Genomic DNA, 141,761 nt, shown 5'->3' with positions numbered 1-141,761 from the left:
TCAGCCAGTTTTGAAGGCAAATTAATGCCTCAACTGATCTAGGAGTTAAAGAACTCATGTGAGATCTATAACCCTCTTTCCGGTGCTGAAAGTAGATTCACTTGCCACTGTCGACACTTGGATGGCGAGAACATCTTTGGCTACAGCTTGGAGGTTGGGATATTTAGGGTCATTAAGCTTCCACCAGGTTAAAATCTTGAACTCAACTCCTTTGGGAGGCTTCTCCATAGGATCTAAAAGGTACCTATTAACCTCATTGTTCACCACAACTGCATCACCACCTTCAAGCTCTCTATCCCAGTCCTCAAGAATATCTGCCATCTTGCCGGTAACTCTAGTTGAATTGTATCTGCTACTGCCAGCAGTTTGAGTCACCTCTGATGATCTGGTTCTTTGTGAACTCTATGAAGGCAGCGAAGCGACATACAAATCAGTCAAGTTGATCACCAAATCTTTCAATTCAACACTTTTCTTCTTAACCGCTTCCCATTAAAGCATTCCTTGTCGGTTTAGGTTTCACTATTAGATTCCTAATGTATCACAACTTGTAGCCTTTCTTGTAGACTAAGCAATGGATTACTATCCTTAATGAATTGATACACTACTTCATTAAGTCACTAGTATTGATTTACTGTTTGTATCCATGTTAAACTAGGATTGATATTAAGCTAGTCATCAATTACTTTATGATGATATGTGTTATGTCCATATTTGATCTTACAATCTCCCCCTTGGACTTACACATATCATGCTCGATGATTTGCACCAGAGAACATCAAAACCTACTTAACTTACTGAAGTGCGCGCCAGATAACAAACTTAAATCGAAAATCCATTCCAACATGGTCAGATCACAGTTACTTATGCAGAGCAAGAAACAGTATACATTTTAACAAAAATGCAAAGTTTCAAAACCACTAACACAAGCTTCTGCAATCCACATATGTTCAACCAGAAGTGATACAATATATGTTAATGTGTATCAACAAGTAAACATATATTAGGTCCTACTTTATGTTTCTAAAACCAGAAACTCAAGCAAATTCACTGAACACTGATGGCTTAAAAATATTGCTTGAACCTTATCATCATGCTTCACATGATTTAAGCCATCTGATAGCAAGTATAACTTTAAACACAAAATCGATAATTTTCAGAACATTCAACAAAAACTGCAGCAATAACCAAAATCTGAAAATACCTCAAAATTTATTAATAATAAAATCTGTCATTACAAATAAGTTGTGATAAATAAAGTCAAAAGATCACAACTAAAAATACAAGAACTCAAAAACCTTAGAAATTTAAATTGCTCCAACTGGATAAACTCTCTACTGAACCTAAGCATCTAGATTAGCTAAAACTCCAATGCTGGCTGTATGTTTCTGGAATGCTGCTACTGACAAGGCCTTGGTGAAGGGGTCTGCTAGCTGTGAATTCGTGTCAATGCTCAAAACAGCTATCTCACCATGCTTAACCCTTTCTCTAACACTGTAATACTTTAAATCAATGTGTTTAGAATTATTTGATCTTTTACTGTTCTTGCTAAAGAAAACAGCTGCTTCATTATCACAATAAATCACAAGTGTGCCTGCCACAATGTGACTTAACACTTTGGTCTGCATCAAGAAATTCCTGATCCAAAGTCCTTCACACACAGTTTCATATACTGCAATAAATTCAGCTTGCATGGTGGAGGTTGAAACTAGAGTTTGCTTCATGGTTTTCCAAGCAACTGCACCTCCTGCTAGCATGTACACATATCCACAAGTTGACTTCTTGGAGTCTGGATAGTTCCCTGCGAAATCAGAATCTGAAAATCCAACGAGTTTCAAATCCTCCACTTGCCTATAAACTAGCATGTGACTTTTAGTTTTCTGCAGGTATCTCAACATTTTCTTCCCAGCTACCCAATGTTCATGGCCTGGATTAGATTGAAATCTCGATAAAATCCCTACTGCAAAAGACAAGTCTGGCCTAGTGCAGACTTGTGCATACATGAGACTTCCTACAAGTCTAGCATAAGGCTTTGACTCCATATCTTCTTTCTCAACATCACTTTTGGAACTTTGCTTCTTGGTTAGTTTATCTCCTTTGGACATGGGGACTTCTCCAGCTGCACACTTCTCCATACCAAATCTCTTAGAAACTTTGGTAATATAATTCTGTTGAGACAAACTAAGTAGTCTATGTGCTCTATCTCTTTTAATCTCAATGCCTAGTACATAGGATGCTTCTCCTAAGTCTTTCATGTCAAAATTCTTTGACAGAAAGCTCTTGGTGTCTTTAAGCAGTTTAATGTTACTGCTAGCCAAAAGTATATCATCGACATAGAGTACTAGGAAAATAAAATTGTTCCCAACTGTCTTCAAGTAAACACACTCATCAACAAGATTTTCTGTAAATCCAAAAGTAGAAATCACATAATCAAATTTCTTGTACCACTGTCTAGAAGCTTGTTTTAGGCCATAAATTGATTTTCTCAACCTGCATACTAAGTTTTCACTTCCAGCTTGCACAAAACCTTCTGGCTGCCTCATATAAATCACTTCATTTAGTTCGCCATTCAAGAAGGTTGTCTTAACATCCATCTGGTGCAGCTCCATATCAAAATGAGCAACTAAAGCCATGATTATCCTAAACGAGTCTTTTGTAGAAACTGGAGAAAAAGTCTCAGTAAAATCAATGCCCTCCTTCTGTGTAAAACCCTTGGCAACTAATCTTGCTTTATGTCTCTCTACATTGCCATTTGCATCTCTTTTGGTTTTGAAAACCCATTTACAACCTATAGGTTTCTGATTAGGGTCAGGTTCAACTAATTCCCAAACTGCATTTTGGCTCATGGAATCAATTTCTGCTTCCATTGCTAGCTGCCATTGGTGAGATTCATTACTTTCAATAGCCTGGTTAAATGTAGTTGGATCATTGTCCTCTGCACAGTCCGTTTCAATTTCTGCTTCTTGCAGATAAACAATGTAGTCACTATCTTCCCCCCCATAAGTTGGTTTTCTTGCTCTCTGTGATCTTCTAGGCTGAGGGTTGACAGGGACTTGATCAGTTACTGGGTCAGTTACTTGGTCAGTGACTTGACCAGTGACATGTACTTGACCAGTTACATGGTCAGTGACATGACCAGTTACATGACCAGATACTGGATCAGGGACAGTTACGTGGTCAGTTACTCGACCAGTGACTCGATCAGTTACATCTTGTTCTAAAGGCAATACAACACTTATATTCTCATCCGACACAATTTCCTCAAAATTTGAGGTTAAATCCTCAAGGTTTGTATTGTGAACTTTTTCACTTAGAAACTTTACTTGATGTGTTTCAAAAATTCTAGGTGAATGATGAGCAGAATATAATTTATAGCCTTTAGATTTATCTGGATAACCTATAAAATAGCAACTAACTGTCTTAGGATCAAGTTTATTCAAGCTTGGATTATAAATCCTAGCTTCTGCATGACATCCCCAAACATGGCAGTGATGAAGACTAGGTTTTCTACCACACCAAAGCTCAAAAGCAGTATTTTCTATGGCTTTGCTAGGTGTTCTGTTGCAAATATAATTTGCAGTTTTTAAAGCCTCACCCCACAGAAATTTAGGCAAACCTGTTGTACACATCATACATCTAACCATGTTCAAAAGAGTCCTATTCTTTCTCTCTGCAACACCATTCTGTTGTGGGTTATAGGGTGTTGTATATTGAGCTTTAATTCCATTGTCTTGCAAAAACAAGGCAAATGGACCCTTTTGTTGGCCGGATTCAGTGTATCTGCCATAGAACTCACCCCCTCTATCGGATCTTACTGTTTTGATTTTCTTTTCTAGTTGATTTTCTACCTCAGACTTAAAGATTTGAAAAGCTTTCAATGCTTGTGCCTTTTCTGAAAGTAGATAAACATAACTGTATCTAGAAAAATCATCAATGAATGTGATAAAATACACATTCCCACAGATAGTTTGATGCCTAAATGGTCCACATATATCAGTGTGTATGAGTTCTAATAAATTTTGGCTTCTATATGCAGTCTTCTTTCTAGTATTAGTTATTTTTCCCTTAAAGCATTTAACACAGTCTGTTAGATCAGAAAAATCAAGTTCATTTAGGATGTTGTTTTTCACCAAAATTTTCAGTCTCTCTTTTGAAACATGGCCGAGTCTTCTATGCCATAAAAATGCAGACTTTTCATTTAGTTTGGTTCTTTTAACACCTGTTAAAGTGCTAGTACTGTTGGTGTTATTTTCAACAAGTAAAATTTCTTGTTGAGCCATTGAACAATTTAACTGTAAATAATCATTCATAATAACACCAGAACCAATTTGAACAGAATTTTTAGAAATAAGAATTCCATTACTATCCATAACAAGTCTACAACCAGATTTTACTAAAAGAGAAACTGAAACTAAATTCCTTCTCATGGAAGGTACATAAAAAACATTGTCCAGAACTAATAATTTTCCTAATCCTAAATCGAGCTTTAAGGTTCCAATAGCCTTGACTGCCACTCTCATGCCATTTCCTACACACAGGTTCACTTCATCACTTTTTGGGATTCTCCTCCTTATGAATCCTTGCAAAGAATTAGTAATATGAATAGGTGAGCCTGAATCTATCCACCAAGACTGTGGTTCAACATTTATAAGATTAATTTCTAAGGAAAAAACTGTATTAGAAAAAATCTTACCCTTTTTGGCTAACCAATTCTTACAGCCAGTGCAGTCCTTTTTCATGTGTCCTACTCTTTTGCAAAAGTAGCAGTTGAACCTGAATGGCCTGTTTTCCTTGGCCACTGCAGCTGTTGAACTCTTAGTTATGGCTTTGGTAGGCTTGAGCTTATTCTGGGGCTTTTTCCTTTTAGGCTTCTCAATGAGGTTAATGGTTGTAGCAGGTTCCTTTTCTTCCTTGATCCTAGATTCCTCATCCACACAGATGGATATAAGTTCATCTAGAGTCCAGTTTCCCTTTTGAGAGTTGTAACTGGTCCTAAGATGACTAAAACTGTTAGGCAAGGAATGTAGTGCATAATGCACTACTTGCTCATCCCTAACCCCCATTAAGAGTTCCCTGAGTCTGCCATTTATATTGATCATCTTCATAATATGCTCTCTAACTCCCCCTGAACCCATGTACTTCAAATCATGAAACTCCTTGGTTAGCCTAGCTGCTTCTGCTTTTTCACTTTCTTTAAACTTAGCACCTATGAGTTCCAGAAAATCTGATGCTAGCTCAGGCTCTTCTGTACTTCCCCTGACAGTCTTAGACATAGATGTTCTGATGAGGTTCTTAGCCATTCTATTGGATCTATGCCACTTCTTGTAAAGGTCAGTATCTTTCTTGGTGCTCTTTTCATTTAACTCTTCAGGCTTATCCTCAGTAAAGCAGTAGTCTATGTTCTCATGCATTCCCATATAATTTTCCACAGAGTCTAGCCAAGCTCTATAGTTGGTTCCAGTTAACATCAAGACACTGTTCAAGTTCATGTAAGAGTTACCTAAGGAGCAAAACAAAAATTCGAGTGAGTTCTCAGTTTGTAAAGAAAATATGTTTAAGTTTTCTGTGTTTTATTTAGCTTTAAGTAACCAAAACAAGAACATACAGAAAACCTAAACAACCATACTTGCATTCATGTCAGTCCATAACAAAAACAATATTAAGCATCACTTTTGAGCAGAAACTTAATATCCTGGAGTTCTTTATCAATATGCCATGTTCAATGAAAACAAGTTATCCAAAGAAATTTATCCACATCTTTAGACAGAAGAAAAATTTCTAAGTATCCGTATTTATTTTCATCAAGCATGCATACTGCTGTTTTGTATTCTAAAACCATACTTAACCACTTCTTTGGAAGATAAAACTGAAGCATAGTTTTAAAACACAAAACACAATTTCAGTTTTGTTACTCGATCAGGTACAGTTACTTGGTCAGTTACTTGACCAGTTATACGTACCTGATCAATGTTTTCTGCCAACATCAATGAAGGATGCTTTGTGCATCATAATCACTTATGCCAACAGAAAACCACAAAACATATGAGCTCTTTTACTTTACATTCTATCCAGATTCATCCTTGTAAGAAAATTAAGCTCTTGTATCTGTCAACTTTAACAACGTGTAAACAAAATCTGGGAGATTTCTGTTCTTCATACAATTTTACACAATCACAGATACAATACCATATCATCAATCAATTCAACATGCATATTCAAGCATAACCAAAATTGATTCGATTCCAAGAAACCACAGAACAATCAAGAAATTGTAAATTTCATCCGGTCACCATCTACTCTAGCCTAACGCACGCCGGGAATGCAACTAGGGTTCTTGGGCACAATCAAAAATTCAATTATCATGCTATGAATCAAAATCAATCTCACAGAAAAACCTGTTTTTGCTTTTTCCCCAATTTGCTGCTTAAAAAAAAATCATAGCGGAAGCGTGAATTTTATAATTAACCAGATGCAGCAGTCGACTTAAGTAACTTACCTTGATCAGGTACCTGACCAGTTACTTGGTCAGTTACCTGGTCAGTTACTTACTTGGTCAGGTACCTGACCAGTTACATGACCAGTGACTTGGTCAGTAACCTGATCAATTACTTGACCCGTAAAGCAAAAACCCTTAAAAAAAAAAAAATTTATGTTTGTTTTGCAAAACCCTAAAACGATTTTTCATATTTGTGAGCCTATGCTCTGATACCAATTGTAAAACCATAGTTACATGCTCACAACATATGCACAACAATCAAAAAGGATTAAGGCTTACCTTCAGCAATAACAGTCATGGATTCCATCTTATGCAACTGCTTAACTCGATCACTGAATGTGGTCTTCTGTTACTTACCAACTTGCTTCTCAATGGACAGAACAATATGCAATAGTCGTGGTAGTAATCAGGGACCAATTCATCTGTATATATATGAGACTTAAACCTCAAGAAGCTTCCCATTAAAGCATTCCTTGTTGGTTTAGGTTTCACTATTAGATTCCTAATGTATCACAACTTGTAGCCTTTCTTGTAGACTAAGCAATGGATTACTATCCTTAATGAATTGATACACTACTTCATTAAGTCACTAGTATTGATTTACTGTTTGTATCCATGTTAAACTAGGATTGATATTAAGCTAATCATCAATTACTTTATGATGATATGTGTTATGTCCATATTTGATCTTACAACTAAATCATCCATGTTCAACATCTTCTTGCACACATTTTCAAAGTATCTAATCTTATACCTTGGATCCAAAACCAAGGCAACCAACAAGAGTTGGTTAATGTCCTCAAGCGAACCAAAGTATTTTTGGTACTTGGCCCTCATCTTTTGTGCCATCTGAAACAGGATCTTTTGTGTAACATCATGGCTGTCCATAGGTTGACAAAACAAATCTTCAATCTCGGCATGGATTGAAACAATATCATGGAAAGCTTTTGGTGAGGTAGGGTGTTTTGTGGCACTAACACTCAATGTTACATTATAAAACACTTTCAAGAACTTCACAAACACCACTGCCTTTGCCCAATCTACTGCATTAGGCGGTCCAACCCTCTTCCTAGAAGCCCTGCTCCTAATTGCAGACAAATCAACACTAAAATCATCCAGCGCATCACCATCTTCCTCATCAGCCTCTTCATCTTCATCAAAATAAGAAGTGTACTTGGTGTCCTCATCATCTTGCAGCCTATCAAATGCCTTTCTAAGCTCTAAAGCTGTATCCAACATAATGTAGGTGGAATTCCACCTTGTTGGAACATCCAACACACAAATCCTCTTAAAATCATCCACCTCTTTTTCAATACAAGACTTGAATGCATCTAACCTTGATGAACTTGATCTAACATAGCGACCTGCATTTCTTATACTAGACACAGATTTATCCATTAAATGCAGGGCAGACCTCACAATGAGGTTGACTATATGTGCTAAACACCGGACATGCAGAAATTTCCCACCAAAAATAACACTCTTTTCCCAATTGTTCATTTTTTTCCCTAATGTAATCTATGTCATGCTTATTTGCAGAAGCATTATCCACAGAAATAGTCAAGACTCTATCAACAGACCAAGCCCTCAAACATGACTCTAAAATTTTTCTGATTGTAACTCCTTGATGATTTGGAATTACACAGAAATTGAGAACTCTGTTGTGCAATTTCCACCCATTATCTATGAAATGGGCATTTAAGACCATATAGTTGATGTTTTGAAGGGATGTCCAAGTATCGGTTGTCAAGCACACACAATGACAACTTAATTCCCTTCTAAGCTCTTCCTTCTTCGACTCATACATTTTCAAAAAAAATTTCACAATAACCTTCCTACAAGGAATTTTCCATTTCGGAATAGCCACCTTACAGAAATACTTAAATCCTGGTCTTTCAATGGAACTAAAGGGCATTTCATCCATCACTATCATAACTGTTGCAGCTTGAATGCAAGCCTCTTGAGTTTACTGCCTAGCTACCAAACGTTCATCCAAATCATTAGCAACAAGCTGAGTTTGACCCCCTGCTAATTCATTCCTACCCGGATATTCCTTGCATATTTGTTCTATGTGTTTAATCAAAGAACTAGTTCCATTACTAGTCGAATTACATGCTAGGTGAGTAGGACAATACTTACATTGTGCTCTTGTGGTGTGCCCAACTTGCTGCTCAGTTCCATCAACAATCTCCATAATGGGGTGATCCTTCTTCGTGAAATGTCTCCAAATCCAGCTTCTCTCCTTAGACTTCTTCAGTTTCTCAACTTTCTTTGTCCTCTTTCTTTTTGCAGCAGCTTTCTTTGCAGCACCTTTTTTCGTGGTGCTATGATGATGCGATAGAGCTTCTTCAGTTTCTTCTCCTTGCTGTGTTGCAGGTACAATCTCATTTCCACCACTATGAGTACTTGAATTCGAAGAAATAGAATTCAAAGCCATATGAAGATGAAGTGACAGATGAGAGCCTGGAATTAAACGAATCGAGTTAAACAGACGCGTATATACTAATATACCTAGAAAAGGGACGGGATTGAAAGTTTTCGCATCAACCAAAACCGAAAAATTGAGAGAGAAATTAACTTGAACGAAAAATCAAACTGCCTTAAAGTGTTGGGTTCTTGCACCGAAAGCTTCACCGGCAGAGGAAGAAGGCGGCAAATAGAAACAGAGAGCTCGAGGGAGGCCTTGTTGTTTCGAAGTGTGGGGAGAGTGAAAATGGGATGATAGGCTTGAGACGGGGAAAGATTATTTTGATTTGGGACTTGGGATTTATGATTTCGAAGCACAGAGCCACAGATGAAATGAGATGATTTGAGTTTTGCGTTTTTGAATTGAGGAAGGACAATTTTGACTTCGAAAGCTAGGTCTGGAATTGGGGATGAAATAAGGAGGACCGAGAGAGGAAGTGAGGAACTGAGGTTTGACTGTTTGAGGTCGTGTTTGATCGAAGTCTTGGAACATTAGGTCGAGACGTCGAGTTACAAACGAATTACAGGCCTGGGCTTAGGGCAATAGGGCTTGAATTATGGGCTTTTATTTGTGGTAGGCCTGCATATCTCGGTTCCTGCGGTTCTTATATGTTCACAAACAAGCGAACCGGAACCGAACCGGAGACATGAAAACGGTTCAGCTCATGTTATTTATACTAAAATTCGAACCGAACCGCCAGTTCCGATTCGATTCGGTCCGGTTCTACCGGTTCTCGGTGCTAAAGTCCCAGGCCTAGATTAAATGAAACATTGACCGCCTGCATATATATTTTGTTGGATATGTTTGTTGCTGGCAGTGATACCGTTTACTGTCTTAGAGTGGGCAATGTCAGAGCTTCTAACACATCCAAAAGTCATGAAGAAGTTGCAGAATGAGGTGAGGGAAATAGTCGGAAATAAAGCCGACGTAACAGAAGATGATCTGGTGGGTATGCACTACTTGAGAGCAGTAATCAAGGAGACTCTTCGTTTACATCCACCGGTTCCCCTGTTACTGCCCAGGATGGCGACCCAAGATGTGAATGTGAATGGTTACAGCGTTAAGGCCAACACTCAAGTTCTGGTGAATGCATGGCAAATTGGAAGAGATCCCAAGTCGTACAGTAAACCAGAGAAGTATGAGCCAGAGAGGTTCTTGAATAGTGAGATAGATTTCAAAGGGACTGAATTTGAACTCATTCCATTTGGTGCCGGTAGACGAGGCTGCCCAGGCATTCCATTTGGTATGGTTGTTACTGAGATAGCTCTGGCAAGTATAGTACACAACTTTACTTGGTCATTGCCTGGTGATGAAAAATTGGAGGACTTAGACATGACTGAGTCCACGTACTGGTGCAGTCGTACATAGAAAGTATCCTCTGAATGCCGTTGCCATTCCTTACTCTTCCTGAAATTATTATGAATTTGGTGCAGTTGGAACAGAAAATTATGCTCTCATACATGATTAATTCTTATCAGAATCCAACTGGCTAGCTAGAATTTCGTTTCTTCGTTATCTTTGTGACTGAATGCATACACAGGTAATATGTTTATTTATCAATTACCAATCGCTTTGTGGTGTTTATAGACTACCAGATGATTCCTTCTACATATATCTTCATTATAAGTACTTTACTTATATGTACATAGTTGCTTGGTAGTTGCGTTGTAGTTGACCACCCAAACTTTTGAATTTGGTCCCGAGATTTGAAATGGGCAGGAAGCAAGGCTGTCGTAATATGAGAGAGCGTGGCTGGTTTCTCTAATTAATGAACCACCTAATCACAACGACCTGACTGGGTTGTCTGGAGAATGCCGGCTTAGTTACAAATGCATTTAAGTCCATTGTTTCACATCATGCATGGATTTTGTGTATCAAAAAGTTGACCAATTCCTTGTGCAAATGGTTGCCTTCCTAATTTGCTGGACCTTGTGCAACAAACTCCAGGTTAGAGTCTTAGAGCTCCTTTGTTTTTTCCGCATCTAGAGAAATAACTGATCATAGAGCATTACATTTTGTGAGATTGGAAGTTCTAGTCTCATGCTTGTAGACTTGTGAATTGACCTCGGGATTTAAAGTTTTAAACCTTTATTTAGTTGCAGATTGATGGAGCTAGGACATAGCTAGCCCGGCCCTTATTATTCCCTCAGGAATAATGTACAGAGTGATCTTATCTTTTTTCTTGTTCTTATATAAGACTCCTGCATCTAAACGCTGCTTTTCTATATATTTTGTTATGAAATTATGTCATCAAAATTAGTTAGTAAAAAAAACAAAAAATCCTATTCATATCAAGTATAAACTTCACAAATATAAAAGCTAATAGAACCAGGGAACTAATCAAGAACAAACTCGAGCAATAATTAGCACGTACTATACACTTTCTCCTAAAACCAAACTGATCTCAACGTACAAGCAAACGCTACAATTAAATCTAACAATCTTTACTCTTGAGCTCTAACCCTCCTCTTGTTTGATCAGGAGCTTCTTGATCGATCATTGGCTTTGCTATTCCGCCAACATAATGGATTCCCTCGCAACCCTCTCGGCCAGACAACTCTTGCAGCGAATCATGTCATGTTTTCTTGACATAGAAGCTTCCAAGGCGAATATCCGTTTGCCCCAGGACTCTTCGTAAATCTTGAAAGCCAAGCGTTTAATTTCACTCGCCATCCCGTGCAAGACATCATCATCTTCTCTGATTTCGAATTCCAACAGAACCCGAGAGAGATCTGCGCGGAACTCGTCAGGACTAAAGAATACCAGGCATTGATCGAATTCGAAAATTTGTGTCCTCGTCTCCTCGCGATGGTTGATGAGGGTTAGAATTCTAGTGTCACATGAAGAAGTGTGGTAGTATTTGTGCTCGATGCTACAAACAAAGTGGACCTGGACTTGAGGTCGTCCTTTCCGGGAACCTGGTCGTGGGACTAGTGTGGCAGGACGGACAACTTCAAAGTTGAAGTGATTTTCCTCGTGAGTGACTTCCAAATCCATGTATGAATATCAAGTGATTAATGAATGAGTTAACGAATAAAAATGGAGCTAGGTTTTCTCTTTTTCTTTTTCGTAATCAAAAAGCTAGATGGAGAGCTAAGGTTTATTTTCTTCGACAAGAACCCGAGTATATATATTTATAGTCCTCTGACCAAGATAAACGGCAAACCCAAATCATGTAGGAAAAGCGTTTCCTTTTGGTCAAAGGTAAACTGTTTCCGTAATGTAAAGTTGTAAACCATGTATTTTTCAATTAAATTTGAGATATAATTTTTTTTTTTTTAAGTAAAAGCTAATGCAGCTACTCTCAGAAAGAACACATAGAATTGTACCAAATCATCATAGGCACGGTAGCCATTACCTAGCTAAAAACTCTCACACCTATCCTAATCATCACTAATTCACCCATCTTCAGAACTTGGCCTAATATGAGAAGGAAAAAAAAAAGAAAAAAAGAAACAAAATTGATAATCACCCAAAGCTGAGTGACTGACCTTCACCAACTATCGGGGAACTCTCACTACTCTCATCCTTGAGCCTCTGTTCCTCCTTCCCTTTCTTCAACAACTTGGGCCTGTGCTTCACGGGCTTAAGAAAACCCGCCTGCAGCGCCACCATGTCCCTCAAAACCCGAATAAGCTTGCTCTCAATCTCCAACCCATTGGGCTCGAGCACTCTCAGAGCCCTGGCCACGGCCTCCATGGTACTCACGCACCCACCAAACGGCTCCTTCCTCAGAATCAACTCCGAGTCGTAGATGCTCCCTCCCCTCACATCCTCATCCACATCCAAACTCACCCTCCTCGCGAATTTCGACAGGAACCCCTCGCTCGCCCTCACCATCTCCTTCGCGTGCTTCCACGTCGCGTCGAAAGCTACGACCACCACCGGCGCCGACTGGTCGGGGATCCGGAGACGGGATAAACTGACGGACGGTGAGGATTTCGAGGGCGGGAAGAGGTAGATGGCGGAAGGTGATTGGTCGAGGAGCGGGGACAGGCCCGGCTTGAGGCGGCGGCTGACGATGGCGGTGGAGTTGGCCAGGCATTTTGTCAGGACCGGCGTGGTGGAGAGCTTGTGCTGCGCCTCGTGAGGATGGTGAAGGATTATGATTTGGGTTTGGGTTGGGATGGGCTGGGCCGGGAGAGACTTGCAGAGGCAGACTGGGCCGGGCCGGCTGCAGTCGCCGCAGATGGACCTCGGCCTCCGCGGCGGCGAAGAGGCGGCGTTGTAGGCGTTTTCGAATTCGTCGTCTTCCGCTTCCATTTTCAATTAGCTCCAGCTCGCCTTAGGGATCCGCTTTATAACTTTAAGACCTCCAAAAACGACGTCGTTTGTAACTTTTATTTTGTTTTCATAAAACTACATGTCGTGTGCCCTATATATAAATGGAAACGAGGCAGGGAGAGCGGAGAATGAAGATGACGACCTCAAAGTTGGAAGCGAGCACTGTGGACGTTTCGCAGTTCCAGCACACCCCTTTTTACTGGTAGATTGGCACAGTAAACCCAACCCCTTGTTTTTTTTTTTTGGGTGAATTGAATTGCTCAGCGATGAACTATACTAGTGATGTGGTTGATTGATTGGTTTTGTTACGGTGTTGTTGTAGTGAGGAGAATGTGTACTTGCTTTGCAAGGAATTGAGCAAAAAGGGAATCGCAGATGAAAAAAGCTCTGATCTTTTTGTGGTTTTGATTTCCAATGAAAAGAAACAGGCATGTTTTTATTGCCTTTCTCTTATTTTTCTTCTTTGTTTTTTGTTGGAGAACCCAAGTTTTCTACTTTGTTGGTTAGATTTACTGTGTGTTGTTGTTGTGGGGAATAAAATTGTGTAGATACCATTGTGGCATCAAAAGGCGAGCCACCGAGCAGATGGAGTTGTTCTCTGGGATTATCATGTCATTTGCGTGCAGAGAAAAGTTGGTGGAGGTGACTCACCCTCACAGCATTTAGTGTGGGATTTGGATTCAACTCTTTCGTTTCCTTGTGCTTTAGCAACTTATGTCTCCGAAACCATCCGCCCCACATTTCAGACCTTCCCTGAATTCCAGAGGTATTCCATCGCTTGTATCTTTTTACTTTGAGTTTTTGGGTTTGGCCAAACTTGTATTGTGAGTTTGTTGATCTTAAAGAGAGATTAGGTGATTGTTCATTAACCTCACTCTTTACCTAATGTGTGTATGTTGATGGCTTTACTGGTATTGTGTGCTGCAGGTATTTCCGGATCGTGCATGCCCCAATATTCCTTCGTAACTTTGCATCTGATAGAAGGCACATGAAAGATTCTCTTGGCGAATGGCTTCATCAGCCTCCTCTATATGAGCCGATTGTTTCTGAAGGTAAATGCCAAGTTTGTATTATATTTTTATAAAGTCTGCTACTGGTTAAATCAGGAACATTAGAATACTTTGATTTGTGAATGTCACTTCTAAGTTCTAACTGTTTTTTTCCAATACACGTCTGAGCAAAATAGTCGAGTGCAAATGAGGTTCTTGATTGCTCAAGTCTCCATCACCTTGAGATTTCCGTCTCTTGGGTGAAAATGTTCCTCATTAAAAATTTATGGTCTGTGATATAGGTTCGTTGTTGCTTAAAAAAGGGGCAAAATTGATGCAATTTTTTTTTTTTTTGGGTTTCAAGATGCTGTTCCCATTTAATTTGTTCGGGTAGTAAACTCAGATTAGATTAAATTGATTTGCCTATTAAGCTTCAAAATTTGTTTGAGCATCACTTCACCCCCAAATCGCAAAGAGGGAAGAGAACCTGGAAAGAGTCAGTCGTTATCATAGCATTGTAGTATGGTCTCCTAGATTTCTGGTAATAAGTGGAAGAAGGATAAATATGCAAGTGGAAGAAGGAAAACTGAGTCCAGGACCTCAGGATGTTGCCAAGTTCATGCTTCATGTAGCGGAGTGGTCTGATATTTATCTATTATAATCGAATAAATTTTTAGAAGTTGCCTTTTGAGCTAGAGCTGTTTGCTTAATAACTGTTATTTCATTTTCCTTAACCCGTTTTTCAGTAGTTAAATAGTTTTGAACTATGCACAACCCAAGTGAATTATGATATTATCTGGCATTATCATGCAAGGAAAAGGCCAACCACTTAATCAGGCATATAAACTTGACTATTAAGAAAATATACACTCCTCATTTTGGTCCTTTCTTTGTACCAGATGTCTTCCACTTCCTTCTATCTTTTTGGCAGCGTGACTCTGGCTCAGGTTTTTGACTATGTGTGTGTGGCACGTTTATGTCTTGGAAACAATCCAGCCACAAACGTTAGCTTATCCCAAATCGAGACAGAAGCCTATTAGTAAGTGATCGTGTGATGTATCCCAAGTGAATAGGAAACAGAGAGAAGTAAGACATTAATATGAGGTGGAGTCTTTTCCATGCGACATGGCTGTGGATTCGTGGAGTTGGTGGTGGCGCAGGTCCCAAGCTGAGGTTGCTGAAGGGTTGGTGCAGTGGTGGCGTTGCAAATGTGCATGTAGCTGAAATGGGCCGTCAGACTAGAACAGAAACTATGAACATAACTAGCTCGTATGTATGGGATCTAGGGTTAAGCTTAGGGTTCGAAGAGTACTGACATAGTCAGATGATATGGAGGCTAGAGTTATCGTGGGTATTGTAGCTATTGTTTGTTCACTTACAAGACAGAATGAAATTGACTCTATAGTTGTAACTTGTAAGTAAGGATAATTAGATAACTCCTATTTAAGGCCGACAGCTCCTAGTTTCATTCCTGTAGCATGGCAACCTTCTGCTGCAGAGTGGACCAAAGTTAACACTGAAGGGTCATTTGGAGACTTGGAGATGGGGGGATTTTCAAAAATACAAATGGCACTTTTGCTGTCAAGGTGCTTGTCCCAAGTCTGGTGGACGCAGAGATCAAGTATAGATTTTGTTTTCTGTTTTAGATCTTAAAGCTTGTGCTTCATCGTCTGTTTGGCTACATGCAGTTAGATACCGCATCTACTTGGCAAATCCAATGTCTTTGATACTTTGATGATTATTCTGGTTTCGATTTTTGCCATAGTTGGAAAATGGATTTCTCACTGGTACAGGTTCATGCGAAGCTCATGCTTCTTATAGATTAGTGTTATATCTATATATTTTGTAGGACAGTTTATTTCTTATACATCTTGTATGAAGTATGAACTATAGCATAATTTTGCCGATCCTCCTCCTTCCCATTCTCAGTAGCTTTGAGGTAAGAGTTGAAATTCTTATAGCTGTTTGTAACATGGACAACCTAAGGCAATTAGGGGCATGTTTGGTAATGCCAAGGGCAAGCCTAGATAACCAAAAGTGGTTTTGACAGTGTTGGCTTAAATAGAAAGAAATTTCATACGAACACTGGTACATCGAGTTTTTGCGACAGAAAATTGGTAGTCTCTAGAAAGGCTTGCAAGTAAATGTTTTAAGAACACTTGCATTTTAATGGAATGGTGCTCTAAAAGCTTCTACAGATACATTCCCAGATTCTTACTTGAAGCTGGTATCCTTTATTTTGCAGATGGAACTGTACATAACCTGAATGACTACCTTGACATCAGGGCTACAGATGTTGTGAAGGAGGCAGGTCATGATATGACCGATCCAGTTTTTACCCAAAAGCTTGGCGTGGTTGTAGGTGAAAATCAACTGGAGGAATTCTTTTCCAAAATTACTTGATGTATGGACATTCTCTTATCAGCTGCACACAGCATATATAACCATTCTTTTCTGTTTTCTGGGTTGAGTCTCTTGTAGAATCACATGTTGGGGCAGTTCATTCCAGTAGTGTTTCTGAGAAATGAAATATTACTTCAATATTTAAAGACAGTGGATTTTCGATTTCAATGATTGGAGAGTTTTTGTTCACTGCTCCTGCTTTCACCATCTTCTTGTCCTGAAAAGATATGTGAGCTCAAATTAGATATTATTGAGTGGTATTGTATAATTGGTTCTTGCAGTGATTTGGTATAAAATTGGTTCTTGATTTGTGACATTGACGACCAGATGTCCGAGAGCATTTGTTCCATCTCATTTTGCTGAATCCACATGCTTATTTTTGATAAATTTTTGGGAAACTGCACTTGCACTTTACCGGGTCCTGGCTCTTTTTCTTTGGCAACAGGTCTTGGCTTATTCGATTGATCCAGTAGAACTGCAAAACTAGTTGTTTGATTATCAAAGGTGATGGGAGTTGGGAACAGCCCTTATGGTTGTTGTAAGGGAGACCTAGTTTGGTTATGTTGAGGGATTATTTTATAAGTGTTGTATCACTTATACCGTCGGTGTGTAGAATAATATTTAGGATTTTTTACTTGTCAAAAAAAAAAAAAAATCTCATACATAATTTCAGGCCTGTCCCAGTTAAGCCGGTTGTACTGCCTTGATGATTGGGTAAAAGTGAAAAAAGTCATAGGTGATGTTGCAATCACCAATTTTGCTTCAAATAGCGTTTCAGACGCTCAGGCCCAACCAAAATCCTCATTGATTGCTTCTAAAGCCTCTCGCTCGTTTTACAAAGCCTGTTCCTTACGGAAATCAGGACTGAGATCGTCCTATGCAAAGGATATGAAAATACTCATTTTGTTCTTACATAAAACCCATGGGGATTCTATGGACTGATTCAACCAACTTGCGGACGTTTAAATATCTCATGATGTTGGTTGACACGCAAACACGCTGGTCACGTGTTGTGCCATTGTCCACTTGTAATGTTGCTTATGTTATACTCCTAGCACATATCATATGACAACATGCTCACTCCTCGAATCATCCTATTTAGTCAATTGGATTTGACTATGCTAGAGAGTTTACATCAAAGAGTCTCGATGGTTATTGCAATGGGACTGATGTTGGACATCATATTCCCATGTACACACCCAAATGGTCTCACGGAAACGATTACGATGGTCGTCAAGATTTGGTAATGCGCACCAACCTCCTTATATCCACTTGGGGTGATGCAATATCGCATGCAGCTATGCTAATTCGTCTACGACCCACCGCCACTCAATCTACCTCTGCGTTACAGCTAGTGACTGGGTACAAGTATCGTACTTACGCATATTTGAGTGTGCCATTTATGTGCCAATTGCGCCGCCACAACGCACTATGATAGGTCCTTGCAAACTTATGGGCAACTACGTTGGATTTAAGATTCCAACAATCGTCCGCCACTTAATGCCCTTGCTAGGCAATCTCCTTACCGCTAGATTTACGGATGTCACTTTGATGAGACAGTCTTCCTGTCGTTAGGGGGGAGATAAGAACACAGATGTTCAGCAGGAACGACATGAATTATCCTGGCCTGTCCCCACTATGTCTCATCTCGATCCCTGTTAAAGTGACGAGATCACACATATCTGCTGCAAATATGCCTGCAAGGATGGACGTCCCTAAGAGAGGACGTAGCACCACCCTACATGGAGGTAGGCATGGCGCCAAAGCCAAAGAGAGTGGCACTCTGGTGTTATAGGCCATGGCCCCAGCTAGGATGAGTGGGAGGCCCGTGGGTTCGAATGATACCTTGGCACAACCCCATCCTTTGATCATCGACACTCAAAATCCGTCTCATGAGAATCTTCTAGATTAAGGTTACCGTTGGGGGACGCCTCAACGTCAGAACCTATTCCTGAGGATATAGAGCTCTATGAAAATTACACTAGGAGTTTGACGTGAGATAGAAACTCCATCATAATTGATGATGTAGTCACGCATTTCGTTGCGCATGAGTTTGTTGAGTCTGATGATATCGAACTACGCTCCGTTGATGAATGAATGCCAACGTAGAGAAATTTGACCTAAATGGAAAGATGCGACCCAGGTTAAGTTGGATTCTCTAATGAAGAGGAAGGTTTTTGAGCCAGTGATGCCAACACCTCCTAACATAAAACCTATTGACTAATGGGTCTTCGTTAAAAAGCGTATTGAGAAAAAAGATATGGTAATCTCGCCTTATGGCGCAAGGCTTCTCACAAAACGCCCTGGAATCGACACGATGAGACATATTCTCTCGTAATGGATGTCATTGCATTCCACTACCCTGTCAGTTTGGTAGTTTCCGAATAACTGAACATGCAGCTTACAAATGTGGTCACTACGTATCTCTATGGGGATCTAGATACGGAATATACATGAAGATTCATGGTGAACTTCATTTACCCAAGTCAAGTGGCTCTAGACCACGGAGCGCGTTTACAAAGAGGTTGAAATGCTCACTAAAGTGACTACTTGATTGGGAAGGGATAAGCCCGCGCGTTTCCATAACAATTTTTGGATTCTATCGCGGTTCATGTTGGACATGATCTTCATTGGAAGCCCTTAAAGAGTTAAGGGAAACCGCTGAACACTTGAAATCCGAGTTTGAGATGAAGGATTTTGGGAGAACACGATTATGTCTCGGTTTGGAACTTGAGCATCGTGTTGATAGATGCTTAGACATTTTGACAAGGTCAAGCCTTCAAGCACCCCCATGATCGTCCGTAGTCTTGATCCTGAAAAGGATCCTCTTCGTCCAAAGGATGATGATGAAGATGTGCTAGAGGCAAGAGTGCCTTACTTGAGTACAATAGGCGTATTATTGTACTTAGCTCAATGCACAAGACCGGACATCTCATTTGCCATGAACTTGTTAGCTAGATATAGCTTTGCGCTAATGCGACACCATTGGATTGGTGTAAAAGATATCCTTCGGTACTTGAGATGTACGATTGATAAGGGCTTGTTCTATCTCTACAGAGAGATGATGGATTCGGACCAATCACACACTAGGAACACCGCCAACACTGGCCTGATTCCACTATCCCCATCCCAAAACGACATGTGTTTTGGAAGGTTTTGCTAATATTGGGTATCTCTCTAACCCACACAAAGGTCATTCCCAGACTGGTTAAGTGTTCACCATGGGTAAAGACTGTGATATCTTGGAGGTCTACATAATAGACCCTAGTCGCTATATCTTCAGACAATGCAGAGATTATTTCTCTTCACGAAGTGGTTCGTGAATGTATATGGATTGGATCCATAATTACGCATGTTCGAACAATTGTGGTTTGAAGTGTACCACAGATGAGCCTACAAGCGTATAGGATAATGCTACTTGTTTTGAACAAATGAAGCAAGGCTACATCAAAAGCGACAACACCAAGCATAATCAGCAACAACAGACTCTCCTCAAGATCAAAGTGAACTAGGTTCAATTTGAGGGCAGTGCAGCAGACTTGCTCACTAAGTCATTGCCTAAATTCCACTTTCGAGAAACATGTTGGTAGCATAATTTGCGGAAGTTATCTGAACTCCCATGACCGTAGTCATCAGGGGGAGATGTCTACATGTATGGTCTCGAAACGTGAAATGTGTGTTGTGCTATTTTTCCCATTTGACCGAGGTTATTTTTGTCTCACAAGGTTTTTGTTACTCGGCAAGGTTTTTAATGAGGCAACGAGAGGAGCACCACGTTTGGGCGACACAAGGGGGAGTGTTCAAGTAAATCCAGAATATGTGTCTGGCCCAAACTCTAGGTTACTTGACCTAGTTGTAATAGGGTTTATAATTAGAGATATTCATAGATATCTGATTAATTGTACGATTTTCTTTCTTTGTACAACTCTGATTCTATGTCTTGTAATCCCCTATATAAAGAGGTTCCTATTATCAATAAAAGCACGACTCAATTCTCTCCCAATTTCAGTTTTCCTTAAACAATAAGATCATTTTTCAACTATTCAAAAAAAAAAAAGGCTATAAGTCAACTTGAAGGCTTAAAAGTAGTTATCCTTCAAAATTTCTCATTTTGTTTGCAAAGTATATTATTTCATATATATATAATTTACCATAGTTATATGATTTATTATATTTTTGCCTTTTAAGTCGTTAAGAATTGAGAGGTAATAATTCTCAAATGGACACCTAAACCCTGGAACAAGTATCTGATGGGTTTGGGTATATATATGATAAACCCGACTCGACCCTACCAGTTGACCAAACTAGGCCCAATCTTTTGCTTTATTTTTCTTTTTTCTTTTCAGGCCCAAGCTAAATTAAACTGAATATTTGTGCCTCTATCCAGGCCCAATCTCTTCTGTTATTTACGTAGGTAGGCATGAAGCATTCAAATTAATAATTAAACTCAGAACTAGCTATACACAAATGATCTAGATATACTTACAGAGTGATCATCATGAGCACGGCCAGAAAAACAGTCCTATACATAGCTGCTCCGTGCTTAGTCCTGCTGAGAAAGTCACCAAGAAACTCATTTTTCAATCGGTGAAACTCGAGAAGCAAAGGATATATACACTAATTCCCTCTCTCAATCTTCATATTTACAGCATTACATACCTCTGTAAGTCCTCGTACAAATAAACAGGGTGGGAGGTGGATGGCGTAGATGTAGAGCTGCTTTGATGATACGGTGGAAGTTGTCTGGTCATCAGCTTGCTCTATAAGTCCAGATCGAGCTTTCAAATTCCACCCATTCTACATTTCAGTGGGTTAATTAATCCTTTCCATTATCTGATATGCTTCTACAATTATGCAGCAGAAGTGCCCCCAGTTGAACCAGTAAGTATGGGGTAAATCAAGTGAGGTGATTGAGGCATTCATCCTTTTACATATTAGTGGGAATCTGTATTAATGTGGCCAGGCTATTTTTTTGGTTTTTACTTCACGTGATGTTGCACCTCGATAGGCCAGGGATTCGGAAGGGTACGGCGAGGGTTCGGATCTGACATGTTTTGTCAACCCCGGTGCGTCAGGTTTTCCCTCCTTCCACTTTTGATTTCACGTTTGGAGCATCTGCTACTGTGAGATTCAAATATGAACGTCTCGTTGGATTCTGTCGTGTTTGTGGGATGATGGAGCATCCACGGTCTGGTTGTACTGGAGCCCCAGAGGCAGTGGTGGTCTCAGTCGGCCATAACCCTAACCCTAGCTCGGCTAGGGTTTCATCATTTGATAGTCAGCGAGCTCCGAGCCTTGCGGAGGTGTTGGCACAATCTCCAGCACCGAATTTGTTCTCTGCTATGAATAGTAGGGCTGAGATTTTAGCCCGAAAACCCGAAAACCGGCCCGAACGGTCCGGGCCCTTTAAAAAAATTTGACAATTTTAAAAAACCCGGCCCGAAAATATTATATAACGGGCCGGGCCCGGTCCTTAAAGATAAAAATAAAAAAAGCCCGAAGGCCCGAACTACATATTATCGTTTTTAGTTTCTTATTCTTCTTTCTCTCCTTTCTTTTCGTGTCTCTTCTTTTAGTTTCTTATTCTTCTTTCTCTCTCTTCTTTCTGTCCTTTCTTATTCTTCTTTCTCTCTCCTTTCTCTTCGTGTCTCTTCTTTTAGTTTCTCATTCTCCTTTCTCTCTCTTCTTTCTGTCCTTTCTTATTCTTCTTTCTCTCTCCTTTCTCTCCTTTCTCTTCGTGTCTCTTCTTTTAGTTTCTCATTCTTCTTTCTCTCTCTTCTTTCTCCTTTCTTTCCCGTCTCTTTTTCCTTCTCTCTTCTTCTTCTTTTTCTCCCCAAACTCCATTATTATTTTTTTTCTTTTCCCTTCTCTCCCCAGATCAAATCAATTGTAGAATTCCTAGTTCTCCTTTGTCTTGACTCAACCCCAAAATCTCTCTCTCTCTCTCTCTAGTTTTTCTGTAGTTATGGCGATCGGATCGGAAGACGAATCTGAGTTGCAAGGTTTGGAAGCTTGATTGGATAAAGAAGTCTGAAAGTTTTTTGATAATGAAGTTTGAGCCTGGGTAAGAGGATCAAAGTCTGAGCTTGATTCTACAAACCCAAACTTTCAATGGTGGTGGTTAGGTGGCTTTGGAAGGCGGAGGAATTTGTGTTTGGAGCAACATCTGTTCTCAGATCTGTTGTTTTTTTTTTTTTTTTTTTTAGCCTTTTGGGCCCGAAAAGCCGGCCCGAAAAAATCGGTCCGGGCCCAACTCGGTCCCAGAATTGAAAAAATATTATTTAGGCCCGGCCTGAATATTTCGGGCCGGGTCCGGGCTCTAGAAATTTTACACGGGCCAGGCCCAATCCCAGCCCTAATGAATAGATCACTTCATATTCCGGGTATTTCTGGATCGGCCTTCACTGCTCAGTTGGCCAAGCTTCCAGTTCCAGTCACTGTACCTAGCATGAAGCCCATGCAGGTTGATGATCAGGCCGATAATTCCATTACAGGGAAGACAAGATCTGCAGTGGCTTTGGTACAATATTCAAAGCGCAAGCAGACCGATGTTGTGCCCCCTCCCACTGATTCGGTTGTGTTGGATTTTGAGCCCGAATTAGCTCTGAAGAACACTAATGGTATCATTCTGGTGTCCCCTGCTAAGAAGGCAAAGGTTGGGCGCCCCCCGGGCCGGAAGAACAACCCCAAACCTGCTAGCTTGAAGCCCAGGAAACTGATAACTGAGGCATCCAAACCTCGGCGGAAGAGGACTTTCAAGGCAATTGAACTCTCTCCTTCATTCGGAGATGGTCGAATGGAAGTGGTCCTTGAAGCAACTCCAATAACTGTGGAGGCGATACCGTCCTCCAGCAACGCTCCTGAGCCGAAGGAAAGCACTCTCAAGAGTGCCCTAGAGTAGGGTGTTTTTGGGAACATGAATAAATTGGGATGACTTCTTGATGTTTTGTCGGAGGTCTTCCTAGTAGTGTCGGATTTTTTCTGCAGCATTTGAGCTTCATCTCATGGTTACATTATGTTTGTGTAGTCTAGGGCTTTAGATTACTCATTCATGGCTCTTTTCTGTCGTTGCCCGGAGTCCGGGTGAGTCATATTTGTAATGTTTCCTACTTTACTATTAATGGACTAACACCCACGCATTCAAAAAAAAAAAAAAAATTGCTATATATTGCAAACCAGTGGCCTACTATTGATTTGTTGTTATTGATCAATTACGGGAAGTTGTTGGGGTATGCCATACCGCTAAGTTTTTACTTTTTTTTTTTATATTTATTTTAGTAACCAATTGTATGAAAGCTTTAGTTATTTCAGGCTACTTACGTAAAATCCAATTATAATTAATCATTCATTAATGATTAATAAGTTTTTTTCATTTAGACTTTATGTAAATTTCTTTCTTACCAAAGACTTCACAATTCAGTTTATTTCACAAAATCAATCCGAACCCACTAAGTAAATTTCAGAACTTTAAACCAAACCAAACCAAACGCCAGAAGAAGCTTACGATCACCCATCAAAATCCAAGAAGGGGTCCATTATATAATTAAGAGGACATGAACAAATAAAGTTTCCTTCTGAAGATCGTAGTAGAGAAATTATTAATTACCTGAAGTAAAGTACGTATCAAGAGAGCTCTGAGCTGTGTCAACTTCAGCAGAAGAATCCCATTTGCTGCTACTCCAAAACAGGGACTCTCGATCTCCACGCTTCTTCTCAGTCTGCTGCTCAACTTAGATCTATGGAACGAATGAAAATGTCATATATTGCCAATATCTGAATCCCGAGTGCTTAATGACTGTCAAACCTGAGAGACTTCCTGAAATAGGGAGAGTTCTCTCAGAATGGTGTGTTGAAGGGACCAATCTATATATAAATATACATACAAACAACTCAGCAATATGGGATAATTAAATTAGTGACCTACTCAATACTAAGATTAATGCATGATTGATTACTGTTCCTAACTTCATATTTGAATTTCCTGACAGCGCAGTGAGTTTCATTTGTGGTTCTTCTACTATCACTCCTATGATCTTCAAGTTCTTGAAGCAAAGCATGCATGAACATGCATGTAATGGGATTCGATTAGGGTTCAGGGGTTTTGTACATACCCGAGCGAAAGTGCAAAAGATCTTTTTAGGTGTTTATGTTACTTTGTGTTGGAGGCCAACGGTGAATTAGCTAGTGACAGTACGTGAAAGAAACCCTATGGTTTTTACTTTCATGAAAGTGGCAATACAAAACTAATTAATTGCTTGCCATTTATCGCACTAAGTGGAGAACAGATCACCTGTCCTGACTAAGTGACCATCATCTCTAAACCTTATAGTCATATTAATTGGGTAAACCCTCAAGTGTTCCTTAGATTACAACTAATGTTGTATCGCTGTATGTTCAATTCTTGGTTTTTAAGATCGAGTATATATAATGTTTGGCTCCAATTTTGCTGCAGCTGGTCAACAGTCTCTTTTATGCGCGGGCGTGCCAGCACCGTTCGGGTGCGGTCGTCGGGGGTGTCTTTTGACCTGACTTCTTTCAAGCGATTGTGGACGAGGAGAGCACCAACCTCGTCGTGGGATTCTTTGTGCCTCGTGGCGAGGACTTTTGCTGAGCTTCTTCAAAATCACAATCGATACTCGATGTTGTAGATCGAGCAGAGCGAGAACTACTAGGAAGTGAGGAGAACTTGCTAAAGCGTGACTTTAGCTTGGCTGGAAGGTTTGGTAGCACTAACAGTCGGCTCGTGAGGAGACTAGGACTGGAGTATGACTACCGGTAAGAGAAGGAGAGGGCTGCTCTAGAGAGGCTTGGATAATCTTAGAGATTGTTGTTGTGAATTGTGTGTTTAAGTGTTTCATTGTAACCTCTATTTATAGGCTACCATGCCAAAGTGTTTAGCATTAAACAAATGATAGTGGAGCATTAATTGGAGATAAGAAATGATGAATTTTGGAGATAAGGAAGCATAATTGAAGATCAATAATGATGAATTTCGGAGATAAGGAGATAAGGAGGCATGATTGAAGATAAGGAATGATGAATTTTGGAGATAAGGAACCACTTTCTGCTCCTTTATTCCTTCAATTATATCTCCATCAAGCATTCAGATTTTGACCGTGACTTCTTCATAAGAAATGTTCCACTATGAGTGTAGATCACCCTGGTTAATTTCAGAGCTTTTGATATAGTGGTTGGGCCGGAAACGGTGTTGGACCTCTTACAGGTCCAGTTTTCCAAGCCTCTCTAGACAAGGAAATTGGACTGATTGTTTGAAGGCCTTCCACTCAAAACTAGCTCTGGAACTCTTCATAAGAAATGATCCTTGGGCTTTCTAGATTTAATCTGGAAAGTTTCAGCTCATTTGAATTTCGTTTGGTTAGTCTACCGCCCCTCCTTCCTTGTTTAGCTCGGTTTCTCCTAGCCGAAGTAGGAAAATGTGCTAAAGTTGACTTTCATGCTTTCATGCTTCCATGCTTCTATAGTAGGCTTTATTTAGCCTCTAAATATATATTTCGAACTTGTCGACAATATATAGCTTGAGCCACTGACATTGGCTCAATTTCTCCAAGACGTGCCTTGTCAGGCCAAAATGCTCATTTTGGGTCCAAACATTGCCCCCCAGACCTCGAAGTCAAAGGTCTTCGTCTTGACTGAAGAGGTCTTGAATCAACACTACTCTTATAATGTTGTCGCTCCAAAACCACTTGTATTGGCTTGACTGTTTCCATATAGGCCTCTAAATAGGCCATAAAGCTTGAATGCCGTAATCTGAAATGCCTTTGTCATGAACTGACGCTTCCTTTGCCAACTTTATTGCCCCCCATGGATCTAGCGAAACTTGGGCAGGTTGTAGGCAATCAAAACTTTAGCGTGCCCCCCATGCGAAGGAGACTGCTTTTGATCGCGAATGAGGATCCTTCTCTTCCTTGGTGGTAGCTTCGCCATGTGTATAGCAACAAGTATCTGCCTTGTTTGCTGGCTCTCTGTTGATTTTCTCAAATCTAGGTGTTGGAGCCGCTTTCCTGGCTAGATCAAGGCCTATAGTACTTGGCGAAATAAGATGCAAAATAGCAAACTGTTTGCTTTCATTTAATCCTTCGCGAGTCTTATGCCAAAGAGGATGATTGGATCATGGCTATCGTCATCATGACGTGTGACCAAGTGAAACCACCATATTTTGCTGCAACTTTAGCATCTAAAACCGCATCGGTTTTAATCATGTTTTATTTAAAAAACATCAGGCCACTATGCTAGCCCTGCGGTGGTAGGAAAAGGTGGAATATCTTCACTGTCGCCTTAGATGCGATTCTCAAGATGGAATAATGACTCATTAATTATCAACTAGGGCCACTCACTGGCCCAGCTAATAAATTAATCTCCAAAAATATTTGAGTTATAAATCAAGGTGTATTGGAGAAGTATCTTCACTGTCGCCTTAGATGCGATTCTCAAGATGGAATAATGACTCATTAATTATCAACTAGGGCCACTTACTGGCCCAGCTAATAAATTAATCTCCAAAAATATCTGAGCTATAAATCAAGGTGTAATGGAGAAGTATTCCTTGCGACCTAGAAATGGCATCCAAGAAACCATTCGTTATCGATCAGGCAGATGAAATCACTGAGAAAGCCGCATTCACCTGGCGGACTGACATGAGTGTTCGATGTAGAAGTCAGACCGGAGAGGAGAGAAGTCCACTGATGGGCTTTGGTGGCGGTGATAGTCAAGCGAGTCTAGGTCCCACACCTCGCGATCGTTTGCCAGATGATGCTATGGCCTATTATGGGCTTCCCATCCGCCGTCCCATAGCCGCTCTTCGGTAGGTGCCTGGTGATTTTAGCAGTTGGGGACCAAGGAGGAAAGTGGGCTACTGGCCTACCGTCGCTCCCGAGGAAAATGTTTGGTATCAGGAGGTCCGAGCGAGAGATTTGGCCTGATGGGATGCGGTGGGTATCACCCAAACCATCGATCTATGCTTCTGTCTTCCCAATAATACTAGCCCTGCACCGCTAGCCGCTGCTCTTTGCTTCTGAAACACCTCCAGCAATACATTCGATTTCCGGTTTGGGCAGATGAGCATAACTCTGCTGGATGTTCTTACCATCACGGGGTTGCCCATTGACTTTGACCCCTATGTGCATGGTCAGTTTGATGGCATTCAATTTTCTTTGAGAATGGATATGGCTGGTCGAGGGCATCACAGCAGATCCTACCCATCCTGGCGCGACTATTACTGCTCCCAGCGTGACCATACAGGAGGTATCGCATTCCTAGAATTCTGGCTTTGCAAATTTATCTTTTGCACTTCTTCCAACTAACCTACTGGGCCTTGGAATTCTCTGGCCACTGCTCTCTACAATGGTATTTACGTTGGCCTTGGGCAACCTGTATTGGGTGCGTTATATCGCTCCCTTTATAGAGCCGTAATGTGCCCATTTGATACCGACATTAGTGGCCCCTTCTGGATCCTTGCCTTTTGGCAGCAGATTTATTTCCCTCTCTTCCGTCGCGGTGATATTCCAAAGGAACCTCCAGTTGATTCCCTTTTGGGGAACTGACTTTGCCGCAACGTAAGGTATCGAGCTCCACCCTACTCCGAGTGTTTTATTTACTTGTACTTGCTGGGAGAGATGCCGGACCCAAAAATAGTCCTTTCTAGGCGATTCCCTCCTCCCCTTGATGATGGCTTTCTGCCCAGTGGACGGGATCATAGCGAAAGAACCCTCCTGGCTTTTCATCGCGCCATCTCCTGTTTGGATATTCGTCTTGCCACCGACCACGTAAGTTATGAGCTCTACGCCCCTAACCACTTTGCTCGCCAATTTGGGTTGGCCCAGTTGGTACCCTGGCCTCTGGTTGATTCTGCCAACTACTACACCTCTTGGCGGAGATTAGCCCCACCTGGGTCTGCCCCCTTTCAGAGTCAGTTTACTTTGATAGTGATTCCCCCTTGGGTCAGAGCGCTATACCCCCTCAACGATGTCGATGATGACTATGCTGATTGGTGGAAAGAAGTGTCAGTGAACTGTTGGGACCGGCCACATGACAAACTCTTTGTCCTGATCTTTCGTGGCATGAGTAGTCCTGGTCCGAAGGACCGCAAGATTCTTGAGCGCCTCTCCAACCCTCCAGCACAACCCCCGCGACCTATTCTACCTTCTCGCTCATCGCGTCCAGGGATACAAATCCACGAGCCTAGGGCAACAGTAAGTTTTTGTCTTTCTTCACCATTCCTTTTCCTTGTGTTGATTTTCCCGCTCTTATTCCAGAGTGTGTTTTGCAGCAAACTACCCGGAGCAGGACAACCTCTGTTCAGGCCGGGAAACAAAAGGCAATAGCAGAGGAGACTTCTGAGGGAGAGTCTTCGCATGATGAAGATCCCACTGAGGTAATTTGGTTAAGAACGATCCCAAACTTGTATATTTAGTGCTTCCCCTCTTTTTGAGTTATGACTCTTTTCTTGTACAGGCCACTGCTGTCTTTGCTTGCAAACGCGATCGAGCTCAATTCGTCGAAGAGAGTTTTGAAGATGACGAACCTCTGGGAATGCGATTGGTAAACTCCAGCCCCGTCTTATCCTATTTAAATTTTAGAATCTGGGCAGGATTTTCACTATGTATCTTTTGACAGGTCCGTCAAAGGACCACTGATCCCTCTCGCCTGAGCAAGGCTGGACCCTCAGCCACTGCAGAAGAGCCAACTCTTTTGCTAGTTCAAGCATCAACTAACCCCGTGGCGCCTCTTCTGTCTCCCACATCTACAGAGTATTTGCAAGGTCCTAACATTCTAATAACGATCTCTGATGACGACTCCTCGGAGGATGAAAGCGTGGAAAGCCACTCTGAGACTTCTGCCGTTTATGAGGAACTGATGACGACAGAGATTCTCGCGGCACTAGAGGTCCAAGAGGTGAATGAGGCGGGGCCTCTTCCTCTTGGTGACCACGTACCAGATATTGACCCGACAGCTCGAGAGGTAAGCCACTGTTGGCCAATGCTTTCCATTTCCCTTTTTGATCCAACCCCGCTCTCTGACATTTCTGAATCTGACCAGGATTCTGTTTGTACCGAGGAGGTGGCTGCAAACGCTGAGGGTCTTATTGGCGGGACAGTCGCCCCAGAGATGGAAAATGATACTGACGGTGGTGGTGCCCCCCAAATCTCGCGAATAAATGAGACAACCGTCGAAGCCGAGGGTTCTGTGCTTGAATCTGCTCCACTTGCCCATGGTGAGCCACGAGTTGAGTTTCCAGATTCTCCTGCGGCTGAAGGGACAGACCAACCTATTGAAGATGAAGAAACTGAGGAAGCTGTCCACCATTTTGCATTGGTGGTTCGTGATCCTGTGGCGCCTCCGCCGCCTCCTCCTCCTACCAGATTCGAGAGATTGATGAGGGTGTTGGAGGTAACTCCTCCTTCTGCTGTGGATGAGGCTAAGATGGTGCTTCATGAACATCTGGGTCCTCGGGTATTGGAGACTGACATCCTCCCACGAGTCTTGGAAGCTCTAAGGTATCTTCGCCAGGAGAAGGCTTTGACTCCGTGGCAATTTAGTGATATCGACGATCTGCTGAATGAACTTGGTAGGGCCCGCCAACTTCAACCTGCCGCGAACGCCCAGGCTCACGACACTCGAGAGGCTTTGAATAGCCTTTCTCGAGAAATAGACATCTCTCGCGGTATTTTAAATGAGCGAACCATCCGCCTGCGGGAACTACAAATCCAAAGGTCCAACTTCAAACTTCGGATCGAGGACCTCCATACCGGTTTAGCCTTTGTTGAAAATGCAATTGCTGCAGAAGAAGCCCAACTTGATGAACATCTCGCTGCTTCTGAAGAAATGGGCCGCAACCTGGCCCGTGTCAGAGAACGGGCCACTCAGGCCGAAGCTAGTGCTATTGCGGCGAACCTCCGCGTGGAGGAACTTTGTTTGAAATTGAGCTTTGCGGGCCATTCTCTGTAGGCCCCCTCGAAATCCGTTCGGTCTCCTCACATGCTATTAATCCATTCTTTTCTGAGATTTAAGGCATTAATCACTCGTTGAAAAACAACGGTCGTGAAAAAATAATCTCGTGAATAGAACAGTTACCTCCTCGAAAGTCGTTCGGTCTCCTCACATGCTATTGATCCTCTAATAATAGCTAACTCCTCAAAAATTGCTCCTCACATGCTGCTAGTCCCTTTTTTCCCGAGATTTGGAATTACTAATCTCGATTTACTGACATCAGTTTTGAAATTGAGCTTCATCCAAGGGTGGGGATTTGCCTGAAGTCCCTATAAATAGTTGTATTTCGGGAAGGGAATACTCACGACAACTTTTCTGAAACATTAAAAAAATGGCCTTTCAGTCCTTGCTTCTTTTTCTCCTTCTTCACAAATCTTCCCCTCATGAAATGACCTTTAGCCTCTAAATTTTAGGCTTTATGGCGTAATCTTAAGCCTAGGTTAGGCCTTATGGCGTAATCTTAGGCAACCCATTGTTTCGTCCTTCTGGAATCCTGCAACGACAATGCCAGGCTTCAGATTGGTTTAGAAACGCGAGGGGGCTCCGAGTGTGGGATCCACGATCATGCGAGATCATCTTTGTCATAATCCTACACGCGGAGCGAAACGGAGAAAGGGAGGACGACCACTCTGAGGTTCGTCTTTCCTCCTCTGTTTCCTTCCTTCTGGACCCGGCCCGTGTTGTGCCCTCCAGATGGAAGGGGCTTTGGTTCTCACCTCATTCTCCCCCTTTCTCTTCTTGATAGAATCTTGGAGGGATGAGAAGGGATGGACTCTTTGAAGGAATGGGTTCAAGCTACAGAATGGCTGTTCCTATACTTCACGTCCAACTAATGGTGGTTACCAAGGCTAGAGGGGGTGCAGAGACTCAAGCTGATATTCGGTTCCTTCACTCTCTGCCCCTCCAGGAGATAATTACGCGGCTCAACCCGACGTTGGATTCCATAGCTGCTTCCAATTGAGGAGGCTTGGAGGCTCCATTTTCATGGATAATGGTGTTGGCCAAGCCTATGTTGTATTCCTCTACCGCTTCCATGTAAAGGGACCGCGGCTCAACCCGACGTTGGATTCCATAGCTGCTTCCAATTAAGAAAAGATTAAGAAGATATCCGAAGATTCCTGTTTTGTATTCTAGCCACTTTTGGCTTTGTAATGAATGTACTGCTTTTGGCCGCAAAGCCACTTTATGAATACAATAATATTTTCTTATCCTGATATCCAAATATCCGTGAGAAGCCAATAATTGTGTCTCGCAAGGCCCCAAATATAGGCCCCCATAGTTGTATGTTGAAAATACTATGAACTTTTAAAATATGCTCCGCGTCAAAAAGAGCCTCGCTGCGAGGGTTTTGAGAAAATATGTATCTTTTGGATCCACTTGCTGGCTCCCAACTCAAAACTCTTAGCGCCAATAACTCCTTCTTTTCCGAGATTTAAGGCACTAATCACTCGTTGAAAAACAACAGTCGTGAAAAATAATCTCGTGAAAAGAACAGTTACCTTCTCGAAAACCGTTCGTTTGACTCTTCTCTTTGACCGTCCATCCAAGGGTGGATATTTGCATGCCTATATCTTCCTCCACATTATAAACCCAAATTTCCAATCCCAAATCATTTCATCAACTCCAATATTTCTAACAGCAATCTTTCTTAATTACTCATCATCACCACTCTTCAATTCTCGCATTCTCTCAATCCATCACCAATGGAACCAAAAATCCAGCAACCAACCGAGGATGGAGGAAGCAAAAAAGCAGCCGGGAGTAGTACTAACATGCTTCGCAGGCGGAGCAGTACTAGGTGGATTCCCACTACAGATCATATAAGAATCCTCATGGAGCTTTTCTACAACAAGGGAGTTAGGTCCCCAACTATAGAGCAGGTTCAGAGGATCTGTCTTCATCTGAAATGGTACGGCAAGATCGAGTTCAAGAATGTCTATTATTGGTTCGTGAACCAAAGGGCTCGGGAGAAGCAGAAGAAGAAGTCCACTTCGGATGTTCATGTGCCCATGCAAAGATCAGGGCTTGTTGGTGATGACAATGTTACCAATTGGAAACATGAGGATCAGTATATTAACTTTGGATCTTCTGCACCTGCTTCTGCTTCTTCCGCTGGTGTGATGATTGCTTTTAACGGGCAGATGGGGAACTATGGCGGTTATGAATCCATGAACATGGAGAAGAGTGCTAGGGATTGTTCAATCTCAGCTGGAGGGGGAACTAGTTCTTCTTTCTTTGATATGAATGTAGAACAAACTTTCATGGAACAAAGAGGAGAAGATCACCAGGAGATTGAAACCCTTTCATTGTTTCCCGTGCATGGTGAGGACATATTTGGCAACATGAAGACTACTTCCGATGGAGGTGGCGGTCACGGTGGTGGCTCTCACACTTCCCTTGAGCTCAGCCTTTCCTGCGAGGGCAAAGCTGGAAAAAGTTTCCGGAGCCGCTGATTCGGCTTAGTAGCTTCGCGAGTGTAGGAACACTTAGAATTGCCCTCTAAGAGTTGTATTTCTTACTTTTAATTGTTTTTTTTTTTATATATTTTTATTAAGTCATAATTTTGGAGACAAAAACTCAACATAGACAGTTGAAAGGGCATCCCAAGACTCAAAACAAAACAAAAACAAGAACAACACATAAAGTGACGCAACAAACAAGAAAAAACGTTTTGTACTTAGGGATATTTCTCTTCTCCGTTTGGTAACTCCTTTGGAATATGACCAGGTGAAGAGAGGAACGATTTTGGCGGAGCTCAGCTCACTTGATTGACAGGGGACGAGACCCTTTGTCAGCACTTCTAGTATCCAAACTAGACCTTCGACATTACATCCCATTGGATGCGCCTACTATGAAGAAGATATTTACCCAAAATTCATTTTGACTCTAATGATAAAAAACAACCAACGAAATAAAGAACAACACATAAAAAAAAACCGAAATATGAATATAAACAAACAATTTCTATTGAAGTGTCGCTAGGCTAAATGGGCTTAGTATTGTATAGTGTTGCCCCCTAGTGTTGCTAGGCATAGCAAAGAAATGATTATGGGCCTCAAAAACAGGCCTTCATGAATGGGCTTTGCGAGTGTAGGAACACTAGAATTGACCCCCATGTCTTATGCGAATAAACTGTCTACGACTCTTCCGAGTCCCAGACATTGGGAAAGTATTTCTTCAAGTATCTCCCATTGATAGGGTTATGATGGACATCTCCATCCAGGTCCTTGAGATGAAAAGGTCCTTTCTCTAAGATTTTATAGATGATGTACGGGCCTTCCCATCTTGGAGTCCATTTGCCGCGACCATCTAATTTTTTGCCAAGCGGGAGAACTGCTTTCCAAACCAACTCTCCTTCGCTGTAACTCCTTCCCCGCGTCCGCTTGTCATAGGCGCGAGCGACTCGTTGCTTTTCCATGACCAAATTATCTAAAGCCTCCAAGCGCTTTTCGCTAAGGTCTTCATGTTCCTGCCACATAGCCTGAACGTAGTCTTCTCCAATGAGATGATGTTGCTCTCGAACTCGTAATGATTGGACGTTGACTTCCAACGGCAGGACTACATCATGGCCAAACATCAAAGCATAAGGTGTTGTCGCGGTGGGATTCCGCTTAGAGGTGCGGTAGGCCCAAAGAGTTTCATAAAGTGTCTCATGACACTGTCGTGGATTAGCTTCCAACATTTTCTTCAGCAAATTGATAATGATCTTGTTGCTGGCCTCCGCTTGACCGTTAGACTGAGCATAATATGGACTGGAATGGATGAACTGTATTCCCCATTCTCTTGCCAGTTTATCAACTTCACCACCCATGAAAGCTGGCCCCCGGTCCGAAACAAAAACTTCTGGGATCCCAAATCTGCAAATGATGTTTCTGAAGAGGAATTGTCGCAACGTGCCACCAGATGCTTCCTTCAAAGGTTCTGCTTCAACCCACTTTGTAAAGAAATCAGTCGCGACGATGATGAACTTGTGTTGAAGTGATGAATGTGGGTGAATCATCCCAATTAAATCCAGCGCCCATCCTCTTGCAGGCCAAGGCTGTATAATGGGCTGCATTGGAATATTAGGAACATGCTGGACCGGCCCATGAGCTTGGCAATCCAAACAACCTTTAGCGAACGCGATACAATCCTTCAAGATACTGGGCCAAAAATATCCATGTCGTCTGAGCAACCATCGCATCTTTAGACCTGCTTGGTGAGCTCTAGAAATGCCAGAATGAACTTCGCGCATGAGTTGTTTCGCTTCGCGGCCATAAACACATCTGAAATCCACGCTATCTTCTCCTCGTCTACGAAGTTCATCACCTCTGAGGAAGTAGTTGAGGGCAAGATAGCGAATCCTTCTATCTGTGGTCTGATCAGGATGCTTGAGATAATTTATCAAAGGGATGCGCCAATCCACGTCAATGGATTCCAGGGTCACGACTGAGGTATCGTCTGGAGGATCTCTTCTCGCCATCCATGAAGGAAGCGTGCGACGCTCGACTTTAAGGATTCTCTCCCATGTGCCATATCTCAATGTTACCCCTGTTGCCAGCTGAGCCAACTCGTTCGCGGAAAAATTTCGCTCGCGAGGAATGTGCTCAAGATGTACGTTATCAAATTGGTCCAACAGTTCTAATGTCCTGTTCCAATAAGGGACCAACGTGAAGCTATTGCATCTAAACTCATTGCACAACTGATTGATAACCAAGAGAGAATCGCCAAGTATTTGTACATCTCTAATTTCCATTTCCAGCAGTACTTATAGGCCTATGATTAAGGCCTCATATTCTGCTTGGTTGTTGGTACATTGAAACTCCAACTGGAATGAGTACGAAAAGTGATCTCCAACCGGATTCTCCAGTGCAATTCCTGTTCCTGCTAGCGTATCCGTTCTTGACCCGTCAATATATAACACCCAGGGCTGGAGTGAGACTGTAGCTTGATACAGCGCGGCGTACTCTGGTAAGCACGCCAAATCTGGGCGATCTAAAGTTGTGGCAGCGACCTCTAAATCTCTAACCATGGGGACATCCAGCATAGGGTGATGTGCCAGAAAATCCGCGATGGCTTGCCCCTTTACTGCTTTCTGTGGGACATACTGTAGTGAGAATTCTGATAAGGCGAGCACCCACTTTCCGATACGGCCTCTCAGGATAGGTCGCGATAGCATATACTTGACTAGATCGGTTTGAGCAATGATGCAAGTAGTAAAGGACAACATGTAATGCCGCAACTTGCATGCTGAGAAGTATAATGTAAGACACAGCTTTTCCATTGGAGTGTACCTTGTTTCGCAATCTGTGAGTGTCCTACTGAGGTAAAAGATGGCATGTTCGACACCCTCTTCATCATCCTGAGCGAGGAGGCTGCCAATGGAAGCCTCAGCTGCTGAAACATACAACTTTAATGGAAATCCAGCTCTGGGAGGAACAAGCACTGGCGGGCTCGCCAGATAGGCCTTGATTTTGTCGAAAGCCTCTTGATGTTTAGGTTCCCACACAAACTCGTTCTGTCCTTGCAACTTCAGCAGTGGGGAAAATGGCTGGATTTTTCCCGCAGAGTTAGAAATGAATCGTCGCAAAAAATTGATCTTACCTAGTAGTCGCTGTAATTCTTTCTTCGTTCGCGAGGGAGATGCGTTGATGACCGCGTACTTGGCAGAATTCATCTTGAGCTTGTGTAGCCGCATGCGCTCGAAAACTTTTCTAAGATCCATGAAGTGATCTCCACTCTTTTTAGACTTCACGGCGACGTCATCTATGTAAACCTCTAAGATCTTCCCAAGTATGTCGTGGAAGATCAGGTTCATGGCTCTCTGATATGTTGCTCCGGCATTCTTCAGTCCAAAAGGCATGACCACATATTCAAAAACTCCCGTGAACCCAGGGCAGCGGAATGCGGTCTTGTGTCTATCTTCTTCCGCGACCGGAATTTGGTGATATCCCGCTGTGCCGTCCATGAAAGACAACAGTTCGTGCCCTGCAACTGCGTCTACCAACATGTTCGCAACAGGCATGGGGTAAACGTCTTTGGGAGTGGCCTTATTGAGATCGCGGTAGTCGACGCACACCCTCATTTTGCCATTCTTCTTTCGAACTGGAACAACATTGGATAGCCACTGATTATACTTGGCTACCCTGATGATTCCTGACTTATGCATCTTCTCGACCTCCTCCTTAACCAACACCTGGGTTTCTGAGTTCATTCGCCTGGACTCCTGCTTCACCGGATTTTGATCTGGGATAGTCGGCAGTTTATGGCAGACCAAGTCAGGAGATAATCCGGGCATATCTTCATATTTCTCCGCGAAACAATCCTTATATTCCCGCAATAAATTGATGAGCCCCTGTTTTTCATCAGGCTCTAATTTTGAGCTTATTGCCACTTCTATTGGCTTCACCTCACTGCCCAAATTTACCTTGTCTGTAGGATCTCTAACCTTTGGCGGTGTATCATCCAATGCTGCTAGAGCCAATCGGATAGGCTCTTCTTCCTCCTCCTGATCGAAGATTTCTTCGTCGATGTATTCCAATGTCGCTACTTGTGCATAGGCCTCTTTTTCGATCAAATATGAAGACAATTTATCATACAAAGAACGAAAGGCCGCTACCTCTTCCTCCATGAGGTCGTGATCCATTAATTAACACTTGGAGATGGCACCGCATATCCAGGCCTTTCGAGGTCGTTTTTTGCGACCGCGAGCCCCCATTGTGCCAATTCAGAGGTCGTCACCCCTGAGGGGCGGCCCTTATCATCAATACCAATGACTTGTAAAGGAGAGATTGGTTCTAGGTAATACCTTGCGTACACGTAGCTGGCGGACACCGAAAAAGGTCGCGGGTCTGCTTTGACAATTTCTGCCTTGTCCGCGACTCTGTCCCATATGATCTGCTCCTGATGAAGGGTGGATGGGACACAATAACTCCTGTGGATCCAGTCGCGGCCCAGAATTGCGCTATATGCCGCATAACAATCTGTAACAAAGAAAGCGTAAACCCCTTCTGCTGGACCCACCTTGACTCGTAGGAAAAGTAAACCCAGTGTTTTGGTCACAGTTCCCACGAAGTTCTTTAGCGTAAGGGACGTGGATTGGATCTTCTCCTTCTTGATCCCTAGCAGATGCATGGTTCTGGTAGTAATGACATTCACAGCCGCGCCGGTATCAACCATTATCTTGCTGACCTTAGTCCCATTAATTTCTGCTATGATATACAAAGGTCGCATGTGTTGCACCATGGCGGGTGTGGGCCTTGTGAAGCTCATGAAGAAACCCTTGCTGTTAGCATCTTCAGTCTCAAGGAACACTGCTTTTTTCACCGGCGTTGTTGCGGCTGAAGTAATCTGCAACTGCTGTTCTCCAATTGCGTCAGCTTCTACGCATTCCTGCGCAGCGACTAGTAAGGCATACTTAGCAGGGAGTACATAAACCATATTGCAAGAGGTATCCACCATTTCTATTTCGTCCATGTCATCATCAAGATTGAGCTTGGGTTCATCTGCTGGGATATCGGCGTTGAACCGTTTAACCATGAAAGCAACCAATGATTCCTCTGCGGGGATCACCGCCTTGGCTTGTTCGTGCTCCTGTACCATGGTAACCTGGTTCAGTGACTCTAAAATTTGTTTTGCCGCTGGCACTTCCTCTGGGAGAGCGACTACCAAGCTTTGAACTTTCTGCACAATTGCGGACTGATTGTCTTTGCCCCCTAGCCTGTCAAAGATGGAAGGCTCGCTATTTCTTCCTTCGCGAGATACTCTCCGCCAAACATTGACTTTACGAGCTGGCGGTGGTTCTTGCCTCGCGGGAACTAGGGACTTCTCCTGAGCGCTGCTCTTGGGGGCACGTGGCTTTTGCTCTTTGTGCGATACTTTGGGCTGCTGTTTCTGAACTTGCGGGGAAACAAATCTCTTGGAGGCCAGTGCCTCCAATTGTCTCTGATACTCTCCTGGAGGTTTCAGTAATTGCGACGGTTTGATCAGTCCTTGATCTAGTGCTTCCAAGGTTCGCTTTGCTTCTCCAAACCTCCGCTGGAGTTTAGTTTTCCTTGAAGAGCTCATCTCCACCGCCTTGCCCTTCTTCTGTGTATACCATATCCCTTCTTTGACGGAGGACGTTGACACCAGCGGAATGTAAGGTCTGGTAAAAACCCCTTGCTGCTTATCTGCTTGCCCTTCTTCCCTCGCGGTCTTCAACTTTTTGAATAAGTTTGAGTCATTTGGAGAAGGAGTTCCTGAACCACTGTGTACTCTTGGGCTGCATGGTTGGAAGTTTCTAGAGGATGATACTAACCGTATTGGTGGCAGAGATCCAAAGCGGACAGTCTGGGATGTTTCCTCATGCAGGGCTTGAGTGTCACATTCTTCCTTGCACCGCGAGCATAGGACGATGGGTAAACGAGTCTTGGATTCCCGCTTCACGGCTTTGTCTCCAGCCCTTATCAAATCCTTAGCCGCATGGTCTGGACTTTGATTCTGCTGATCTTTTTCACCCCATGCCATGTCGACCATGTTGATGCCGGTATCTGGGAAGGGATCTAGGTCCACCAACGCTGCTGCTGTTGTTGGCGCCTCTACTTGCAAACTACCGTTATTTAACCAGATTTGGATCTGATCCTTCAGCTTAATACAATCGGCTGTATTATGATTCCACATATTATGGAGTTTGCAGTATTTCTTCCCCCTTAGCTGCTCTGGTTTGGGAAATGCGCCGAAGTCGGTTTTCACCATCTTCGCGGCGATCATTTCATCCAAAATTTCATGCGCTTTGTTCTCGTCGTAAGTATAACTTGCGAACTGTGGTTTGGTGAAAACCACCGACTTGAGCTTCACCGGCTTTTTGCACAGCTTCAGTTGCTTTAGCGTTGAAGCCTTTTTCCCGGTGAGTTCCAGGGCAGCTATCTCGTCTTCTTCAGACTCATCAGCCTCTGCTGTACTAGATTCCTTGTTTGGCTCCAATTTTGTTGCAGCTGGTCAACAGTCTCTTTTCTGCGCGGGCGTGCCAGCACCGTTCGGGTGCGGTCGTCGGGGGTGTCCCTTGACCTGACTTCTGTCGAGCGATTGTAGACGAGGAGAGCACCAACCTCGTCGCAGGATTCTTTCTGCCTCGTGGTGAGGACTTTTGCTGAGCTTTTTTCTTGTTTAACACAATCGATACTCAATGTTGTAGATCGAGCAGAGCGACATCACCGGGAAATGAGGAGAACTTGCTAAAGCGTGACTTTAGCTTGGCTGGGTTGCTAGGGCGTTACCCTTGCTTGGCTGGTTCTGTAACCGTTGTGGTCGCGGCACTACCGTCGGCTCCCGAGGAGACTAGGACCGAAGCAAGTTGACAGAGGGTTTGGTGGCACTGAAAGTCGGCTTCTGAGAAGACTAGGACTAGGAGTGAGATCACCGCTAAGAGAAAGAGAAAGAGAGGGAGAGGAGTTGCTCTTAGAGAGGTTTGCTCTAGAGAGAACTTAGATCATCTTAGAGATGTTGTTGTTGAATGTGAATGTGTGTTTTAGAATGAGAAGAGAAGGTGTTTATATAGGGAAGAAAAAGAAGAGTGAAATGATGAGTGGAAGAAAAATAATGAAAGTGGAATATGAAAGTGATTTGTAAAATATGGAAAAGATAGAGAAATGATGAAATGAAAGCAAGGCATGAAGGTGCAACAACATGGAAGTGATGATGATCTATTAAAGAGATTGTCTTGAAAAATATATCCAAGGAAAAGAAGAAAAGCATCTAGCTTTCTTCATGTGGGTAGGAAACATGAACATGTGAATATTGAGCTGGTTTTAGGTCAGTTTCTGCCCCTTTATTCCTTCAATTATTTCTCCAACAAGCATTCCTAATTTCACTATGACCTCTTCATAAAAAATGTTCCATTATGAGTGTAGATCACCCTGGCAAAATTTCAGAATTTTTGGTATAGTGGTTGGGCCGAAAACGCTGCTGGACCTCTTACAGGTCCAGTTTTCCAGTTTTGCTTCTGCAAAAGATTGGACTGATTGTTTGAAGGCCTTCCACTCAAAAACATCTCTGGCACTCTTCATAAGAAATGATCCTTGGGCTGTCTAGAATGGATCTGGAAAGTTTCAGCACATTTTGATTTCATTTGGTTAGTCTGCCACCCCTCCTTCCTTGTCTAGCTCGGTTTTTTCCTAGCCGAAGTAGGAAAATATGCTAAAGTTGACTTGTCATACTTCCATAGTAGGCTTTATTTAGCCTCTAAATATATATTTCGAGCTTGTCGACAATATATAGCTTGAGCCACTGACATTGGCTCAATTTCTCCAAGACACGCCTTGTCAGGCCAAAATGTTCATTTTGGGTCCAAACATTCCTCACTCTTGTAGTAAGGATCAAAGGAACTGGATTGATGGCTGAGCACAGCCACTATTCGGCGTTTCCCTGGGATGTATGTCCCCTTCGAGGCATTTTTCATAGCGTCCATCTCCCTGAGCAAGTGCTCGAAACTTCCTACTTCTGTGATCAGTTCCCCCATGGAATTGAACATGCTTCCATGCTGTTTTTTGCGTTGACGGGGCTCTAAGCCTTTGATTGCCAACTTCACCAGTTCTTTCTCCGGCAGAATCACGTTCAACTTTCCTTTCTGGATCTGAAAGCGCTGAAGGTACATGACAGCGGATTCAGTTGGCTGCTGAGCCATCTCAGTGAGTGAAGCCAGATCTACTTCAGGCTCGATAGTCCCGAAGGTTTCCTTGAATAGCTTTTCCATCACGGGCCAACTCGCAACTGATTCCGGTTGCAGCTTAGTGAACCAGGTGAAGGCAGACCCCGATAAAGAAGTAGCGAAGATGTTACACTTCAGATTGTCGTCGTTCTGGTACTGGCCACACTGTACTTGAAACCTAACCAAATGGGCCGCGGCATTTTCGACTTCCTCTCCCGAGAAAGTAGAGAACGTAATGTTCTTATATCCCCTAGGATAAGGTGTCTGTGTAATATGCGGTGGGAAGGGCCCCTGGTAGGCCTCCTCCAGGTTAGGCCTCTGGTTCGCGGCCTTGATCATTGCTTCTACCTCCTCTCTCCTTATGTATCTTGGATCAGGAGGAGGTGGGTGAGCCACTGTATCATCAACTGGCCAGCTCAGCGATGGCGCCTGATTAACCAAAGATATGCCGCCTCCTTGGGTCATTTTGTGTCGGGTTGACATATGTGACGTAAAACCCACTGCTGGCTGACCCTTTGTGACCTTCGCTGGACTTTCAACCTGGTCGATACCATAATGGCTTGCTGGAGGTTGATCGTGGTGCACGTATTCAACTCCGTCGCTATCGTATTGGGGAAACAGGCTATTATATGAAAGGGCCCTTTCATTGATTTTCAAAGTCCTGGCCCCTTGTGTGACTGATGACGCGGCGTTGTTCTTCCCACCCGTTGCCAGAGTAGTCTCTTTACCTTTGACTGATGCGGCAGCAGCGGATGTGGCCGTACTGCCGCCGCTTGCTTTTTCTCGAGCATTTGGTGGTATGTACTTGCCAGATATGGGGGACTGACCTAGAGAGCCCAGAATGGCGCTAGGATCTCCCAGTGTTTTATGTAGAACCTCTCTGGCCTGATCGAGGTCAATCTTCTGCATAGCCATCTAGGTCGCGACGTTGGATCCTTCTTTGCGAATCGTCGCGACTTCTGAAATGATTTGTTTGCTTGCGACCAATAGCTCTTAGTGGTTCTTCTGCATTTTTTGGTTCATGCCATCCAATTGACCTTGTGTTTGTTGTGCCCCTAGCTCAAGCCTCTTGACCGAGATCGTGAACTCATCAAGCCGTCGACGGTCCTCCGCAAGGGCTTTTTCCATCTTCTCATAGTATGCAGCAGAATTCTGTTGAAGGATATTAAGCCGCTCTTCTATGGTCGCATTTTCTGGAACGAGAATAGGCACAAAGTCAATAGTTGTAACTGCGCTCGCGGCTACCTGGGTGATGCTAGACGTATCGCCAGCCTGATTAGGCTGGGCGGCGGGAACTTTCTCGCCTTTAGCAGTAGGATGTTGATTTCCTCCTCGTTCAGTGGACATCTCTGTCGATGGAGGGTGGGGAGAAAATCTTTGGATTACTTGTTCTTCGGAAAGACCACGACAGTCTGCACGCGAGTGCAGTCTGTAACTGGAGGTCTTATGTTTCGGGCAGTTAACGTAAACCTTTTGATAAGGGTCTGCGCTTGACTTCCCAATGGCTTCTGGAAGTCTGAATTGAAAGTAGCTAAATTCAATAAGACACTGTGAATCAAGGTTTAGACGTGCGGCCCAAGTATAGTCGCCTAGACACAAACTTTCTTTCAAATCCTTTCGGCAACCTTACTGAAATGGTCAGGTGGGGGAGGACGAACAAAAGAGGCAGAATCCATTTTGGCATGAACTACTCCCACATAGTGGTTTAGGTCCATTTGTACGCACTTCTGGATTCAATAACCTGTTATGAACGTTGTCCCCTTTCTAGACACCATTTCACATAGGCTATACTTACTAAGATGAGAAAGATCATAAGTGTGAACACAGTTCAACAAGTGTTAATAAAAACCGCCCTTAACCTTAAGGGACCTGAACTAGGCATCAATAAGGAGTTTAGGTCAATATTAACAAAAGAGACTTCACCTATTCCGTTATGATTCACAACCTCTTACTAACCTCAACTTCTTAATAGTGGTGTGATTTACAGCTCACAGTAAGTCCCACTGGGCGTGCCAAAATGTTTGGCTCCAATTTTGCTGCAGCTGGTCAACAGTCTTTTTTCTGCGCGGGCGTGCCAGCACCGTTCGGGTGCGGTCGTCGGGGGTGTCCTTTGACCTGACTTCTTTCAAGCGATTGTGGACGAGGAGAGCACCAACCTCGTCATGGGATTCTTTGTGCCTCGTGGCGAGGACTTTTGATGAGCTTCTTCAAAATCACAATCGATACTCGATGTTGTAGATCGAGCAGAGCGAGAACTACTAGGAAGTGAGGAGAACTTGCTTTAGCGTGACTTTAGCTTGGCTGGAAGGTTTGGTAGCACTAACAGTCGGCTCGTGAGGAGACTAGGACTGGAGTATGACTACCGGTAAGAGAAGGAGAGGGCTGCTCTAGAGAGGCTTGGATAATCTTAGAGATTGTTGTTGTGAATTGTGTGTTTAAGTGTTTCATTGTAACCTCTATTTATAGGCTACCATGCCAAAGTGTTTAGCATTAAACAAATGATAGTGGAGCATTAATTGGAGATAAGAAATGATGAATTTTGGAGATAAGGAAGCATAATTGAAGATCAAGAATGATGAATTTCGGAGATAAGGAGATAAGGAGGCATAATTGAAGATAAGGAATGATGAATTTTGGAGATAAGGAACCACTTTCTGCTCCTTTATTCCTTCAATTATATCTCCATCAAGCATTCAGATTTTGACCGTGACTTCTTCATAAGAAATGTTCTACTATGAGTGTAGATCACCCTGGTAAAATTTCAGAGCTTTTGATATAGTGGTTGGGCCGGAAACGGTGCTGGACCTCTTACAGGTCCAGTTTTCCAAGCCTCTCTAGACAAGGAAATTGGACTAATTGTTTGAAGGCCTTCCACTCAAAACTAGCTCTGACACTCTTCATAAAGGCTTTGTGTCTATCACAGCATTAAAAAAAATAATTTTCGAGTTAAAAAGGTAATATTTTTTTCTTATATTGATCATTTAATACATTTATTCAATATTATACTGATTTTAATAAATAAATAGGGCTGACAATTGTGGAGGAAATGTGGATTCATGTCGCTGTACTCTTCGTCAAACACATCAGCTGCCATGTGCCCATGAGATTGCCTCATACAAAAGTAGTAACAATCCCATTCCACTTGATTGCATTCATCCTCATTGGAGGAAGTTAGATTTCAGCATTCTCCCACCAAGGAGCAATAGCAACAGGTCAAATGTTGTTCATGTGAAACCACATATGATAAGATTTGAGAAGTGGTTTGAGGAACAAAGTGATGAGAATAAGAAACAACTTCTATTGAAGTTAGAAGAGATCATGAATCCGAGTTCTACATCACTTAGAGAGCCACAAGTGAAAATCAATAATGAGGGCGTCCACGTAAAGAAGATAGTTCCACTCGTCGTTTACCTTCTGCCTTTGAGTATATGAATGCATTTTCAGGCCATGATAGTCATTTATCGGATCCTACAGTTGGGTCTAGACCTCAAGGAAAAAAATTGAAGAAGCATTCAAAGAATCAAAGAGAAGGAGGGACCAAAGAGTCGACAACATCCATAAAAAGGCAAAACAAAGAGTTTAAAAATTCAAAACAAAAGGTATGCACTTACTAACCTAATCCTATACATAGTTTATGTTACTTTGCCTACTAAACAATTTTTTATTATTATTTAGGTGTCAAACAAAACTTGCTCCGCGATACCACCCAGATTGACATACGAATATACGACACTATTTCCTACTATGTATCAGCAATACATTGCAAACCAAACTGATGTTGATATGGATGGAAATTGTGGATATAGAGTCGTTACTATCTCAATGGGGTTTGGTCATGATGGTTGGCGTACGGTACGTAAACATTTATTAGATGAGCTTAGAGGGAACCGCACTTTCTATGAAGACCACATTTTTGGGGCTAAACGGTTTCATGAACTAGAGAATTGCCTTGACTATTTTGTTGATGGGTTTGCACCTGAAAACTTTTGGATGACCATGCCTGATATGGGACATATTATTGCCACATGTTATGGCGTGACAGTAATCCATTTATCATCCACCATGTGCATTACATTTCTTCCTTTGTATAATAGGAATGAATGTCGAAATGAATATCGTGGTGATTGCGAGGGTGGTGAGTTTGCAATTGGATATGTTGGTCGTCATTTTGTTAAGGTAAACTATGGAACAGGTGCCAAATTACATATGTTGTTGTCATTTTGTTAATTCATAACTAACATACATTATTGTTCATGCATGTAGGTAAATTTGATATCTCAATCTGTTCCAATTCCTCCAGTTACTCCTCTATGGCACAAGTACCAAGTTAATAATGGACAGTTGTACAACATTTATGAGCAACGCATAGATCAATTCAAGAAACTGGAAAATATGGAAGACGCTGCCACCACAGATACATTTGCAGACATTGTGCATCTTGATATCGATTGAAAACATTGACATGTTGTTAAATTTGAGAGTTCGTTCTTAATCTTTTAGTTCGGATTTTGACCTTAGTGTGGACTTATTTTTTTAGTTGGGATTTTGACCTTACTATTTATTTATACTTTTTAGAATAAATAACATTAATTTTTTGTTTTATTCAAAAGAAACAAAAAGAAATGCAGAAATGTAGAAGCCAATATCGATGGAGAATTAAGAATGGCTGAAAGGTTTGTTCATTAGATGATTGAAAGAGCCGACATTGTGATAGCTAAATTTATAAGCTATTGATTTTCCTTATTCACACTTAAGATTGTCAATTGTAGCAAGTGTAAACAAGGGTCTTTCCCGCAGAGGACTAAGGTTATAACTACTCAAAACAATGTCACAAAAGTGACCACTGTTCCTAGCGAACAGCAGTTGAAAACCTAATTAAAAACCTAATCTAAACTACTCAGAAAATTACGAAAATTTACAGAGATATACTAGACACACAGGGCGTCTTGTACACAAAATATGGTATTATTCAGATATCGTTTACTATATAAATTAATTACAAAAATATAGAGGACAGAAAGTAACGAAAACAGATTTTAAGATGGTTTGAAAACAATATGATAAAGATAGTTAGGGAAGATGCATCCACCCCGGACAATCACACACAAGATAATTTGTTCAATCCTAATTCAATTAATCTAGATGAAGATGCTCAGGTTAGCTCGGTACGCTTGAACACAACCTATTACCCTTTCTTACTTCGTACGCTAGGCAGGAAGTGCTCTACACCTAGACTATTCCCAAGCAATGCAACCTAAAGGTACGCTTATTAGATTAAACATGCAGAGATCATTAAGGTCTAAAAGAGTTTGAGACATCACTAGGCATCGCAATAAACTTAGCGCCTTGCTAAACCTAGGACTTAGTTTACTTGATAGTGAAAACTAACAATTGCTTCTCTAGAAGGTTTGAGGAGTCCAACTATTGACACAGGCATCAAACAATCAAAGCGGTAGAATCCTAACATGCATACTAAGCGTGCACTCAAAGCATACAAGCAAGAATTCATCAATGGAAAAGTAGTAAGCAAAAGTCTCATCTTGAATTAAAAGAAAATAACATCAAATGTCAAATCATCTTGTAGTTCATGTCTAGGGGCTTCAAGTAGCCCCCTAACTAATAAAAACTAGTTAAACATAGACGAAACAAAACTAACTAAAGAAGGGGAGGAAGAGAGAGAGAGAGAGAGAGCTGCTGCAGAATCATCTCCTTTTATATGCTTAGAGGTTGCCTTTATCTTTCTTGTTGTGCAGGAAATCCAAAACCTAAAAGAATTAGGGTTCACGTGCTTAGGTGGAGTTTTCCTATTGGCTCTTGAACGTGATGACTCATTCCAACCATTCACATCATGCCATTTGTCTATATTAAGCTGAAATATGAAGCACAAACTCGTCCTCGGGCTTCTCGGTGTGATTTGGGCCTCGAAACATAAATTCCCGTCCAACCTCAGATTCACGCGCAGCCTGACCTTCTTGTACTAAATTGGCCATAACTTCTTCTAGAAAAATGATATTGATGAGCCGTAAAAATATTTTTAAACTAGACATCTGAGGCTTTCCATCAATATAAAGATCATCATCTGGATCATTGTGAGCTGGTCTCAGTGATCTGTCGAAGTTGACTGATCTGCACAGGCAGATTTGTCGATTTTGCCTTTCAATCCCTCTTTTACTTCTTTTCTCCTTCTTTGCTCCAAAATACCTATAAAACAAATAAACAACGTAAATAATGAGAAAATACACTAAACTAACAAAGAAAGTATAGAGATTAACGCTATTAATATCGCATAATTATGCTCCTATCAAATACCCCCACACTTAAGATTTGCTGGTCCCTAGCAAACAAAGAACTAACTAGAACAAAAGACACGGACCTAATATCTTCCAAACATCTCAGAGAATTTATAATCCCACACGTATGGTCAACAAGATTCACACAACCACATGTCAGAATTCATAACCTCACTTAAAAGCTAATTTATTTTGATAACCATAGTGCTAAAGTTATAATACATGAACAATCAAACTAGTGCAACAAAGGAGAACCAACTTATTCATGTGTCAAACAAGCGTCAACTCAATTTCTCACAAAGATGCTCTCAATTTCTTTTCACTCATGATTTTCTGACTTGATGTATAAGCATAGATTTCACTCAAGTTATATGTGAGAGGAATGATATAGTAAGACAAACAAATAGCTCACATATGATAACAAGAAAGAAATGCTTTTTCTGAAATTTTTTTTTTACATATGATCCCATGATTGGAATGCCAAGACTCGGACGAAAGGCCAGTGACACCATATGCTCACCCCTCCACACAAGTCTCCACAAATCGAATGCACAACTTCAAAGATCAACAAGGTCTTTATTCAGGGTTGTAATGGGGCCAAGGGTTAAGGTTAGAAGAAAGAAAGGATAGGAAATTCAAAGATCCTAAAGAACCTAGTGGAGCACTAGAAGAACATAAGAGATAAAAGAATCTTGAAACTCTTCAAGGTAATCAATCTTCGAACATGAAGCAAATGATTTTTTTAAGGCCAGATGTCATCTTTTTGGGCCTTTGCTTCATTCTAAACCTTCTTTTAACACTTGTGAAATAGGACAAAGACCACATTTTCTTGAACAGGTCTTCAATTCAAAATAAACTCCTTATTCACAAAAGGGGGACTAAAATCCATTCACACCTTTTTTTTTCGCTTTTGCCGTATACTTTTTTCTTTCATTTTTTTTTTTCGTTTTCTTTTCGGTATACATATATATTTTTTATGGACAAGTCTTACCCCCACACTTGCTTACAAAAGTACCTCGAACATAAATATATCTCTAAAAATATTTGCTCCACTAATTCCTTAGGATAGGGTAATGATACATCTATACTAAGCTTAGGGTTGGAATTTGTGGTGAAGAAACAAAAGGCTTAATGTAGGCTCAACGGGGTTAACTAGGGGATTGCACATCTTGTGTGCATAAAAGGGACACAGGTTAATTTGGCTATGGTGGTAATCCTAGTGCCTTTATCCCTTCCCATCCATCATGCAATTCAACCATACGCTTCAAGAGGCTTTGGGCAAGTTCTAGCATTTGTCCTTGTAAAATATGCAAGTCGAATCCGAGTCTCAACCAAGATGAATAAAAGATGAGATCATGCAAAATCCTCGTCAAGAAAATAAGATGATTCTATACTAAGCACTCAGAAAAGAAATAGCACATATACAGGCTCAAAAGCTCACAAGGGTTTAAATCAAGTTTAACCTGTCATAGCATGCATCCATCAATTCTCAAGTGTTACATTAATCCAACCATCAATGTATATAAATCAAGCACAATAATCATCAAAATCTATTAACAATTATTTGAAATCAAGAATCTAACACATGCCTGCAATCCTTTTGTGACCAAAATATAAATCCGAAAGTTCATGCTCATCATAGAGTTGGAAGACTCCTAAGACTTATTGAAAAATAAAACCTAAAACTAGACTCTCTATTTTATTATTATTATTATTATTATTATTTTTTAAAACAAAGAATGACTCAAAAACAAATTGACAAATTTGTATTCCCTCCCCCACACTTAAACTAGACATTGTCCTTAATGTATGGCAATATAACGCACAATGCACAAGGAAAGCGTAGAGAAAGAAAATTCAAAAGAGGGCAAGTCGGAAGATAAGAAAGGTTATAGAAAAGCTCCCCCTTGTAGACCTTCCACTGCTCACGACCTTTGGAGAAGACCAAAGTTAGACACCATCTGCAAGGCACAAGGCCTCGACTTCCAGAATGTAAGCTCCGTGCCAAACTTGGTCCAAAGATACTCTGAATATCGGAAGCTACATGGGTCACATTCAGAAACCCTTTGGTAGGAACGAAGTAGACATCTAGGGCTTCAAATCCATATAAGGATTGTCTCATTTAGACCTCGGGAAGTATCCCCTGTTTTGCACTTTAATTATGTGGCTCAGCTGCCCAGTTTTCTGGTTTCTGCCCCGACCTTTCTGTACTCAACTGGAGATTACAGACTCATTAGAACTCGGAATTTGGATCTGCCAATACCATTGAAAAATAGACTCCTGGGGCGTTAGATCCATGTATGGCACGTCTTCTAGTTCCCAGTGAACTATGAACGGAAGCCGTTCAAAGTGAACTGATCCGCGAGGCAGAAAAACTGTTTTGCTCAAAAGTGATTTTCCTCGAACTTTCCTCAACTATATGACCTGCACACAAACCAAAAACATAAAAACGAACAAATATGAAGCAAATATTGAGAAGAAAAGGAACAAAGAGAGCGTCTCTTATTATTAGAAGCTTTAAATGCCGCAATCTTCTTCCTCCATTAATTGGGTTGCCTCCCAAGAAGCGCTTGGTTTAACATCGTCAGCCTGACATAGCAACTCTTCCTCAAGAGTAATCAGGAGGTTTAGGTCTTGGTTCCACCAAATGCTTGACCCTCTTAAGTGAAGTTTCATGGTCTCTTGACAGCAACTTGGGTATCTTAGGAGCAATGGAAAGATATGATTTGATGCTCTTCTTTTTCTTTCTCTTCTTCCATTGTCTCCTTCGCTTCTTAAATCCACCAAGCAAGGTTAGAAGAATCGCCTTATCGGAGTTTGGATATTCATTTATCACCATCTCCACATGTTCAAAGAAATCAAATGGTGCTTGGATGGAAGGAGCATGTGGAGAGCTTGAATGTGGGAAGGAAGAATCAGGTGGTCTTCCATGTGCTAGAAGTAGAGGCCCAAATGTAGGAGCTTTGATGGTCTCCTTCTCTAAGCAATCACCTATGTCATCCTTGTAATTTTTTTGAACCTCATGATGTATTGTGATTGCTTCCGGCATGTGGAACGCATTGTCATGAAACTCAATTTGAAGTTCCTCATTGAAAGAGTCTTCATCATCACTATATGCACAGGCTTCAAGCTCAGTTGTATACCTTACTGATAACTCGTAATTTCATATATTTTTATACCCTTAAATATCTAATTCTAGGCTTAGTTCTTATCATTTTTGAGTCATTTACTTTGTGTTTGTGTTTTGTAGGTTAAATTGGAGAAAAGAAAGATTTGGAGCTTAAAATCAAACGCAGGATTGAAAGGATGCTGGCCATCCTGATCTTCCAGAATTGTCTCTATTTTGCGTCAACTTCAAGGATTAAACTGTACATTCTCACAAGGAACTAGCAGGCGAGCCTTATACCACTGGAAAGATACGGATGTTAGCTTTCTGAGGAATTTTACGGAAGAGGATTCGCATTCCTGTGGAGCAAGTTATGATGATTTTAGCGAACCTAGTTCGAGAAGGCAGATTCTGACGGATTTTCGGAATCTGACTTGTGGTGCCCAAGTCCATTGTTCTTAGCACTTGAATGGAACAAGGCTGAATGTGTCTGACATATTTGGAGTAATTTCTTGCATTGACTTTAATAACCCTGCGTTTCTTTGGAGAGAAGAAATCTATTCCAAGTTGGACTAGAAGACCTAAGAAGCCCAATTCAAGTAGGAATTGGGGGAGACATACAAGGCAGAAAACCTAGCACGCCTAGAGACACAAGAGAGAGCATATTCTGCAGAGAACAAGGAGAAGAGAAGCTCTCACCATCGCTGACCCGAGTTCCTCAATTCTTCCATTGTCTGTTTCATGATTCCTTTGATTCTAGTCATGCTTTTCATAGTTATGGATTGCTAAACTTCTAAGCTAGGGCTGAGATGAAGCCCCTAGTATGACTATTCTATTTGTTTAGTTGGTTGCTATTGAATTTCTGGATTTCTATGTTAAACTCTTAATCACCTTTTCAATAGAACTTTTATTCAAAATCTTTGCTCGGGATCAATAAGACCTAGGTTTTGTTTATTGGTTATTTGGTTGGAGAACATGATGCTTGATCAATGAGTAGATGTTTTCTAGGGTGCCGAAAGATAATTCAATCTTGTGATTAAAGAGTTGTGAATTAAGGATACAAGTGCTTGATCATAGTCGATATTCTTTTTTGCATGATTTCCTAGTTCTTTTGTGCTTAATGGAGTTGAACATGTTTGCTTGAACCTGATCATTAAGTGGAGTAAATTATAGTTTGGCTACTTGAGTTCTATACAGGATCAATAAGTTGGAATTCATAGGTTAGAAGAACTTTGGCATATGTCTGGGATCAATAAGGCTTATGTACGGAAATCTTTAGCATGATATCTAGGGAATTCAATTGTTATCAACTAGAGAATCGGATAGAAGTATTAGGTGGTGGATTCAATGCTTTAGCATCTTCATAATCTGTTCTTAAACTTTAAGAAATCTCATTACTCATTCTTGTCTTTACTTTCAGTTTTTCTTTCTTTAATTTTTTGTTTACAACTCAATCATATAAAAATCAGTTTGTTTCACTTAAGTATAGCACACTTGTCTTAGCAAAATTGTTTCAATCAGTCCTTGAGGGAATGACCTCGTGCTTGCACCGCTATTCTACAATTGATTCGTGCACTTGCGAGTACTAAATTAAAATTGACAACACTTACTACATAATCCTCACAAGTCGCAGCCTTGAGTTTCTCTTCATGGGGCTCATCCAAATCCAAGCCTTCATTCTCATCAAATATTGATTCAAGTGGTGCATCATGAGGTTGAACCAATGTTGTAGTTGTAGGGGGCTCCCATAGAGTTATCATAGGTGTAGGAGGGTGCTCTTGCAGTACCATGGTCTCCAAAATCTCATCAACTACCGGCCAATCATCATCCTCATTTGTGGATAACTCTTGACTTAGTTCTTGCTCCTTTGACTCTTGATTCAAGCATGCCAAAATTGTCTCCACATGTTGCCCAATATTCTCAACAGATTCATTAAAACTTTGGTCATAAATTTCCATGTTTTCCTCATAAGTTTTCATGTCTTGGATACAAGAATCCACAATCTGCGAAAAGGAAGAAACGTTTTTAGTCATAGAAGCAACTAATTCTTCAAGAGATTCACCTTGAGGTTTTGGCGATTGATAATCATGGTATGATAATGAAGAAGCTTCAAAATCATTAAAGGATCCTTGTTGGACATTTGAGTAGCCATTCCACTCAGAGTGTGGAGGATATTCCCATGCCGGATTGTATGCAGGTGCATAATGATCATTCCAATGCCCTTGGTTTGCTTGATATCCTCCAAACATGCTACTTTGATCAAAGTGACGTTGATATTGCATGTTTGGACATGTCTCCGTTGAATGCCCAACCATGGAGCATATTGAACACACTTCATAAGCTCGATGCCACATCTTAAACAAAGAAAACAAAAACCAAGTTAGTAATATACAAAAACAATCAAAAACAAAAAACAAGAACACAAGTAATTACAACACAATAGTCCCCGGCGACACGGCGCCAAAAATTGATAGCTAAATTTATAAGCTATTGATTTTCCTTATTCACACTTAAGATTGTCAATTGTAGCAAGGGTAAACAAGGGTCTTTCCCGCAGAGGACTAAGGTTATAACTACTCAAAACAATGTCACAAAAGTGACCACTTAAAAACCTAATCTAAACTACTCAGAAAATTACGAAAATTTACAGAGATATACTAGACACACAGAGCGTCTTGCACACAAAATTTGGTATTATTCGGATATCGTTTACTATATAAATTAATTACAAAAATATAGAGGACAGAAAGTAACGAAAACAGATTTTAAGATGGTTTGAAAACAATATGATAAAGATAGTTAGGGAAGATGCATCCACCCCGGACAATCACACACAAGATAATTTGTTCAATCCTAATTCAATTAATCTAGATGAAGATGCTCAGGTTGGCTCGGTACGCTTGAACACAACCTATTACCCTTTCTTACTTCGTACGCTAGGCAGGAAGTGCTCTACACCTAGACTATTCCCAAGCAATGCAACCTAAAGGTACGCTTATTAGATTAAACATGCTGTGGTGACCCGAGAGGGGGTCCCACAGCGCCGCGACTCCGAGCCAATGAGGAATCGACATGTCACGAATGGCATCTCGATAGCTCATCAACCCGAAACCGCAAGGCCTTTTGAGTTTAGGTTGTTGGTTTACAAAACACTTTCTTGGACAAATCATTCTAGCAACCTAACAACACATTTTCAAAAGCGGAATTCGAAATGGGCTAAGAGTTTTGGGCTTGCAATCGGAGCCCAATTTGGAAAATAAAACAGATCACTAAGTAACTACAAGTATGGGAGACGCGCCCCAGGGTTACGGGTCTCCCGGAATTTTTGTAAACGAGTAGGGAATAAATAAAAAGTAAATAAACAAGCTACTACAAAATCCGATTAAGGACCAAAACCTTCTTTTGATAAAACTAAAGAGAAATGCGCCAAGCCGTGCCATGTGCCTCCCCTGTACGCTTCCCGACCACATGCTCGAAACCTGCACACTATAGTAGGGGTGAGCTTTCGTCCTCGCATGCCCAGTAGGGGTCGACCCAACCATGCTAGGTTTGAAAAATAATATACTTGAAAATATTTACTACATAATATTGTGCACGTTTATCGAAAAATGCTTTAAGAAAAGTGGCAACCACAAACATTTGTTTTCTTTCATAAAACATGTGCAGTATGCTTCACACACTTGGAGCTCCGAGATACTTACCTGCCGGCTAAAGTAAAATAAATCAGTGACCGACCTGGTTCGTCCTGAGTACGAGAACCAGCCAACTACTCTGTAGTCTTTGTGACTACAAGTAGCGAAAGTGTCCATTTCCCGGCTCTGAGTCTCCTATGACTGGTTCACTGTCTGTATTTACCTTTCCTTGACAAACATAGGAGCACAGCCCCCTCCGGAGGTTCACGGTTATCGACACCGTGGGATCCCTAGGAATCAACGCGTCTAGGTCCCATTCACTTTCAGGTCACAAGTACACACATACAAGGGTACAGTATCTCAACATGCAAGTCTAGCCTCGGTTTTCACAATTTGCAATTATCAGTTCTGAAAACACATGTATCACGAGGCATCGACTAATGAACAACCAAAAACGTTCTTGCAGGCAACATACTATCTTAGTATAACATTCCACATATACTGAAAAGCCTCTAACAAGGAAGGGACAGCTCACCCTACCTGGATATGGAGTGCTCGTCCACAATTAGCTTCCTTTTTGACTTTCGATTCTTCGTCTGGTTCCAAAGGCACACGCACAAGCCCCTTTATAATAAAATTAACCAATGAGTAACTCGACGTTATTATAACTCAACTAACCGAGCAACCAAAAAATTTATTTAATTTTCCTTAAAGTCCATCGGATTATCCTTTTATAGATAAAATCTTTACCCATTCCGAAACAATCCAAATGGCATAGCATTTGAATCATTTCGGATATGGTGATCAAACTTAACACTTGTGTCTATTAAACATAGCTCGGCTCAACTCATTTGACCTTTCCTTGTTTAGTATTCGTTCGACAAGAAAAACAAAGGATAATTTACCATTCCCGAATGTCTTTGCTTATTATGTTCATTCCGGGATATGGTAACTAAGAAAGTACTTTAACTGTTACTATTTCATTAACTTTAATGGAAAATCCTTCTTTTAACTTAATGGCATAAGGTCCCCTATTGATACCCATTTCTGCCTCGATATGGCAGTATCCATATCTTTTTTTTTTTTTTTCATATCAACATTTCTTTGAAAGAGCCCACCGAGTTACCCATTACTACACTTCCAAAATTTACAACAGATTCACTTCTTTAATTTAACAAAGCCAACCTTCTCAATACATAAGCCAATTCATACTCAATTCATTATTACGTCAACTTTCTAACGAAACCGACAACTCTCTGAAGCACTAACCATTTAAGTATTGCAAACCAAAGTTCATTTCGCTTATTCAATCAAACCACAACTTCAACTTAATACAATCAGATCACAACAATACATGTTCAAGATACCCAGACCCTTACCAATTCTTCTTTTCCAAATTAGAAGCTAATCCAACGTATCTGCATTCCACCACTGTCAACCATTCAGATTCCTAGCAAGCAAAACACAAGTTAATAGACAACCCCCAACCAATCTTCATAACCAGAAACCGAGTTTGAGAATCCTTACCAATCTCCGATATCAATTGGACTGAACCAATAATTTCTCTCTTCTCCAACATCTTCAAAAACGCAGATTCCTCAAACCTCAAGTCTCCATTATTTCTGGTTTCAACCAAAGCTACCCCAGTAGCTAATCTTCTCTGAAACTCCAATTTGCAAAAATCCAAGAACCTCATTTCGAAATTAAGTGACAGTGGGTTAGGGATTTCTCCATCCAAACTGAAATTGAATGTTTCAACTAAAGGAGGGTACGACAATTACCTAATCGGGAACGTACGAAGATCCGGCGTTCATGAGTGGCGGAGCTACGGTGGTCGATGCGCCAGCGGCGGCGCGTGTAGCGCGTCAGGCGGCTCTGGTCGGAGTCGGAGGTCGGGAGCTTGGGTTTCAAAGGATAGTGTAGCTCCGACTCCGTTTATGGAAGTGTTGAAGCTCGATTCGAGCTGGAGATCGGAGAATGGAGACATGCAGAACCTCGAGTTCCGGCGAGCTTGCATGGCATTTTCCGGTGGTCGGAATTTGAGGCTATGGTTCGGGTTTTGCTCTCTAGGGCTTGGTGCTTCAATTTCTGGCATTGGTGGCGTGAATCGGCGACTGGAAATCGGAGGATTAAGGAAGGCAGTGGTGTCTCGGTTTGGAGGCCGGAGGCAGTGCATGTGGGTGATGAGGCTCGGGCTTGGGTCAGATTTTGGTGCTAAGTTGATTGGTGGTGGTGGTGACAAGAGGTGGTGGCCGGAGATGGGCATTTCCGGCGGTTGCAGAGGAAGAAGAGAGAGGTAGTGCGAGAGGTCGGGGGAGAAAGAGAGAGAGAGGATGCGGCCGAGAGGGAGAGATGAGGAAAAATGAGGCTAGGTTTTTCTCAATTTCCTATTTATACTAATGTGCGCGAAATACCGAATTTACCCTTGAGACGAATTACGAGACTCTCTTAGCTGATTGCTTTCGGTTTTGGGCTCGTAACATTTTCCTTTATTTGTTTTTCGTCGGAACTTCCTAAGTTACTCCTTGACTTCGTCCTCGGCCCAAAACTCGATTTCGTAAAAATCCAAAATCCAAAACTTTGTTACAACTCAATTTATCGTCTTCAAAAATTCAACAAACTGTCGCCTCACTAAACTTCTGTAACCCTCTGGGCCCAAAACGAAGGACTCTGGCCCAAACTTAAATTATGAGGCCCAAATTGTGATCTTGATACCAAAATAATTTCCAAAAATCAATTCCTTCACTTAAATCACCTTGCGAAAACCTTATTGGCGAAATATTGCCTTCAAAAATTAAACAAAAATTTTCGGGGGCTCACACATGCAGAGATCATTAAGGTCTAAAAGAGTTTGAGACATCACTAGGCATCGCAATAAAATTAGCGCCTTGCTAAACCTAGGACTTAGTTTACTTGATAGTGAAAACTAACAATTGCTTCTCTAGAAGGTTTGAGGAGTCCAACTATTGACAGAGGCATCAAACAATCAAAGCGGTAGAATCCTAACATGCATACTAAGCGTGCACTCAAAGCATACAAGCAAGAATTCATCAATGGAAAAGTAGTAAGCAAAAGTCTCATCTTGAATTAAAAGAAAATAACATCAAATGTCAAATCATCTTGTAGTTCATGTCTAGGGGCTTCAAGTAGCCCCCTAACTAATAAAAACTAGTTAAACATAGACGAAACAAAACTAACTAAAGAAGGGGAGGAAGAGAGAGAGAGAGAGCTGCTGCAGAATCATCTCCTTTTATATGCTTAGAGGTTGCCTTTATCTTTCTTGTTGTGCAGGAAATCCAAAACCTAAAAGAATTAGGGTTCACGTACTTAGGTGGAGTTTTCCTATTGGCTCTTGAACTTGATGACTCATTCCAACCATTCACATCATGCCATTTGTCTATATTAAGCTGAAATATGAAGCACAAACTCGTCCTCGGGCTTCTCGGTGTGATTTGGGCCTCGAAACATAAATTCCCGTCCAACCTCAGATTCACGCGCAGCCTGACCTTCTTGTACTAAATCGGCCATAACTTCTTCTAGAAAAATGATATTGATGAGCCGTAAAAATATTTGTAAACTAGAAATCTGAGGCTTTCCATCAATATAAAGATCATCATCTGGATCATTGTGAGCTGGTCTCAGTGATCTGTCGAAGTTGACTGATCTGCACAGGCAGATTTGTCGATTTTGCCTTTCAATCCCTCTTTTACTTCTTTTCTCCTTCTTTGCTCCAAAATACCTATAAAACAAATAAACAACGTAAATAACGAGAAAATACACTAAACTAACAAAGAAAGTATAGAGATTAACGCAATTAATATCGCATAATTATGCTCCTATCACATTGCAAATTTTATGTTCGAAAAGGGTGAAGCCAAATAGAAAAAGAATTCGAGTTAAACCCTATATTGGAAAAGGAAAATATATTTTGAGTATTGCAAATGGATGAACAAAGTAAATTTGAAATTTAAAAAATATATGTAGGGTGAGAAAAGAAAGTAGGTGAACAAATTAAACTTGAAATTTAAAAAATAAATGTAGGGTGAGAAAAGAAAGTAGGGTGAACAAAGCAATTAGTAGGGTGGCTTGAAAAATGGTATTTTGGGTACTGTAAATGGGTAAACAAAGTAAACTAGAAATTAAAAAAATAAATATAGGGTGAGAAGAGAAAGTAGGGTGAACAAAGGAAATTGTAGGGTGGCAATAGCCGCACCCATTTTGTTGTGATGTTGGTGTGTTGTAAATAACTTGTGGTGTATCTTCAAAAGTCGCCCAATTACATTCTTTGGCCAATTTGTAACAATTGAGAAAATTAAATTTTTTTACTCTATTGTCGTCCCGAAAATAATCTTCAGCTTGGCGTTGCTATAAAATGTATGTTGTAAATTATGAGCACAATTAAATATAATCTACATAACAATATGATACAAAATTTAAAAAATCACATTGTATTTTAAAATAAATTTTTCTTTGAAAAAATTCTCACTTGATCTTGAAGATTGCCTCCACTTTGGTTCCTCCTCTCGGCACGTTTGATGCAAGAGTGCCATTTGTTCATTTGAGGAAAAATGTGTCTTTGCCACCGAGATTTGCAACTCTCCCACGTCCTTTGTACCAAAATAGTATCTTGGATCTCCATGAATTTTTGTTGGACTTGAACCCAAAGACCATCTTCCGATTGACTTGTACCATTGACGGAATTTTGGGATACTTTCACGAAAGCAACGGTGAGTGTTTCATCTTCCAACGGTGACCAATTCACACTTCTTTTCGACGAACTAGCCATTTTCGATAAAAGTAAAATAAATGAGTGATTAAGAATAGGGAGAAAATGAAAGATTTAGAATAGAGAGATATATATGAGGAAGTAGAAGGAAGGTTGAAGTCATTTGTATTTAGGGAAAATTTTGCGAACAGTACACCAAGTAAAGGCCACTAATAATTCTTATACACAAAGTTTCAAACCAAACATTTCGGTACACGAAATCTGAAACTCGACCCACTATCAATACACGACGTCAATTTTTGACACCAAAATGTCAATTATGCCCTCAGTTTTTTTTTTTTTAATAATTTTTTTTTTGTTATTTTTTTTCGTTCGGTTTTATCTCTTTCTTCTTTCTTCTTCCTTCTTCCTTCTTCCTTCTTCCTTCTTTTTCTGCCGCCACCAATAAAAAAAAAAAAAAAATCTCCGTAGGCCGGCCAAGCACCACAGTGCCCAGCCCCGTCTGCGAGGCCTCCAGCCACCAGCAGCACGCCTTCGACGTACTGCAGCAGCCCCAGCATCCTTGCAGCCGGCGTCTGCTCACCCGCCTGCGCAGATCCCACCTGCAGCGCACGGCTCCTGCATCCCAGCACTACCGCCGGCCAAACCCACGGGCCTCACCTCACCGGTCTCATCTCACCGTCCAGACCGACCACACCTCACCGGCCAGACCTCCAGATCCTCCTTCCGGCCTCCTCCCTTCCAGCCCACCTGCTACGCAGAAGAACAGAGCAGAGAACCAGAAATCGCGAAGAAGAAGAGAGGAAGAAAAGAAAAAAAAAAAACAGAAGAGAGAAACCGGAAAGAAAAAGACGCGGAGAAGAAGAGAAGAAAAAAAAAATTATTAAAAAAAAAAAGAACTGAGGGCATAATGGACATTTTGGTGTCAAAAATTGACGTCGTGTACTGATAGTGGGTCAAGTTTCAGATTTCGTGTACCGAAATGTTTGGTTTGAAACTTTGTGTATAAGAATTATTAGTGGCATTTACTTGGTGTACTGTTTGCGAAATTTTCCCTTGTATTTATAGTGTAAAAGTTTTTTTTTTTTTTTTTTTTTTTTTTTTTTTTTTTTTTTTTAAACCAAACCAACGTCTATAAAAAAAAATAAAAAATAAAAAAAACAAAACAAAACAAAACCAACGGCTATTTAAAAAAAAAAACCGACGGCTAGCTGACGTCAACAACTAGTCGTTGCTAACGTCATGCTTTTGTCAGATTCTACTCCCAGACGTGGGCCACAGCATTCTGATCCAATTTTTTTAAAGGGACAAATGGGCATCATTGGGGCTAAAAATAGCCCTTTAAACTCACCTATAGCCCTAATATTTAGCACTTTGGCCCTTAGCTTGTTGGGTTGGAGTTGAATTGGGCTAAAAATTACCCTTTTAGCACTTTGTCCAAGTGGGTTGGAGGTGGCCTAAGGATGAGCTGTAGATCGATGATTACACGTGGCATAAATAACAACTAAACCAGCATAATCAACAAGTGATTACCACATACAGTAACAAAGAAATTACTGAATGGACTAACTCTAACAATGACCACCAAGAAAAAAAAAACTCAATTACAGGAAACTGTTTTAGATGTCATCAGACAGTTGATAATGAAAGGCTCTTGAACATTATACAGTGGTCTAACATGATGCTTGATCTATACGTAATGCATGACACAAGAACGTGGCAGGCAAGTTTGGTTCCTTCTGCGCGTGTTGGTCAGACCTCCGATCCCCCGACATCTCTCTTTCAGCCAATACTAATATAAAATTAATAATGAGTATTCAGCTGTCAGCTTATGAATCCCTCAACCACGATCACATTCTTCTTCCTCTTCTTCTACAAAAGTACAACTAAACCTGAGGAAAGATTCACGCCCTGGAATCAGGAGTACGGAATATTAATTAATATAGCCATTTTGCATCTCCGCTAACTCAAACTCCATTTGTCCTCGTCATATTCCATTTAGCCAATCACATGCACCCGTTAATACGACGACAAAAGCCACTCTCCATGTCTTAATTTTATTCCAATTGCCACGTTTTAATCCCTATGATCACACATCCTAGCTCCAAATACTAATCAATCCTCCATTGACCCTCATCTCCAGTCCTCCACCTACCATTTTCACATATATAACACCTCTTATCTTCCCTTTACTTCTACCGTTAGTTTTCGCGTTCAGTAGCAGAACCAGGATTTGAAACTCGAGAATATATCAGATGGCGGCGTACGAGGCAACTGGCGGAGCGAACCCGGACTGGCTGAACAAAGGTGACAACGCATGGCAGATGACCTCCGCCACGCTGGTGGGTCTCCAGAGCGTGCCGGGGCTCGTTATCCTCTACGGGAGCATAGTGAAGAAGAAGTGGGCGGTAAACTCCGCCTTCATGGCCCTCTACGCCTTCGCCGCCGTCGTGATCTGCTGGGTGACGTGGGCCTACAAGATGTCGTTCGGGGAGAAGCTGCTGCCGTTTTGGGGCAAGGCCGGGCCTGCTTTAGGGCAGAAGTTTCTGCTCAAGCAGGCTGCCATCCCCGCCTCCACACACTACCACGCCGACGGCAGTATCGAGACTCCCCTGGCCCCGCCGTGGTACCCTATGGCGAGCATGGTGTACTTTCACTGCATGTTTGCGGCCATAACACCGATACTGTTGGCAGGGTCGGTGCTGGGGAGAATGAACTTCAAGGCGTGGATGATGTTCGTGCCTCTGTGGCTGACCTTCTCGTACACCGTCGGTGCGTTTAGCATGTGGGGCGGAGGGTTTTTATTTCATTGGGGAGTTATGGACTACGCCGGCGGGTACGTCATTCATCTTTCTTCAGGAACTGCTGGTGTCATCACTGCTTACTGGGTACGTTAACATTCATGCTAGTTTTTGTTTTTTTTTTTCTTTTTTGTTTCTCTCTGAAGATATTAAATGATGGAGTAATTTGGCATCAAAACGATTTTATAAGATTCTGTTTACAACAAGACCTATGGGTCCATTGCATTAATTTAATTTTGACATTGGGTGACTTTTATAATTTCTTGTTATGTAAAGACAGACATGTCTTTTACCTCTAGCGTCTTTCATTGTAAAGACAAAAACACATAATGCCAGTTAGGTCATACACTCTCTTTCAAAATATTTGAATTTTAGCCATATTATCTTTTCGAGATCGTTTTATAAGATTCTGTTTACAACAATACCAATGGGTCCATTGCATTTGATTTTGGCAGTGAGCCGATGACTTTTATAATTTCTTGTTATGTAAGACAGACATGTCTTTACCACTAGTCTTTCATTGTAAAGACTAAAACACATAATGCCAGTTAGGTCATATACTCTCTTTCAAAATATTTGAATTTTAGCCATATTATCTTTTCGAGATCGTTTTATCTCAATAATATAGAATTTGACATATCCATTTTTCTAAGAAGAAATGTATTAAGATTTATTTGTAAGCATGTCGCTGTTGTTTAAACCAACTGGGCATATATCTTGCTTCCTTTAGCAGTTAGCATATGTACCAACTAATTAAAATCCAAGAGAAGAATACTCCAGTTAAAACAATTGGAAGAAGAATTCTCCTAAACCTAATATATGCATGAATATTCTCTTACCTAAACAGTTTGGCATGTATGTGTTAAATTACCAATCTTTATTATTGAGATTAATGAAAAGCTTTATACCAAGAGATTGAATCTAGATTAACTTTCCTAGGTTGACGATGGGGAAATGTAATTATTTTGGGATTTTTTTTTTTGGATACGAAAAGACTAACAAAACAAGCTAAAGGGAGGCTCCTCTAGAGCAGCCAGCCCCAAACAGATCAAAGCTAATAGCTGAATTAACACTCGAGGGAAAGTGACTCGTCCGATCCATGGCCTATGGAGGCAAGGGCATTTGCCACAAAATTAGCTTCCCATAAAGTGTGGGTGAAAACAACTGAATTGAAGTTGGAAGCTAGCTGTTTGATGTCCTGGATGATAGACTGTAGATGCCAAGGAGTGTTGGTCTTCCCAATAACACAGTGAATGACCAATTGGGAATCCCCTTCAATCAACATGTTGGTGTAGTTAAGCTCTTGAGCTTTTAGGAGGCTTTCCCAGAGAGCAACTGCTTCAGTCAGAGGGACATTAGCTTTCCCAATTCATTTAGCACAAGCAATAACAGGACATCCAAAGCTGTCTCTGATGACAAAGCCAATAGCTGCATTGTTGTTTTGTTGGATGACTGAACCATCAAAGTTGATTTTAACATGGTCTGGAGAAGGAGGATTCCATTTGATGTGCTCCCGCTGATCTGGAGGACGCCTTACAGGAGGATTATGAATAAGGAAATCTTGAGAAGTGGAAGCTGCAATGGCCACTATAGCAGGGGAGGAGAAAGCGTCATTCCTGAAAACATTGTTATTTCTTGCTTTCCAAATGTGATAGCAAAGAGAAATGATCTTAGCAAAGAGATTGGCATCATAAGGAGCATTAATAAATAACTCAGTTAATTTCTGGTGCAGGCTATTTGCATTAAGCAAAACAGTGCAATTGGCAAGGTTCCAAACAGATCTTGACATAGAGCAATGACATAATAAATGGTCAATAGTTTCTTCACTAGCATTGCATAACGGACACAAATTAGAGTGAATGAGGCCAAACCTGTGCAATCTGCTTCTGGTTTTAAGTCTACCTCGTAAGAGAAGCCAACCAAAGACGTTCACCTTAGGAGGTACATTCAATTGCCAGAGTTTCTTAAGCAAAGGAGATTGAACATGGCTCTCTGCATTTGCATTTTGTAACCATGTGGCAGATTTAATAGTAAACGCACCATTTGGCGAGGGTCCCCAGATAAAAGCATCTTCATGGGGATATATAGGAATAGGCATTGCACAAATTTGATCCACAACATCCGTATGTAAATGAGTCAACAATTTATCTCTATTCCACTTATTGTTCAAAATATAATCGCTAACTCTTTCATTCCAATGAATAGAAGCAGTCTGATTTTCATCAAGAAGGTTAGCTAGAGGAAAGGGGAAAATTCAGTTAAAAGTCCAAAAATTAACAGTTTGACCATTACCAATAATCCATCTCATTCCATTGAGAATGATGTCTCTACTATCTAAGATGCCTTTCCAAGCTAGGGAGCAGTTTTGCCCTTTCTTAGCTTGGAAAAAGGATCTATTTTTAAGATATTTTTTAGTAACAATCTTAACCCACCAGTTACTCGGCTGGGTGAGAACTTTCCAGCCAAGTTTGGCAATAGCCACATTATTGAAATGAGCAGAAGGTCTAATGCCTAAACCTCCCATACTTTTTGGAGTGCAAGCTTGGTGCCAAGCAACAGGGTTAAAACTAGAGTTGGAACCCCAGAAGAAATTTCTAGAAACTTTATCAATTGCATTTGTTAATTTCGAAGGGCATTTAAAGCACGACATTATGTGATTAGGCATACCTGAAAGGTTAGCTTGAATGAGGGTGAGCCTCCCTGCTCTTGAAAGGGACCCTTTTTTCCAACCTGCAAGCTTGTTGGAGATTTTCAAAAGCAATTCTTTAGCATTAATTGGATCTTTCCAAAAGATGATATTATGGACACCGAGATACTTGCCAATAGTACTTTTGTGCTGAATATTTAGGATATAAACAATGTCATGTTTTGTTCCAGAGAGAACTTTAGGCGAGAAGTACAGAGAGGATTTCTGAAAATTGATTTTTTGTCCCGAAACAGAGGAAAAATCATTTAGAATTTTCAAAACGTTTCTAGCAGCCTTACTAGAAGCTCTACAAAAAATAAGGCAGTCATCTGCAAATATAAGGTTAGAGATCTTAAGCCCATGAGGAGAGGAAAGGATCCCAACATGAGAGTTAGACTCGGCAGACAGCCAGACAGTCTGTTTAGATGCCTGATTAGGGGTTCCATGTAAAGAATAAAGATATATGGGGAAAGAGGATCACCCTGCCTTACACCCCTAGTAGGGCAAAAATAATCCTCGGGTTTGCCATTAATAATAACAGAAAACGAAATTATTTTGGGTTTGGTTCAGTGCATGAATGGATATTTATTTATCAATCTAATAAAATTGGACAAACTTTAAATATGATATTGTGTGGGACAAAGCCTCGTTGTCTTTAGTTCGTTGAGGTCAGTCACTCAGTCTCATGGCTACAAGTCTAAATTTTTTTTTTTTATCAGCTGAGAATGATTTTAGTATGAATTTGAACTCAAAATTAAACAAATATATAAAACGAAATCTGAATATAATTTAATGATATGCTGACGTTGATCGAGTTTCAGGTAGGACCTAGGGTGCAGATGGACAGGGAGAGATTCCCACCAAACAACGTGCTGCTGACTTTGGTGGGAGCAGGGTTGCTGTGGATGGGATGGGCCGGTTTCAACGGCGGAGATCCGTATGCGGCCAACATAACCGCCTCCATGGCTGTCCTCAACACTAACATCTGCGCCGCCACGAGTCTCTTGGTGTGGACGGCGCTCGATGTCATCTTCTTCAACAAGCCCTCCGTCATCGGAGCAGTCCAGGGAATGATTACCGGCCTCGTCGTCATTACTCCCGCTGCAGGTACTTAATTAGCTCTTTTACTTTTATCCTCCATTATGAATTTAGGGTTGGCTTTAGCGTAGAGACTCGTTATAATGTGAATTCAGGAGTTAACTCGAAGTTTATGAGCAACATAAACAATCGGTTCGTATCAAATAACAGTTCATCGAATATACTAAATATTTCTACATTATTATTTACCGGCTGGGTTGTTTGGTTTATATATCACGTTATGTGGGCTCAAGTTGCATTTTCAATCTCCTTGAGAATCTTAGACCCTGACATGGAGTCAAGTCACTGAAAGATACGTGAAGTTGTGAACACAAACCTTAAGTTAAGCATAGTCAATCATTGAGACTAACAAATTTATAATTTTTTTTTTATCAAGAAGAAACTTCATTAATAATGAACTGATTACAATGATTTTGGACAACATCTCAAACACAGAAATGACCACTAGACTTCACACTGAAACTCTATCAAGACACTGACTGAAGGAGCCAAAGAGGCTTCGACTAAAAGAACACTTGCACAACAACTAAATGACAAAGACAATAGGCGCAGAAGCAGTGACTCTTTGACACTAACTTTGTCCACACTAACTCGCCAACCAGAGTCCACCCGGCCTGCCTTCGATCGACCAAGCCTACATTCGTTGTGACTTCAAACCCGACCAAATTGAATAGTTGGACCGTCAGACCTGGGACTAAAGTAAACTCAACACTGTCAATCCACTACTGCTCCAAATCGCCATCGCCTACTGACACGAAACCAGACAGGAACGACCCACTAGAAGGCCAAGGATGATTGTCTATGCCACAGTCAGACATTTTTGCCACCGTTGCTGACCCAACTCCAGAACAGGAACGACCCACTAGACGACCAAAAGGAAGATTGTCTCTGTCACAACCTGTAGTGCGTCCTAACCAAACCTTGGTAGGAACTTATTACCGACAAAACCAAACAAAAAACCAGACTCTAAAACTCTAGCTAGGAAAACTGGCCCACCAACAAGGGCCTAACAACAAAACCCAGCCCAACTGCATCTCTGTCTCCCCTACTCCGATCACCGGCCATTTCTCCTGTCCTCCATTGTCCTTTTTGGGCCAACAAGCACCACCCACCATCATGTCGCCATCCCAGATCGAACACAGGACAGATCAAATAGAGCCAATCCAGATCTGACAGATCCAAGTAGATCAGAACTGTGTTGTCATTACCACAGCACCACCCACCATTATGTCGCCATCCTTGCCACGCCCTGGAAACGCGCCGCCCCTGCACCACAACTCCGCCCCCAGATCAGATCGAAGAGACCCCATCCAGATCGGATTGATTTGATCCGAACATAGTACCACCTAGCAGTCTCCAACCTCGCACCGCCAAGCCAAACCGCTGACCAAGCCAGCAAAGGACAAACCACACTCCGGCCGCCGCCTCGATCTCCCCCTTCCTCGCCTCACAAAATGTCACCACAATCTCCCCGATTCAAACAAGATGCCGATCGAGGAACCCGGCACTCACTCCAGACCCACATGGGCCGACAGAGACCTGTCCGACGACGGCAAAACGCGTCCCTTTTCAAATGTTATATTATGTAGAAAAGAAGAAAGGAAAAATATTTTTGGGTCTCTTTCCATTAATTAATTTGTCTACACTAATTAATTTGTCTACACTTCTCCTATTTTTGCTCTTAATATATAATTGATAGGATCTGGGTGTCCATTAGAAAAAAATTCTGATCAATCTATGTTTGTACGTTATTAGAGTTAACGTACATGTTCGTCCATGTGATATGTGGATGTACTTTGACTATGAAACTCATCAAGATTTTTCAATATAAAGTGTAATGTATATCGACTAATATTCTATTTTAATTAAAAGAAAGTGTAAAGTGAAAAACACTATAAACTTAAACGAGTAATGCAAGAAGCTAGTGGTCTGTAGCACAATCCATTTTATAATATCTAACTATGTATAATTGCATAGACTGATGGTACGTGTGTTGTGTAATTTCGTGAATGAATTAGGTCTTGTTCAAGGATGGGCAGCAATAGTGATGGGAGTATTGGCTGGCAGCGTGCCATGGTTCACCATGATGATCGTAGACAAAAGGTGGAGACTCTTAACCGCAGTTGACGACACCCTCGGCGTCGTCCATACCCACGCAGTGGCCGGATTCCTAGGCGGCATATTGACCGGCATCTTTGCCGAGCCCCAACTATGTAAGCTACTCCCCTTGCCAGTCACGAACTCTCGCGGGGTAGCCTACGGGGGCATCCAAGTGTTCAAACAAATCGTAGCCGCCCTGTTCATCATCGGATGGAACATCGTGGTGACCTCAATCATTTGTGTGGCAATTCGGTTTGTGGTTCCTCTACGCATGCCGGAGGAGCAGTTGTTGATTGGAGATGACGCAGTGCATGGGGAAGAGGCCTACGCTTTGTGGGGTGATGGGGAGCTGTACAATCATTCTTCTACTATTATTAATAATAACGGACATGGAGCTGAGCCTCCCAGTTAGGCTGGGTCATTACTCGGAAAATGGTAAGTTTGCATCCAGTGGCGCCACTCGGGCTGTCTAAGCTACCCTCCTACCAAAATATCATTGTGAATTTTATCGGTTACAGTTGTACGTGTATTGTCACTGAAACAATTACATGTCCTCATTTGTATGTATATTGCTATTTGGGTTTGCATTTGGCTTATCGATGATGCGAATGATTATTTCCTATCACATCGAAATGCTCAATGGCATATTTCATGAACGATTGGTTGACATATAAACCATACTGCATGCCCAAACTCCAAGAGCCTTAAATCCTAAATTCGCGTCTAATTTACGGGACCCCTAATTTACCATACAGCCAATGCTCATATGAACCTGGAGATATATCTTGACTCTTCCTCAAATGTATAGATGTTTTAGATTATACTAGCAAATGTTGCCCGCGCGTTGCTGCAGGAGTTACAGTTGTTCAATTCCTGATAAATGACTCAAAATGTAGAAATGAATAATATAGCTCGCTGGGCTTGGTTTGTCTGTCATCTTCAACTTATTTGAGAAGAAGGTTACGAAAAATATTTGTTCCAGAGTAATGTAGGTGGTTTAACTGTTGCAAAAGCACTTCAAATTTGTTCTAGTGTAATCATATGAACAGCTCATTGTAATGTAGGCGGCTTAATTGTTGCAAAAGCACTTGAAATTTGTTCCAGCGTTTCTGTAGTTGTTTTTCTAGTGTTTTTCTGTAGTGATATACATATGTGATGGTATCAAGTAGTTGTGTAATTCGTTGTACATGAAAATACAGAGAAAGAAAATTGTAATTCCGTTACAACTAATTTGAAATCGATGCTTGCTTGGTCATTTTGCAGTTATCAATTGAAACATTTCAGCTTAGGAGCATTTGAATAGTTCGTCATACAGTTACGCTGGAAAGTCAAAAGAGTGGTATTAGCTGCAAGTGAAGTTTACTGTAAATAAAACACAATGTAAAAAAAAATTTAAAGAATCAAAGAAAGGAGACAAAGAATACCAAAGTTTCCTCTATTTTGTACAAAGGTTAACTCAATTTAAATGCTGAATTTATGAAAGTTTTGAGGTGTACAGAAATTAAAGCTTCTGCTATGAAGAAAGGTTAAAATTTTGTCAATTGTAGAAGGAATCAAGACTGCAACTTCTGCTAAGGTCTTGTTTGGATTGATTAAAGCATGTATAGAAATCTTTTATGTACACCCGTTGATCGAACCGAAGAAAACCCCAGCATGAAATACGTTATTAAATACATAAGCTACGAATTCATGATATATTGAATTATATCAAAGCAGCTAACGTTGACAACATTCAGCTTTTTTCTTGGATTAAGTTTGAAGTGATCATCAACATTGTAAAACCATAGTTACATGCTCACAACATATGCATAACAATCATAAAAGGGATTAAGGCTTACCTTCAGCAATTACTGGCATGGATTCCATCTCTGCAACTGCACAACACGATCACTGAATATGGTCTTCTGTTACTTACCAACTTGCTTCTCAATGGACAGAACAATATGCAAAAACATCGGTAGTAATCAGGGACCAATTCATCTGTATATATATGAGACTTAAACCTCAAGAAGCTTCCCATTAAAGCATTCCTTGTCGGTTTAGGTTTCACTCTTAGATTCCTAATGTATCACAACTTGTAGCATTCCTTGTAGACTAAGCAATGGATTACTATCCTTAATGAATTGATACACTATTCATTAAGTCACTAGTATTGATTTACTGTTTGTATCCATGTTAAAATAGGATTGATATTAAGCTAATCATTAATTACTTTATGATGATATGTGTTATGTCCATATTTGATCTTACAATCTCCCCCTTAGACTCACACATACCAAGCTCGATGATTTGCACCAGAAAACATCAAAACCTACTTAACTTACTGAAGTGCGCGCCAGATAACAAACTCAAATCAAAAATCCATTCCAACATGGTCAGATCACAGTTACTTATGCAGAGCAAGAAATAGTATACATTTTAACAAAAATGCAGAGTTTCAAAACCACAAACACAAGCTCCTGCAATCCACATATGTCAAACCAGAAGTGATACAATATATGTTAATGTGTATCAACAAGTAAACATATATTAGGTCCAACTGTATGTTTCTAAAACCAGAAACTCAAGCAAATTCACTGAACACTGATGGCTTAAAAATATTGCTTGAACCTTTGTTGGGTTTAGTGCCTATCCCTCCTTGGTGGAGATATTTTGCATGGCATGAATGCATGGTATTAATTGTTTGTGCATTCAAGGTGACAACTTATGCATGGAAAATTGGTGCATGGTCAAGTGCATGCATTGGGTATAAATGCATGGTCAAGTTGATGCATTGGGAAGAAATGCATAGTTAAATTCATGTTGAAGCTTGTGTGGAGGCAAGCAAGGAGAGGTCTAAAGCAACTCTAAGGGTCTTCCTGTATAGAACCAAAGTGAGTTGTGTTCAAGAGTGTGAATAGCTCTTGGGGTAGAGTGATCTTCTAGGTTGAGAGAGGGTGTACAAGGGGTATCCTATTGGATACAAGGGCTTGGGTTGGGCATAAACTTGAGCGGTGTAATCTTGTACTTGTGTAATTCTCTCATTATTGAAGGTGAAACTCTCCGAGGACGTAGGCAAGGATATTGGCCGAACCTCGTTAAATCTTGTTGTCTTCTTGGCTTGGTTATTTCTTATTTCTATCTCTATTTCTAGTACTTGCGTGGCGGAGGGATTAAATTCCCTAACAAGTGGTATCAGAGCTTCGGCTTATCGGTCGTGGGCTGTTTGTCATGGCAAGTTCCAGCATCTCACATTTCAAGGTGGAGCAATTTGATGGAAAGGGAAATTTCACTCTATGGCAGAGGAGGGTGAAGGACATCCTAGTTTAACAAGGTCTTGCAAAACCTTTGAAGGGAAAGGATGCGAAGCCAGAGAAGATGTCAGATGAAGATTGGGACGAGTTGGAGTCCAGGTGTGTTAGCACTATTAGGTTTTATATTGCTGACAATATTATCAATAATTTTAATGATGTAGATTCGGCACCTGAGATTTGGGAGAAAATGGAGAAGCTTCATCTTGGGAAAGGCTTGTAGACGAAGTTGAATCTAAAACGGGATCTCTACAAGCTCAAGATGGGAGAAGGTGCGAGTCTCATGGAGCACATGAATGTGTTCAGAGGATTGGTAGATCAACTAGCACGAGTTGATGTAAAGATTGAGGAAGAAGATCAAGCCCTTCTACTTCTTACCTCGCTTCCCGATTCGTATGAGAATATCATCACTACAATCTTGTATGGTAAGGATACATTAAAGATGGAGGAGGTGGAATCGACTCTCTTATCTCACGAGAAGTGGAGGAAAGCCGATGATTCCCAAGGTTCCGTCTTTGTTGCTCATGATCAGAATCAAAGGGGAAGGTCAACTGCCAGGGGATCTAGTGGACATAGCAGGTCTAAATCCAGGGGCAGGGGAAAGGGCAAGCAATGCTACAAGTGCAAGGAGTGGGGACACATAAGGCAGGATTGTCCGTTGTTGAAAGAGAAGGATGATAAGGGCTCAGATTGCTCCTTGGCTGGTATAGCACAAGCTTCAAATGATTTTGGAGAATTTCTCACAGTCTCCAAAGGTAATTACACTTGTTCTCAACGTGATTGGATATTGGATACTGGTTCTTCTCATCATCTTTGCTCCAGGAGAGAATATTTTGATACGTTCCAAGAAGTCAAAGGATTTGTGACTTGGGGAGATGGCACAAGGCGTCGTGTCATGGGTGTTGGAACGGTGAAGATCAAGATGTTTGATGGAGCGGTTCGCACTTTGGGTGATGTTGTGTACGTCCCAAGGTTCCGGAGAAATTTAATATCCTTGAGCCAGTTAGACTCCAAGGGCTGCAGGGTTTCGTCAGCAGGGGGAGTTATGAAAATATCACGTGGCTGCATGGTCCTAATGAAGGGAGAAAAGTGTGGAAGTATGTTCCGTCTGATAGGAAAAACTCAGACCTCGAAGGTTGAAGGGAAACAGTGTGCACAAGGATGCAGGTACCTGAAGCAAGTCTCGTTTGCGAGCATAGCAGAGACTCCAGTTACAAGTTTCCCTGTTTCAGACGATGGTCAGAAGGTAAATCCTGCTAGGAAAGGGGTCAAGTCGAGGTCCCTCTTTAGAGTCAACAAGTGATAGTTGTCTCGGGGCAGTTACACATGGTATTGGCCGATTGAATCAGGGGGAGTTAGGACAAATACAATTGACTCTAATTATGTGTAACTGCGCAACCAGAAGGCCAATGAAATACTTGTGAGTATAACAAGTTGTGTCTCGTATCGAGATGACTTCAGAGATTGAAGTGGTAGTGCGGAGCTCTCCACCAAAGTCGGGAGGGGGAGATTGTTGGGTTTGGTGCCTATCCCTCCTTGGTGGAGATATTTTGCATGGCATGAATGCATGGTATTAATTGTTTGTGCATTCAAGGTGACAACTTATGCATGGAAAATTGGTGCATGGTCAAGTGCATGCATTGGGTATAAATGCATGGTCAAGTTGATGCATTGGGAAGAAATGCATAGTTAAATTCATGTTTTGACCTTTTTAGTCTTCCTAGGGAGTTAATGTGGGAGATGGGTGGTTGATTCATGTATGAGCATTGATGAAGTGAGTCTAGAGACTTCCATCAATGGTATAAATAGATGAAGCTTGTGTGGAGGCAAGCAAGGAGAGGTCTAAAGCAACTCTAAGGGTCTTCGTGTATAGAACCAAAGTGAGTTGTGTTCAAGAGTGTGAATAGCTCTTGGGGTAGAGTGATCTTCTAGGTTGAGAGAGGGTGTACAAGGGGTATCCTATTGGATACAAGGGCTTGGGTTGGGCATAAACTTGAGCGGTGTAATATTGTACTTGTGTAATTCTCTCATTATTGAAGGTGAAACTCTCCGAGGACGTAGGCAAGGATATTGGCCGAACCTCGTTAAATCTTGTTGTCTTCTTGGCTTGGTTATTTCTTCTTTCTATCTCTATTTCTAGTACTTGCGTGGCGGAGGGATTAAATTCCCTAACTTAACATCATGCTTCACATGATTTAAGCCACCTGATAGCAAGTATGATATTCAAAACAAGATGATAATTTCCAAAATAAAACAATAAAGCTGCAGCAAAATCATAACTGGAAATACCTCAAAAGTTTATTGATAATAATAAAATCTGTCATTACAAATGAGTTGTGAAAATACAAGAACTCAAAAGGCCTTAGAATTTTAAATGCTCCAACTGGACTAACTCTATACTGAACCTAAGCATCTAGATTAGCTAAAACTCCAATGCCGGCTGTATGCTTCTGGAATGCTGCTACTGACAATGCCTTGGTGAAGGGGTCTGCTAGCTGTGAATTCGTGTCAATACTCAAAACAGCTATCTCACCATGCTTTACCCTTTCTCTAACACTGTAATACTTTAAATCAATGTGTTTGGAATTATTTGATATTTTACTGTTCTTGCTAAAGAAAACAGCTGCTTCATTGTCACAATAGATCACAAGTGTACCAGCCACAATGTGACTTAACACTTTGGTCTGCATCAAAAAATTCCTAATCCAAAGTCCTTCACACACAGTTTCATATACTGCAATAAATTCGGCTTGCATAGTAGAAGTTGAAACAAGAGTTTGCTTCATGGTTTTCCAAGCAATAGCACCTCCTGCAAGCATGTACACATATCCACAAGTTGACTTCTTGGAGTCTGGATAATTCCCTGCGAAATCAGAATCTGAAAATCCAACGAGTTTCAGATTCTCCACTTGCCTATAAACTAGCATGTAATTCTTTATTTTCTGCAGGTACCTCAACACTTTCTTCCCAGCTACCCAATGTTCGTGGCCTGGATTATATTGAAATCTTGACAAAATCCCTACTGCAAAAGACAAGTCTGGCCTAGTGCAGACTTGTGCATACATGAGACTTCCTACAAGTCTGGCATAAGGCTTCGACTCCATATTTTCTTTCTCAACATCACTTTTGGGACTTTGCTTCTTGGTTAGCTTATCTCCTTTAGACATAGGAACTTCTCCAGCTGCACACTTTTCGATATCAAATCTCTTCAAAACTTTGGTAATATAATTCTGTTGAGACAAACCAAGTAGTCTCTGTGCCCTATCTCTTTTAATTTCAATACCTAGTACATAGGATGCTTCTCCTAAGTCTTTCATGTCAAAATTCTTTGACAGAAAGCTCTTGGTGTCTTTAAGCAGTTTAAGGTTACTGCTAGCCAAAAGTATATCATCCACATAGAGTACCAGAAAAATAAAATTGTTCCCAACTATCTTCAAATAAACACACTCATCCACAAGATTTTCTGTAAATCCAAAAGTAGAAATCACCGAGTCAAATTTCTTGTACCACTGTCTAGAAGCTTGTTTTAGGCCATAAATTGATTTTCTTAACTTGCACACTAAATTTTCACTTCCAGCTTGTACAAAACCTTCTGGCTGCCTCATATAAATCACTTCATCTAGTTCACCATTCAAAAAGGCTGTTTTAACATCCATTTGGTGCAACTCCATATCAAAGTGAGCCACTAAAGCCATGATTATCCTAAACGAGTCTTTTGTAGAAACTGGAGAAAAAGTCTCAGTAAAGTCAATGCCCTCCTTCTGTGTAAAACCCTTGGCAACTAATCTTGCTTTATGTCTCTCTACATTGCCATTTGCATCTCTTTTGGTTTTGAAAACTCATTTACAACCTATAGGTTTCTGATTTGGGTCAGGTTCAACTAATTCCCAAACTGCATTTTGACTCATGGAATTAATTTCTGCTTCCATTGCTAGCTGCCATCGATGAGATTCACTACTTTCAATGGCCTAGTTAAATGTAGTTGGATCATTGTCCTCTGCACAGTCCATTTCAATTTCTGCTTCTTGCAGATAAACAATGTAGTCACTCTCTTCCCCCCCCCCCCCCCAATAAGTTGGTTTTCTTGCTCTCTGTGATCTTCTAGGCTGAGGATGTTCATGATTAGGTTGAGCTACAGGTACTTGATCAGTTACTTGGTCAGTTACATGGTCAGTTACTTGTCCAATGACAGTTACTTGGTCAGTGACATGGTCAGTTACTTGTCCAATGACAGTTACTTGGTCAGTTACTCGACCAGTGACTTGATCAGTTACATCTTGTTCTAAAGGCAATGCTACACTTATATTCTCATCTGACACAATTTCCTTAAAATCTGAGGATAAATCCTCAAGGTTTGTATTGTGAACTTTTTCACTTAGAAACTTTACTTGATGTGTTTCAAAAATTCTAGGTGAATGATGAGCAGAATATAATTTATAGCCTTTAGATTTATCTGGATAACCTATAAAATAGCAACTAACTGTCTTAGGATCAAGTTTATTCAAGCTTGGATTATAAATCCTAGCTTCTGCATGACATCCCCAAACATGGCAGTGGTGAAGACTAGGTTTCCTGCCACACCAAAGCTCAAAAGCAGTCTTTTCTATGGCTTTGCTAGGTGTCCTGTTGCAAATATAATTTGCAGTTTTTAAAGCCTCACCCCACAGAAATTTAGGCAAACCTGTTGTACACATCATACATCTAACCATGTTCAAAAGAGTCCTATTCTTTCGCTCTGCAACACCATTCTGTTGTGGGTTATAGGGTGTTGTATATTGAGCTTTAATTCCATTGTCTTGTAAAAACAAGGCAAATGGACCCTTTTGTGGCCGGATTCAGTGTACTTGCCATAGAACTCACCTCCTCTATCTGATCTTACTATTTTGATTTTCTTTTCTAGTTGATTTTCTACTTCAGACTTAAAGATTTGAAAGGCTTTCAATGCTTGTGCCTTTTCTGAAAGTAGATAAACATAACTGTATCTAGAAAAGTCATCAATGAATGTGATAAAATACACATTCCCACAGATAGTTTGATGCCTAAATGGTCCACATATATCAGTGTGTATGAGTTCTAATAAATTTTGGCTTCTATATGCAGTCTTCTTTCTCGTATTAGTTATTTTTCCCTTAAAGCATTCAACACAGTCTGTTAGATCAGAAAAATCAAGTTCATTTAGGATGTTGTTTTTCACCAAAATTTTCAGTCTCTCTTTTGAAACATGGCCGAGTCTTCTATGCCATAAAAATGCAGACTTTTCATTTAGTTTGGTTCTTTTAACACCTGTTAAAGTGCTAGTACTGTTTGTGTTATTTTCAACAAGTAAAATTTCTTGTTGAGCCATTGAACAATTTAACTGTAAATAATCATTCATAATAACACCAGAACCAATTTGAACAGAATTTTTAGAAATAAGAATTCCATTACTATCCATAACAAGTCTACAACCAAATTTTATTAAAAGAGAAACTGAAACCAAATTCCTTCTCATGGAAGGTACATAAAAAACATTATCCAAAACTAACAATTTTCCTAATCCTAAATCGAGCTTTAAGGTTCCAATAGCCTTGACTGCCACTCTCATGTCATTGCCTACACACAGGTTCACTTCATCACTTTTTGGGATTCTCCTCCTTATGAATCCCTGCAAAGAATTAGTAATATGAATAGGTGAGCCTGAATCTATCCACCAAGACTGTGGTTCAACATTTATAAGATTAATTTCTAAGGAAAAAACTGTATTAGAAAAAATCTTACCCTTTTTGGCTAACCAGTTCTTATAGCCAGTGCAGTCCTTTTTCATGTGTCCTACTCTTTTGCAAAAGTAGCACTTGAACCTGAATGACCTGTTTTCCTTGGCCACTGCAGTTGTTGAACTCTTAGTTATGGCTTTGGTAGGCTTGAGCTTATTCTGGGGCTTTTTCCTTTTAGGCTTCTCAATGAGGTCAATGGTTGTAGCAGGTTCCTTTTCTTCCTTGATCCTAGATTCCTCATCCACACAGATGGATATAAGTTCATCTAGAGTCCAGTTTCCCTTTTGAGAGTCGTAACTGGTCCTAAGATGACTAAAACTGTTAGGCAAGGAATGTAGTGCATAATACACTACCTGCTCATCCCTAACCCCCATCAAGAGCTCTCTGAGTCTGCCATTTATATTGATCATCTTCATAATATGCTCTCTGACTCCCCCTGAACCCATGTACTTCAAATCATGAAACTCCTTGGTTAGCCTAGCTGCTTCTGCTTTTTCACTTTCTTTAAACTTAGCACCTATGAGTTCCAGAAAATCTGATGCTAGCTCAGGCTCTTCTATACTTCCCCTGACAGTCTTAGACATAGATGTTCGGATGAGGTTCTTAGCCATTTTATTTGATCTATGCCACTTCTTGTAAAGGTCAGTATCTTTCTTGGTGCTCTTTTCATTCAACTCTTCAGGCTTATCCTCAGTAAAGCAATAGTCTATGTTCTCATGCATTCCCATATAGTTTTCCACAGAGTCTAGTCAAGCTCTATAGTTGGTTCCAATTAACATCAAGACACTGTTCAAGTTCATGTAAGAGTTACCTAAGGAGCAAAACAAAAATTCGAGTGAGTTCTCAGTTTGTAAAGAAAATATGTTTAAGTTTTCTGTGTTTTATTTAGCTTTAAGCAACCAAAACAAGAACATACAGAAAACCTAAACAATCCATACTTGCATTCATATCAGTCCATAACCAAAAATAATGTTAAGCAACACTTTTGTAAGAAATGATCCTTGGGCTTTCTAGATTTAATCTGGAAAGTTTCAGCTCATTTGAATTTTGTTTGGTTAGTCTGCCGCCCCTCCTTCATTGTTTAGCTCGGTTTCTCCTAGCCGAAGTAGGAAAATGTGCTAAAGTTGACTTTTCATGCTTCCATGCTTCCATAGTAGGCTTTATTTAGCCTCTAAATATATATTTCGAACTTGTCGACAATATATAGCTTGAGCCACTGACATTGGCTCAATTTCTCCAAGACGTGCCTTGTTAGGCCAAAATGCTCATTTTGAGTCCAAACATATAGTATGTTGCAATTCCATACCGGAACTCTTATGTTGGCGGGTACAAATTAAAAGATTGATCACCGAGCCATTTTGGTCTCAAGGCAACTGCTTTGTATGCAGCATCAATGGGTTTGTCATTAGCTTTTCAAGGATGTGCATGGAGACGCATATGAAGGGTACCCCGCACGCGTTCATCAAGTTCATGATTCAACCATTGATTGCTCAATTGAGGTTAGAAGAAGTGACTGACATTTTTTCGCCTATTCACTTTGGTTATTTGTACCTTTATATGATAAGACAGTGCATAAAATGTGCATTTTTTTTCCTGCATTAAGATTGAAGTGTTTAGGTCAAGGATGGACCATTTTGACTATCTCATGAATTATGACTTTCTATTAATGCATTTTATTTCCTTTGACAAAAAAATATAACCATCATAGTTGAGTAATTACAAACTTTTGATCGTCCTTACTGAAAGCTGTACAAGTTTGTCGCACAGGTAAAATACGATTATATACTACATTAAATAGCTATGTCAGTGTGAAACATGACTAAAACGGTATTTCTCTATGTGGGATATGTTATTGTGAGTAGTAAGAGCTTAATATAATTATGCGTCACAAATATTTGCTAATCCAACTATATATTGGATATACTACCTAATGTGATGGACTGATGGTAACTCCTGAGAACAGTTCTATGTTTTTAATTTGTAGAAAAATTTAGAATCAGCGTTGTATGCCTCTAATATTTTTTATATGATTGCGTATAGGATTAACTGCACTTTACCCCCTAAATTATGAGTGTGTTTTCAATTCCATACACATAAGAAATGGAGGTAGGATTTTAAAATATGTTAGACTAGATTACTGTATGTATTGATTGATAAAAGTTCTACCTATTGGTTTATGTACCTGTGCAGCAATGTGATACTTACAATTTCCTTCTTTTTACTATTCGTAGGATGCTTGGTTCAATGATATGTCATCTTGGCAGATTTGTGCAGATAATCGGAGTACTGTGTGCCCAAATGAGTATGCCTCTGATTGCTCTCTTCTTTTACTTCTAACACGTTCCAAGTCAAAAAAGAAAATTTTTTAATGCCTTTGAAGATTTGATTTTCTGTTATTGTATACATTCATATGTGTGTATTTGTATTGATAGCAACATGCTCATTCCGTTTTGATTGATCACATATATTTGTAAATATGTTGGCCTCTTTGCATATCATTGTATAGATTAGTGTGGAAACATGTAAATTGTAGTGCAAGGTTTCTAATTGGGTATCATGTTGCCTCCTTTGCAGAAGGGCAAGCTGTGGCTATTGTGGCAGCAGTAACCTTACATGGAAGGTGCCTGCCTTTGCTTCAAACTTTGGAAGAACTGACGGTTGCTGAGGTCTATATAGTGAATCATTGTGTAAGTGGGTTTCGAAGTTCAACTCATTATTCAAAAAATTATTTCTTCTCCAAATCTTCTTGATTGTAATGCATTATGGTTTTATGTGTATTTTAGGATTTGGCTGGTTAAGGCTGCAGTCCATACAGATAATGGGCAAAGCTTCGGCTTTATTAGTAGCAGTACCACATGGGTAGGCGTGTGGGGCTAAATAGTACCACATGCTTAGAGTTCATATGGAACGAGGAATGCTAACATTGTTAGCAGTAAGCATTCCTTGGCCTTCATTTGGTTTTACACAAGCCAAAGTTTAAGGATCTCAGAGCCAACGGTTGCCAACTTCTACGTATGGTTTTCCCAATTTCGCTGCCTTATATGAGTTTGTTGTGCCAAATTGGAAATCCAATGTTTCTGCTGTCGCTGTTCTGATGAATCAAAGAGGCTATTTAATGACACTTAAGCTGCATATGGATGGCCAAACTTGAAGTGAACTATTAAGTGAAAGCTCAATTGGGTAGTAATTAAACCATAAAGCATGGGAACTTACTTTATCAGTTCCAATGTTAGTGGTATGGCTGCATTTGTGAATATCGAAATCTATCTGTGTTGTTTGTGTTAATTACAGGTATGATATTTTGGAGTTCATGGTTTTGCATTATAATTGATATCATTAACCTTTCTTTTTTTTTCCTTTCTTTTTTTGGTAAAAGTCTGATATGTGGTTTTGCATGTGTATAAATGATAAATTGGAATATCTATTATGGAGTGATGATGTTCTTAGTTTGGCCAAATTGCAGTTGGCATTTATGCTACGAATCTCATGAAAGCCATGAATTAGGATCATGTTGAATCTGGGTTTCCTTCTTCTTTTTTGCTACTTTATATTTGTATTTGTTGTTTAAAAAGATTCCTGAATCCATGTCTTTTGACTTTAGACCTTACTGGATCATGTTGTGCATTTCAATTTATTAACTATGAACAGATGCATGACCTTCATAAGAAAACTATTGTCAATATTTTTCAACTTATAGTACCGTACGATTCAGTTAGCATGACTCCTTTTTTGTGCAGGAGTTTATCTTTTTTGAGACTCAAGGTTGTTCATGAAATCTTTTTTCATCTTATTTATGGTTTACAATTGCTTTACTGTGCTCAATTGATGCCAAAAAAGGTTAAAAAGCAGAACAGAGTTGTTTAGCACTGAGACAAAAAACCTTACAGGTAAACCTCTACAAAAAATTTTTTCATTCAGATTCATATTACAAAATTTATCTTCATTCAGCTTCAATTTTCTTCACATCTCAAGTGTGTGAAAAAAACAGTGACTACGTTTTCTTTTCTCACAATGATACGGAAGCTAGCGCCGAACCAGCAATGTCATCAACAGACGCTCCACAACCCAACAAGCAGAAAACTGACTGCAGCAGCTTGTCATTGCAACTCTTGCACCACTTTTTGTATAGGTAGAAATGGAGCAAGCAATTTTTTCATAGGCTAACACCTTTTCTGTATATATACCTGGACCAACTGGACCAACTATTTTTTTGGAAAATGTTCCAGCAGCAACTAACCTCAAACTTAGATAGCCTATTTGTTGAACAGTCCACTATGATAAGGTCATCTTTTGTTTTAGATGATCTGCAGTAATGAAAACAGTTCTGTCATTTATATCCTCTCCTTTTAAGTTAGGGAAAAGAATTATGGTTACGATTCCCATCCCGCAGCAAAGCGCGGGCACTGTTGCTAGTATTATCCTGAATTTGTCTTCCAGGTCCGGAATCTGCTTGGGTAAAAGAGATCGACTGAGGAAGTAGAGGCTTAAGCCTTAATTATTAGCCATGATTTTATATGGGTCGAATTAGACGCACACTTTAGCACTGAGCACAGTGTGAGTGGTATTCAACGTCTGCGGTGCAGTAGTAGTGCTAATGCTTTGATAGCATCAGAAGGATAATATGTTAATAACCATGCATGGGTTTTCTCATTGCTCCAACCAAGTAATTTACATAATTTCACACAATAATAAACAAAATAGCTAATAGTGGAACATCAATTAAGATTGATGACCTATGTAAACCTTAGAGTAATCAAAATAGAAGAGACCGGAACCCTAGGTTTTAGATGATTGAGAAAGAGGCAACAGTCATATGTCTTCCCAAATAGGCATCAGCCAAAAATGCTCTAAGCAAGGGAGTGAAATAACATGTTCCCCTCCAATTTGAGTTGCTTTCAGCTGCTTTAGCACTGGTTTGGTGCAGATGTTTCTTGAAATAAATGACCAGATTTGACCTCATCCCATAGTATGCCAATCTTTCACAGTATTCATTCCCTATTGAAAAATCAAACCCAAAAATCAAATCAGTATACACCTCACATCTGATTTATATCCACTAATTCTACTGTACAAATCTTATTAAAACAGTGCCTAAGATAAAAGGGCAGGCTTTCCAGGTTCCTGTCTTTTTTATTAGCTGGGTTTCCTTTGTAATCCACTGTCCCATCTTTGGTGTCCAGCTAAAAGTTTCAAAGAGCTAAACAGAGCAAAACAGAACAAAAGAACTGAGAGAGATGAGAACCTGTAACTTTGAGGCCATTGGGTGTTGTAAGAACTGGGCTGAATCAGCTGCTGCCGGCGGTGCTCGGCTTCCGAGCCCCAAGAATCAGAACCATTCCGAACTTCTATGCTTTTGTTTCCCTTCTCCTCATCACCTTCTTCTTCACTGTCAATGTAAAAACTGCGATCCAACACCGAGTTCTTCATCTCCTTATTCAATCTTCCTCTCAAATGCTTACCCGTCTGCAAAACGCACCCGCAAATCAATCACGGCTTTCTTCAGATTTACAGGGTCAATTGTCAGACTTGAAAACAAAGTTAGGCTTATAACAGATCACGTTTTTTTGATAGAACCACAAAATTGTACCAAAAACAGAAAATTATTCAAATTGCCAGCTAACTAAATAAGCTTATATGGCAGTAATGCAGCTCAGACTAAAATCACACAAAGGAAAAAAAGAACCAAAATGTGAAAAATTCATACCATGAAGTTTCAAGACCAAACATTTTCGAGGGAATTGGAATTAGAATATACTTATATTGTTAGAGACACACTGAAACACGTTCTCCCATGGCTTTTAGACCGTGTCAAGCCCTAAAACTCTTCTGGCTTTTGGGTTTTAAAGCTGCAAACTTGAAAATCAGCTCCAACCCTGAACTGAATCAAACATAGAAATCTTTCACATCAGCAACAATTTTCTTCAATAGGAAATGCATTAAAATAGACTTGTGTATAATGCACAGTTTCACTTATGTTCCAATGTACCTATGAAATATGACTTGAGGCAATTAAAGCTTCCAATTCAATTTAATCACGGTAAGGCAATTAAACCTTCCAATCCATCTGCATAATAATACTTCCATGTGAATCAAAAGCCACCGCAACCCAGGACTCTAGGTTGCTCTCCACTGTCATTCCCATTCCATCTGTGTAAAGCAATTGGAATAAGCAAATCAAATCGTCTATCATTTCTGAAAACAATGCATCTAAAATTACAAAACTAAACTAATTGATTACTTACGGTGATTATTCTCACAGACCAAAATCGCAGGCAAATCCCAAAGCGAAGAGATATTAAGCACCTCGAACAGCTGTGCCTGATTTGCAGAACCGTCTCCATATAGCACAAATGTTACCGTTTTGTCCTTAGAGTACTTCTGCACAAAAGCCAAGTCACATCCGGGCGGAACCTGAGCTCCGACGATGCCGTGGCCTTTTAATTGAATTCACTTCTTAAACTGAAAGTATGTTTTGCATGTAAGTTAAACTGAAAGGAGCTAACTTCCAGGGTGCAGAAGGAATGTGTATTTCCTAAAGAATACAGAGTGACTTATAAGTATGCAAAGTAACTCATAACTTAAACTGAAAGGAGCTAACTTCCAGGCAGAAGGAATGTGTATTTCCTAAAGAATACAGAGTGACTTATAAGTATGCAAAGTAACTCATAACTTAAACTGAAAGGAGCTAACTTCCAGGGTGCATATAAGCTACTTTCAGTGTGTGAAATATTAGTGTATATGAATGTATACTTTACATATAAGTTATTTTCACTACTTAAATAGAAACTATCAGACAAAGTATGCTTTTAAATGAAGAACTTTCACATGCTTTAATTGAATTCACTTCTTATATATACTTTGTCTAATAGTTAATCAGTTCTAACTTCACTAAACTTATGTTCCAGAGAACTGAAGATTGTAAATGAAAGTTTTTGAAGGTACAAATTGAGCAAATATAAATCCAGGTCTCAAATGTCTTCCTAAATGACAACATCAGTGAACAAAAACAAATAATAAAACCCAGAAAGAATCAAAACCATAATTGATCCAGAAAAATTACCAGCTGAGGACATTCGAGCCCTTTTTCAAAGTAAATCCATTGAATGAGCTGATGTTGCCAGCTCTATCTGAGTAGTTTGCTGATAAGAAAGCTTTTGGACCAAAGCGAGCAATCCAAAACAAAACCAGCCCCAAAAACCTCACCCAACGCAAGCTGCACCATAAGGCAGTGACAAAACAATATGCCTGCAGAATCTGAGAAAAAAAAAAAAAAAAAAAAAGCGGAAAACCAACCAACCAACCATGAAACCTTGGAATTTTGAATAGCTCGCACTTTTAAGCTTGAATTCAAAAGATTGTTTTCAAGTCTCAGCTACAAACCTCTCTCTCTCTGATAAATACATCTGAATGCATGGCATTCTTGTCGGAACTCTGAAGTGGACGGGTATGGTTGGTCAATATCCATTCTGTTGGCATACTAGGTGAATCACTGTCATTCCAGCTTCAGGCTCAAGGGCTTGATTGGTCTGATATACAACGCTTGTTTTCTCAGCCAAGTAGTTGACGAGTTTGGACAATGGCAATGGAAGATATTGGGTTGTGCATATTGCCCCAGGAGTATGGCTCAATGATAATGGAGGCATAATTGGATTGTGTAATTAACGCAATATGATAATGGCAGTGCAGATCAAAAGCAATAGATAATGGGATTGCAGACTAAAGAAGAAAAATAATTGGGGGAGAGTTCTCTTCAAATCGTAATTCTATTACCAGTAATCACTGCACAAGCAAAGGCCCTGACTAAAGAAATGGAACCTGTTGTTATCTCTTTCGTATATTCTTGACACTAATTTGGCAAAAGAGTGACAATCAGAACACATTCTCAGATTCGTCACCATGTGAATTGACACTCCTTGCCCTGTACCTATAAGCCCAAAAGCTATGGCCACTTTCTCACTATGTCGACCGAGCAAGTACTCTCTCCTTCTCATCAACATCAAGCAGGACATTGTCCAGATCAGGAACGTGACCAGCATCTCTGAGTCTGCTGTTTATTTCTTGCAACATCAACCCAATGTGGCTCTTCTCTGTGCGTGTATCAGTATCACTACTGGAGGTAAACTCATGAATCACTCCATTAACTTCAATGGAACTGGATCCGGGTACCTTCTGAAACCCTTTCTCTTTCAATTGTAGCCTCTCTTGTCAAAAATTATGCAGGCCATCTCTTGTTGGCCGCACTTCATGTACATGTCAATCATGGCATTACAAATGGTATCCCAACCTTCTAGTCCATGCCTTAGAACATAACCATGGCAACACTTACCTGAGAGAGAATCACTTAGTTGTGCGCAAGCTGAAATTGCAGCCAACATGGTAACCTTGTCGGGTCTTGGGCCCTGTTGTAGCATTTCACCCATAACAGAAACTGCTTCACTAGCCAGTCCCTGGCGCACATAATTTGACAAAATGGTGTTGTAAAGAACCAAGTTTTTCTCCACACATTCATCAAAAAGCCGCTTTGCGGCATCAGTAGCTCCACATTTCATATACATATCAACAAGTGAATTCACCATAAGCATATTAGTCTTGAGTCCAGACTCCCCAATGTAAGCACACACTGTCTCACTCAACGCAACATCCTTCAACTTTGCACAAGCAGAAATAACACACACCATGGTCACCGAATTGGGCTGAACACCGGCAGCCACCATCCCGAAAAACAAAGAAACAGCCTCCTTTGGCATACTCCTCCTACCATAACCACATATCAAACTAGTCCACGACACGATGTTTCTCTCAAGCATTTCATCAAACACCTTGTGGGCATAATCCAAGTCCCCACATTCTGCATAGAAATGAATCAAAGAATTCCCAATAAACACATCTTGCTCCAAACCCACCTTCACAAGCGACCCATGGAGCTGAACCCCTTCACAGAAAGCCACAATCTTTGAGCACGCGCTCAGTGGAAAAGGAAATGTGAACTTATCCGGCAAAACACCCTGAAGCACCATCTGAACATAGAGCCCAATAGCCTCATCACAAAGCCCAGCACTATAATAACCCCTTTATGAGAGAATTGTACATGACCAATACACCCTTTTCGGGCATAATCTAAGCTTTCGAGGGTGCTCATTTCGGCGTGTGTTCTAATAACCATATCTATATTCCACTGTAATCCGATCTGTTATTGAAGAAAGAAACATGCATACAAACAAATCTACATCATTCATCATGAGAACAACTTTTATTGAAGAAAGAAAAGGTTCTGGAATCCCAGCCTAATACATACAACAAGGAAAAAAGAAAAAGCACACCACAGATGGGACAATATTTACAGAATGGAGACACAAGGAACAATACAAGAACATCTGATCAGCTTCACTGGTGCTACCCAGCAACAAATGTGGCCAATCTTCACCAGTTTGAAATATAAATGTTTGGAATACGAGCAATCTTTGGCCAATCTTCACCAGTGTCACGTTCGCATCTTCTCTGCAACTCAGGACAACCTACTATCTTCAAGTCTCTCAAGGCAGTGAGACGATCCATCCCTTCTGGAAGTGACAACAATTTGGGGCATCTCTTGAGGACAAGCTTTTTAAGTGATGTTAGATCTGTGAGCCACCCTGGTAATGAACCCAAATTGGAACAATCTTCAATCCACAAGTACTGTAGGGTGTTGGCAGCTCCTCGAAACCATTCAGGCAACTCCGTGATCCGTGGTAGTCCATCAATAGCCAACTTTTCGAGCCTCAATGGAATTGCTTTATAATGTTGGGTCACCAGATCGAGTTGCTCACAATCAGCTAATATCAAAGTCCGCAATGCAGAGAGATAATTCATCTCGCGGGGCAAAGAGATTAAATTACCACAATTTACAATCGCGAGCAACCGAAGTGATTTCAAACATCCCACTCCATTGTCTTGAAAACATGCTTCTTTCGTCGTCATCATAAGCAATCTGAGGCTGATCAAGTTGCCCATATCTCTTGGTAACTCTTCAATATTTTCACACTTAGAAAAAAATAGAATTTGCAAGCTCTGCAACTTGCAAATGGCATTGGGGAGTTTTGTCATTTCACCTTCCTCTAAATACAGATATCTTAAATGCTTTAACGCACCAATGGAACTTGGCAACTCCAATGATAATTCAACGAAGCGAAGCACCCTCAAATATTTAAATTTTGAAAAGCAAGTATCAAGGAAGGATTCGTCGATAGTCACCTCTTTCACTGTAGTTATACTCCGCACTTTTTTTAACTTTTGCAATATCGTTGGAACCATTAGTATGTTGTCAAATTCCAAAAATGACAAGTGTCTAACATTTTCAACGATGTCCTTAGTGCTAGAATCCACAACAGACCACTCATCTTGCCCAATTGACTGTACAAGGTCATAGATAAGATCATGCATAGAAAACTTGTAGTAGAGATCAAATTCATCCTCGACAGTTTCCACATTTTCAAAGAACGATCTCGCCCATAATTCTTTAAAATATTGCTCTCCCACTTCTTCCATCTCCAGATTCTCATTATCACGAGATTGAAGGATTCCATGAGCCATCCAACAATGGATCAATTCCAGAGAATTACAGTTAAGTCCTTTCTTTGGAAGATATGCGCAATAAGCAAGGCATGGTTTCAAGTATGAAGGCAATTGAGTATAACTCAATCTCAAAGCAGGCAAGATATGACCACTACCCTCTCTCTCCAATTCCCATATCTTAGAATCTCTTACTAATTTCCATCGACGCTCATCAGTCTCTGAGTACAGTTGACTCCCTAAAGTTCTCACCGCCAAGGGAGCCCCTCCACACTTCTTCACAATCTCTTTTCCAATTTCAAAGAGGTGTGGATGCTGTTTCTCATCACCTTCCTTGAATGCAGATTTTCTAAACAATGACAAACAATGCTCATAAGAGAGGCCAGCTAAATTGTATGGTTGTACAGTGCCCATGATTGAAGCAACTGAGTGATTACGGGTTGTCACTAAGATTTTACTTCCTAATTTGATCCCGTCTATCAACAAATTTCTCAACTCACTCCATTGAATACGATCCTCATTCCATACATCATCCAAGACAAGCAAATATTTCTTATCCTTCAAAGATTCACGTAACTTTGCTTGTAATTGATCCACAGACATCTTCTCACTGATTTCTGTACCTAGTGCAGAACTAAGAATCTTTTCCATCAACCTATGAATATCAAAGTCCACTGACACATACACCCACATCCTCAAATCGAAATTCCCAACGATCCTTTCATCATTGTAGACCAACTTGGCAAGTGTGGTCTTACCCAACCCTCCTATACCAACTATGGGAATAATAGAGACAATCCTCTGGGAATTCCCACTTTGTTGATCAACAGTTTTTGGCATTAGAAGATCAACAATCACTTCTTTGTCAGAGTCTCTGCCAATAACCTCTGAAGCAGGAATGAAGGAGTGGGTCATATTCTCCCTCCTCACATTCACGCTCCGTACATTTCTATCATGATCAAGATCACCTTGATGATCAGTGAGATGATCAAATATAGCTTTATTAGCTATAAGCTCATCTAATCTCTCCCTTATCTCAGTGATTTCATGACCTACTCTCAGTCGAAAAGCAATTGGATTAGAGCGCGAAAAGAAACGACGTACCTTTCTCGCAGTGTTGTAATATGTTTTTACAACTTGCCTCCGCAATGCTTCGCACTCAAACTCATCCAACACATCTTCAGCGTCGCGGAACACATCTTTAAGTTGTTGCAGCGCACTTTGTAGCCCCTTGTTATGCACTTGCTTCTCTTCAGCATCATCGAGCGCATTTTTGATGGTGGATATGGTGCGCTCAAGCTTTTGCAGATCAGTTTTGACTCCCCATGCCAAGCAAATCTCATTGTAAGCAAGGGAGCCCAACCTCTCTGTTAGCTTGCTTGCCAAATCAAGAACAAGTTCAGCCATGTTGTTGAGGTGAGTTAAAGGAAAGGTGGATTTTGTTTTTCCTGTTTGTCTTACAAGTATGATGATTTTGGTGATTTTGAAGATACGAATTAGGCTTATATATGGCACCTTCCAAGCTTCATGCGTTTTGATTACTAAAGTAAACGAAGACAACATGGTGAATGCAAGTATACATTCTTATTCTTTTCTTTACTACTTTGGTGGCTTTCTTTAATTTTCTTGTCTGGCAATACCTTTCTTCATTCTCTAGATGAATGTTTAACTTCTTTATCTTGGCAAAAGCTAAAAGATTCAAACATTATGGCCTAGTTTTGGGGAAAAAAATAACAAGAGAATGAAGAAAGGTATTATGTTCCAATTTTCATAAAATGTAATAGGTTTGTAGAGAATGGGTAATAAGGCTGAGTAGGTTTGTAGCTTCTTTTTAAGAAAGGTATTATGTTCCAAATTTGGGTCATGAATGAATGAATCATAAAATCCAAAAAAAGGCAGAAAAGAGTTGCAGCAAGCAAACCACTATTACTGCATTTGTTTCCACTGAGGCACTGAGACGTACAATTAGGATTATTAACATTGAAGAAATAAAATAATAGGACAGAAGTTGAACGTAGAGAGAACTAGTAGTAGTCACTGAATCTTGGATATAGCAGATTGAGAATGCATTGGTAAGTGATTGAATGCAAGAAGGAAGTCAAGGAACTATATAAAGTTGATGTCCTCATCTGCTTGGTGCCCTGTGCAACTGCACAGCCCAAACCTAGTCAGGGCCGGCAACGGGTACCATATCGCACTATCATCCCTCCAAAGAAATGTTTTCTTTCTTCACCATTTTTCAGAAAAAAGTACTGTAAGTTACATATTTTCTTTCACAATGTTTTTAATGTGAAAAAAAAAAAAAAAAAAAAACAGACTAAAAGGCTGATTCGTCTTGTTAGAGCAAGTTCACTCGTTGGGTCACCAGGTCACCTACTATTCACTACTTTTTAGTGTTAATTTCACCCTCTGGGTCACGGGCACAGTGTATTTCGTGCCCTGAGTCACCATCGTGACCTGATGACCCAAGTCACCATGAAAACTGTGCCCGTGACCCAAAGGGTGAAAATTAACACTAAAAAGCAATAAATAGTGGGTGACATGGTGATCCAACGGGTGAACTTGCTCTTATAGTCTTATAGTTCGCCACTCAGGTTGATCCATCAACTTAGCACAACTTCTCCTTGGTGACCTACTAAAGAACCTCCGCAGCTGATAAATTTCTTTTTAATCTATACTATTATTAAGATGAAAGGTTTTGTTAGCCAACATCAAAAACTTTGATAGAATTAACTTTAAAATATTTAAAAACTTTGAGAATAAATTAAATTACAAGGGTAGATATGATAATTATAAAATAAATTTTTATTAAGAAAAATAAAAAGAAATAATCCCTCAACCCACTTTTCTTGCCCATCTTCTGCAACAACTGTTTTATTGCAAACCAGACACAAAGCGTTACAGATTCTTTGTTTTATCAAGCACAATAATCAAATAATTTGCAAACCAGGCAGAGTCAAACTGAACTAGGTCTAGTTAATACATATTATCTTTCCAATGTAAATCCCGTCATCAAGATAGAAACCTAGACGATTAGGGAGCCTAACATTGATGTCGGCAATTCTTTTTGATTGCCTTTAGCACAAGTCTGCTATCCTTTCAAAATTGTCTCGACCAAGCCAATAAGAATAGTGCGTATGCGGTGCCTTAAGGGAATGATAACCCCATGAGTGGGCCAACTCAGGTTTCATCTTCGCTTTCTGAAAGCAAGCAATCTTGTATTTGTTCCCTGAAGGTAAAATTAAAATGAATTTTTCAATTTTATCTATCTTCAGCCATACAAAGGAAATGAAATAAGTGATAACTACCAAGAATGATCAACAGAACTTGATCAAATGATCCCAGAACAGAAACCTTGCCCTAGTTTTCCCATTCAACGGGTATATTGGAAACAAGATGACCTACACTAGAAAAGGTTAACCCCGTAAGTTTTCTTATATTGTGAAATTTGGGTCTGATGTTGTGTGGTATAACATGAGATAATCAACTTTAAAGCTAATAGATAATCCTTACATTTCTGCGCTTGTATTTAACAATTGTATATGACTCAAACACCCCAAGGGGATGGTTTTACAGTTTCAACTTCAGAAGAAAGCAGACATTTTACCTACCAGCCCATGTTTGGCCTTGCACAGAAAGTGAGTGTCCATGTTGACATTGAGAGCACCGTTTATCACTCTATTACTCTCAGTTTTCTGATTGTTATTCAATGCTATTTTGAGGACCATTAGTAATTGGGTTTTTGTGTCTAAGATTTAGTAAGATTTTGTGGATCTATGGGTTTTGGATTAAGATTTAGTATTTTCTATTAGAGATGAAGCGTGCATTGACAGAACAAGTACTGAATTATTAGAAGCCTCATTTACTGAAGGACATGTGCATGAAACTTACAGGCAAAACAAGGGCTTCTTCCTAGGTATATCAGAGTAGACAGATAAATAAAAAGTGTACCGTTCTGACCTGAGCACACTGTAATTGTCAAGGTTGTCATGCTTTGCCCGAGCGACCAGCTGCTGAGGTAAAACTGCAAAAAATTGATCCAGTAATGAAGGGTCCTGGGGAAGTATCTGAAATCTGCAGCTCGAACAGCAGGCACCACCAAAAGTGTCGGGACTTGTTTGGCATTGTTCAAGATTGCGCAAACTTAGCAAATCAGATTTGCTGAGTGGGCCATTGCAGATAAAGCAGAATGACTCTGAAGAAAAACATTCATTAGGTTTAAGGTTATATCTCTTCTGACGCCTACGAGTTGCCAAAGGGACATTAGAGTCATCGATCTCTTGAATTCTGTTGAAATGAAACGGGATAAGCTTTCCAGCTGTTCTCACAATTGTGCACTCCCGAGAAGGATTTTCTTCCTGGAACACAAAAATTCAATGACAGGAACAACTTCAAGGATTTTCATCATGTACTGTTTGAAAGGAAAAACTTCAGAATATGTCTTAAAAGAAAATCTATTTTGGAGAACTATATTTAGCGAAATGCATGTTATCTTGGAAACTTGGACTTTTATTTAACCTAAAACAATGAGTACAACCACTACTACAACCTTCCCTGGATTCCTTTTACAGTAACTTTTTTTTTTTTTGGGACAACCTTTCAGTGTACTAGTTTGAACTTTCATTGATGCCTTTTTACTATTTTTCATGTAAAGTGCATATGGAAATCTATGAGAAAAATTAGTCTTCCTAAATGATGATGCCAATGCAACTTTGTAGCACACTTGTATCTCATATGCCAGTTTTCAACAAATCACTCATAAATGGACAAGAGAAACCAGTACCACTTTGTACCTGCAAGAGTGACACAAATGATGAAACCAACCCATTAATGCCAGAGCCAGGACTTCTTATCAACTCAACAGTTTTTAGACTGCCCTGCCAAAAGGAGATATCAGACATATTATTAAGGAGGGTTAACAAAAAATTCTCTATGAATCTACTTTAGAAATGGTACAGATTACAAACCCATCAAGGCGGCAAAGCATGTTCAGCTCTTGTGCAAGACAATCACGAAGAGGAAGCAAAACTGGGATTTCCCACCTTGAATCAACATACTGTATATCTGCTGGTAGTGAATATCCTTGTCCCTATAAAAAGAAAGTATAAATACAAGACAATTTGATAAATGGTGTCCATTTGACACATTATCAAGGAAAAACAATTGTAATACATATGACAAGAAATTAAAATATTATTGAAAAAAAAAAAAAAAGGAACCACCATGCAGACTGCGGCCTTCCTTCAGAAACCATCCCAAGAGTTGAGGCAATGGAGTTGCAGGAAGTACAAAGCCCATAAAGAGCATGGTTTACAGGCATCAAAAGTTAAAAAGGAACAGATTACTACATCAATTTTTATATATTGTTTCTAAAATGAAATCTTTCTAGGTTCCTTAATACATGTTAAAAATTATACAGACTAATTGCATTAAGACGAAGAAATTGGAATACATATTTGGTATGCTGCCCAATTAGGCCTCAAAATCAGAGAAGATAAGTAGTGTGCACGTAACAATGTCTTTCTGAAGCTGATTACTAATTAAAATTACACCAAGAAAGAGTCACAAATTTTAGTAAAATAATTGAATGAGGCAATCCCTAGATTCATCTGCAAAGGATCAGTGTACCCATAAGTCATAACCACTACTTACGCAGCTATTCCATTGTTGTGTGAACAAAATCAGCAGAAATGATCAGTTTACAAACCATTTTGTTGGGGCAATTATTTCCGGATATCAAATGTACCAAATGCGATATAGGAATGCTGAAGTAAAAACACATAAAATATTATAATACGAACCTTGAGATGAGCTGAAATGAAGATACAACTTAGTGCAGAGCATTAAGAAAACAGACCTTCACAGTAGCTGTAATAACATGGCAAGCAATCCTCGATATGCATGATCCCAGTAGAAGTCTGTTGTATCCATTTTGTGAGGCAATCTGCAACAATCAACGCACCCTGTAACAACGAATTAATCCGCCCTTGACTGGTTAAAAAATTGAAATATGTATCCAGATATGAACCTTTTGCAAGGCCAACATCCGCAGATGTAGTAAAAGATCTTCTCTTCCAGTGGCATCAGTAACAGCATCTAGTAACTTCTTCAGTCTCTCCCTGCCATCGCCAGGCTCTTCAGAGTAGACACTCTCAATCGGCACAACATACAATTGTTTTGTCGGCGGGGCTAGGCTTTCCACAATAGATGCAATGTCTTCAATTGCATTGTCTTGTTCATTGGATGGAACAGAGTAAACACTAGTTTCATCAATAAATGCAACTCCAACACCGAACACCGGTAACGATCTATCCCTACTAGCATCAAAATTCTTCTGCGCTTTACTGTGCATCTCATGTACAAACTGCAAAGCAACCCTGAAACCCCAGAACAACATCCTTCCGGAATTCAATAAACCAAATTTTACATTTCAATGTATTCAATCAATAAGAGTATGCAATCAATTTGATTTTCGAGAAAGAACAAGTGTAACTGAAATAAGAATAAATGGGAAAATGGACCTGGAAGAAGGGCCGCCGGAGAAGGCGACGAGGACGTTATCAGTGGGAGAGATCATGGCGTTGGAGGTGACGGCGAACCTGAACTTGCCGAAGAGGTTTGCGCGGAAGCAATCGGCGCAGAAACGGGAATCGTCGGCGTGGGTATCGGCGGAGATGGGAGGGTTGGCCTTGCACTTGAGGCACAAGCCATGGCTGTTGTTTCTGTTGTTGTTGCTGATTGTGTTGGTAGAAATTGAATTGGTATTGGTGTGTTTGGCATCTTCTTCTTCTTCTTGTGGTTGGTCTCTGTAGCAATTTGATTGGCAAGTTGAGGCACTGCACGCCATGATTACTACTGAGCTCAGAGATTTGAAGAGGGTAGGGTTAACAGAACAAACTAAGATAGCAGGTAGGGGGTTTATGAGTTTAGTCTATAAACCCTTTTGCTTAATCGGGCATAGGCGTGGGGACCTTAACCCATTTTGTTGACCCGCCTAGCACCAGAAGCCTTCCAATTAGACAATACCATAAGCTCAATACATCACTAAAAAACTTTTAAGGGTGGTTCTAGTTGGACCTCTAAATTTGCTATTTAGACGTCCATCTTTTTTCAATAGTTATTTGACTTAGTCAACTCACATAAAAAGACAGATAAGGATATAGAGAAAAAGAGGGGGAAAAAAAAAAAACCTTTTTTTACCTCGGATGACGTTTTTTCTTTGGATGTGGCTATTGTCACCCTACCATTTTCTCTTTTCACCCTACTTGCTCATTACACCCTACATTTTAATTTCAATTATTAAATTTACTTATTTAACCCATTTATCTTTCCAATAATATCCTTATATGACATATCCAATTAGAAAATAAATATTTTTAACGAAAATCTCTCATTTAATTTATCCTCATAAAAAAATTAAAATTTATTAAAGTTTCCTAATAAAATCATAATCTGATTTACTGACATTTTTTTTTTAATTTTTTCTTTCGATTTCAATGTTCTTTTTTTTTTTTTTTTTTTTTTTTTGATAAGGAATTTCAATGTTCTCTATTTCAATCTATGTAAAAAGATTAGTAAATTTACAACTATGATCAATGAAGAAGAGATTGATTTTTTTCTTCGTGTTTTAAATTTTTACTTTCGGCGTTCACAAAGAATATTGCAAAGATTTTGATGAAGTTAAAAGTAATGGTTTTGTGAATTGAATAACGAATTAACGATGAGGGGGCAACAAAAAGAAGAAAAAAATAGTAATAAATTCAAATTTGGGTTGAGAAGATGAAGATTAATGTTATTCAATGAGAAATTAAGTGGTCTTTGTATTTAACTAATTACTTATATATTTATGATCAGCGGCGGCGATGGTTTGATGGTCCGAGCGTGTATGGTTCTGCGGAGCGATGCGGTGAGGTCTGTGGGATCTGGCAGCGGCTTGTTGGCTGGAGTGTTTCGCGCGGCGGTGGTGTCTGCTGGATCTGACCGGCACGGTTTGGGGCGTCGATCGACGGGACGGCGGCGCGGCTGGTTGCAGTGGAGGAGGGTGCTACACAGATCGCGTATGGTGGGCTGGGAGTGTGGGCTTGGCCAGCTGTCCTACTGGGCAGTGAGTCTGGGCTTCTCTTGTTGAGCTGCTGGGCCTCTAACTTGGACTAGGGCTTTGGCCCTTGGTCCAACACTATGTTTTTAGCCTTTGTCTAATTACAATAAATTTCATTGTATTAGGAACCCAACGAGTGTTTTGTTTCGGCTTGTCTATTTGCTATGTTTTTTCCATAGCTTATAGGCTCGCTGTTATGCGAGCGATAAGTTCTAAGATAGTAGGTCTATCCTATGTACCACTGTGGCTCCTCCACGAAATCTTGTCTGGCCATTGTTATGTGTCAGCGGATGGGTATGTAATGACCTTCTTGGCATGCGCTATTATCAATGGAATTACCATTATTTCAAAAAAAAAAAAAATTACTTATATATTTATTTTTTTTCTTACATATTTGGATTTTAGAAAATTAGTGTACTTATTAGTCATTTTGCACTTGGATAATATAGTCTTTCAATAATTCAAATGTTTGTAGGGTGAACTAAGAAAATGGTAGGGTGGCAATAGCCGCACCCTTTTTCTTTTTACAAAGATTATACAGTTTTCTTTATTAGTTCATTGGTATTTTTCATTCTTTGAGAGTTGTTTATGTTGGTTCTACATGTTTATAAGACTATTTTATCTATTTTCCTGTTGGTATCAGTTTCTTTCTTGCCTTGCGAGTCGATCATACCCAGCGACAAGCAGCACATTGTGAGTTTTATATAAATGTTGATGAACTTGTAGCAAGATAAACTTATCCTATGATGTTCAAAAAGCTTTGCATTTTAAGTCCCTATTTTCGGTCCCTAATGCAATTTTCTACCCTTTTGGCAATGTTATAATGAATGTTGTTTGGGTCCAGTTTTGTTGCAGCTGATCAACAGTCTCTTTTCTGCGCGGGCGTGCCAGCACAATTCGGGTGCGGTCGTCAGGGACGTCCCTTGACCTGACTTCTTTTGAGCGATTGTGGATAAGGAGAGCACCAACCTCGTCGCGGGATTCTTTGTGAGTCGTGGTGAGGACTTTTGCTAAGCTTCTTCAAAATCACACAATCGATACTCAACGTCATAGATCGAGCAGAGCGAAAATAACTGGGAAGTGGGGAGAACTTGCTAAAGCGTGACTTTAGCTTGGCTGGTTTGCGAGGGCGTTACCCTTGCTTGGCTGGTTCCAGTTTTGTTGCAGCTGGTCAACAGTCTCTTTTCTGCGCGGGCGTGCCAGCACAGTTCGGGTGCGGTCGTCGGGGGTGCCCCTTGACCTGACTTCTTTTGAGCGATTGTGGACGAGGAGAGCACCAACCTCGTCGCGGGATTCTTTGTGACTCGTGGTGAGGAATTTTGCTAAGCTTCTTCAAAATCATACAATCGATACTCAAAGTCGTAGATCGAGCAGAGCGAAAATAACTGGGAAGTGGGGAGAACTTGCTAAAGCGTGACTTTAGCTTGGCTGGTTTGCGAGGGCGTTACCCTTGCTTGGCTGGTTCCGTAACCGTTGTGGTCGCGGTACTACAATAGGCTCCCGAGGAGACTAGGACCGAAGCACGTTGACAGAGGGTTTAGTGGCACTGACAGTCGGCTCCTGAGGATTCTGAGACTAGAGTGTGGTCACTGGTAAGAGAAGGAGAGGGGTTGCTCCGGAGAGGCTTGGATAATCGTAGAGATTAATTGATTAATTGTGTCTTGTTACTTCGTTGTAGCCTCTATATATAGGCTACCAAGCCATAGTGGTTGGCCTTAAACAAATCATGGTGGGTTAAGCACTTAAGCACTATGGAATTATGGTGGGTTAAGCACTTAAGCGCTATGGAATCATGGTGGGTTAAGCACTTAAACACTATGGAATTATGGTAGGTTTTCCCTATTAAGCCACCATGAAATGTAGTTGAATGCTTCCCCACATGCATGCCATATTCCTTAGTTTAATGGAGTATGAATATTCGCATGGGCGTGCCTTTTCTTGCAGCTTACATAATCTTCCATAATTCTGCAGGTAGGCTTTATTTAGCCTCTAAATAATATATTTCGAACTTATCGACAATATATAGCTTGAGTCACTGACATTGGCTCAATTTCTCTAAGACCCGCCTTGTCAGGTCAAAATGCTCATTTTGGGTTCAAACAAATGCAAAGTCATCAGCTGTTGTTACCATATGTCTTGCTTTGCACTTGTATGTCCTAGGTGGTACTAGAGTTCTCTTGACTGCTCAGTTTGCTGGTTTTATATAACCCTCCCTTGTATGAAGCTCTTGTCAGGTAGATATAGCTTCTTTTGGCAAAGGTTCTGTGTGTAAATCTTTGACTCTTATGACATATATGGATGCATGAATTTTAGTTTCCGGAGAAATTACATACTTTATTATTAGTGCATGGATGCATTGATTTAATGGTATGGTTTTTGCATGGCTTCAATAGTAAAGATGCATTAATTGAGTGGGTTCGTTTTGTTGGAAGGAAGAACAATATGGTGATTATCATTCGGAGGTCTGATTCAAGAATTGTTGGGAATAAGAAAAAAAAGACCAAAGATAAAATTTTGTTGCTAGCGTGGTGGTGGTATGTGGTGTACATAATTATCATCCTTCTCAATCCCTTCATGGTCACTCTTATGTTGGACGCTTATCTAAGGAAGAACATACAATGTTAGTGGATATGTCAACTAGGGCTGGGCAGAACCGACTCGAACTTGAAAAACCGGCCGATCCGACCCGCAAAAACGGGTCGGATACCGAACCGAAATGAAAAAAAAAACTGAAGAAGACGTAACCGACCCACACCATTTTACTTCGGATAGGAATCGGGTTTGCTATTTGCACCGACCAGATTGAAACCGATCCACCGAATTATTATTATTATTATATCTACAATTTTTCCTTTTGTAGTCAACTTGACCAGGTCAAGTAGTATATATACTCTAACCCTAACTCTTTATTCCATTTCAGTCTCTTTTTTTTTTCTCTGCAGCCGCACTCTCTCTCACCCTTTCATTCTCGATTTCTCTCACCAACCCCCTCTAATCACAACAGCCTCACTCATCTGTATTCGACAACAAGAATTCAATCTGGATTGTTTGTGCATGATTTATCGATCATCAATAAGAGTGTCAGGTTTCATACAAATCTATTGGTAAGTTTCTATTTTTTTAGTATAAATTGGGTATAGATCTGGGTTTTGATTGAATGAATATGGTGTTTTCTTTCTAAGAATTTGGGTATTTGTATGCTATTGACTGAATGAATTATGGATTTAGTGTTCTGATTCCAATATTGCATGTCTTCGATTTAGGCTTTGAATATTACGTTATTGCTTGTGTTTGATTAAGGATTTGATTATTAGGCTATTGAGATCATGATCTGAAATTTTATGTTCTCATACTTTTGTATCTTGATTTGTAAACTAGGATCAGTGGTTTTCAGAGGTATCTGCAGTGGTGTTCATCTGCCGGAGCCAAGAGAAATGAAGCTGGGAATTGAAACACTATCATCGAGCATTTAATATTTTGTTGTTTTTGTTTTAATTAATTAACTATGGCACTTTGATTTATTTGATCTGTAATAAGTTCTTCGGTTCTTGTTAGTTTTCCCAGATTGGTTATTGTTCATATGAATTAGGTTGAAGAATTGGTGTTAATTGAATTCTACAACTATTAAACATGTAGCAACAATTGGGCTTAAATCTGTTAACTAAATATGGAACTGGGACTGGATTTGGACAATTGGTTAAAATAAAGTTATAAAAAAAATTATTAATTAGGCCCATTAAAAGAAACCCGAAACCGAACTGGACCGAACAACTTTTTCGGCCCATCTGAAAATGAATCGGGCCGCGGTTTGAGATTTGGGCCAACCGAAATGGGCGGTTCGAAAACGGGTCGGGCCCAAAACCGAGCCTGCCCGAACCGTGCCCACCTCTAATGTCAACTAGTTTGATGAAACCGAAGGATATTTTGACTGCTCTCAAGAAATGGGATAAAGAAAATGTCACAACTATGAAGCCGATATAAAATGCTAGAGGAGTACATCAGATGAAGGTTATGGCTGAGAGATCACAAATGCAATTTTCACTACATAAGTTGAGGGAACACTGTTTGGACCCAAAATGAACATTTTGGCCTGACAAGGCGTGTCTTGGAGAAATTGAGCCAATGTCAGTGGCTCAAGCTATATATTGTCGACAAGCTCGAAATATATATTTAGAGGCTAAATAAAGCCTACTATGGAAGTATGACAAGTCAACTTTAGCATATTTTCCTACTTCGGCTAGGAGAAACCGAGCTAAACAAGGAAGGAGGGGCGGCAGACTTACCAAATGAAATCGAAATGTGCTGAAACTTTCCAGATCCATTATAGACAGCCCAAGGATCATTTCTTATGAAGAGTGCAAGAGTTTTTTTTGAGTGGAAGGCCTTCAAACAATCAGCCCAATTTTCTACAGAAGCAAAACTGGAAAACTGGACCTGTAAGAGGTCCAGCAGCATTTTCGGCCCAACCACATGGAATAAAAATCTGAAATTTTACCAGGGTGATCTACACTCATAGTGGAACATTTTTTATGAAAAAGTCGAAAGCTCATTCTGAAGTCTTGTTGGAGAAATAATTGAAGGAATAAAGGGGCAGAAACTGACCTAAAACCAGCTCAATATTCACATGTTCATGTTTCCTACCCACATGAAGAAAGCTAGATGCTTTTCTTCTTTTCCTTGGATATATTTTTCAAGACAATCTCTTTAATAGATCATCATCACTTCCATGTTGTTGCACCTTCATGCCTTGCTTTCATTTCATCATTTCTCTATCTTTTCCATATTTTACAAATCACTTTCATATTCCACTTTCATTATTTTTCTTCCACTCATCATTTCACTCTTCTTTTTCTTCCCTATATAAACACCTTCTCTTCTCATTCTAAATCACACATTCACATTCAACAACAACATCTCTAAGATGATCTAAGTTCTCTCTAGAGCAAACCTCTCTAAGAGCAACTCCTCTCCCTCTCTTTCTCTTTCTCTTAGCGGTGATCACACTCCTAGTCCTAGTCTTCTCAGAAGCCGACTTTCAGTGCCACCAAACCCTCTGTCAACGTGCTTCGGTCCTAGTCTCCTCGGGAGCCGACGGTAGTGCCGCGACCACAACGGTTACAGAACCAGCCAAGCAAGGGTAACGCCCTAGCAACCCAGCCAAGCTAAAGTCACGCTTTAGCAAGATCTCAACATTTCCCGGTGATGTCGCTCTGCTCGATCTACAATATTGAGTATCGATTGTGTTAACAAGAAGAAACTTCAGCAAAGTCCTCACCACGAGGCAGAAAGAATCCCACGACGAGGTTGGTGCTCTCCTCGTCTACAATCGCTTGAAAAGAAGTCAGGTCAAGGGACATCCCCGACGACCGCACCCGAACGGTGCTGGCACGCCCGCGCAGAAAAGAGACTGTTGACCAGCTGCAACAAAATTGGAGCCAAACATTTTGGCACGCCCAGTGGGACAAGGTTAGAATTTTTTTTCTCTTGAAGACATTCAACCACCGGGCTTCAAAACAAACATTTTGGCACGCCCAGTGGGACAAGGTTAGAATTTTTTTTCTCTTGAAGACATTCAACCACCGGGCTTCAAAACAAACATTTTGGCACGCCCAGTGGGACAAGGTTAGAATTTTTTTTTTTTCTTGAAGACATTCAACCACCGGCCTTCAAAACAAACATTTTGGCACGCCCAGTGGGACAAGGTTAGAATTTTTTTTCTCTTGAAGACATTCAACCACCGGCCTTCAAAACAAACATTTTGGCACGCCCAGTGGGACAAGGTTAGAATTTTTTTTTTCTCTTGAAGACATTCAACCACCGGCCTTCAAAACAAACATTTTGGCACGCCCAGTGGGACAAGGTTAGAATTTTTTTTCTCTTGAAGACATTCAACCACCGGGCTTCAAAACAAACATTTTGGCACGCCCAGTGGGACAAGGTTAGAATTTTTTTTTTTATAAGTAGTTGAATTCAATAAGACAATGTGAATCAAGGTTTAGACATGCGGCCCAAGTATAGTCGCCTAGACACAAATTTTCTTTCAAATCCTTTGGGCAACCTTACTGAAATGGCCAGGTGGGGGAGGGCGAACAAGAGAGGCAGAATCCATTTTGGCATGAGCTACTCCCACATAGTGGTTTAGGCCCATTTGCACGCACTTCTGGATTCAAGAACCTGTCATGAACGTTGTCCCCTTTCTAGACACCATTTCACATAGGCTATACTTACTAAGATAAGAAAGGTCATAAGTGTGAAGACAGTTCAACAAGTGTTAATAAAAGCCGCCCTTAACCTTAAGGGACCTGAACTAGGCACCAATAAGGAGTTTAGGCCAATATTAACAAAAGAGACTTCATTGGTATAGTCTTTATGTATTCACCATCATTGGGATTAAACTATAGTCTTTATGTATTCACCATCATTGGTATGCCAGAGGAAAATCTTTACCAAAAGAAATTCCTGAAATCATGCCTGTCTTCATGCGCATACCTATCCCGGAGAATGCGAGCATAGAGGAGCGACTTGCTATCTTGCAACAGAACAATGCTTCGTATTATGCGAATTTGAAAAAGGTCCTGGCAGCGCAACAGAAGAGGATGGATGAACTTTTCCAATCAGCCCAACAAGAATCGTGGCAGACCTGGGAGCAGCTGGCCGACATGACCGAACTAGCCCAAGAAAACCATCAGCAGTCGATGAATGTCGTTGCGACCCAGCATAAACAAACCTCATTGGAGTTCGCGACCTTGCACAAAGAAGGTTCCAGCTTGGCTACTCAAGTCAGTTCGCATCAAGACAAATTGGAACATCAAGAAGCTGCTCGCGAAGAGGTCATTTCTGAGACTAACTTGCCTATAGGTGGCAATCAACTTAAGGGTCTCACTGGTGAGTCACAGCCTTACACAGAGGCTGTGCATGGAAAAGGTCATCAACAAGATTGTTCTTCTGACAATACAATTGTCGCTGAACAAATATCTGATTTCTCCACTGATCAAGCCAAATACGTGGCTACTGATCAGATGCATGGGGGGCAAGATGGAGCCCATGTTCATTCTGTTGATCACCAAAAGGAATTTCTTAAAAATTCTAATAGCCAAGCGGTGATTAAATATGATCTAGGCGACCTAATTGTTGTTTTTGAGGCTCTTGATCATGAGAATTCAAACCAACAAGTGGTCGTCTATAATGGCCAATCTGTGGCTAATTCTATGCCAACAAAGATACTTGGGGGGCAAGATTACTCCTCCTACGAGCCAAATTGCTTCCAATTCTTCGACGAGAAGTATCTTTGTTCTTTTCCTACAAGCTCTCACAGGAGGGATTTTTACCCTACAAATTTTGATACATCAGAGCTTGGAATGAAGCATAGATGGCCTCCCCCGTGGTCTTCTAGAGGTTAGCCAAACATGGTGATGCTAGCTTCTTTCTTTCTTTGCTTTTAATTTTCTGGAAATTTTTTCGTTTCTAGTTTTCTTTTAATAAATATAAAAAAATAATAATAATAATAATCATAACGGAATAATAGTTGAATTTGGTAAGGGTTTGTGAATCATAACGGAATAGGTGAAGTCTCTTTTGTTAATATTGGCCTAAACTCCTTATTGGTGCCTAGTTCAGGTCCCTTAAGGTTAAGGGCGGCTTTTATTAACACTTGTTGAACTGTCTTCACACTTATGACATTTCTCATCTTAGTAAGTATAGCCTATGTGAAATGGTGTCTAGAAATGGGACAACGTTCATGACAGGTTCTTGAATCCAGAAGTGCGTGCAAATGGGCCTAAACCACTATGTGGGAGTAGCTCATGCCAAAATGGATTCTGCCTCTCTTGTTCGCCCTCCCCCACATGGCCATTGCAGTAAGGTTGCCCAAAGGATTTGAAAGGAAATTTGTGTCTAGGCGACTATACTTGGGCCGCATGTCTAAACCTTGATTCACATTGTCTTATTGAATTCAACTACTTAAAAAAAAAAAAAAATAAATAAATAAATAAAAAATTAGTGCAATCCATAATTACTGAGGAGTCAAAACACTGAGGGATTAATTTATTAGCCAGTCTCTTCGCATAAGCCTTCGTGGGAAATTCTAGTGTTCCTACACTCGCGAAGCCCATTCATGAAGGCCTGTTTTTTAGGCCCATAATCGTTTCTTCGCTTTGCCTATCAACACTAGGGGGGCAACACTATACAATACTAAGCCGAGTCAGCGGCTCCGGAAATTTTTTTTCAGCTTTGCCCTCGCAGGAAAGGCTGAGCTCAAGGGAAATTTGAGAGCCACCACCGTGACCGCCACCTCCATCGGAAGTAGTCTTCATGTTACCAAAGATGTCCTCACCATGCATTGGGAACAGAGGAAGGGTTTCAATCTCCATGTTCATAGATCCATAACCACCATAGTTCCCTTTCTGCCCGTTAAAAGCAATCACACCAGCTGAAGAAGCAGAAGCAGATGCAGAAGATTCGAAGTTAATATACTGATCCTCAGGTTTCCAATTGGTACCATTGTCATCACCAACAAGCCCTGATCTTTGCATGGGCACATGAACATCCGAAGTGGACCTCTTCTTCCGCTTCTCCCGAGCCCTTTGGTTCACGAACCAAAAATAGACGTTCTTGAACTCGATCTGGCCGTACCATTTCAGCTGGAGACAGATCCTCTGAATCTGCTCTAAAGTTGGGGACCTAACTCCCTTATTGTAGAAAAGCTCCTTAAGGATTCTTATCTGATCTGTAGTGGGATTCCACCTGTTCCGCCTACAAAGCATGTTAGCACTACTCCCGGCTGCTTTGTTGCTTCCTCTATCCTCGGTTGGTTGCTGGGTTTGTGGTTCCATTGGTGAAGGGTTGAGAGAATGCGAGAATTGAAGAATGGTGATGACAAGTAATTAAGAAAGATTGCTGTTAGAATTATTGGGAAGGACTGAAGATCTGTGAGAGAAGGACTGAAATTGACAGAGAGATGTTCGTAAAAAAGGAAGGGTATTGTTGAGGATCTGAAACTCAAAGGAAGGTTTTTTTTTTTGGCGTGAACGTTCCCATCCCCATAATGCACCTATTTATAGGAACAGGGCATGCAAATCTCCACCCTTGGCCGATAGTCTCGGAAAAGCATTTCCACCTGCTGGATGGTTAAAGAGTCAAACCGATGTCAGTAAAGCGTGATTAAAGTTGCCTTAAATCTCGGAAAAGAATGGATTATTGGCACGAGGGAACCGAACGGTTTCCGAGGAGGTAACTGTTCTTTTCACGAGATTATTTTTCATGACTGTTGTTTTTCAACGAGTGATTAGTGCCTTAAATCTCGGAAAAGAAGGAGTTATTGTCGCTAAGAGTTTTGAGTTGGGAGCCAGCAAGTGGATCCAAAAGATACATATGTCCTCAAAAACCTCGCCACGAGGCTCTTTTTGACGCGGAGCATATTTTAAAAGTTCATATTATTTTCAATATACAACTATGGGGGCCTATATTTGGGGCCTTGCGAGACACAATTATTGGCTTCTCACGGATATTTGGATATCAGGATAAGAAAATATTATTGTATTCATAAAGTGGCTTTGCGGCCAAAAGCAATACATTCATTACAAAGCCAAAAGTGGCTAGAATACAAAACAAGAATATTCGGATTATCTTCTAAATCTTTTCTCAAGTGGAAGCAGCTATGGAATCCAACGTCGGGTTGAGCCGCGCCATTATCTCAAGGAGGGGCAGACTTCAGGGAAGGAAAAAGAGGAGTAACGGAGCCCCCGCGCCCCTTTACATGGAAGCGGTAGAGGAATACAACATAGGCTTGGCCAACACCATTATTCATGAGAAGGGGAGACTCCAGTAAAAGAAAATGGAGCCTCCAAGCTCCCTCAATTGGAAGCAGCTATGGAATCCAACGCCGGGTTGAGCCGCGCCATTATCTCCTGGAGGGGCAGAGAGTGAAGGAACCAAATATCAGCTTGAGTCTCTGCACCCCCTCTAGCCTTGGTAACCACCATTAGCTGGACGTGAAGTACAGGAACAGCCATTCTGTAGCTTGAATCCATTCCTTCAAAGAGTCCATCCCTTCTCATCCCTCCAAGATTCTATCAAGAAGAGAAATGGGGAGAAGGAGGTGAGAACCAAAGCCCCTTCCATCTGGAGGGCACAACACGGGCCAGGTCCAGAAGAAAGGAAACAGAGGAGGAAAGATGAACCTCAGAGTGGCCGTCCTCCCTCTCCCCGTTTCGCTCCGCGTATGGGATTTTCTCAAAAAATGATCTTACATGACCGGAGATCCCACACTTGGAGCCCCCTCGTGTTTCTAAACCAATCCGAAGCCTGGCATTTTTGTTGCAGAACTCCAGAAGGACGAAACAAGGGTTTGCCTAAGATTACGCCATGAGGCCTAACCCAGGCTTAAGATTACGCCATAAAGCCTAAAATTTAGAGGCTAAAGGTCATTTCATGAGGGGAAGATTTGTGAAGAAGGAGAAAAAAAAGCAAGGACTGAAAGGCCATTTCTTGAATATTTCAGAAAAATTGTTGTGAGTATTCCCTTCCCGAAATACAACTATTTATAGGGAATTCAGACAAATCCCCACCCTTGAATGAAGCTCTATTTCAAAACTGATGTCAATAAATCGAGATTAGTGATTCCAAATCTCGAGAAAAAAGGGATTAGCAGCATGTGAGGAGCGGTTTTTGAGGAGTTAGCTATTATTAGAGGATTAATAGCATGTGGGGAAACCGAACGGTTTTCGAGGAGGTAACTGTTCTTTTCATAAGATTATTTTTTCACGACTGTTGTTTTTCAACGAGTGATTAATGCCTTAAATCTCGGAAAAGAAGGGATTAACAGTATGTGAGGAGACCGAACGGTTTTCGAGGGGGCCTATAGAGATTGGCCCGCAAAGCTCAATTTCAAGCAAAGTTCCTCCACGCGGAGATTCGCCGCAATAGCACTAGCTTCGGCCTGAGTGGCCTGTTCTCTGAGATGGGCCAAGTTGCGGCCCATTTCTTCAGAAGCAGCCAGAGGTTCATCGAGTTGGGCTTCTTCTGTAGCAATCGCGTTTTCAACAAAGGCTAAACCTGTATGGAGGTCCTCGATCCGAAGTTTGAAGTCGGACCTTTGGATTTGTAGTTCCCGCAGGCGGTTGGTTCGCTCATTTAAAATACCGCGAGAGATCTCCATTTCTCGAGAGAGGCTATTCAAAGCCTCTCGAGTGTCGTGAGCCTGGGCGTTCGCGGCCGGTTGACGTTGGCGGGCCTCACCAAGTTCATTCAGCAGATCGTCAATGGCACTAAATTGCTGCAGGGTCAATGCCTTCTCCTGGCAAAGATACCTTAGGGCTTCCAAGACTCGCGAGAGGATGTCAGTCTCCAATACCTGAGGACCCAGATGTTCGTGAAGCACCATCTTAGCCTCATCCACAGCAGAAGGAGGAGTTACCTCTAACACCCTCATCAATCTCTCGAATCTGGTAGGAGGCGGCGGAGGCGCCACAGGATCACGAACCACCAATGCAAAAGGGTGGACAACTTCCTCAGTTTCTTCATCTTCAATAGGTTGGTCTGTCCCTTCAGCCGTGGGAGAATCTGAAAACTCAACTCGCGGCTCACCATGGGCAAGTGGAGCAGATTCAAGCACAGGGCCCTCGGCTTCGACGGTTGTCTCATTTATTCGCAAGACTTGGGGGGCACCACCACCGTCAGTATCATTTTTCATCTCTTGGGCGACTGTCCGACCGATAGGACCCTCAGCGTTTGTAGCCACCTCCTCGGTACAAACAGAATCCTGGTTAGATTCAGAAATGTCAGAGAGTGGGGTTGGATCAAAAGGGAAATGGAAAGCATTGGCCAACAGTGGCTTACCTCTCGAGTTGTCGGGTCAATATCTGGTACGTGGTCACCAAGAGGAAGAGGCCTCACTTCATTCACCTCTTGGACCTTTAGTGCCGCGAGAATCTCTGTCGTCATCAGTTCCTCATAAGCGGCAGAATCCTCAGAGTGGCTTTCCACACTTTCATGCTCCGAGGAGTCGTCATCGGAGATCGTTATTAGAATGGTAGGACCTTGCAGATGCTCTGTGGGAGACGGAAGAGGCGCCACGGGGTTAGTTGATGCTTGAACTAGCGAGAGAGTTGGCTTTTCTGCAGTGGCTGAGGGTCCAGCCTCGCTCAGGCGAGAGGGATTAGTGGTCCTTTGACGGACCTGTCAAAAGATACATAGTGAAGATCCTGCCCAGATTCTAAAATTTAAAAAGGATAAGACGGGGTCGGAGTTTACCAATCGCATTCCCAGAGGTTCGTCATCTTCAAAACTCTCTTCGACGAATTGAGCTCGATCGCGTTTGCAAGCAAAGACAGCAGTGGCCTGTACGAGAAAAGAGTCATAACTCAAAAAGGGGGGAAGCACCAAATATACAAGTTTGGGATCATTCTTAACTAAATTACCTCAGCGGGATCTTCATCATGCGAAGACTCTCCCTCAGAAGTCTCCTCTGCTATTGCCTTTTGTTTCCCCGCCTGAACAGAGGCTATCCTGCTCTAGGTAGTTTGCTGCAAAACACACTCAGGAATAAGAGCGGGAAAATCAACACAAGGAAAAAGAATGGTAAAGAAAGACAAAAACTTACTGTTGCCCTAGGCTCGTGGATTTGTATCCCTGGACGCGATGAGCGAGAAGGTAGAATAGGTCGCGGGGGTTGTGCTGTAGGGTTGGAGAAGCGCTCAAGAATCTTGCGGTCCTCCGAACCAGGACTACTCATGCCACGAAAGATCAGGACGAAGAGTTCGTCATGTGGCAGGTCCCAACAGTTCACGGACACTTCTTTCCACCAATCAGCATAATCATCGTCGACATCGTTGAGGGGGTACAGCGCTCTGACCCAAGGGGGAATCACTATCAAAGTAAACTGACTCTGAAAGGGGGCAGACCCAGGTGGGGCTAATCTCCGCCAAGAGGTGTAGTAATTGGCAGAATCAACCAGAGGCCAGGGTACCAACTGGGCCAACCCAAATTGGCGAGCAAAATGGTTAGGGGCATAGAGCTCATAACTTACGCGTTCAGTGGCAAGATGAATATCCAAGCAGGAGATGGCGCGACGAAAGGCCAGGAAGGCTCTTTCGCTATGATCCCGTCCACTGGGCAGAAAGCCATCATCAAGGGGAGGAGGGAATCGCCTAGAAAGGACTATTTTTGGGTCCGGCATCTCTCCCAGCAAGTACAAGTAAATAAAACACTCGGAGTAGGGTGGAGCTCGATACCTTACGTTGCGGCAAAGCCAGTTCCCCAAAAGGGAATCAACTGGAGGTTCCTTTGAAATATCACCGCGACTGAAGAGAGGGAAATAAATCTGCAGCCAAAAGGCAAGGATCCAGAAGGGGCCACTAATTTCGGTATCAAATGGGCGCATTACGGCTCTATAAAGGGAGCGATATAACGCACCCAATACAGGTTGCCCAAGGCCAACGCAAATACCATTGTAGAGAGCAGTGGCCAGAGAATTCCAAGGTCCAGTAGGTTTGTTGGAAGAAGTGCAAAAGATAAATTTGCAAAGCCAGAATTCTAGGAATGCGATACCTCCTGTATGGTCACGCCGAGTGCAGTAATATTCGCGCCAGGATGGGTAGGATCTGCTGTGATGCCCTCGACCAGCCATATCCATTCTCAAAGAAAATTGAGTGCCATCAAACTGACCATGCACATAGGGGTCAAAGTCAATGGGCAACCCCGTGATGGTAAGAACATCCAGCAGAGTTATGCTCATCTGCCCAAACCGGAAATCGAATGTATTGCTGGAGGTGTTCCAGAAGCAAAGAGCGGCAGCTAGCGGTGCAGGGCTAGTATTATTGGGAAGACAGAAGCATAGATCGATGGTTTGGGTGATACCCACCGCATCCCATCGGGCCAAATCTCTCGCTCGGACCTCCTGATACCAAATATTTTCCTCGGGAGCGACGGTAGGCCAGTAGCCCACTTTCCTCCTTGGTCCCCAACTGCTAAAATCACCAGGCACCTGCCGAAGAGCCGCTATGGGACGGCGGATGGGAAGCCCATAATAGGCCATAGCATCATCTGGCAAACGATCGCGAGGTGTGGGACCCAGACTCGCTTGACTATCACCGCCACCAAAGCCCATCAGTCGACTTCTCTCCTCTCCGTTCTGACTTCTACATCGAACACTCATGTTAGTTCGCCAGGCGAATGCGGCTTTCTCAGTGATTTCATCTGCCTGATCGATAACGAATGGTTTCTTGGATGCCATTTCTAGGTCGCAAGGAATACTTCTCCAATACGCTTTGATTTATAGCTCAAATATGTTTGGAGATTAATTTATTAGCTGGGCCAGTGAGTGGCCCTAGTTGATAATTAATGAGTCATTATTCCATCTTGAGAATCGCATCTAAGGCGACAGTGAAGATACTTCTCCAATACGCTTTGATTTATAGCTCAAATATGTTTGGAGATTAATTTATTAGCTGGGCCAGTGAGTGGCCCTAGTTGATAATTAATGAGTCATTATTCCATCTTGAGAATCGCATCTAAGGCGACAGTGAAGATATTCCACATTTTCCTACCACCGCAGGGCCAGCATAGTGGCCTGATGTTTTTTAAATAAAACATGATTAAAACCGATGCGGTTTTAGATGCTAAAGTTGCAGCAAAATATGGTGGTTTCAATTGGTCACACGTCATGATGACGATAGCCATGATCCAATCATCCTCTTTGGCATAAGACTCGCGAAGGATTAAATGAAAGCAAACAGTTTGCTATTTTGCATCTTATTTTGCCAAGTACTATAGGCCTTGATCTAGCCAGGAAAGCGGCTCCAACACCTACATTTGAGAAAATCAATAGAGAGCCAGCAAACAAGGCAGATACTTGTTGCTATACACATGGCGAAGCTACCACCAAGGAAGAGAAGGATCCTCATTCGCGATCAAAAGCACTCTCCTTCGCATGGGGGGCACGCTAAAGTTTTGATTGCCTACAACCTGCCCAAGTTTCGCTAGATCCATGGGGGGCAATAAATTTGGCAAAGGAAGCGTCAGTTCATGCCAAAGGCAATTCAGTAGTGGCATTCAAGCTTTATGGCCTATTTAGAGGCCTATATGGAAACAGTCAAGCCAATACAAGTGGCTTTGGAACAACGACTTTGGAGCAACGACATTATAAGAGTAGTGTTGATTCAAGACCTCTTTAGTCAAGACGAGGACCTTTGACTTCGAGGTCTGGGGGGCAATGTTTGGACCCAAAATGAACATTTTGGCCTGACAAGGCGTGTCTTGGAGAAATTAAGCCAATGTCAGTGGCTCAAGCTATATATTGTCGACAAGCTCGAAATATATATTTAGAGGCTAAATAAAGCCTACTATGGAAGTATGACAAGTCAACTTTAGCACATTTTCCTACTTCGGCTAGGAGAAACCGAGCTAAACAAGGAAGGAGGGGCGGCAGACTTACCAAATGAAATCGAAATGTGCTGAAACTTTCCAGATCCATTATAGACAGCCCAAGGATCATTTCTTATGAAGAGTGCAAGAGTTTTTTTTGAGTGGAAGGCCTTCAAACAATCAGCCCAATTTTCTACAGAAGCAAAACTGGAAAACTGGACCTGTAAGAGGTCCAGCAGCATTTTCGGCCCAACCACATGGAATAAAAATCTGAAATTTTACCAGGGTGATCTACACTCATAGTGGAACATTTTTTATGAAGAAGTCGAAAGCTCATTCTGAAGTCTTGTTGGAGAAATAATTGAAGGAATAAAGGGGCAGAAACTGACCTAAAACCAGCTCAATATTCACATGTTCATGTTTCCTACCCACATGAAGAAAGCTAGATGCTTTTCTTCTTTTCCTTGGATATATTTTTCAAGACAATCTCTTTAATAGATCATCATCACTTCCATGTTGTTGCACCTTCATGCCTTGCTTTCATTTCATCATTTCTCTATCTTTTCCATATTTTACAAATCACTTTCATATTCCACGTTCATTATTTTTCTTCCACTCATCATTTCACTCTTCTTTTTCTTCCCTATATAAACACCTTCTCTTCTCATTCTAAATCACACATTCACATTCAACAACAACATCTCTAAGATGATCTAAGTTCTCTCTAGAGCAAACCTCTCTAAGAGCAACTCCTCTCCCTCTCTTTCTCTTTCTCTTAGCGGTGATCACACTCCTAGTCCTAGTCTTCTCAGAAGCCGACTTTCAGTACCACCAAACCCTCTGTCAACGTGCTTCGGTCCTAGTCTCCTCGAGAGCCGACGGTAGTGCCGCGACCACAACGGTTACAGAACCAGCCAAGCAAGGGTAACGCCCTAGCAACCCAGCCAAGCTAAAGTCACGCTTTAGCAAGATCTCAACATTTCCCGGTGATGTCGCTCTGCTCGATCTACAATATTGAGTATCGATTGTGTTAACAAGAAGAAACTTCAGCAAAGTCCTCACCACGAGGCAGAAAGAATCCCACGACGAGGTTGGTGCTCTCCTCGTCTACAATCGCTTGAAAAGAAGTCAGGTCAAGGGACATCCCCGACGACCGCACCCGAACGGTGCTGGCACGCCCGGGCAGAAAAGAGACTGTTGACCAGCTGCAACAAAATTGGAGCCAAACAAACACAATTATGTTAAGCATCATAGGAGTGAAGGTGATATTATCACCGAATTGTTTTGGTATCATCCTTACTGTCTTGAAAATTTACATATATTTCCACATGTACATTCTTATCATGGACTGTACCTATAATTAAGACCAATAGATAATGTTTTCTTCCTTTTGAGATTGTCAGGGTGGCATCTACCGAGAAGACCTTCAACGTTGCATTTGTTTATATTTCAAAAAAGGCATAAGACAATTACACATGGGCTTTGAGTAGATTGAAGACTCTTTTGCGTGATGACTGCATTTCGGGTGTTATTGTGACTGATTGAGAATTAGCACTACTGAATAGCATTAGCAAATTATTTCCTGATTTTTGACATCTCTTGTGTAAATGGCATATTAAGAAGAACGTGACGACGGAGTGTTGTTAGTTCTACAAATGAGGGTGAGTATTGGAAAAATCTCTGGAAACTAGAGTCTAAATGTAATATATATCCCAAAGAACTTCATTATGTGACGAGCAATTGGCTGGACAACTACAAATTAAGATCGATTTGTGGTTGCATGGACAGACACTTGCATTTACATTGATACTACTACTTCAAATCGGTAATTCGGATGAGAGATTGGTGGGTGATTCCATTTGAACCCAACAAATTTCTTATTGTACCCAACATGTAAAAAACTATTCTATATTTTCCAATTTTTCCCTCGTCATAAAGAACCCAGCATTCACAATCAGAAGAAGAGCAAATAGTTTTATACTTTAAGAATCTTCTCTTCAAGTTGAGATGCATGTGCATACCCAAACAAATTGCATTACGTTGTATTGTGGCTTCTTCCCTACTCATATGCAAAAGGCTTTAAGAGTTTTAGGCTACAATTCAACTTGAATCAAGTTGTTCCCCTTGTCAACTTTAATCATGTTTTTGTGCGTTTGCTTGTTTTTGCTAATTTTTTAGTTTTAATTCATGGTAGCAACGTTTAAAGTTTTCAATAAAACACCCTCCCCCAAAATATTTGACACTCTTCCAAAATCTATTGATGTACATTTAGTGTTATTCTTATTTTTTGGTATATGAATTCGCATGTGATAGCAACACTGGTTTGTATAATGATAATATATCCTAGCTATTATTGGTATGATAGAGGTTATGTATGTCTCTGCCAAAAATGAAGAAGACGTTTTGATTAGTTTGCACTTTTTCTTAGTTATAATTCTTGCTATTTTCCTTCTTCTTTTTAGCAAGTGATTTTGTTCAGAATATACTAACATTATATAGATGGTTGTTTCTGTTTAGAATTGCTATTTATAAATTTGTTCATTTTGATTTAGGTAAAATGTTTAGAAACCCAGTAAGAAAGTTGGTCTAATGGCCCTTCACCAAAGTTATACTTGACTTCTGCCAATTAAGGGTCTTCTAGTGTTAGAGGGGAAATTAAGGAATCTAAAATCCCAGCAATCAAAGATCAATTGTTTCTTCAGAGCTGTTGGGCTTTTGCTAGTGCTACAGCGGTGGAATGGGCAGTTCTTAGAAAGTACAACAAGGCTTGTCTCCTAAATGACAATTATACCACATTCCATGGGATGCGAAAGGGGGAGGAATGATTTATACAAGCTTAAAATTTATAAGAGATTATGGAATAGCATGTGAAAAGTACATTCCATATATGAAGGTTTTAATTAATCCTAATGGAGAAACGATACGGATGAAAATAGTTTACTGTGTAAGTGGTTATATATACGAACATAATGGAAGCTTTAAATAAAGAGCATCCTCTTTGTGATACAATAGTGTACTTGGCCGATTTATTTCACCAGAAGACCTTGAAAGTTCGAGCAACTCAGAAGACCTTGAAAGTCTAGAAGTTCATCTCGAAACAACATACATGCCGATTGATTCTTATCAGCCAAGACGCAATTCTTGCACCAAAGGCAATAGAGGTAAAACCCTTCACTGGATTAGTTGAGTTTCATCTCTTTAGTATATCTGTGGAAATATGGTACTTGAATCATTTGAATGTAGACAACCTTTTGATTGAAGAAACAAACTGTTATCTTAATGTCTTACAACAAATGCGTGCATTTTAGATTATTGTGGAATTAACTCTGCATCTTATCATTTGATGATTTGCATGTGCCTTTTCATATTCACTTAATAGGAGTGTGTTTTTGAAATCTTATTACCTTTCAATTTACTACTTATCAAACTTGCATCGATGACACCAAATGGATGTACAATTTAAAACCCTATTAATGTAGTAAACCTAAGTAAGGTATCGTTCTCAACCGGAGATTAGGGGATCGATACTCATTCCTGCAAAAGACATTAGAAAAATAAAACAAAGTATGTGTGTGTGTAAACATTATTTATGATTTCAAAGGGAAGATTTAGGATTTTAATTTCTAATCTAACAACTAAATAATATATAAGTGACACATCAAATCAAATCATAAACCAACAAGATAAAGATGAATGGAATATGTATAGATTAAATTAACTACTCACTAACACATTAATGAGTTCGATACTCATCAATTACAGATTAAACATATCATAGCAAAAAATTAATCAAGAACAGAGATGAACACATACAACGTTCTTATTACTTCTCTTAATTAAATTAACTTGATGAATGCACCATAGTTAATCCTATTGAACATGCAATTACTAGTGGTAGCTAATCACTAACAAGAACACAATCTACGCATTAAGCACATATGAAAGTTTGATCGATTTAAGCAAAGACAACAAGTTAGAATGTTAATCTTATCATGCAAAGCTCATTGCTGATTTATCTAAGGAACTATAGGTTTTCCACTTGAATTATTAAGACTTAGAACGCCAGCAAATCTTAATATAGATTCAATTACATGCTCATCAATCAAAGTATGCATCCAAAGATCAATAAACACATAAACTATGTGATTGAAGCACAAAATCAACAACCAAGTTATGATGGTGAAATCGCAATTTTCAAATCGGAATTTTTAGATTATCAAGAAACCTAAAACGTTAAGATGCTTCATGGTATTTGAAAATTAAACATCAAAACATGCTTTCAATCTCAGAAGTAATTGAAACATCCAAATTATCATAACAAAAATATGTTTTGAATTACAAAGTAAGAAAATAAGAAAACCGAAAACAAAGTAGATATTCTTCCAAACTCTCCCAAAATAGACTTGGCCGAAATCTTCTTGAATATTCATTTATTTTGCATGGAAACAATGAATAATTATGAGATTAGGATTTATCCAAGACGTCAAGACTCTTCTAAAAGTTCACATGGATGTCACATGCTTCAATTTTTGGGACATGCTTTTCTACTTGGACATTTCAAAGCCCATCTTCTATATATGACACCAACTTTGAAATTCTAGGACATTCTTGTACCATCTTGAGTCATCTTGAAGTCACAACATCTCCTAGCCTTCCCATATATCGTAGTATCATGAGGATTCTTAATGCCAACAGGTTTCCTAGTCCAATTAGGCCTCTTAATTTCCGAGATGTTCTAAAACTGTTCGAAGCTCTCCTTGTACATGACAGGGATTCCTAGTAATGTTAGGTTTGATTTTCCTAGCAAGAATGGGTCTCCTTGTTCAACTGGGATTCTGTCATTTGTCATTTCTCTCATTTCCATGAGCTTGACTCTTAGTTGACTCAGGATTCCTACTTCAACTGAGATTCTTTTTCTTATAGGATTGGGAGAACTTCATTTCTCCATTTCTTTATCATTTCTGCGTCATTTCTTTCTTGCCTGCCTTTATAGACTCAAAAGTACCTAGAAACAAAAACTAAGTTAGAAAGGATAATGTTAAGATAATAATTAAGTAAAATGTTGAGAGAATAACTTTTAAAACATAGCAAATATTGCTCTCATCATGTTTCCTGATTCATACTAATAATCATTTCAAATACAAATTTTTATAACCAAACTCATGCCACAGCAAAAATCAAATAAATTTTATCACAGAGGTTCTAGTTGCACCCATTGGAAACTTTTCAGACTAAAACTGAATTGAATGCAAAACCATTGGACATGAGATTTAGCCACAGAACAAAAAAATTCTCAAGAAAAATGAACTCACCAATTCGAATAAGATTTAACCAAATGCACAACCTCCTTCGAAGAACCCTTCTTAAAACTTTATTTTTAAACAGAATATAGTCCAGAGTTCTGTAGCTACATCATAGGTACTTGTAAGTGGATTAATTTCGCTGTCAACAACAGTCCCTGAAGAGAGAATTAGAGAAAGATCAGGACAACTGGAAAAATGACAAAAGAAACTGAATTGAAAATCAGAAAGTAGAAGACCTGGTGGAACATTATTAGAGGAATTTGTTTGGGATGATATAAATTAATAGCAGAAATAAAAGAACAAAAGCAAAAGTACCCAATTGCAATGAAGACTAAAACTTTATGGCACGTTTACTTACTTGGAATGGAAAATAATCATGAATCAGAGACAACTGGAATGGGAGAAGAAAGGAATCGGTATTGATTCCGGAGGAGTTGATTCCTAAACCCATCTCCCCCCTTTGTAATCAAATTCCTGAGTATTCAGGAATCGATTCCTTATAAGGAGGTGTGACCTATACCCATTCCGATTCCCTCATGTGTTAGTAAACGCAGGTATACTTTTACCCAGAATCATTCTGATTCCTTTATGCGTTAGTAAACGTAGGAATAGTTTTACCCCGTAATCATTCCCTCCAATTCCAAGTAAGTAAACGTGCCCTTAATGTAGAATCTGATCCCAATCACAGAACCCATAAACCAATTTAGAAGAATTAACAAAATCTACTTATGGAAGATTTGTTCTTTCGACTTGAACAACGATCGCAAATGGCGTAATCCTATTTTGGAAATTAACCTCTGCACAGAGAGAGATCTTTGTTAATTAACAACCAAAACTGAAAGATGAAAGCAGTGCAACCAGCTCAATCTTGATCAAGTGATTTGATCGAGATTTGAGAGAGAGAGCGAGGAGAGCGAGAGAGAAGAAAGAAGATCGGGCGCAAGCTGAAGATGATTTTTATACTTAGGGCGGAAAAGAAGGGCAAAATCGTCATTGTTACTAAGCTGATGAACAATGGCGAGGAGAATTAGTATTTTTTAATTTACTCTTCATTAGTTGACTTCTTTTTAACTTATTTTCCGCAACTATAATTTTTTTCTTCTATCTTCTTGTCTCGCCATTACTTCGGTTTAGATTTCAAAAGTTGTCATGTGAGTGACTATGTCTAAAATTGTCTCATCTCGCCAATAACAGCAAGGGTGTGCCGTTGAAGTGTAGGGTATCATGAAATCATCACAAATTAGAAATATTGATTTGTGAGGTCTTGATAGAGATCTCATTTATAAAAGGTAATAATAAATAAATAAATAAAGAAAAGAAAAGAAAAGTAAGGATAGGTGTATGTTGTAATTAAACATTGAAAAGAGGAGCATTAGCGTAATAACACAAAGAGTTACCGTTGGAACCCCATCATCCGTTTCTATATAAACCCCAAGGAAGACCGAAAAGAACAGATTAACAAAAAAAAACTGGGAAAACAAAATTTTCAAATTCCAAGACGAGCTTAGCAATTTCGGCAAATCCGCTCTACAATTCCATCATTCTTCACGGATTTCATACTCGTTCGGTCAGTTTCCTCTGTTTTCTTTATAATTTTCTTTTTCTGATTTAACTTCATTTCTTAGGGTTTTGTTTGTTCGAGTCAGTGTCTTCAATTGAGGAAATCCTTAAGAATTGAATATTGGATAGTCGATTTTATTTCTTAGGGTTCGTGGATATTGGAAATAGGGTCAGTCATTAAGATTAATGAGATGGGTTTTCTTTTTTGGGGTTTGAATTCTTTTCGGGGTTTTCTGTATATGTATCAAAGATTTTAATTTGAGACCAGATTCTGTGAATTGGGGGGAGTAAGAACATTACTTCAGGGTCTGATAGAACTGGGTTTTCTTAATTAATAACAAATAAGCATCAACAATCAAGAATTAAGATTCAGATGGTATCTTTTTTTGGGTTTTCATATGCGGTTCTGAAATGGGTTTATAGAAGATTTTGATCTAAGACTAGATTTAGTGAATTGCAGTTCTTTTTTTTTTTTTTGGAATTGTGATTTTAGGGATGAAAAGCGATGACATGTTCTACATATTGGTCATACACAAGTACAAAACAACGAAGAATTTGGGAATGTTTCCAAAATCTTTCCTTTTTTTTTTTTTTGTTCATCTTTTTGGTTTGAACTGGTAACTAGGCTGTGATCTCAGTGGAAAATTTTGGTTAGTTGTTTACTTCTCTGTAAATGTAGGGATACTATAGTATGTCCACTTCTTTTAACTTTCTCACTGATAAGTTATCTGTGATCTCACTTTTGGTGTTTTTGGTTTAATGTTGGTAACTATTTTTTCCATGAATCAGTTTTTGAATTATGACTGTATATTTTCTTTTATCCATACAAAACGATCAATGGACGAGTTGAATACAACAACAACAAAGGGACATATTGAACATGAGTTGGTATTAAATATGTGTTTATGCATTGTATACAATGGTTAATTTCTTTCTTTCTTTCATTTGTTTCTACAGTTAGCAGAGAGTTGAGTTCAGTTGGCTACAAAAAGTACACCAATGGCATCAAAAGTAGTTCGTTTGATTCAGGATCAGAACCTCAATGTTCACTCTGATGGTAGTGATCAAGTTTATTTTTATGCTTTTCCTCGGTGTCTAAAATTCTTCTTATGATATTTTGATCTAATCATATTATCTACAGCAGGAGCTTCAGTTGCGGGAAAGGGTGATGCATTCAAATCAACCAAGAAAGGGGGACTTGGTGGAAGGAAACCTCTAGGAGATCTATCAAATAGGGGAAAGCCTGATTTTACCAAGGCATCAAAAAAGCCTGCTCTCACCAATGTTCCTGAAATCATTGCTGATGCAAGCAATAAGAAAGGCCTTTCTAAAGCCTCGGATAAAGTGCAGACTCGTGGCAGCCGCAAGGCACTATCTGATGTGTCTAACACAGTGAAACCACCTCTTCAGAAGACTTCAAGTGCTGTGGCAGAGGAATCCTCTTGTGATTTTGAGAAGGAAGGTTTCCTGCATGACCATAAACAGTGCATCAAAGCAATGAGAGAGGCTACCCACATGGATCAAATGGATATATTTAGGATGATACATGGACCAAATCCATTCAAGATTCTTTCATCTCCACCAAAAGCTTCTCAGTTTACCAAAGTTGAGGTAAATTTGCAGGTGCTTTCTTTTGCAGCATAGCTTTTTGTTAGTTTGGATCATTCTGGACAGTACAGTTATTGATCTATCTTTTATATTGTGATTTTTCAGGAGGAGAGTCTGACCGTGTACTTGGAAGAGATACCTGAGGATCAATCCACCTTGCTGCCTATCAAGCAGGACTCCTCCGTCTCCTCACCTCCTTGCAATTCTCCACCTCTATCACCAGTACGCTATACCGATTCCCCTTGGATTTGGGAGGAGTGTGATTTTCAGGTGATGGGAACACCATAGTTTCCTACGCACTGCTTCCAAACTGTGTACCATGTGATGCGCCATCAATCAACTTCAAATTGATGTAGCCAGGACAACTCTGTTATTAGTTTTTCTTGGGCTTTCAATAGTTCAGCATTTGAATGCTCGTCCTAGTTCCTAAAGTTGATGGTCCTGTCTGTAGATATAGTACTTCTTCTGGTTCAGTTAATGCCGTACCTATGTACCTATGCAGAATCTGATATTTCTAACTATTTAGCTTTCAAAGCCTTTATCTTTGCTGTGTTTGAAATTGTCTGGTTTTGTTTGAATTTATTTCCTTACATGATTCATGAAAACAATCAGGAACTTAACAGTTAATGAACACCTTTTCTTTTTTCCTTCATCAATGGTTCAGACGTGTTCTGTAAATCTAGATAATCAATCAGTGTCATTCAACTTTAGAGAACAAGCCATGAAATTTGAAGTCAACTGCCTCAGATAAACGAGTAATGTCACTCGCATTGCTCAAGCCTTATACTCAAGAAACAAAATACGTACGTAAGGAATTGCAAATACCAGATGATTTCATTTGGAAATGGTGTTATCTGCTCCAAATCATTATTCTTGTTCTTCTCTGACACTTTGAGCTTTGACCTCTACATGTTTGATGGACACTGAATGGAAGTGGGCAGTTTAAGACGCATTCATTGATGAATTGTTCTTTCTGACTTGTAGTTCTGCACTCATATAACTTGTGAGGTACTATAAATACATTGATAAATGTCTACTTTGTACATCAGATGGTGAACAAAATCACGTTGAAAAGCCTTCCCATTCATCTTCCCAGCAACTTAAACCAATTGCCCATCTGGAGTAACCTAACATTATCATTCCCTAAACCTTTTGCAGCTGTGCTCTTCATTGCCTCGCCACCACAAGGTGGTGAGAGCAAACCACTTGACCGATCTCAACCACTTGAAAATTCCCATATTAGTTTACGTTCTAATAGATTTGTAAATGCAATAACCAAAATGCATACTCGATACCAAAAACTAGTAATCATCTATCTCTTTCATACATGAGTACATGATACATGCATTGAAATTCCACTACACATTATTATGCATTATATAGAGGAAGTTGATCAAATTTGTTCCGTTTTATGTGAATAGGGAATTGAAACAAAATTGTGATTGATGTCGAATTACTTTGATTTCAATTATTTGTGATTATTAGAAAAAAAATTAGCCCTAACAATCATAGATGGGGTAAAACCGTAGAAGAGAACTTAAATTTGTCCAAGCAAATGGTATTTTTTTTTTTTTTTGATGAAGATAAGAAATAGAAAAAAAAGATTACAAACGAAAACTCTGACTGCACCGGTCCTCAAACTGGAAGGCGGGGCAAACACAAACCAAACTATAATTTGGTCATTTTCTTTAATCAAATCAACCAAATTATATAAACTTCAAGATTACATCACAAACTTAGCAAAAAGAAAAGAAATTTTTTTTTTTTTTTTTTTTTTCGACAAAGAAAAAAAAAACTATTTATTTGGTTTTAAAACTCCTACGTTTTATTGTGCAAAGATAGAAAACGGGTATGGGTTTATAAGCCCCGGAGCGTAAAACGGGTATGGTCACAGCAACCTAGCTATTTACTTGACCCGCCCAGTTCCACAGCCTTTGTGTCTCCTTGTTTCGTCTCGCAAATTCTGTGTCTGTCTCTCTCAACTTGGAAGCTCCAACAGGTTCGTATCAGCTTTGTCTCTCAACTCCTTTGTCTCTCATGCATTCAAGCTTTTGATTTGTGTTGTTGTTCCAAAAACGGAACCTTCTTCTGGGTTAACTTACAGTTTCTTTCTGGGTCTGAATATAGGAGGAACAAGCTTGTAAATGGTTTTGCCTTAGTGGGTCTTGTACCTTTTTCTATTTGCCAAAATGGGGTTTTCAAATTTTACTTCTTTTCTTTCTTCCCTTCACTCCCCAATTTCGTTACAATCTTGTATTACTATTAGTGAATGCAATCAAGTTTGTAGCTTTACTCAAGTTTTGTAGCTTATTGTACTAACGTTATGCCCTTTTACATTGTAATGCAAGATACACATAGCATTATAAGAAACTCGACAAGAGAGAATGGGATTGCCTGATTCTTCTGGAGGTTTGCTGTCTGAATTGGACGTCGATGCTTTTAGACGCCTATTTCCTCTTCGGTTTTATGAGAGCCATCTTGCCAAGTCCACACGCCCTGATGGCAGGTCACTTGCCAAAGCTAGAGACACTTCCTCAGCCCTTGGTTAGTCCCCATTCATTGTTAATTTAGTTCATGTCAAGTAACCATGGAGTTTCACTTAACTTGTTTAACATGTAAGCTGAACCCTTGTTCGTTTCGTTTTATGTAGGGGCTGTTGCATCTGCCGATGGATCTGCGCTAGTAAAAATTGGTTCGACGGTAGTGGCTTTATTTTGTGTGTGTGCTTTATTTCTGTTAATGAGATATATGGCCTTGTTACTGATGAGTTTTTTCTTTGTGTATAGACAATGCTGGCTGCTATAAAAATGGAAGTCATGACCCCTTCTCAAGAGTCACCAGATGAGGGATGCATAGGTTAACTTGCACCACTTGATAATTATTTGTTGTTTTTTCCGAGATTACTTTCTTGATGTTGTTTTTCTTGTAATTAACTGGTTCGCCATATTTTTTTTTTTCTTTCTCAGCAATTGAATTCCACATGCCTCCAATTTGCTCTCCAATTGTAAGGCCTGGCAGGCCAGCTGAGGCAGCACCTGTTGTGTCAAAACAGCTATCTGACACTATTTTAAGGCATGTCCTTTGTTTCTCTTTTCTACCTGGAGTTTATTTCAGTTGATGTGTTCAATTTATTTTTATTTTTCTTTCTCTTGTTTAGTCCAAATGTTCTAACCACTTCAATACAAAATATGATTTAGTAGTGAGCTTTTTATTATATCTTTTCTTTGTTTTCTTTTCCTCTTTTTATCATCTGTGTAAATCTTTCCTATCACTTAGTGTCAGTTATGTGAGTACACAATGTAATTTTACTGAGGCAAACATTACAACTTATCCTTTATGTACTAAAGTAGTTCTACTTTTGAGGCTCCCACTATCTTTTGAAAATCAATCATGTAATCCCAAGCATTTTGTATTGGTATCGTTATCTTTCTGGTATTACTTTCATCCAGTATAGCTACTTGCTTTGTTCAGTGTGATGCATAGGACTGTAATCCAATGCAATTCGTATTGGAATCATTATCTTTTTCTGGTCTTAGCTTTCATGCAGTATAGTTACTTGCTCTTTTCAGTTTGATGCATTGAAATCCTGTAATGCAATGCATTGCGTATTGGTATCATTATCTTTTTCTTGTCTTAGCTTTCATGCTGTATAGCTACTTGCTCTGTTTCGGTATGATGCTTCATTTGATATTTGGAATCTTGGATATTGTGAATTTACTAGTTTTCTTGGTTGTTGCAGTTCCGGCATGATTAATTTGAAGGAATTATCCTTGATTAGTGGAAAAGCTGCTTGGATGGTCTACCTGGTAAATTACATGGAAACTTTGGAAATATCTTATGTGCCAGTGCCTATGGCAGTTAATTTGTTGTTTAGACATATATACTTTTTTTTTAATCCAAATTTAGACATATATACTTATGTATATATTCAGAACAAATGTCTGATTTATCTGTTCCAACTTTCAGGACATATACTGTTTGGATGCTGATGGTGCTCTATTTGATGCTGCTTTGCTGTCAGCAGTCGCTGCCTTTTCTCACTGTAAGTCTTACAACTATTGGCTTTCCCTGTGTGAAGAGCTCGGTTACAAAATAAGGAATTATTTTAGTTGCCCAAAATCCAACTACCCCAGTTGTAGTACTCAAAGTTTCAGGTTTTATCCCAGACTTTGATTTGTACATATATGCATAAAAAAATAAAAAATAATAATAAAAAAAAGCAGGAAAGAAAAGAAATGTACATGAAAAATACTGCTGAAGCTTGTGCTGTTTTTTCTTGTTCGTGCATGTCTGGTTTGTATCTCTTTCTTGAGCGTCTATTATTCTGTGCGTGTTTGGGAAAATGTTTTCTATATATAAAATTTAAAAGTTGAAAGTCATCCATTTAAGTGCTGTTTGAAATAAAAAGTAGATTTTCTGGGTAGCTTTACTTTGTAGAACATCTTGTGTGCATCTAAAATATTTCAAAATTTTATTGTAGCATATGTGTACTGTATTATAAAAGTTAGCCCCCTACTCTGTTGGATTTGAAAAAGAAGGTTGCTTCATGAATAAATAGACTGTTGTTCCCTTTTAGTGCTGTAAAAGGAGTTGTACCCTCTTCAGAAAAAGAGTTTGACTTAGGTTGGGAAAGAAGATTACATAAGTGACACTACAAGTGAGAAAAAGGTGAAGTTAATGAATGATGCAAGTGAGGTGGGGTGAAATGATTGAATTATACTCCCTAAAATCATCTAGTTAAAAGAAAAAAAAAAAGAATATCATCTAGTTGAACAAATGGAGAGTTGTATAATGTATATCATGAATCTTCTGTTGCAAGTTGTGTACCATTTAACTCCCATGTCGTGCAGTGCAGATTCCTGTAGTTTCTATGAATGATGAAGGGAAAGTAGTAGTCATGTCTGAGGAAAATGAGGGAGGAAAGGAGCCGGTCAATAAAGAGAAGAGGAAACTCACGTTATGCAGTATTCCATTTTCACTAACATGCATACTTTATAAGAATTACATCTTGGCTGACCCTACAGCAGAGGAAGAGTCGATCATGGAAACTCTTGTAACCGTGGTTTTGGATTCATCTGGTCAACTTGTGTCTCTTTACAAGCCAGGAGGACCAGTTCTTGCCTATACATCAGCTATCCAGGTTGGTTACTTAGTTTTTACCCTTGTGTCATGTCAATGTTTTGATGGTTCCCTGCAATTCAACTTGCTAGGAGGTTATGAATTTCAGATTTATGTTCTCAGTCTGTCTGCATGCCATGATAACTGAGAGTAATAAAGTGTGTTAAATTCATAATCATTTTCATCAAACATGAGTGACTAAGGTTTTAAACTGTTTTGAGTCTTCTGACATGAGTTACATACATCCACCCAAAAATAAAAGAGAAAATGAGTATGACATTCCATTCTTTTTCCCATCTGAACCAATAATCTAAAGCCAATCAACTTTAAGAATGTGTTCAACTTTCAATTGGCTTGAAACTAATGAAATTGGCAAGCAACTCTGGAACTTGATTCCTTTTCACATGATGTATGTTGATGAGTTACTATTAGACTGTCTTGGTGTATTTCTTATTTGTTTATGTTAAATAACTCCTTTATGAAAATTAGGCAGAAAGATGCCAAGTTATCCTCCATTTTTTGCTGCATACATTTCGTCTAAATCAAGTAAGCTAAGATGTGTATGTAAGAGCATAAGAATACAATGGCTGATGAAAAATTGTAATGAATCATGACTCATGATCCAAATGATGATAAGGAAGACTCTCTTTGGTTGCAGGATTGTGTGGCACTCACTAGACAAAGAGTGAGGGAGCTTCAGACAATTCTAGACGAAGCCACCGCTGGTATGGAGGTCGATTAGTTTCATCTTTCATCTCCTAAGGGGATGTCTTTTCTATTTACATCTTATTCTGGCCTTATTTTGTATTGATATTGGTTACTCTAGTGAAAGGCTTCAGAAAGGTAGCATTAATAGTCAAATATCGAATCACTATGTGAAACTGTTCTGCAATCTTTTGTTTGCATACGTCTTAATGTTTATTGTCACATTGTTAGAGCAATTAGCAGTTGTGGTAATTCAAATTCCTTGAAATTTGGATGCCATGGGTTGCTTTCTGTGTGCACAAAGCTTGTTACTGTACTTGCGTGGTGCTCACTATATCTGTTCTAAATTGGTTGGAGTTACATACATGTTCATCATACTGTTTTTTGAGGAGGTTGGAGATTGATTGTGCCTTTACTATGTTTTTCTTGTCCTCATAATAGTTTAAGAAGTAGTATCTGCGTTGATGATTCCTCTTCAAAGCCTTTCCATTTCTTTTATTAACAAAAAAAAAAAAAAAAAACCTCGAAGGTGTCAATGTGTAATAATGGCGATGCGTGGAGATCAGATTGATGTGTATTTCTGTTTTTGTTCTCTTGCAAAATGTGTTTTTCTTTATTCATAAGAACAAAAGATTTTTGTCCTTTCCATTTGGTGAGCTTTTGAAAGATGAAAAATAGAGAGGGCGTGTGTTGGTATCTCCTCTAAAATATGTGGCACCAATTTGACTGTGGTGGCGAACTGTAGGTCCAATCATTGTTGCTAAATTATTGGGTTCAGGGATGAGAGCAAAGCCAAAATGGCAAATGCATTATGAGAGACACCAGCTTACAATGTCTTTAACACATCAATCTCTTTTGGGTTAACTTTGATTCGATAAGCATGGCTGTAATCAAGTTATTAGACATCGTTGCATGCCATTGCCAATTTTTCCAAATAAGAGCTCAAGCTTCTACTGAAAAATATAAATGAACCTCAAGTGTGAAAGCTTCTTTTCCTTATTCCAGGACCATTCTATTTTCCTTTGCAATATTTTTTCGTATTAGGTCAGTTGCAAATGATTTTCTTTGTAAACTCATGAATCATGAAATGTTTTGTTGCATGTTCATTAAAACCTGCATCCCAGTGGACAGTATGAGGTCTTAAGCATCAGTGTATTTGTTAGTTGTTTATGACATTCAAATTAGGTTGTCTGAACAACATTAAAGATCCTACCATTTTCACTTGCTAGCGGCCAAAATGGCCTATTCAAACTGACTTTACCTTACCTGGGAGTAAATGCTGTAAATTACTGAAGCTGTTAGTTCCATATCAGGATGTTTTTCTTTTGAGTGTGAACTATGTTTATTCTTTTCTTGGCTAAGTGAACTGAGTTTTGCAATAGAGTAACTAAAAAAAGCTTCACAATAGATGTGGACAGCAGCAAATGTGTAGTCCAATGGCCTCGGACTATGATACCTGGCCCCATGAGTGTCACAGAAACAATATCAACTCCTTTTCACCAAAAGACACAAACTCAATAACCAGAATCTCTACACACACGATCAACTTCACTTGAAGCAAAGCAATTATCTTCTTCCCCTTTTTCTCTCTCATCATCCAACAAGCACCCTAGTAATCCAATTGAGCCAATGAGAATTCAGGAAACTCCATCGGAGTGACCCGAATAGATAGATAAGCTAGTCCTCTCCCCCACTCTCCCTCTCTTCCAAAATCCCCAAGCCAACTTCACCTCAGAACCCAATTTACACTCTCATACAATTTGCTTGACTACCCATCAAGCCACGTGTCCCCAACTTCCACCACCAGCCATGAAAACAAACTGTAACTGACTCGTAGTCCCCAAAGTGTGCTCTCCTCCCTCTGTTCTTCTCCACCCAAACTATAAAACTACAACCTTCAAATCCCCCAGAAAAAAAAGTAAACAAACCTCTACCTCAACACAATCACAAGGGAGGAGCACTCCTCTCTCTCTCTCTCTCATTTTTTTTTCCACTCCCCAATTTTCAAAAGCAGAGGAGTGTGTAAATTTTTGCTTCTTGGGGCTTTGATCACCAAAATGGCTTCTTTAGTGTCCTCACCTTTCACCTTACCCCAAACAAAACCAGACCAACTATCTTCCTTCTCCAAAAAGCACTACTTTCTCCACTCCTTTCTCCCCAAAAAGGCCAACCAGACCAACTCAAAGTCCTCCTCCCTCAAAGTGAAATGCGCAATGGGCAACGGCCTCTTCACCCAAACGACACAGGAGGTGCGTCGTATAGTCCCCGAAAACAAGCAAGGCCTCCCGACAGTCAAAGTCGTCTACGTCGTACTGGAAGCACAGTACCAGTCCTCCCTCACAGCAGCAGTCCAGTCCCTAAACTCCAGCAACAAGTACGCTTCTTTCGAGGTCGTAGGTTACTTGGTCGAGGAGCTTCGAGACGAAACGACATACAAAACGTTCTGCCAGGACCTCGAAGACGCCAACATTTTCATCGGGTCGTTGATCTTCGTGGAGGAGCTGGCCCTGAAAGTTAAGGAGGCAGTGGAGAAGCAAAGGGACAGAATGGACGCAGTGCTGGTCTTCCCTTCCATGCCTGAAGTAATGAGGCTCAACAAGTTGGGCTCGTTCAGCATGTCGCAGCTGGGCCAGTCCAAGAGCCCATTCTTCCAGCTTTTCAAGAGGAAGAAGCAAGGTGCTGGTTTTGCTGACAGTATGCTCAAGCTGGTCAGGACTTTGCCCAAGGTACTCAAGTACTTGCCTAGTGACAAAGCTCAGGATGCTAGGCTTTATATTCTCAGTCTGCAGTTTTGGCTTGGTGGGTCTCCGGATAACTTGCAGAATTTCTTGAAAATGATATCTGGTTCTTATGTTCCGGCTCTCAAAGGGGCAAAGATTCCGTATTCGGACCCGGTTTTGTTTTTGGACAGTGGAATCTGGCACCCTTTGGCGCCTTGCATGTATGATGATGTGAAGGAGTATTTGAACTGGTATGATACTAGGAGGGATGCTAATGAGAAGCTTAAGAGCCCGAGTGCGCCGATAGTCGGGTTGATTCTGCAGAGGAGCCACATTGTTACAGGTGATGAGAGTCACTATGTGGCTGTCATTATGGAGTTGGAGGCAAAAGGGGCGAAGGTGATACCGATTTTCGCTGGCGGACTTGATTTTTCGGGGCCTGTTGAGAAGTTTTTGATTGATCCGGTGACTAAGAAGCCGTTTATTCATTCAGCAATTTCGCTTACTGGTTTTGCTCTTGTTGGGGGGCCAGCTAGGCAGGATCATCCGAGGGCTATCGAGGCTCTTATGAAGCTTGATGTTCCGTACATTGTTGCATTGCCTTTGGTGTTCCAGACAACTGAGGAGTGGTTGAACAGCACTTTGGGTTTGCATCCAATTCAGGTAGCATTGCAAGTCGCTCTTCCGGAGCTTGATGGAGGCATGGAGCCTATTGTTTTTGCTGGCCGGGATCCTAGAACTGGTGAGTGATGTTCCTACTCTTTAATTGTTTATGTAGTTCACAAATAGTATTCCGTTGAGCACTTTATGAAAAAAAGTTATAAGAGCAAATTGAATGAATCAAAATTGGACCAATATACTTTATTGCTTAGACTTATGCTCCTGCTAGTTTCCTCTTTTCTATTCCTGTTCTGGTTACCCTCGCATTCTCTACTTGTGCATCCTTGTAGTCAAAAGTTCTTATGGTTACTGACTATCAAATCGTGATTGCAGGGAAATCACATGCTCTTCACAAGAGGGTGGAACAGCTCTGCACCAGGGCAATCAGATGGGGTGAACTGAAAAGGAAGGCCAAGGTATTTTACCTTAATTTATGCTTTTCTTATTTTCTTCTTAAACCCAAGGAAGTTGCTACCAAATACATGAAACTTAAAAAAACTTCCATGCCTATTATTTGGAGATAAAAGATGATTGGCTAATACCTATCATATTATTACTGTTTGTCAATGTCTCAAAATGTTACATAGAAATGATCTTTATTAATCCACTTTTTCAGAAAAGTGGAGCTTGGGGATGAAGGGAGTGCATAATTTTCTCTTTTATTATATAAAGCCCATAAGTTTCATGCTTTGCTGTCGTCATTGCATATACAGGACATAGTTATTATTAATGGAAAAGGAGGTAATCAAGTAATCTGTAAATATTCTACATAAGCTGTTTAGTTTATTTGAAAGTTATGTTTGAAATTAGCAAGATGCTTTTTGGGAAGTTGTCTATGCCATTCAAGTAGATAGATTCTGGTCATGGAAATATTTCCCTTGCCTTCCATTCTTAAGTATCCTCAGCTTCTGGTTGTTCACTGAATAAAATTTGAGATAGTTTTTGGTAATCTCAATATGACCACGTATATGCACTGATGCAGGCAGAGAAGAAGTTGGCGATCACAGTGTTCAGTTTCCCTCCAGACAAAGGAAATGTAGGAACAGCTGCTTATCTTAATGTTTTCTCCTCCATCTTCTCAGTTCTGCAAGAACTGAAAAGAGATGGTTACAATGTGGAGAACCTTCCAGAGACTTCAGAAGCTTTGATTGAAGAGGTAATCCATGACAAAGAGGCTCAGTTCAGCAGCCCAAATCTGAACATTGCTTACAAAATGGGGGTCCGTGAATATCAAAGTTTGACTCCCTATGCCGCTGCATTGGAGGAAAACTGGGGAAAGCCTCCTGGGAACCTGAACTCTGATGGAGAGAATCTCTTAGTATATGGGAAGCAGTTCGGCAATGTCTTCATCGGTGTTCAGCCCACATTTGGCTATGAGGGTGATCCGATGAGGCTGCTGTTCTCCAAATCAGCTAGCCCGCATCATGGTTTTGCAGCATATTATTCATTTGTTGAAAAGATTTTCCAAGCTGATGCTGTACTGCATTTTGGTACTCATGGTTCACTAGAATTCATGCCTGGAAAACAGGTAGGGATGAGTGATGCATGCTTCCCAGACAGTCTGATTGGGAACATTCCCAATGTCTATTACTATGCTGCTAACAATCCATCTGAAGCTACAATAGCTAAGCGTCGGAGCTATGCCAACACCATCAGCTATCTGACACCACCTGCAGAAAATGCTGGGCTTTACAAAGGCCTCAAGCAATTGAGCGAGCTTATCGCATCCTACCAGTCGCTTAAAGACACCGGCCGTGGACAACAGATTGTGAGCTCAATAATCAGCACTGCTAGGCAATGCAATCTTGATAAGGATGTAGAACTACCTGATGAAGGCGTGGAAATCTCAGCCAAAGAAAGAGATCTTGTGGTCGGAAAGGTGTATAACAAAATCATGGAGATTGAGTCCCGCCTGCTGCCTTGTGGGCTCCACGTCATCGGTGAGCCTCCAACAGCCATGGAAGCAGTTGCAACTCTGGTGAACATTGCTGCACTGAACCGTCCAGAAGAGAATATTTTCTCGCTCCCAGCTATATTGGCTAAGACAGTTGGAAGAGACATAGAGGATATTTACAGGCAAAGTGATAAGGGGATACTGAAGGATGTGGAGCTTCTTAAGCAAATAACAGACACATCAAGGGGAGCAGTTTCTTCATTTGTGGAGCGTACAACAAATGAGAAGGGTCAAGTAGTTGATGTAAAGAATAAGTTGACCTCAATTCTTGGGTTTGGTATCAATGAGCCTTGGATCCAGTACTTATCAAACACAAAATTTTACAGGGCAGATAGGGACAAACTTAGAACTTTGTTTGAGTACTTGGCAGAATGCTTGAAGCTAATTGTGGCTGACAATGAGATAGGGAGTTTGAAACAAGCATTGGAGGGTAAATTTGTAGAGCCAGGACCTGGTGGTGACCCAATCAGAAACCCGAAAGTGTTGCCAACGGGAAAGAATATTCACGCACTAGATCCACAGTCTATTCCGACCACAGCAGCAATGAATAGTGCAAAGGTTGTGGTGGAGAGGTTGATAGAGAGGCAGAAGATTGATAATGGAGGAAAGTATCCCGAGACGATTGCACTTGTTTTGTGGGGTACAGACAATATCAAGACCTATGGTGAGTCCTTGGCTCAAGTTTTGTGGATGGTTGGTGTGAATCCAGTTGCTGATGGTCTTGGACGAGTCAACCGGGTAGAAGTAGTGAGTCTTGAAGAGCTTGGAAGACCCAGGATTGATGTTGTTGTCAACTGCTCAGGAGTCTTCAGAGACCTCTTTATCAACCAGGTATTTTCCCTCTCTATGGACTGTGCTTCCTATCTTTTGGCTCTTATGTTCGTACATGGTTAGCAAAGTAAGAATTGTATAATTGTTACTTTACTACCTTTTGTCAAAATTTGTGATTGTTTGCAGATGAATTTGCTTGACCGAGCAGTGAAGATGGTAGCTGAACTAGATGAGCCAGTTGAACAGAACTTTGTCAGGAAGCATGCACTGGAGCAAGCAGAAACCCTTGGGATTGGGGTTCGTGAAGCTGCAACCCGGATCTTCTCCAATGCTTCAGGCTCCTACTCCTCTAATATAAATCTTGCTGTGGAGAACTCCTCATGGAATGATGAGAAGCAGCTGCAAGACATGTATCTGAGCCGGAAATCATTTGCTTTTGATTGTGATGCTCCAGGTACAGGCATGGCTGAGAACAGAAAAGTTTTTGAGATGGCATTGAGCACAGCTGATGCAACATTCCAAAACCTGGACTCATCAGAAATCTCACTTACTGATGTGAGTCACTACTTTGATTCGGATCCAACCAATCTGGTGCAAAACCTAAGGAAGGATGGAAAGAAACCTAGTTCCTACATTGCTGACACCACCACAGCTAATGCCCAGGTGAGAACGATACAGTATATGTACTCTTTCAGTACTGAGTTTGGTATATGTCATAGATGTTAATATTGCAGAAGCTGCAAAGAAACCAAATAGAATTTGCAATTAACAATCTTTCTTACAATGCAGGTTCGTACGCTCTCTGAGACCGTGCGTCTTGATGCAAGGACCAAGTTGTTGAATCCCAAGTGGTACGAAGGAATGTTGTCCAGTGGGTATGAGGGTGTTCGTGAAATTGAGAAGAGACTCACTAATACAGTTGGGTGGAGTGCAACTTCTGGGCAAGTTGACAACTTTGTGTATGAAGAGGCCAACTCGACTTTCATTAAAGATGAGGAGATGCTGAACAGGCTTATGAAAACAAATCCAAACTCCTTCAGGAAGCTGCTACAGACCTTCCTGGAGGCCAATGGACGCGGTTACTGGGACACTGATGAGCAGAATATTGAGAGGTTGAAGGAGTTGTACTCAGAAGTTGAAGACAAAATCGAGGGAATTGATCGGTGAACTCAAAACTCATTGTTGAGAAAACTGTACATTAATTTGCAGATATAAGTAACTTGAGCTTCTAGGAAATGTCCTAATGTGAATTTTTTCCCAGTTCCCCACTGTTAATTCATTTGTGGGGATATGTATCTGTACTTTTACACTCAGACATCAAGTCCTATAAATACATGTATTCATAATTGATGTAATAAATATTATCGTTGTTGTCAATCTCAATTTAACATTGTTAAAGCCTTGGATTAATTTGTCTCAATTTAGGCACTTGAACCTGACTAAAGAATTGAGTATCGTTGTGTAAGAACCGTCATAGTAAAGAAGCATATGGACTAATGGCCGCAAATGAAATTACACTTCCAAATTTTCTATGCAATATTAAATAATCCTTAATGCTCCTCACATTTTCCCCTAAATGCTCTAACAGACCAACCTGATTAGTAATGAGTTCAGATCTTTTGCAACTGTGGTGATGCATGCTTATGATGAAAATGAGACTTTCAGATTTTTGTATAGTTCTCTCTTGTATGAAGTGTGCTAAACCGTAACTCTTAAATGTGTTTATTGGCTACTTAAATAAAAGATTGGCCGCATTGCAATTCTTGCTGCTAAATAATTCCTCTAAACAATCACATTTCTACTAAATTAATCACAGCTGTACACAGGTCAAATTCTCATTGTTGATTACACAATTCTGTTTCATATATTCACGAGCAAAAAGAGAGAGATGAATACATCTTGTGGGGGGGCATCTACAATCAGTAATGAATGGTAAAATGTAAACCTACAGAGAACCAAAAATAAAGAAGAAAAAAATAAAAACGTGCCCTCCCTCAAAGAAAAATAAAAAGATGGTTCGTATGACAATTAACAAAGTGGTACACATTTCTTTCTTACTCCCTTTCTTCGTATTTGTAAGTATCAAAAGAGATGAATTTACCTTCAGACTAACTCCATTAAGAGAGGGTCACCTTCTGCCATTGTTCTTATTAGTTTTATGAAATCTTGTTCGCTTGACACACTCCATGGGTGAACGGCAGGCACTTGGGCCGAATAAAGGGATGAAGAATTAGTAGAAGCTGATTCTTCCTCGTAGACCATTGTGCTTAGCACCGAGTCAAAATTCTGAGGTGAATCTAGTGCTAGAAAGAACATCGGAATGGCAACTTTGTGATGGATTTCCAGATCTCCCACTAGATTAACAAGATCAACGAAGTCAGATATGAAGCGACGAGGGATGTACAATATCTCAGAACTGCATACTATGAAGCTCTTGTGACTAGGTATGGTGTTCTTATAACTGACTTGGAAGTGAGCTGGCATCATGCTAACAACCTTCTTTACCATGCTTGCTTGCTTTGAAAACCAATCTGAGTTGTCATTTGGCGACACCTTGGTCCAAGACTTGGATACCTGAATTCCATTGTAATTGTGAATGAGATAGAGCAGCATTTGGCAAGAAGGACCAACACTAACAATTTTTTTTCCCTAATATTTACCTTTTACTTAAAGTGAAACGAAAGTTACTGAAGTTTCTAAAAGGAACTATGATAACTATTCGTAAAGTTGGTATAATTTATAAACGATAATATGCAAATGGATCAGAAGTCATATTACCTCATTTGTGATCCATAATTTGTTTTTGTCTGCTTGTAGAAGATTCCAGTAATTAAGAATAGTGTCGTCGTGAAGGAATAAAAACCCATCTGCACCAGAATATCGATCAAATATTTTGGGTAGGTACCTGCAAAGCAACATTAAATAGTAAAGTCAGAAAATTGGTGGTGGCCCATCTTAACTACTTTCATTATAGGCTTTAACTAAACTACAAGTAAAAGTTACTTAAAAACTAACAACGCGACTACACCAACAACACAACTACCAGAGCTTGCTTTTAAAAGAAGTGCATCAATTAAGCACATTTGGTGCCAGAATTATTCCAAAACTAGATTATGTATAGATTCTGCAGTCCTAATATATATTACAGGTTCCAGAAACAAATTGTCAATCTGCCTCTGGTTCACTCATATTACTAGCCTAAATTTGATTGACTTAATTAGCACAGAAGGCATACCCAAAAGGCAGCAAGTCATGAAACTGAGAAGGAGAAGGATCAATACTCTTCTAAAATAAAAATCTTTTCTGAGCTACACAGGTTTCTTATGAAACCAGTCATAACCACTACAACCAGAGGAAATTCAACAATGACAAGGAGGATATTGTGCAAGTGATATATGAATTCACAAATTCTACCAACCTGCAGAAATTGTGGAATCACTGAATAACTGGATATCTGCCAACATTAACAAGTAAATGAGGCCCAAGACTACATGTACAACCCCTTTTAAGTGATGAAAGGCTCTGCCCCTTGCCCTTCAAGACAGGAGAAGAGCAGAGCCTGGACACCTCCTACTTGATGACAAAAATCACTCCTGTTGGTTCTAGATCCTCAAAATTTTCAGAGATGGTGCACTGTCTACCAAGATACTCGATTAGGTCACTAATGTTCCTTGTGTCATTAATTCATAAATGATATGCAGCTACCACTTATATCAATGCTCCAAAAGTTACCCTATCATTTTTATGTAACAACATATTTGAGTATTACCTCTTGCCTAATACATATCAAGTCTTAAACTGTGAGAATGTTAAGTCACTACACCATCTGCAATCCTATATACTAGATCATTTCCATTTCGTAAGAGAAAAATAATTATCATTAATAAAGAAATTAAAATTAGATGTGCAAAGTCTCATGTCATCTCCAAATGCACTTAATATTAGAATATCCCAAACTTGTGTCTGACCATATCCCTAAATATAGGTTTCCAAATAAAAAAACCAAGATTTCAATGAAATATCAATCCTACATCTTCTTAAGCCCCTAAGCAATTTAACTAGATGGAAAGCTCTCTTAAATAAAAAGGACAGCCAACACAGGAATTTAACAAAAGAAATATGACTAAACTGATGTAAAATTCATGACAAGAGTGACTTACTTGTAAACATTCTCCAGTTTTCCTTCTTCAACAGCAAGGTCTAGATTCTTCGATTCTGACAACATGATCACAGTTTTGAATATCCTCCCATAAAGCAATCTCCATTCAAGAGCAGTACGTTCCACAGGACCACTGCAGAACATAATAAGGACAACATTCCCAAAGTTCTTTCTCCATCGGATCAAATTTCCAATTTCATAGTTCACAGTTCCCGTTTCCTCAACTCCAAGATGAACAGATGGGAACTTTTGAGGAACAAATTCTCTTCTATCCCCATGACCAATATTTCCCAGTGGCCTACCCAAATCCAATGACATTAATCTCGGTTGGTTGTACCCAACAGCAATCAAGTCCTGAAGCCAAGCAGCAGTAAACTTCACATCCTTCTCAGTCCAAAACCCCTCTTCTGCCATAGCAAAGCTTAATTCCAGGATCTTTTCAATCAATCTTTGCTTGCTTGCTCTCCACGAAATCAAAAATTTAATCAAACGACCTACATTCACATGAAGATCCTTCTCTTCTGAAAACAGATACGCCTCAATTCTATCATACCGGTGCACAGTTGGTGGATACACCACAACCTGACCACCTACTTCCCACAAAATCCTCTGCGCCCAATACCCCCTCAACACATCAGACGCCATTGTGCTAACCGAAACAGGAAGCATCAAGCCCCAAAACGCATGCGAATGGAAAATCGTATTGAAAGAATTCACCGGCACCATCATCCCCTGCGGCAACGCCACTTTCGGTGCGTGCTCATCAAACCTAATATCAAACGCTTCCAACCCCGATTTTCGCGTAAAATAAAACACCGAATCCACATCCGGTAGCCCATTGGATATCCCCTGCTGTATGAACTGTTTCCCAGCCAGAACCTCAGTGTAGAACTCCTCATGACCAAGCTCACCAACATTCTCCAACGGCAAACCTCTAGGCCAAACGGAGCGCTGGCCGAAATGTATATAGGGATTCACAATAGTCCTATTCGGATTCTCATGGCTATACTGCAATATAGTCTCTTGCCTATGCCCCTCCTCACCTACCAAATCTATATCAAAACGTTTCCCCAAATCGTTATCAATAACCTCCCCACGGTCGTCGGCGTCGAAGATTTTCCGAGCGCCGTGCTGGATCGCAAACAAGTACCCCACAGTCTTCCTAACATAAGAATCATAAGGCAAATACTCCAAAACCCTAAAACCCAACTCAGCTTGTTGCTCAAGGGACAAGAAGATCGCACCTTTGAGGCTCCAATCCGACGGCGTTTTGGAGTTCCCAACCGCCAGCACCTGCCACCCTCGGATCTTCACCAGCTTCCGGAGCGGCTCCGTCGGGTACTCCGACACCGACACCACCACCCACTTCTCAGATCGGAAAGCCGCGTACGGCGACGCCTTGTCGAAGACTCGCTTGACGCTCTTCTCCTCCAGCTGCGGCATTTGGATCCTCTCCACGGCTTCGGCGGCCTGGGTCTGGAAGCAGAGCAGAGCCGCCGTGTCGCCGATGTTCCGGAGCACGAAGAGCGCCGCCACGGTGGCGATGAGGGCCACCACGGTGACGATCTTGTACAGGTTGTCGGAGAACCATGTGGAGAAATCGAGGTTGGGGGAGAAATCGAGGTTGGCTCTAGTGTTGGAGAATTTAGGGGACTTGGGTCTGCTGCGCTCTTGGACCAACATTGAACTAAATAGTAAATACTACTACCCCAATGCCTCAAAATAATATCTTCCCAAGTTTACAGTGACTTGACTATAATGAGCTTGAGCTCTTGGGAATTTGGGCAGACATTGAATCAGGGATGTCGAGAAGAGGTTGAGGTTGATCTGGGGGTTTGGTGGTGCCGACAGTTTGGGGGGTGAGGAGTTGTGGTTGGAGTTCGGTGTTTCGTAGACTTGAATTAAACTGCTCTCTTTCCTTCTTTTTATGCAGACCCAGTTTGGTGTGACTTGTGGGGGCGGGTCTCTGTCTTCTTCTTCTTTGCGTCTTCTTTCTATATTGTTTTTTTTTTTTTTTTTTCTTCATTTTCTATTTTGTTTTCTGCTCAAGGGGATCAATCATGCTTCTTCTCAATATTGTATGGTTGCATTGGGTGGATTTTGAGTATTTATTACTCTTATGTGTTTGTGTATGATTAATGGGGATTTTGGGGACAAGAGGGTATTGTATTGTATTCCAAGCCAATAATTGTTGTGTTCATTTACCCCAATAGGCCAAGTAATTTTCGCTCTTTTCTTCACAAATTGGTTGGAAGTCTTTTTTTTTTTTTTTTTTTTTTTTTTTTGATCTTTGCTAATATTCGTGTTATGTTTACCTAGGCCTGGCAACGGGCGGGTATAGTGCGGGTACGGGTCGGGTTTTTAACGGGCCGGGTTTTTAACAGGCCGACCCGGTAAAAACCCGTTAAGTTAACGGGTTTCGCGGGCTTAACCCGACGGGTTTGCGGGTTTTCCGTTGGAACCCGTTAACAAATTTTTTTTTTTTAAATTAATTTTTTTTTATTTAAAAAAAAATTAATTTTTTAAAAAAAAAAAATCCGTTAAGACTTATGTAATTTTTTATTCATTTTTTGATCAACTGTTAGAGAAATATATTCAGATCAATTAATATATACATATGTTGGTTGAGCTAAGCTAGTAAATATAATTAAATATTTCAATAGGTTCGAAATACATATTTAATGTACTAAATAAAATACATTTTTAATGTACTAAATAAAATACGTCTAAGTCATCTTAATTGCGGCTTTCTCCTTCTCCAGATCTATCTTGCAATGTCAAATCAAATACGTCTTCAGTAAGATCCTCCAATTCAGCGCGCTCTTTTTCTAAAGTATAAACAAACAAAAATGAAAAATATTAGAATAACATAAAGATTGATAAAGTGAGAATAGAACCAAGTTGTTTTGAGCTTACCTTTGTTACCAAAAATGAAATACATATTTAATGTACTAAATAAACAGTTTACCCATGTGATATGGTGGAGTTGGATAGCGGAGACCTCCTTGCACAAACGAACGCTGCTTTGATACCTCATACCTGGTAACAGGGATGGAGGTTCCAAACTTGTCTTGGATAAAAATATTCATAGGAAGAGGAACGAACTTATCTATGTAACCCTGGAGTGGTAACCCACAATGGATCACCATTCTGAATCAAAACAAATATTCGTGTTAATGTTATGTTTCCTTGTTGATTAATATATGAACAAAATGAGCTTACAAGTTACAAAAGCATTTTGACTTTCAAAATGTTCAATTTAGTATGTGAAATTACTAAATGAAGGAGGGTTTGTCCAACTCTCATAAAATGACTCACCGAATGCGCAATGGTATTGTTTTTATAGGAAATAAATGTTGGCATTAGCGCCTGCAATAGTGTTTTGATATCTTCCACCAGAGCGTCCTCTTAACAAACATTTCACCATTAAAATCACTCATCTTATTACTTTGTCATTTACTAGCAAATAAGGCCGCGCGATGCTGTGGGTTTAATTTTTTCTGAATTTTAAACGTAATAAATAATCCTCATTTATATTTGAACATATTCATAAATCATAACTATATGCATAGAGTCAGACAGAGACCATTGAACAGATTGTTGTTAGGGTAACTATTATACATCAACAGTTTCTCTTAACAAAAAAGAAAAAGAAAAAACTTCATATGAAGCAAGAGTTTGTTGGCTATCTCAACTTGAACGTTAACCAATCCGCCATCACATTTCATAAATATCATAGCTCAAAATTAGGACACAACACAATAGAGGGCAATGTTATATACAACCGATGTTCTAAACAATCATCTCTCATTCTAGCCAAGAGTCAAACATAGAGAACAACTCTTCCATAAAACCTAAAACTCATCACTTATTCAAGAGTTTCTTGGTAAGGCTAATGGCAGAAAATTTTGTGGCTTAAACCACTTCAACCAAAGTAGGAGGAAAAGGGCCCTAGAGGGCTAGAGATGACATATGTTGATTGTTGAATATATAATACCGAAAGAGCAGATTGAATGTTTTAATTAATAGTCTTCTCACTATTTAAGGGCAAAATAGTCCTCTTACTATTCATCAATAGTACTACCATTCATCTTACTTTAATGTATATATATAAATTCAAGGGCAAAAGGTCCTCTCACTATTCATTCAATAGTACCATATTTCACTATTCATTCAAGGGTAAAGTGGTAAAACAACAAAGAGCATGTGAGGGCAAAATGGTCAAGTACTATTTATTTAATAGTAACATTCCTCATTTTACTTTAGTATATAACTAGTCACGAAGACGGAAGCCTTCACGATGCTGCGTGTCTCTTTTCTTTCTGAATTTTATACATAATAAAGCAGCGATTATAATTCAAAATTTGTTGGCTTATGTCCATGACGCATATGTTATATAAATCTGATATAGAAAAAACATTAACCTATAGGCAGGGTCATACTTGTTTACAAACTTAAAAAGTTATTCTTATCTAAACTATGATAAATTTTTTAAAAAAAACAAAAAAAGTCATTTTTTATGAGTTGTCGTTGCTGCAGGTGATGTTTATACATGTAAGGTATAATAATAATTTTTTTTTTTTTTTTAATAACTGGAGGGACACTTCCGTAAAAGAGGAAGCAGAATAGAGGTAGAATGGTTAAGATACCATTCATTTTGTTTGTCCTTTTGTGAATGGGTTTTAGTATAGTTATAATATTAATGGCATGATTTGTGTTGAGTTTCTATACCCTAATTTAAGGGTAACACAACTTATGAAAGCTAAAAATTTGTAGGGTTTCTTCTCTTAAAAAAAAGGATTAAATACTGTTTACTCCCTATACTTATAGAGTTTCATCGTTTCAGTCCTTGAACTTCAAATTTCACCTAAAAAGTCTCTGAACTCTCAATTTCCTCCCAATTGGTCAATGCCGTCAAAATTTTCTGTTAAAGTTGTCGAAAATGTCTATTATGTCCTCACTTACTTTTTTTTTTTAATTTATTTTTTCTCTCTCTTTTATTTCTTTTTTTCATTTCACCTCTTGAAGGTCTGTGGATTGGAACCATCTTGATGAGGAGATGAACAGAAGGAGGCGAGAGAGTCGGAAGAAGAAGAAGAGGTAAAAAATAAAAAAAAAGAGGAAGAGAAATATATATATATTAAGTAAATGAGGGTATAATAGACTTTTTATGGGAAGATAACAGAGTTTTTGACAGATGCTTGATGGCAGGGACCAATTGGGAGGAAATTGGGAGTTCAGGGACTTTTTAGGTGAAATTCAATGGTCAGGGACTGAAACAATGAAACCCTATAAGTATAGGGAGTAAGCAATATTTAACCCTAAAAAAAATAAGAAGAAGAAACTCGTGAAAGCAAAATGATTCATCTCACTAATACTTAATTGGGAAAACGAATAGCCACATTAACTCATCAATTCAAGGAATACCTGCTCAAAAATCAAAGCAACCTAACCATCCTTGCTACACCGTCATTTGCATCTTTTATACATACATACATACATACATACATACATAGAAAACCTCATTAAACTTGAAATTTGATTATCCATATATTTTTAGCATGTATATTAATAAGGTCCGGATCATGAGACACAATTTTTTACACATCTTATGAGTCATTAGATTTTAAAACATTCGAATAATTATTTTAGTATCGTGCAACACAAATATGAGAGTCGAGAGCCTCTTCTCGAAAAACCCTAGTGTTGTCCCCTTAGTGCGGCTTCTAGGGAGGTCTTTGCCGCCTCCACATACTCGACGATTGCACCATGCCATAGATCGGCTCTTTCCTCGTTTCAGGGAGGGGTGGATTGCATGTTGTTTGGCAGTGCTTGCTGGTTGGCTCTGTTTTCGACGGGGACGACTCTTTAGCTGGGGGAGGAGATCCAAGATCGGGCTCAAGCGGGGTTTCCCTTCTTATAGGGATTGGAAGATTTTTGGTGGCGGTATAGCGATGGTAGCAGCGATGTTGCATAACGCAGTCGGGGTCTTACTTTGGTGGAAGATCGTGATATTGACGAAGCCGGAGTCGTTGGTGGGGCCAGTGATGGTGGCCTGGATGCAGTCAGGCTGGTACTGTTTTGGGTGCAGACAGACATCGGTGACAGTAGTAGCCATGCACTTAGTCTGGGTGACTTGTTTGGGCCTAAATCTGAGCCCAATTGATGGGATTGAAGTGATGCACTCACAAGACTTGTGGAAGATCTGGGTTTGGGACCCAGGTATTAACGATATGAATTTCTGCTAAACCGGATTTTGGTGGTGTCTCCGCCACCGGAAGAGTAGTCTCCGGTCATATTCAAGGGCAAGGAGGAGAAGATCGAGCTGGGTCGTTGGGCCTTAGTTCGAATGTGATGGGTTACCCAAGTGCAGGCTCACGACAATGGACTGGTGGCTTGGGCTTGC

At 40.3% G+C, this 141,761-nt stretch overlaps 11 protein-coding genes, 2 long non-coding RNA genes and 1 pseudogene across 16 annotated transcripts; 8 read left to right on the top strand and 6 right to left on the bottom strand.

Moving 5' to 3' along the window:
- Positions 1–9,806: 9,806 nt before the first annotated feature.
- On the top strand, positions 9,807–10,328 carry LOC133723093 (cytochrome P450 736A117-like). Its single transcript, XM_062149924.1, has one exon. It carries the CDS (start codon positions 9,807–9,809, stop codon positions 10,326–10,328), a length of 522 nt encoding a protein of 173 aa, XP_062005908.1.
- A 1,855-nt stretch (positions 10,329–12,183) lies between these two features.
- Positions 12,184–13,235, bottom strand: LOC133721916 (tRNA-uridine aminocarboxypropyltransferase A). Its single transcript, XM_062148692.1, has one exon. It carries the CDS (start codon positions 13,221–13,223, stop codon positions 12,429–12,431), a length of 795 nt encoding a protein of 264 aa, XP_062004676.1. The 5' UTR covers positions 13,224–13,235; the 3' UTR covers positions 12,184–12,428.
- A 70-nt stretch (positions 13,236–13,305) lies between these two features.
- Positions 13,306–16,950, top strand: LOC133721917 (protein N-terminal glutamine amidohydrolase). The gene is made up of 5 exons (XM_062148693.1): positions 13,306–13,446; positions 13,567–13,672; positions 13,793–14,010; positions 14,172–14,296; positions 16,479–16,950. Exons 1-5 carry the CDS (start codon positions 13,346–13,348, stop codon positions 16,634–16,636), a joined length of 708 nt encoding a protein of 235 aa, XP_062004677.1. The 5' UTR covers positions 13,306–13,345; the 3' UTR covers positions 16,637–16,950.
- A 28,103-nt stretch (positions 16,951–45,053) lies between these two features.
- LOC133723092 (uncharacterized) lies at positions 45,054–45,761 on the top strand. Its single transcript, XM_062149923.1, has 2 exons — positions 45,054–45,485; positions 45,573–45,761. The coding sequence occupies exons 1-2, from the start codon at positions 45,054–45,056 to the stop codon at positions 45,759–45,761; spliced, it is 621 nt and encodes a 206-aa protein (XP_062005907.1).
- Positions 45,762–55,614: 9,853 nt separating this feature from the next.
- Positions 55,615–56,109, bottom strand: LOC133720260 (uncharacterized). The gene is made up of 2 exons (XR_009851786.1): positions 55,865–56,109; positions 55,615–55,787 (listed from the first exon to the last, which is right to left on the bottom strand). It is a non-coding gene; the product is annotated as an uncharacterized LOC133720260 (long non-coding RNA).
- A 5,070-nt stretch (positions 56,110–61,179) lies between these two features.
- On the top strand, positions 61,180–68,387 carry LOC133721940 (ammonium transporter 3 member 1-like). Its single transcript, XM_062148715.1, has 3 exons — positions 61,180–61,951; positions 65,372–65,657; positions 67,667–68,387. The coding sequence occupies exons 1-3, from the start codon at positions 61,319–61,321 to the stop codon at positions 68,158–68,160; spliced, it is 1,413 nt and encodes a 470-aa protein (XP_062004699.1). The 5' UTR covers positions 61,180–61,318; the 3' UTR covers positions 68,161–68,387.
- Positions 68,388–78,967: 10,580 nt separating this feature from the next.
- LOC133722001 (uncharacterized) lies at positions 78,968–80,762 on the top strand. Its single transcript, XR_009852419.1, has 4 exons — positions 78,968–79,093; positions 79,366–79,478; positions 79,575–79,803; positions 80,529–80,762. It is a non-coding gene; the product is annotated as an uncharacterized LOC133722001 (long non-coding RNA).
- Positions 80,763–81,411: 649 nt separating this feature from the next.
- LOC133723583 (pentatricopeptide repeat-containing protein At3g22690-like) lies at positions 81,412–85,911 on the bottom strand (annotated as a pseudogene).
- Positions 85,912–86,015: 104 nt separating this feature from the next.
- LOC133723582 (disease resistance protein RGA2-like) lies at positions 86,016–88,994 on the bottom strand. Its single transcript, XM_062150446.1, has one exon. The coding sequence runs from the start codon at positions 88,900–88,902 to the stop codon at positions 86,212–86,214; it is 2,691 nt and encodes an 896-aa protein (XP_062006430.1). The 5' UTR covers positions 88,903–88,994; the 3' UTR covers positions 86,016–86,211.
- A 1,129-nt stretch (positions 88,995–90,123) lies between these two features.
- Positions 90,124–94,236, bottom strand: LOC133722620 (cytoplasmic tRNA 2-thiolation protein 2). 2 transcript variants are annotated; one of them, XM_062149491.1, is made up of 7 exons: positions 93,861–94,236; positions 93,368–93,716; positions 93,197–93,283; positions 92,307–92,428; positions 92,133–92,211; positions 91,291–91,697; positions 90,124–90,568 (listed from the first exon to the last, which is right to left on the bottom strand). In XM_062149491.1, the coding sequence occupies exons 1-7, from the start codon at positions 94,184–94,186 to the stop codon at positions 90,520–90,522; spliced, it is 1,419 nt and encodes a 472-aa protein (XP_062005475.1). In that variant the 5' UTR covers positions 94,187–94,236; the 3' UTR covers positions 90,124–90,519. The 2 variants fall into 2 exon arrangements, with proteins under 2 accessions (XP_062005475.1, XP_062005476.1); XM_062149492.1 differs by having other exon boundaries at positions 91,300–91,697.
- Positions 94,237–117,516: 23,280 nt separating this feature from the next.
- LOC133721512 (protein PATRONUS 2-like) lies at positions 117,517–119,800 on the top strand. Of its 3 annotated transcripts, none has more exons than XM_062148146.1 (4): positions 117,517–117,667; positions 118,618–118,717; positions 118,802–119,271; positions 119,374–119,800. In XM_062148146.1, the coding sequence occupies exons 2-4, from the start codon at positions 118,660–118,662 to the stop codon at positions 119,554–119,556; spliced, it is 711 nt and encodes a 236-aa protein (XP_062004130.1). In that variant the 5' UTR covers positions 117,517–117,667; positions 118,618–118,659; the 3' UTR covers positions 119,557–119,800. The 3 variants fall into 3 exon arrangements, with proteins under 3 accessions (XP_062004130.1, XP_062004132.1, XP_062004131.1); XM_062148148.1 differs by having other exon boundaries at positions 118,814–119,271; positions 119,374–119,799; XM_062148147.1 differs by having other exon boundaries at positions 118,805–119,271; positions 119,374–119,795.
- Positions 119,801–121,120: 1,320 nt separating this feature from the next.
- On the top strand, positions 121,121–125,511 carry LOC133722302 (uncharacterized). The gene is made up of 9 exons (XM_062149155.1): positions 121,121–121,267; positions 121,617–121,812; positions 121,919–121,968; positions 122,055–122,124; positions 122,235–122,340; positions 123,008–123,074; positions 123,235–123,310; positions 124,119–124,408; positions 125,045–125,511. The coding sequence occupies exons 2-9, from the start codon at positions 121,653–121,655 to the stop codon at positions 125,126–125,128; spliced, it is 903 nt and encodes a 300-aa protein (XP_062005139.1). The 5' UTR covers positions 121,121–121,267; positions 121,617–121,652; the 3' UTR covers positions 125,129–125,511.
- Positions 125,512–126,821: 1,310 nt separating this feature from the next.
- On the top strand, positions 126,822–132,579 carry LOC133722301 (magnesium-chelatase subunit ChlH, chloroplastic). The gene is made up of 5 exons (XM_062149154.1): positions 126,822–128,553; positions 128,805–128,887; positions 129,454–131,256; positions 131,383–131,859; positions 131,986–132,579. The coding sequence occupies exons 1-5, from the start codon at positions 127,149–127,151 to the stop codon at positions 132,361–132,363; spliced, it is 4,146 nt and encodes a 1,381-aa protein (XP_062005138.1). The 5' UTR covers positions 126,822–127,148; the 3' UTR covers positions 132,364–132,579.
- Positions 132,580–133,015: 436 nt separating this feature from the next.
- On the bottom strand, positions 133,016–137,269 carry LOC133720518 (probable glycosyltransferase STELLO1). Its single transcript, XM_062146864.1, has 3 exons — positions 135,357–137,269; positions 133,975–134,101; positions 133,016–133,770 (listed from the first exon to the last, which is right to left on the bottom strand). Exons 1-3 carry the CDS (start codon positions 137,036–137,038, stop codon positions 133,300–133,302), a joined length of 2,280 nt encoding a protein of 759 aa, XP_062002848.1. The 5' UTR covers positions 137,039–137,269; the 3' UTR covers positions 133,016–133,299.
- Positions 137,270–141,761: the final 4,492 nt, after the last annotated feature.

The sequence above is a fragment of the Rosa rugosa genome, chromosome 7, assembly GCF_958449725.1.
Source record: "Rosa rugosa chromosome 7, drRosRugo1.1, whole genome shotgun sequence".
NCBI classification, from domain to species: domain Eukaryota; kingdom Viridiplantae; phylum Streptophyta; class Magnoliopsida; order Rosales; family Rosaceae; genus Rosa; species Rosa rugosa.
The sequence above is the reverse complement of the archived record's forward strand: the minus strand, read 5'-3'. Positions and strand labels throughout refer to the sequence as shown.

What these genes read in the sequence shown, in the direction of transcription:
- LOC133723093 (XM_062149924.1), top strand. Translation starts at nt 9,807, where the DNA reads ATGTCAGAGCTTCTAACACATCCAAAAGTCATGAAGAAGTTGCAGAAT.
- LOC133721916 (XM_062148692.1), bottom strand. Translation starts at nt 13,223, where the DNA reads ATGGAAGCGGAAGACGACGAATTCGAAAACGCCTACAACGCCGCCTCT.
- LOC133721917 (XM_062148693.1), top strand. Translation starts at nt 13,346, where the DNA reads ATGGAAACGAGGCAGGGAGAGCGGAGAATGAAGATGACGACCTCAAAG. An exon ending in ACCTTCCCTGAATTCCAGAG is followed by an intron (nt 14,011 to 14,171) that starts GTATTCCATCGC and finishes TGTGTGCTGCAG; the next exon opens with GTATTTCCGGATCGTGCATG. An exon ending in TGAGCCGATTGTTTCTGAAG is followed by an intron (nt 14,297 to 16,478) that starts GTAAATGCCAAG and finishes TTTATTTTGCAG; the next exon opens with ATGGAACTGTACATAACCTG.
- LOC133723092 (XM_062149923.1), top strand. Translation starts at nt 45,054, where the DNA reads ATGTATCAGCAATACATTGCAAACCAAACTGATGTTGATATGGATGGA. An exon ending in TTGGTCGTCATTTTGTTAAG is followed by an intron (nt 45,486 to 45,572) that starts GTAAACTATGGA and finishes TCATGCATGTAG; the next exon opens with GTAAATTTGATATCTCAATC.
- LOC133721940 (XM_062148715.1), top strand. Translation starts at nt 61,319, where the DNA reads ATGGCGGCGTACGAGGCAACTGGCGGAGCGAACCCGGACTGGCTGAAC. An exon ending in GTGTCATCACTGCTTACTGG is followed by an intron (nt 61,952 to 65,371) that starts GTACGTTAACAT and finishes ATCGAGTTTCAG; the next exon opens with GTAGGACCTAGGGTGCAGAT. An exon ending in CGTCATTACTCCCGCTGCAG is followed by an intron (nt 65,658 to 67,666) that starts GTACTTAATTAG and finishes TGAATGAATTAG; the next exon opens with GTCTTGTTCAAGGATGGGCA.
- LOC133723582 (XM_062150446.1), bottom strand. Translation starts at nt 88,902, where the DNA reads ATGTTGTCTTCGTTTACTTTAGTAATCAAAACGCATGAAGCTTGGAAG.
- LOC133722620 (XM_062149491.1), bottom strand. Translation starts at nt 94,186, where the DNA reads ATGGCGTGCAGTGCCTCAACTTGCCAATCAAATTGCTACAGAGACCAA. An exon ending in TCCGGCGGCCCTTCTTCCAG is followed by an intron (nt 93,717 to 93,860) that starts GTCCATTTTCCC and finishes CTGGGGTTTCAG; the next exon opens with GGTTGCTTTGCAGTTTGTAC. An exon ending in AGTGTGCTCAGGTCAGAACG is followed by an intron (nt 90,569 to 91,290) that starts GTACACTTTTTA and finishes TTTTACCTTCAG; the next exon opens with GGAACAAATACAAGATTGCT.
- LOC133721512 (XM_062148146.1), top strand. Translation starts at nt 118,660, where the DNA reads ATGGCATCAAAAGTAGTTCGTTTGATTCAGGATCAGAACCTCAATGTT. An exon ending in CCTCAATGTTCACTCTGATG is followed by an intron (nt 118,718 to 118,801) that starts GTAGTGATCAAG and finishes TATTATCTACAG; the next exon opens with CAGGAGCTTCAGTTGCGGGA. An exon ending in CTCAGTTTACCAAAGTTGAG is followed by an intron (nt 119,272 to 119,373) that starts GTAAATTTGCAG and finishes GTGATTTTTCAG; the next exon opens with GAGGAGAGTCTGACCGTGTA.
- LOC133722302 (XM_062149155.1), top strand. Translation starts at nt 121,653, where the DNA reads ATGGGATTGCCTGATTCTTCTGGAGGTTTGCTGTCTGAATTGGACGTC. An exon ending in AGACACTTCCTCAGCCCTTG is followed by an intron (nt 121,813 to 121,918) that starts GTTAGTCCCCAT and finishes CGTTTTATGTAG; the next exon opens with GGGCTGTTGCATCTGCCGAT. An exon ending in CTGCTTGGATGGTCTACCTG is followed by an intron (nt 123,075 to 123,234) that starts GTAAATTACATG and finishes TCCAACTTTCAG; the next exon opens with GACATATACTGTTTGGATGC.
- LOC133722301 (XM_062149154.1), top strand. Translation starts at nt 127,149, where the DNA reads ATGGCTTCTTTAGTGTCCTCACCTTTCACCTTACCCCAAACAAAACCA. An exon ending in AACTGAAAAGGAAGGCCAAG is followed by an intron (nt 128,888 to 129,453) that starts GTATTTTACCTT and finishes GCACTGATGCAG; the next exon opens with GCAGAGAAGAAGTTGGCGAT. An exon ending in CCACCACAGCTAATGCCCAG is followed by an intron (nt 131,860 to 131,985) that starts GTGAGAACGATA and finishes CTTACAATGCAG; the next exon opens with GTTCGTACGCTCTCTGAGAC.
- LOC133720518 (XM_062146864.1), bottom strand. Translation starts at nt 137,038, where the DNA reads ATGTTGGTCCAAGAGCGCAGCAGACCCAAGTCCCCTAAATTCTCCAAC. An exon ending in AAACTGGAGAATGTTTACAA is followed by an intron (nt 134,102 to 135,356) that starts GTAAGTCACTCT and finishes GTTGCTTTGCAG; the next exon opens with GTACCTACCCAAAATATTTG. An exon ending in AATTATGGATCACAAATGAG is followed by an intron (nt 133,771 to 133,974) that starts GTAATATGACTT and finishes AATGGAATTCAG; the next exon opens with GTATCCAAGTCTTGGACCAA.